The sequence below is a fragment of the Pogona vitticeps genome, chromosome 4, assembly GCF_051106095.1.
Source record: "Pogona vitticeps strain Pit_001003342236 chromosome 4, PviZW2.1, whole genome shotgun sequence".
Lineage (NCBI taxonomy): Eukaryota > Metazoa > Chordata > Lepidosauria > Squamata > Agamidae > Pogona > Pogona vitticeps.
The window spans coordinates 175,411,509-175,555,687 of record NC_135786.1 but is presented as its reverse complement, the minus strand read 5'-3'; the positions used below and the strand labels follow the sequence as shown (position 1 = coordinate 175,555,687).

Genomic DNA, 144,179 nt, shown 5'->3' with positions numbered 1-144,179 from the left:
CTCTGAAGATGCTGGCCACAGAGACTGGCGAAATGTTAGGAAGAACAACCTTCAGAACATAGCCAAAGAGCCCGAAAAATCCACAACAACCATTAGATCCCGGCCGTTAAAGCCTTCGCGAATACAATCACAGAAGTCATGCACTACAGATGTTCCATGTGTCCTAGTTTACTGCCTCAACATCTGTATAGCCATATTGTGAAGAAAGAAGTTCCTCTGTAACGTGTATGGGCAGAAAGACTTGCACAGCAGATACATAAAGCCTGGTTTTCAGTGATCTGAGAAATGCTAACTCCTTACACTAGGCTAAACACTTCTTGACTGTCAAGGACTACAGAAGAAGGGTAGATACAGGTGAAGGAGTTAAGACTGGTAGAAGAAATATTAATATAATGCCATAGTACTAGCAGAAACAACTACAGTATCAAGAAAGCTTAAAGATGAAAGTGCAAAAGCAGGATTACATCTGAACATTAAGAAGGCAGAAATAATGACTTCAGAAGAATTTCATGCCTTTAATGCCGACAATGAAGAAATTGAAATAGATAAAGATTTTCTTTATCTTGGTTCAATCAATCAAAACGGGGACTGCCGCAAAGAAAACAGAGGAAGACTGAGACTTAGAAAGGCAACTGGAAAAGAACAAGGAAATATACTTAAGAATACAGAGGTGTCACTGAAGTTCAAGACCAATACCATCCATACTATGTATTCCCTCTTACTGGGGGGGGGGGATACTAATGTGAAATGGGGTATTGGAGGAGAGCTTTACAGATGTTATGGACTACCAGACAGATAATTAAGTGGGTGCTAGATCAAATCAACCTTGAACTGTCTCTAGAAGCTAAAATTATTAATTGAGGTTATTGTACCTTGGGTATCAAGTAAGAAGGTGAAACTCAGTGGAAAATACAATAATGCTGGGAAAAGTAGAAGGCAACAGGAAAACAAGAAAACCAAGTATGAGATGGATAGATTTAGTAAAGAAACCCACAGTCTGAAGTTTGTAAGACATGGGTTGTGTTGTGAGTAACAGAACACTCTGGAGGTTGTAAATTCATAGGTGTGCCATAAGTCAGAAGCAATTTGACAGCACATAACAAGAAGAAGATTGCCCGATCTTTTAATTGGATGTATCTTCTCCCTGTCATTTTGCTCATTTATTGATTGGTACTGTAGAAGTGATGAATTTAGGTAACAACCACAAATGTCCCTGCTATGAGCAATATAAAGTAATGCTTTGTAATCTGCAAGACCTTCCTCCTCCTCCTCCTCCTCCTCCTCTTTCTTCTTCTTCTTGACCATTGTATGAACAGAATATTGAATTATATCGGTCTTTGGTCTGATCCAACATAGGTCTCCACATTTTCAGAGGAAAGGTCATTATGCAGTTGCTCAGCTCCTTACAGCTACATAGTCCCAGCACTGGCCCATAACTTTTTGTAATCTCAAAAATCCAGCCAAGCTCTTATATTCTTTAAAAATGACTACCTGAGCAATGACAGGTTGCCTGACCTTTAAATGCTGAGGTGTCAAAAGAGCTCCTAACCTCTCTGAAGCCAGAACCTCTGTGAACACTGTAACAATTTAGACACATAGCTGGGAAAATATTACGTATTCTGAGCCACATTGTGTGCTTATCAAGTACTAAACTGGGCATTTCATTCTTTGAAATATTGCCCTTTATTTTGTTTACCATTTATCAGGGAAAACGAATTCAAGCTTAGCTCACAAGGGATGGTCAGTTATATTTTAAAGCAATTAGTATTTAGGAGAATGTTCCCCTTCCAAGTAACAGCCCCTCAGGGAGCTAAAAATGAACAAGGCACCAACATTGCAAGTACCTGTAATTAGAGTGAAACTGACAAGGTAATTGACATGAATCCTTCTAAGAACTAGCCAAACATATTTGGACTACTAAAAATCTGTTTTTAATAGTTTTCTTTTGTAATGCAGGAGTCCATGCTCACATCATACAAACACCTTAATAGCTGATATCCCAGACTGAGTGCCATATTTAAATAATTCAGGGGAACTTAGATTTTTAAGGAGTCCTTTTCTGTTGCATTATTGGTTCAGTGAGCAAATGTGTATTTTCCCTCAAATGCAGAAGCAGACCTAAAAGCTCTTGAGTTGTTTTGAGGTATGCTAACAATACAGTCATTCATTTGGCGGATGTATAAAGAGGAATCCATAATCCATACGTTTTCAGCAGTCTCTTAATTTTATTTTTAAAGAGAAATGTGAAGGTACCCAGTGCATTGAACTGACATCAGAAACAAACGATAGTTAAGAAAAGGTTTATGATTTTTAAAAGGGAGGGAAGAAAGGAAAAGAGAAGAAAGAAGGAGAGAGAGAGAAAGGAGTATTTTCGGAGGTGTTTGAAATACTATTAGACATTCTAATTTGTGTGCACACGTGTGACACAATTCAATTTATATGCAAACATTGACTTTTCAGATCAAGATTGACCTACCCTGAGCAGATATTTGTATGTATTTGTATGCTTTTGGGGTGGAGGACTGCAAATGGATAAAAATGAGATGGGGGTGTGCTATGCAGCACTAGCAAATTAATTTATGGAATGTGATGTATAACAGTATTGCCCACAGAGCACTTCTAGTGGGTCCGTTTATCTTCTGTACCTGTCCCTTCAGCTATGGGGAGTGCTCAAGAAGTGAACAGAGGCAAGGGTTTTGACTCCCACTAGGATCCAGAGAGGGGAATATCATTTGGGATGCCTTTCCTCTCATATAGGCTGTCAAGGGAGAGACAGGTCACTGTCACACACACACACAGACACACACGCACACCAACCTTAAGAACACAGCCAAAAGCCTAGAAAACCCACAACAACCATCCACTTAGCTACACTTTAACATCAAAGCTACATTTACTGTTTTATTCTGTAAATTCTCCTGACTTGAGCTCTGTCCCATCACTTTTCTTTGATGTAGTCTTAATCCACTACTTAGACCTAATTATGAATAGGTTCCCCTTAATGGACATGAATTACCTTCCTCAGGTGTTGATACAATACACTATCCTGCCTTATTCCTCTGCCTTTTGGCTGTTTGCCCATCAAAGTATGTTGTCAGCCTGCCTGGCTAAAGCTAGCTCTTGAAATGCTTATTCTGAGATCATTTGTCTCATAGGGAAGTCAGTCATTCAGCTAAACAAATCCTTGATCCTGAAATTAAATAAATGCTGATTAATTCTCCAAACTCTGTTTCTCCACATGGTAGACCTCCAGTGTACATAGGCTAATTTCCTTCCAACTTCCTTATTTCTTCCATTTTCCCCCACCCCTTCACCCCCAGAAGCCAGGTACTCTACTTCTTGTACAGCTGCACCTTTCCACAAATCCACCTTGCTTTATAAAAATAAAATATAGTAGGAAATGGAGGAGAGAGATAGATTACTGTGATCTATCCAATCAGAGACTACACAAAACAATCAATCATATCCAACACACACACACACACACACACACACACACACAGAGAGAGAGAGAGAGAGAGAGTGTCCCAAGTGTAATGAAGACTCAATAAAGCTTTGTAAAAGAAAGAAAAAAGGCAGAAAATTTTAGAGTGCAGATAGTCTGGTAAGTAGTGTAGTATGCCTGGATGCAGTATGGCTCCTCAGTCAGATGTATGGGGAATAAATACAATCCAATCAGTCAACCTGAGTTCTCCTCAGTGAAGTTTTGGTTCTCATTGGAGTGCCAGCTGCCAATTTACTTCTATTTTGCTTCTTCTTGCTGCAATTATTTTTTAAATTCAGCACTTCTAACCCTCAAAACACTGAATCAAATTTTAGTGCTTTACATTAATATATGAACCAATCCAGCAATGACTGAGAGCTTCTTGAATCACCCTACAGAATCATTTACAGAAATATCCCTGTTCTGCCTCATTTGGGCACTTTTCTCCGAAGCTGGGACGCAGTCCGCATTCTAATCATCTAATCATATCTGCATTCTAATCATATAATCATATATGGTGTTCCAACTTGTCATATCCAAAACTTGTCTCCTATCCGTAAACTGATCATAACAATGAGCATAAGGATTTCTATGTTTCAAACACTAACAACTGACAGATGCTCCCTTTAAAGGAAAGGTAATCTGTTTGGCAGGGAGAGGGAACCTCTTCAACAACAAAAGCCACTCTGCAAAACTCATATTATGAGGTACAACAATAAATTTACATGTCATCGTTGCCAGCAGTTGTGATTTTGAACAAAGTTGATAAAAAAATATTTTTAACGAATGCCCATTGCATCTATTCTACCATATTTATACTAAAAAGATTTTAGTAAAGTGTAAATATTTTAATGACAGTTGATTTATAAATACCTTTGTGTCCAGCCCCTAATGAATTGGGTCTTTAATCATCATCATCATCAGACTAGGCAAAGGTATCTGGGATCTCTTCACTCCTGCAAAATTCTAACATAGATCTATTTTTCTATGTCACTGAAAGGGTCAGAAACTAATTCCAAATTATCTCATACCTAATATTCTCCTTCAAGGCTAAGAAGAAGCATCAGGTTGCAAACAAAGATCATCCTCACCAACAAACTGAGTTGTCAAAAGCACATCATATTGGTACTTTCTACCAGTCTGTGACGTCCCTCTAGTCCAATTAAAGGCCTTGCTTCTAATCATTATAACCAGCGTAAAATCTAGGGAAGGCTAGCAATGTGTATGTCAAAAGCTTACGATAACCAGTTGTTCAACATATGTTGTGTTTTAACACTTCTCTCAGTCAAGCAAGACCAAATTCATCAATGGTCCTAAACACCCTGGAGGTATTTACCACATAAACAACAAGGATGATTCAAGATATAAGCTGAAACAACACTGCCTTTTAAACATTCTGGTATTTTCAACATGTACACATGTTTTCCATATGTCCTATTCAATTGATTCTTTGCAGAGAAAAGAAGTCCTTTGGTTCAGGGTCCTAACTCTTTAAAAGTCTTGAGGGGTTAATAAATTCCATCTTTGACAAACCCAGGACAATCAGGTACTCAGGTACTATATTTTAGAAGTAAGACCCAATATGAAATGGGTTCTCCTGTAAAAAGTAATGTTTTATTTTAAAAAGTCCAGGGCCAAGTCACTGTTTTAGAAATTTGCACTATGTAACTGGCTATTGAGTACAAATAAATAAATAATTTGTATTCGCGAAGGCTTTCATGGCCGGGATCTAATGGTTGTTGTGGGTTTTTCAGGCTCTTTGGCCATGTTCTGAAGGTTGTTCTTCCTAACGTTTGGAGGAGAGAGATTACTGTGATCTATCCAATCATTAGGAAGAACATTAGGAAGAAAAACCTTCAGAACACGGCCAAAGAGCCCGAAAAACGCACAACAACCAAACAAATACTTTATTGCTTAACAGCTGATCAGGCTGTATGCGTAAACAGAAATCAGACTATTCTTAGATAGTATTTGACATCTAATATTAAAATAATATTTGATGACTGATGATTATATTAACACATGTTCCTGCATGATATAAGTGAAATTAGCAGCATAAGAATAATGGAACCATAGAATAATGGAGTTGGAAGGGATTTATAAGGCCATCAAGTCCACCCTCTGTTCAATGTTGGTATTCAAGCTAAAGTATATCTGATAGATGGCTCAGTTCTGTTGCCTAGTTTGACAGTGAACTGGGGGTGAAAGGAGAACAGGAATTGTTCCTTATAATCCCAACATTCAGCACAATCCCTATTCTACTCTGGATTAAATTAAATGCTAAGGAAAATACATATTTCCTCTAATTAACCCATTTTGCTATGTATGATGAGACTGTTTCCTGAGAGATATAGACGTCAGCAATCAGACTTGCAATTCAAGCCTATGTTCAAATTCCAATGACCAATAATAAAATAAAGCATCATTAATACAGGATGAGACAATGAGGAAAACTATGTTCTGTAACATACTTCATTGCATAAAGAAGTATCTTTTCTAAAAATAACATGCTAAGTACATTGCCTCGTTTGACCTTTACACATGTAAATTACATGCAAATTGTAATTTCATTTCAGTTGATGATACCAACTGAAATAGAAAGGAAAGGAAAGGAGGTTTTGCAGCAGCAGTTGCTAAATGGTGTCCTAAGTCGGTAGGTACTGAATTCAGTTAACAACGTCTTTACCATAATTTAAGACATAAGAAATTTATTTGTCATTGCGCTCACAAGTGGGTGCAATGAAATGAGGTGCTCTTCCCCAAGGTAAAACTGGACAACACTACAAAAAAAAAGTTAAAATATACACAACTTTCACCATCCAAATATAGATACCCCGTTTTCTCTCAGCAATTAAAATTCCATCAAAAACCTATGGCCCCGCATTTAAACTCAATACTGCACTTGGGTAAAAACTGTTCTTGAATCTGCTTGTCCTTGCTTTCAATACCCTGAATCTCCTTCCTGATGGTAATAGTTTAAAGAGCTGATATCCCGGATGAGAGGAGTCTTTCAGTATGTTAAATATCTTCCTCTTACATCTGTTCTTATACAATTCTTCCAAAGAGGGGAGTGAACAGCCAATGATGTTTTGGGCCGTCTTGATCACCCCTTGAATTGCCTTTTTCTCTGCCACTGTGCAGCTCGTGAACCATACACAGAGACAGTAGGATAATATGCTCTCAATCGAACTCCGATAGAAGGTGATCAACAAACTCTCAGTCAATTGTTGCTTTCTAAGAATCCTTAGAAAATACAACCGTTGTTGTGCCTTCCTGATTAACGCAGCGGTGTTTGCACTCCAAGTCAGATCATTTGTTATGATAGTCCCAAGAAACTTACATTCAACCACCTGTTCCACACAAACTCCATCTATATACAGTGGCTGAATGTCTGCTCTTTTTTTCCTATAGTCCACTATGAATTCCTTGGTTTTTTGGATGTTAAATAAAAGATGGTTTTTTTTGCACCAGCGGGATAGCTGTAATACCTCGTCCCGATACGCAGACTCATCATTCCCAGAGATAAGTCCTACTAGTGTAGTATCATCTGCAAATTTGATAATCCTATTACTGGGATGCTTATTGGTGCAATCTGATGAATAAATGGAGAACAGTAGTGGACTAAGGACACAGCCTTGTGGAGTGCCAGTGCTGAGTATCTTGTCAGTAGAGATGTAGTCATTCAGTTTAACCCTTTGTGGACGATTTGTTAAAAAATCCAAAATCCACAGACAGATAGAATCTGGAAAATCAAGATCTTTAAGTTTGTCTATTAATCTGTGGGGTATAATGGTGTTAAAAGCAGAGCTAAAGTCCGCGAACAGCATTCTTACATAATTCCCTTGTGTTTCCAAGTGGGATAAAGCCATATAAAGCACAGTATTGATTGCATCCTCGGTTGATCTATTTTCTTTATAAGCAAACTGAAGCCCATCGAAGGGATCAGGAAGGCAGGAGATAATATATTTCCGAACTAACTGCTCAAAGCACTTCATTAAGATTGAAGTTAGTGCCACCGGCCTATAGTCATTCGGACTGTTTGTAGGCAACTTTTTAGGCAGTGGAACGATGACGGAAGCCTTGAGACAGACGGGAACTGCGCATAGTGTCAGGGATCGATTAAAAATTACGGTCCATATCCCGGCTAGCTGATCAGCACAGTCTTTTACCACCCGACCAGGAATTAAGTCGGGTCCAGCTGCTTTTCTGGAGTTAACTACTTTCATAGTCTGTCTCACATCCTGCTCATTCACAATGAAGGGGGGACTCTGCTGAGTAAATGATGGCAAACGAACAGTTTCAGTTTGATCGATCTCGAATCGAGCAAAAAAGTTGTTCAACTCCTCAGCCACCTCCACGCCTCCGCCCGAGGAAACCTTTTTTGCTTTGTAGTTTGTTAGTTGTTGAACCCCCTGATAGGTTCAGGTGTCTGTATGGTTAGCCAGAACTGATAGGTTCAGGGTCTGTGCTTCAAGTTAAGTGTTCTGTGTGAACCAAACTGTGTGCATGTATGAGTGAGACAAAGCCACGTTACTATATCTTATTCAACTGATCATTTTATTTTCCCTGTGTGTTGTTTTAAATAAACCTTATTCTTTTATTTGTTGAAAATCCATCCCTGGTCTGTGTGACTTCTTATAGGGAATGGTTGGTGGCAGCTTAGTTAACGTGTGGCAGATCCCAGTAGGTCTGGGTTTGTCACATTGTCACACCAATCAATGTGACAAACCCAGACCTACTGGGATCTGCCACAGTTTCACTAAGCTGCCACCAACCATTCCCTGTAAGAAGTCACACAGACCAGGGATGGATTTTTAACCAATAAAAGAATAAGGTTTATTTAAAACAACACACAGGGAAAATAATTAATGACAAAGAGAAACATGGAGAGATGCACATCATTTTAGGGACCATCCATGCTTACTTTTTCAAACTGCACAGTTACAGAAGATGACAGAGCTTCCTTTTGGAAACTGACCTTTGAGATTTACAAAATAAATTGATTTTTTCGGGGGCAAGTGGGTTCTAATTTCTGACTTAGTAATAAGCCATGGGCAGACTAAGTGCAAATAATGCAGTTGATGGCTGTTAAGCACATACTTTACTCTTAGGATAATATTTCTATTTATGAAAGGTAATTTCTATTGATGAGGCATTTGCTATAGCCAAAAGCACTGAATAATGAAAGTTTTAGAAAATTAAAACAAAAAGGTCATGATTGATCACTATGATGACTGTATTTTATCATAGTTATTAGGATAGCATTTGGAACACTAAATGGTGTCCTACTCCAGCAGAGATCTCTGGGTGGATGCAGTTATTTAGGTGCTGCTCAGTCACAAACTATAGCCATAAAGCAGAACTGCATCCAAGCCTGTACAGAAATGTGCAACTGTAGTTCAAATGCATGTTTTTAAGCTAAAGCAGATGTAGAAATGCATACTTCTGAGAGAAAAATGCATTTAGCAAGTACATTCCATAAGATAATTAATTCAAAATGCACATTTAAAGATAAAATTAGCAAGGTGGAACAGTCTCATGGAAAAATAAGAAACTGCCTCAGACCAAAAATAGATGGGTGCTGAGTGTGCACACACACTTGACTTCAGCCATTCTCCTGTTAACTGGAGGAAGTGAGACATGTTAATGATCCCAAAACATGGAAATATACCCCGAAGACCAGCCTCAGGAGGTCACCTCTTAACAATAGGCCCGGTAAAGAAGCATAGTCCATTTCCTAGCCTGGATTATTCAGAAATATTGTATTAACCGTCTTGTAGCAAATCGCCAGCTGTGATCGTGCTGTGCTTTAAGGCCTACTGGTACGTGTCGTGAAATTTTCACCTGCGCTTCTCATCAGGCATCAATCCCACAATACGATCAATTTCATCAAGATCTCCATCCACAGTCTAGAATAAAAATCATGCAAAATAACTTTTTGTAATAGAGAGATGGAAAAGAAATTAGTTGTTTGTATTTCCTTATCAAAAAGTCATATTTTTTTCATCCAAACCTGCCAATATGATGAAGCATGCCATGCCTCATAAATCCATACATTTCCATGGCTTGCAAGGGGGGAAGGAGTGCATATTTGACAAGGATACTTTAGTCATTTGGGAAATGCATAAAAATACATACTTCAGTAAAAAAAAAACAAAAAACCAGCAAGCACAGGTGATACATTTATTAGACTATTTTAAAAAACTAGCTTCTGGAAGCTGGCAATTTTTATTTGTATTTAATTTTTAGTGGCCTAATAAAGCCATTGCCTGCCCTTGCTGTTGTCTTGTGTAAGGACCATGGGGCTTTGTTCGTTTGTTTCTGGATTTAATAAAAATGTGCACAAAAAAGGTGTACATTTTGAAAACATAAGCCCTAAAATTGTTGCAAAGTTTTGAATTTCTGGTAAAATTCCTTTTGTTATGCAGTAGAAGTACAAAGTTCCACAGGGTAATAGCTACAAGTTTCTAGAGTCCACCCCTTTCTCATTAACTGCCATTTAAAGTGTCAAAAACTCACCTTGAGACATTTTTAGGAGAAAGAATAAAAACCATGCCTTTATTTATAGTTGTTTCAGATTACAGACTTAGCTATGTTGCTTTCTTTCTGCATACATACTTAGCAACCAAATGAACTGATCAACAGCAAATAAACAACCGACTGCTTCCAACAAAAGAAAGAGTGGTAAAAAGAACTTCTGTGTGAGAAGAAGAAGAATTTCTGAATTTCTGTGTGAGAAGAAGAAGAAAGATCCTGCAATCAGATAAAGAACTGTACCAGGTCAAGAATGCTGACAGGACTCTGAGGAATGCAACAAATGAGACACACCTTATGTTGGTAACAGCAGGATGTAGAATTAATAAAAAAGCTATTTCCAGAAGGTGTTACCAAAGAGGTTTTCAGAGAATCTGAAAATCCATCAAGCCCAGACAGTAATGGATAGTGGGTGATATGGGATATATAAATCAGAGGAGTGATTGGATTCAGACTGTTTCCAAAGGTTTAGGCTTTGCTCTTAATATGAATGTCACTGCTGTATTTTGTATTTAACCACCAGAGACAGAAATGATCTTCAGTAAATACTAACTGACAAAGAAAATCCCAAGAAATGGAAAAGTAATACAGTAATCTCTAGTCTAGACGAGATATAACATGATAACTGTTGTAGCATTTGTTAAAGTGAAAAATGAAAAGTTCCTGCCATATATTCTAGACAACAAGAAATGTGCTAGCCTACTTTATTAACATAGCAGAGATGGCTTGGATTAGAAGTATCTTTCATTTTGGCACATGGTTACAATTAATCTCTAGGTAATCAGACATCAGTGTCTGGAACAGTAATCGCATCCGGATGACAGCAAGCGACAGTGAAGAATCATCTGTGTTGTGCTTTCTCTACTACCCTCCATGAAACCAATCAGGCAGTTGTGGAAGGAGCACATCTAGCAGACAGTATCTGAATGAAAGAGAGCAGAAGAAAAAAAAATGTGAAGACTCTAATCTACTTATTTTGAAATTAATATTTGCAGAGGTGAGCCATCGCATTCCTTGTAAGTAGCTGCAGTGATAAAGGAAAAGGAAGCAGAAGCAAAGGGGTATGATGCAACAGTCAAGGAAATATCACACTAACCACTTGCTAGAAACAGAGAGTAAGTGCAGATTGTACATGACAAAAACTACACATTATGTTTAAAGAAGTCAGCAGAAGCAACCTTAAAGGGACTGCAAAATGAGAGGCCAGAACCCTGATTTACTACTGCATATTTGGGAAAAGATGGTTGTTCTGTTTACCTTGTGAGGGATGGAGACTTCAAGATGATACCTGGAAAATGTCTACCAAGAAAAAATGACCTTGTTTATGGAGGTTCCTAGGAGATAGTAAAAAAATATTTGGGCTTAAATACTCTTTAGCTGTGTACTTTAAACCCTGAACACCAGCTTTACCAGGTAGGACACCCAAAGAACAAAAATAGCAAACATAGCCCTCCTGGCTAAGGCACTTGCTTTAGGCATTCACACCCTTGCCCCCAAGAATCACACTTGGGCAAAATACAAAAGGTTTATCTCCCCCACTCTGGCTGCGCTGCACTGGTTACCTATTTGTTTCCGCATTGACTTCAAAGTATTAATGATTACATATAAAGCCCTAAACGGTTTGGGACCTCAATATTTGGCAGATCGCCTCCTCCCACCCAGATCTACCCGAGTCACCCGACATAGCCAGTGGGGACGGCTGAGGGGACTGACTCCGAGGGAGGCCTGGAAGGAGAAAACAAGAAACCGGGCCTTCTCGGCGGTTGCCCCTCGGCTGTGGAACACACTCCCCACTGAAATCCGGCTGGCACCCTCGCTGGGAGTTTTCAAAAGCCAATTAAAAACTTGGTTGTTTAAACAGGCCTACCCCCCAGTCAATTAAGTCATTTTCCTTTTCTTTTTCTCTATCTTTTTTTTTCTTTCTTTCTTTTGTATACCACCATCTTGGAAACGTTTTGTTTAGAACTAATTAGTATAAATGCATTTTATATGTTTTTAAACTTGTTTTAACTGATGTAAGCTGCCCCGTGTAGACGTTGTCTAGAGGGGTGGGGTAAAAATTGAATGAATAAATAAATAAATAAATAAATAAATAAATAAATAAATAAATAAATAAATAAATAAATAAATAAATAAATAAATAAATAAATAAATAAATAAATAAAAGAGTAAACAGTTATAACACAAAAGTAATACAAAAATATACAAATTGTACTGTTAAATGCTAAGCATCTAAATATTAAGTAAGCACCTGCAAGTCTTTTCCATAAAACAATAAAATGATTAACTAACTAATGATTTTACTACTTAATTACCCTGCTATTCTATTAAAGAAGGCTTTAAACCTGTCACCACCTCCTCCTTCTCCTTCAACTTACACACACACACCTAACCTCCCTTTCTATAACTTAAATCAAAGTCTCTGCTTTGTGATGGTATCCAATCAACATACAGTCCTTTGTTCACAAGTTCATGCCCCTCTTCTAACTTGCCACCATCCAGTCTTTTGTTCCCAGATTGGTAAGCACTTAGAAGGAAATTCAGTGTTTATCAGTCTTGAGATGTGACCTTGACTCTTCTCTGAACGTCACAAGAACAACTGACTCTCAGGCTGAGATGGAAACATCTATGGAACTCTGAAAAACAAGTACTTCAGAACCCATATCCTCACAGTAAACATAAGTTGTTTGTCATCATACACTGAGTCAAGTGACTAGTATGCAAGAGGAGGTGCCCACACTGACTTGTTAACTTGCAGCAACTCACTACTGAATGATATGTCATTGGGGCTACATTAGTGGCATAATTAACAGGATTCTGGACATTGTTTAGCATAACGCATAGCCATTCTTCTGAAGTTTCAGAATGAACCATCCTATGCCATCTGGGAAATAAGTAGGCACACCACAGTTACTTAATAAGCATGTTCACGATGAGGATATACTTAGTTCAGCCAGTATTTGAAGAATAAATTAATTCACTTGACCTTAACTAGAGGATATTCTGTGCCTTGTAGTATAGTCAAAGGTGACCTTCTGATCAAGAATCCGATGAATATGCATGGGATATATTTCTGGGAAGTAATAAAGGCAAAAAAGAAAAACACAATGACGTAAATATTTTGCCTTTATTTTAACCTTTCAGGAAATAGGTTCTTAATGTTACCCTTTTTATTGCTTCATTTTTTGACTTTTTAAAATTACAGTGGTACCTCAACTTAAGAACTTAATCTGTTCCAGAAGATGGTCATAACTCGAAATGGTCGTAAGTCAAAGCACCATTTCCCATAGGAATGCATTGGAACATGATTAATCCATTCCAGCTGGAAAAAAAATCACCCAAAAAAACCCCACCACAAAACACTGCAAGACCCATTGGAAATGTGATTAATCCATTCCGGCCAAAGGAAAAAAAAACACAAAAAGCAAACAAACCCCACAAGACCCATCGTAAAAAAACCAAAGACTGCAAGACCCATCACAGCACAGAAACATAACACCCCCAGCCCAAAATAACGCTGCAAAATCCACCCAGAGGAGGCAGTTTTTAAAAAGCAGAAAGCAACACCTTTCCAAGCAGTCTGAAACCTCCTCCAAATGCACACTCTTTAACCACTGGGGTGAAAGAGCTACAAAGAAGCAGCTTCTTTGTCACCAATGGTTAGCAGTTTGAATTATCCGTCTTTTTCCCAATCATAATTCAAAGCTCCAGTCGCAAGTCAAAGCAAAATTTTGTTGCCAGAGCTGGTCGTAACTCGAATTGGTCATAAGTTGGGACATTCATAAGTTGAGGCACCACTGTAATTCAAATAATACTTAAATTGCAGAAGATGGTCTTAAGGGCAAATCTGCATGTGAGTTGCATCCTCTTCCCTAAAAACCTTGTACCACAATGGTAGATTTATGGCAAGTCACTAAAACAAACAAACAAACAAAAAAAGGCTTTCATGAGTTTGGTCTATGCCGTCCTCCCCAAGCCTGTCCCATTCATGCGTCCCAAACCATGCCCTTCAGCTGGAAGAGACCCTAAGCATAATTGGATAATTGCTTAGTCTGTATTATTATTGTACTAAATTTATTAATTTTGTTATTATTATTTTATTGTATCAACTTTGTCTATCCTTAATTTCTTTAATTTTCTTTTTTCTGGTATGGAGAGGAGGGCTTGCCACCCCAGCAAGGGTTCTAACATTCGGGTAGAGGGAGAAATGGCATTGGCACAGTGCCTTCATGCTACAGAAGAATGGTGAACAGATGTATGAAGGTTGTTCACTGTTCTGGCACTGTGACCAACCGGCAGTCTCGAGGTAGTCGGATCAGCCAGCCCTCCACTCTAAAACTGGTGCTGTTGAATGCCACGTCTGTGTCCAATAAATCCCAGATTATTCAAGATCTTCTTCTGGAGGAGGATGCAGACCTGGCATGCATAACTGAAACTTGGATGGGCAGGGAAGGGGGTATTCCATTGACCCTTGCCTGTCTTCCTGGTTATGCAGTCCAGCACCAGGGTAGACTGGAGCAGCAGGGAGGGGAGTAGCCATTGTTTATAGAAATACCCTCGAGGTTACTAGGCACTCTTTGGTGGTGAAGCTGGGTCTGGAGGCCCTCCACATGTTGATTGAGGCCAGGGATAGTATTGGGATCTTGCTGGGTTACCCTGCTTCCCGCGACCCAGCCACCTCCTTACCGGAGCTGGCAGACTTTGTCTCCATGGAATTGTTGGAGTCCCTGAGACTTTTGGTCCTGGGTGACTTCAACATGCATGGGGAGGCAGAGATTTCCGGTCCAGCTCTTGAGTTCTTGGAAACCATGGCTTCCTTGAACATGTCCCAACATGTTAACGGCCTCACACATGTGGGCGGTCATACACTAGACCTGGTATTCTCCACTGAGCGGAGCGAGTGTGGTCTGATGGTGACGGACCTCAGTTCAGTTCCCTTGTCTTGGTCAGATCACCACCTAATAAAATGTAACCTCACAGTGGCTCTCCCCCTCTGCAGGGAGAATGGGCCTATTGTAATGGTCCGCCCTCGAAGGTTACTGGATCAATCACAATTCCAGGATACCATGAAAGGGACTCCAGCTGGTCTGTCTGGTGCTCCTGTCGAGGATCTGGTAGGCAGCTGGTTTGCTGCCACCACTAGAGCTGTAGAGCAGGAGCTGCGAGCTATGAAGTGAAATAGGAGATGGCTAGAGTGCAGCTGGAGAGAGAAATGGACAGATTATAATAAGAAAGTTGTCAGGATCATGACTAATCATTACCTTGCCAAGATGAAGGCTGCTAGACAATCATACTTCACTGACCAGATAACCTAAGCTTCAAATCAGCAGGTGGAACTTTTCCGTATTGTTTGCGATCTATCCGGAATTGGCCTAGGTGATGGGCCTCCTACTAGTATCTCACCTGACCAATTTGCAGCATTTTTAAAATCTAAAGTGGAGGCCCTCCGCCAGGATCTCTCTCCTTTTTTAAATACAGTGGATCAAGCAGAGATGTCCAGCGTTCTGCCTTGCCCAGTGAGTCTTGTATTTTTTCAGCCTGTGATGCCAGATATGGTGAACAAAGCGCTTGATCGCTGCTGGGCCACCACCTCCTCTCTTGCCCCTTGCCCGGCCTGGCTAACCAAAGTAGCCAGGCCTGTAACAATTGAATGGACTACAGCGATAATTAATGGGTCTCTCCAGGAGGGCAAGGTTCCTCTTGCCCTCAAGGAGACATTCATTAGGCCAGACCTGGGCAAAGTGCGGCCCGAGGGCCACATACAGCCCACGAGCTGCTCCTGTCCAGCCCACGGACAGTTTTTAACATCAAAACCATTTATAGCTTTTTGTCTAAAGTTGATCAGTTGCTTATCTTTAACATACCACAAAAAACCTCTTTAGTATTTGTGAAGATTAACAAGTTTAAAATAAAAACGATCATGTCATCACTGTTTCATTTTATTTTTAAGTAAAGTTGGTTCAGCCCCCAAACACCGTTCATATTTTTCATGTGCCCCCCTTATAGAAATTAATTGCTCGCCCCTGCATTAGGCCCATAAGAAAGAAACCAAATTTGGCGGCAGACAATAGTGGCAATTATAGGTCAGTCGCCAATGTTTCTTTCCTCAGTAAAGTGGTCGAGAGGGTGGTGGCTGATCAGCTTCAGGCTCTCTTGGATGAAACCAATGCCCTGGATCCATTCCAGTTGGGCTTCAGGCTGTGCCACTGCACAGAAATGGCACTGGTCACACTGTTGGATGACCTGTTGAGGGAGGCTGATGGGGGCAAAATGTCCTTGTTGGTCCTCCTCGATATCTCAACCACCTTTGATACTGTCGATCATGGCATCCTCCTGGGGAGGTTGTTGACTGCTTAGTAGCTTCCAGAATAGCTATGGGTTAGTTGGTGACACTGGAATGTGTAGACACTACATACAGGTTCAATACTGACTAATTCTTCCACTGTCTGTATCTCTACCTTCTGATAGTCTCTTGCAAGGATAGGCTATTCTTGTCATCCTCTACAGTTTTCATCAGCAAATAATTTTTTTCCAGCTGTTGCTGCCTTGATATATTTCACATCTCATGGTTGATTCATTCCCATACTCCTGCTTTGTAGCAGGAATCATGTGGTATGTGGGCCTCAGATGAGCCCCTTGAGCTGTTTTTCTTTTTCCAAACCACTCAAAGTAACTTTGAATAATACACCAGCCCAACCAAGGGAAGACAAAGCAAGCATTTTGCTTACTTGGAAGGGCTTCTAGCAATTTGCCAACAAGGTCTGACAGCAAATTCCTATGAAGCATTTAAAGCAAGTATTTCCCTTGTTGCCATTTAATTTATGTGGTGACCTCGTTGGTTACTGCCAGGTTAGGGATAAGAAATTGCCAAAGCAATTTCCAGAGCATGGAAAGGTTACTTTTTTGGAGTATACTTCTCAGAATCAGGATGCTGAAGCTTCAGAGGGCTTCTGGAAGTTATAGTATTTTCCAGGCTGTAGACAATTCACACCTGTAAGTACTAAGATTAACACTGACAGACACACACAATGAAAGGACTACTCCCTACCTAATAGTCCTTAAATAATCTTGATACGTAATCATAATTCTCATTAAACAGCAAACCTAACTTTGAAGATCACACATTATCAGTGTATCTGAGTTATCTACTTTCTGTCATGGTTCATTGGCTTATCAGAAGGTGCAGATGACCCTTCATGGATTTTTACCTCAAATCTGACAGGAGATATCATGGTACAAAAAAGTTGATGGTTTTTTAACCCTCCATGAATAGCTGAACCAACATCTTTTGTGTTAAATACAGAAGAGATTATTTAGAATATCAGCTCAGTGCATTGAATAATAGACGGCTTTTGAAGCTGTCCAGTTCCCATCATCTCATCTTGACAAATGGTCTCCTGAGAAAGAATATTCATATTTTCAAATACTTTTGAAAGATTTGTCTTAAATCAGATTTTTTTCAAGCCAGTGTTCTTTAGTCTGTGATAATAGTATGATATACTGTTTTCACGTTTGGAAGGTGAAATAAAGGGTGCCATCAGTCTTGAGTGTTTTTTTAAAAAATAAATAAATAAAAATTATTTGTTACTGTAGAAGAATTAATCTGAAAATGTTTGTCATAAAATATAGAAAGGATGGGACAAAATTGTCACCAACAAGGAATTTTATTATGATTATAAGTATCACAATGGCCTTAGGGAAACAAGAAGCTGCATGGAGGAAACTGAGTGGGAAGATGTATTAAGAAGCAGCTAACAAAGCAGATGAGCAGAAGATGGCAGAGTTAGCACTCAAGTGAAATCCAGGCAATATAGGGAAATTTTGGTGGGCAAAATCATCATCCAAAAGAGAGAAATGGTTGCTCAGAGTGAGCAAAGAAAATATGAATAAAAAGGGTGTAAATTCACACCAGAGGCCAGCTGTACACTGTTGTTGGTAGAATGGGATGGATGAAGGCTTTGTGTTCAGATAAAGAACTGACTGGATAGTGATTTTTAAAGTCTGGACAAACTAGACGGTGAATTAATTTTTTCGAAGCAGAGATCTGAAGAAAGACCAGGATGTCGTGGTAGACAGCCAAAGAAATTGGGAGTCCATGAGTAAGTGGGTCTAGCACAAAATATCAGAGAATGCCATGAGATGAGAAAAGCTGTATCTGGCTGAATCAGCATGGATGAGCAATGGAGAGTTGGATGGTGGATCAGTGTGGCATACATGGTATCCAAATCTGTGACATTAAAGATTGGCTAGAAGGGAGAACTGTACCAGCTGCCAGTTCCCCTGCTGATGGAACAACAAACATGGGTGGAAATTCTCATTTCTGCGTAACATATCCTTGTGTATAGGCCAATCAGAAATAAAATGTGGATAGGGACCATGTCACTGCCCTGATTTCCCCAAGTCTCCTACCAGCAAGAATATTCTGTTCCAATATATTCTGTGCAATAATGTAGCCTCTTCTCACTATGTGGTAACAATCTCTGAGCATGTGATTTATTGGATTTAGAGGAACTTTCTGGTATAATCCTGTGGTGACATAACCAATTCAATTGTAAAATGCAAATGAAACCAACCTACCCCTCACGAGAATGCAGACTTCCTCTAGGGAATTCTGTACAAAAAGCAACTGATAAAGTTATTCATGATTCACATATGCTACTGCATATATCATACCTGCTCCAGTTGTATTTGAATATTAGACGACATCTCAATTTCCCTTCCACAGATCTATCACATTTGCATTTGCATTGGGAGAACTCTGAAAAATTAATTCACTGAACAGGGATAACACTGTGAAAGGAACACAATTAAAATGGAATGTAGGAAGGCAAGTCACCCTTTTAAGGGACTAAGTAGGCCCCAAATCATTTCATTAGACACTTAAAGTGTTACATTTTTTAATTCTCATAAAATGATTTTATATCCCAATATTATGTATTAGGATACCTTCTACTATAGCTACTCAGTGCTCCAGCTTCAAAATTGTTTCCATTCTCGTAGGGAAAGGCAGTGCATATGGCAGCCATTTGGCCAGGGATTCTGCCCCAGCTGTTTGAACTGTTTATTCAGTGTACATTTGTGTGTAGAATTGAGTCCAGATGGTTTTAATATTTCTTTGTACAGAACTGGGATATGTCACAAGGCAAAGCTGCATGGAAGTTTGGATATAGCCTTGACCCTTAAATAATAACTGAGGCTCAACATTTGAAATATATGTTTCTTGGGCAGACTTTGTGGTAAGCACCAGTTAGAGGCAAATTATTTTCATTTATTTCAGTAGAAAAATTCTACTAAAATACAGGCAGTGCTTGACATTTTCCCAATCCTGGTTGGGTCCAGTTATCCTAGCATGGCAGAACCAGCCTACTGATTTTTCAGCGCTGTGAGAGTTCTTGCCTCCATCCCAACAGCAAGGAAACACATGTCTTTATGTGTTTTAATGCAAAACTAAAATATTTTCTTTCTGTAAAGCTAAGCACAGGGGTAAATATTTTAGTTTTGCATTAAAATATATATATAGTTCAGTGAGTTAGGTAACTGATTGTGCAATTCAATTCCCCACTGTGCCTCCTTAGAGAAAAGCCAGCCTATGTGGCCTTGAGCAAGCTGCACAGTCCCTGGGTGCGCTCAGAAGAAGGGAATGGTAGACCACTTCTTAGTACTTTCCACCTAGAAACCCCTACAAAGGTTGCCAAGAATCAGAATTGACTTTATGACACACAGTTGTTATTATTATTAAAGCTAAGTACGCACATACAAACATACACAAAGAGAGAGAAGGAAACAAAATCGCAGGGTAATTGATTAAAGGCACAAACAACCCATCCAGTACAACAACTACAAAAAGGCAAGACTTAATGACTTTTCCAGTAAGGTACTTTTTGTAGAAGGATACAGTATTGGAAAGCACAACATTTCTCAGAGATTTGAGAGGAAGGGATTTTTTTTCTCTCCAATGAGGATTTGTATGTGTGTGTTTTCTCATTTACTGCACAGCTCAACCAAATTAGGATTTACATCCCTGTATTCATACAATTAGCAATTGTACTTGGACTTGGTGAGGAACAGGGGGCTTAATATTCCCTCTCTTCAAAGCTGACAGTGACTACCTAAATAGGAGGAAGGTGCTATTTTCATTATAATAATTGCTACCACAAGTACAAATACAAGTTTTTCTTCCAATGCAAATCAGGAAGGGGGTGAACTACCCATGAGATGCAAAGGATTAAACACCATCTCCACCAGGTCTTTATTCCAATTTGACCTCTTGTATCTTTATTTGCTTGTGGAAGGTCACTTACATATATGTGCTAATTGTTGGGATATGGCAAAATCTAAATGCTAGTCATGATGGGGTTAATGTAATGGTCTCAACTGAAGTGGACCTCACCTGGAAGTATGACCTACTTTTTGGAGCCAATGAGTTCTGTCTCACTTCCCTGTAAGCCTCTACAAAGGGGGTTAATTGCATTTGCCTAACTCAAGAGATATGCACACTGATGCAGCCTGACAGACAGAGTGAGGCAGAGACGGTATGCGCTTGCCTGAGCCATGGGCGTTGCCTGAGCTGGCGTTGCCTTCTCTTTTTTTTACTGTTTTGTTAATCTCCCTCATAGATGAAATGTGTAGTTTTAGCAGTTTGTTGTTTTACTAGAAATGTCCTGTTTACTTTTTCCTAAGAGTCTTAGATAAAGCTTATTACTTTATTGCTTCACTTTCATCTTTTTGCCTTCAGTTTTTCCCACATTAATTACATGAATGTCACCAAATGGAGATAGAGGCAAGCCATGCACCCAAAGCAATATATATAAAAATGGTTTTCTAGTACACACTCTCTCTGGATTCCCACCCCCACCCCTAAGACTGAAACCAACAGCAAGCTCACATCAAAACAGGGATGCAGGGATTAGTTACATATTATTGTAAGGGATTTAAAACTGGACATCAAACTGCTATTATTAATAATTATTTACGGGAACAGTTCTTAAAGAAGGTGCATGTGCAGCCATAATTGAATAACATGTACTTGCAGCTGATTAGATAATTTGAATCTGTCCCTGTTAGCAGGATGAAAGGAGCATATTTTTGATTTCTCTCTCACATGCACTCCTCATCCACACAGCTTAGATAAGTAGTTTCCTTTATTAAGTTTTAAATACACCCAATTATTTTCAACCTGTTGGAGGCTTTGAATAGGACTGGGGCTGCAATGGAAGATGGTTTCAAACACTGTCTTTTTATTAGGCAGGCTTACTTACCACATGGAAAGCTCTAAGACTTCAAATGAAATTGAGGTTAAATCTGTGTTGTGCCGAATGCTAACCAGGTTTGTATAGTTTCATTCCCTTCATTTATACTCTCTTCAGCAGAAGCCAATGCTGACGCTTACCTTCATTTCCAATTTAAATCTGTCTTGCTAGGATTGTATTAACTGAGCCACTGCAAACAGTCTCCTAAGCCCATGAGAAGTTAGAGAGTTTCTTACAAAATAAGCCTTGTGGAAGAAAAGGCAACACATGGTATATGACTTTAAAAGGTGTATTACTCTCAGGAGCAATGCTAGCTGAAAAAATATGCCTTATTACAAAACTCTAGAGAGTTTTAAAAATATCAGTCAAAATGTGGCCCCAAATGAATGAGCGTAGTTTTCTTTAAAGACAGAGACATTTTCAGTACAAAGTAGGGTAAATTATACTAGGGCAGAATTGGTTAACAGTAAATAAATTTGTTCCTTCTGCCTGTATCATAACACACTATGATGTGTTGCCATATATCACAGCAGAGGACTGATGTATTGAATGCTGGTTTAGTAGCAAGTGTTTACAGTAAATGAAGCCTTCAAGTATTTCATGAAGGCTGATTTTACTGGGGATTTTGATAAAATGTTTTATAGTAGGAATTTAGTCATTTCTAGCCTCTGGTTTCTTCCACTCCGGGAGGCAGTGGAAGATAGGAGGGCCTGGCGTGCTCTGGTCCATGGGGTCACGAAGAGTCGGACATGACTAAACAACAACAAAGCCTCTGGTACCAGCACAGAAGACAAATCTTATATCAGCCCCCAGACCATGGTGATATACTTTGGAATCTATGATCTCTATGTGTTCTCTCTATGCTGCTGTGTCTCCTGCTTGCTTCTTGCTTCTGGTGTCTGGTGCCTAGTATCTGTGTTGCTTGCATCCAGTGTGTGTAGCACTGTCTCTTGCTTCCCTATATTTATATTTCTCTCATTTGTTTACATTTCCTGTCAATGGTCAACAACTGAAGTTTGCTGGTAGAGCAAACTGCTACCATACATCTCATAAACTTTCTGTGGGAATTTACATTGCTTTTGCTAACTCAAGCAACTGCTAGGAAAATGGACTGCTTTGGAAGCAAATTGCCAGGATGAAGTCTCAATTTGCTATACTTGCATTGCAATAATCTAGGAGTTTCCCAATACAGGATTTTAAAGTGTATTTTCTTATTATTTATTTATATCTCCACACACAGGTGTTAGATAATTGGAAAGAGATTCTTCTGGAAAGTAAATTTAGGGCCTGATCACACCTGCCAAAAGGTGATTCTTTCCATATCTTTGTTATACCAATACATTTATTGTTGTGTTAACTTGGTATATATATGGTGGGAGTATTCCTTGTTTTTAACTGTATCGATTCATTTTCTCTACTGTTTCTTGGGGCAAGCAGGTCCCCTCTTGTCCTTTTTATTTTTAAAATAACAAGTCATACATCAACAGTGCAAGAAGAGAGGTCCAAACCTTCTCTCCTCCTCTCCTTTTCCCTTCCCTCCTTTACTCACTTTACTCAACCTATTTGCAAGGTCTAAAATGAAGAGAAATAGGAAATGCCTCTGTTTGAGCCCTCTTTCAAAAGGAGGGGGAAAAGACTATCTCCTTCGAGCTGTTTTTGCTAGTAGCAGTGACTGTTACTTGGCCATCTGAGGGATCTATCTCATTACAAGCTGATTTGTACCTTTAAAGGTGGGGGGTGGGGGAACAAGCACAGTGGCCATGAAGTGGCCACAATACCCAGAAACCCAACCCCCTTGTAAAGGAAATAAATTGACAACATTCACACAGGCTGAAATGGTAAGGAATGAAGCAATTCATCATTGGTACAAAATAAACAACCATCCTGGAGAGGGGGGAAATAAACTGGATATAAACAGCTGGCCAGGAAAATGAGTTGATTTTGGTTGTGTGTCATGTGCTCAGAAATTTATGAAGCAATCTAAAAAATGGCCATATTGGTGTAAGTGGGGTTCTTTTGCCAGGTGTGATCAGGCCCTTGTTTTCTCTGTGATTTTCCGAGTTGCATTTTATACTTCCCTTAATTATTTTAGCGCACTATACATATCAAATTTGAAACCTTGACCAGAACCATAAGCAAACAGGAAGAAGGGGCTGGCCCAATGACAAAGATAGGAAAAACAAGTAGCAAGTTATTATAGGTCATGCCTCTTCCCATTGACACTCATTGTTAAGGCATGCAAGGCTGCAATATTTCCAACAATTTTAAGAACATTCTAGATATATTTTAAAGGATGAGAGAAGCTTGTCATTAAGGACATGAGTTAATATCCTAGAGATGTGATTCAGACATGCAAATTGCTGCAATGTCATTATATTTGCAAACAAGCCCCTTTTTCCATCTGAAGACCATTCACAAAGCAAAGCATTTACAAACCTTGGGAAGTAGAAAAGCTCATACTGTAAGAAGCAGATGTTCCCAGCACTTAAGGAAATCAGGCTTTTAATCATGGGCTACCTTATTACCAGGCCTTATGTGGAGTCCTCCAAAGATAGATCCTGCAATATCAAGGAATCTCTTAAAAGCCCTTGCAGCCTGATATCTCAGCAACTGAGTTCTTATGAGATCCCAAGCAGTCCAGCACGGCATGGCCTTTCTCGCTGCATTCGCTGCACCAACCTTTCCCACAGGAATTGGAGGGGGGAATGGATTACTACCTTATAGTTCAGTCCCACCATTGCCATAATTTGCTAGAGAGTGTAATTAAGAGTCCCTTAGCAATTTGTACTTGCTTGTCTCAGAAGTGAATTAGGAGAGACTTTATGGCACTATAGATAGAAATAGCAGACCACTACAATCAAGTACATGAAATACTTGGGAACATATTGTTTAAGTCCCTGAAACCGAGTGACTTCTTGGAAAACAAAGATTTCACCTCGGACGAGCAGGCAAGGTGGAAAAGAGTCTTTAAGAGGGCTGCCCCTGCCTGCTTCATCCTTCTCCCCGTGTTTCTTTGGTGGCTTTGGAGCTGGTTGTGTTGCAGCAAGCCCAAGTGGTTTTGCTCTTGCCATGTGGCCTCCGCAGCACAAAGACCCCCAGGGATGCTCAGCACTTAGGGTCTTGAGGTTTGGGTGGTGGGCAGCCTTGGAATACTCCTGCATTAGTACCAAAGGTGTACTGTACATCAGGACGGCATGCAGAACAGGAACCCCTTGGGTAGAGGAATGGAGCAGAATGTTGGGCAAGAGGTTCAGTTTCAGACCTGTTTCCACTACAGTAGCCTCCCCCCTTGTGAAAGGGGAAGTTAGAATTTGAACAGTAAATAAAGTTGTGGCCCTAGTTTAATCCCATTCTCATCTCATTAAATCTGGGCAGGGCGGGCAATGGTAAGCCACTTTTAAATACTGTGTACCTAAAATACCCTGAAAAGACTGCTGTAAGTCAGAATTGACTTGACAGCACACAATTATTATTAAGTTATTCATCTGTCCACCTGGACCAACAGACTTGGTGTTCACTCGGCCCATGTTTTATTGCAGCAAATAGTATAAAGATGAGAAATTCTCCCCTGACTTGACATGGGAATGTGGTGGAGACCAGCAATAGCTTAATTGGATCCACTGGGGTTCCTAACATTCCAGGCAATTAAATAGATGGTTGTAACCACACATCTAAAATTGGGAAGCATCTGTTTCATGCTCTAAGGAAAGGGTAAAATGCCAGGATTTTTTGGTTTGAACTGAATACTAACCATTACAAGGGTTGACACACATGTGAAAACATTAGATCTAACATTTTAGTTTTCTATGCCTCTATCCCAGGCAATTTGTGGACTGCTTAAATACACCTCTCTGAAGTTCTGTCTAGCACCTAAAACTCCTCATAATAGAGATTTGTTTCTATTTTAGCCCTCAGAGAAAGGCATGAGTGCTATGCTGCATATTTAATGGAGTCTGTATATCCATGGTCAAGCAAAGGGCAAAGGCTAGAGACAGTAAAGGTACTCTTGTTGAAAAAGCTTGGTGGTGAAGAGTCTCTGGCACTTGAAGACAGTGTCTATGCAGAATCACAGTGTGAATTTTGAGCTAATAATAGATCCACCACTGATATGGTATTCTCCCTCAGACAGTTGGAGGAGAAATGTAGAGAACAACAACAGCCACTCTTTGTGGCCTTCATAGATCTCACAAAGGACTTTGATTTGGTTTGCAGGGATGGCCTTTTTAAATCCTTCCCAAGATTAGATGTCCACCTCCACTCCTTAACATCATCAGGTCCTTTCATGAGGAAATGAAGGGTGCTGTAGTTTTTGATGGTTCAACATCAGATCCCTTTGAAATCCGAAGCAGAGTGAAACAGGGCTGTGCTGACCCTGTTTGGGATCTTTTTGCTGTCATGCTGAAGCTCGCTTTTGGAACTGCAACAGAAGGTGTCTATCTCCAGACTAGATCAAATGGAAAGCTCTTTAATCTCTCTAGATTTAGAGTGAAGACCAAAGTCCAACTGAAATGCATGCGGGACTTCCTCTTCGCCGATGATGCAGTTGTTGTTGCCCATTCTGCTGAAGACCTCCAACTATGGGAAGCTTCTGCTTAAAGGTTGTAGCTGCATTCTGTTCCAGTGATGTGCATACACTGCTGGCAGGAAGCAGCAGCTGCCAGCAGGGAGGTAGAGCATAAGATCAAAGAGTTATTTCAGCCAATCCTAGTTGTGATTAGATAACTGATATCCTATCTGAATTCTAACAACATACTATTTAACTCATGCTAAGTCAATAAAAAGCTCTCAGGGCGTTGCCTGGACCCTTTGTGCATGGCAGGATAGCAAATTGTGTTGTCTCCAATGCATTTTGGGTATCACCTGGCAGGACAAAGTTCCAAATATGTAGTCCTAGAATGAGCTGGAATTTTTAGCATGTATATATTGCTGAAACAACAACATGCTTGGGCATGTCGTGAGAATGGCTGATGGTTGGATTCCAAAATATCTCCTGTATGAAGAATTAGTGCAGGGGAAGTCCCCCAGAGGGAGACCACAGCTGCGATATAAGGCTATCTGCAAGCGGGACCTGAAGGCCTTAGGAATGGACCTCAACAGATGGGAAACCTTGACATCTGAGCGTTCAGCCTGGAGGCAGGCAGCCCCAAAACCAGCCTCAAAACCAGCAAAATCAGGAAGCTGGACAGGGGACAGATTGTATCTGTCTTCAGTGTGGAAGGGACTGTCACTCTCAAATTGGCCTCCTCAGCCATACTAGATGCTGTTCCAAGTCCTCTATGAACTTTTGAGACTGAAGGATGCCTAATCTAAGGTGGTGAAGATGAAAAAAAGGACATATTAGGATAATCACAGAACTATTTGAGGGTAACTGAAAAGTCTGAACAATTTTCACAGGCAACTGTACAACATATTACAGCAGAGATGGGGAGATTCTGGGATGGGGTTGATCACAGATGAAAAATAGGAGTCTTTAAAAATACCTGACCAGAAATACCCAGCATAGAACTGTTCTGCCTTGAAGGCAGGAAAACTGTTGCATGAACTTGAGCTATGCACTGAAGTCAGAACAGCAGCAGCAGGCAGGGAAACAGTTATTCGAAACTGAGCTGTGCTAGGCTTTGCCAGCAGGAAGGCTGTTGCACGGAGACCTACAGTGGGGTCTCTACTTAAGAACTTAATCCATATTGGAAGGTGGTTCTCAAGTTGAAAAGTTCTTATGTTGAATCTGCATTTCCCATAGGAATGCATTGAAAACCATTTAATCCGTATCTGCTCTTTTCCGTCCATAGAAACTACAGTGGAACCTCTACTTAAGAACTTAATCCGTTTTGGAATGGTGTTCTTAAGTTGAAACGTTCTTAAGTTGAAGCAAAATTTCCCATAGGAATGGACTGAAAACCAATTAATCCGTTCTGGCTGTTTTTTTTTTTTTATGTAGAGGTGCGTTCGTACATTGAAGCATTAGTTCCCATAGGAACTAATGCAAAGCTGGTTAATACGTACTCTACCACTAGGGGGAGAATTTTTTTTAACCTAAGATAACCATAAATAATAGCAGGAAAGGTTTTTTTTCCTGTTCTTATCTTGGATTTCTGTTCTCAAGTAGAAGCAAAATTTAGCAAATGGAGCTGTTCTTAAGTTGGATTGTTCTTAAGTAGAGACGTTCTTAAGTAGAGACCCCACTGTACTCCTCAGTAGATATTCGGGGTGTGCCATTTTGGGGGAGAGTGACTCCAGATCCAAGAAATCTAATCTGTGCTCCCGGGAGAAAAGGCTGGGCTGGGCGGCTTTATGATCTAGGATAAACCTCTATGCCTCTGTGCTTGCTGGCAACAATTCAAAATGAGACATTTCCCATGTCAGTACTTTAAAATCTCACTGCATTTCATGGAACAGTCTACCCCCAGAAATTTGTCTGGCTCCCTCGCTGGGTGTTCTTAAGAGCAAACTTAAGACCTGGATCTTTAGGTAGGCCTTTTCTCCTGTCATTACTTAATTTAATTTTGCCATCTTGAATCATATTATGTTGTTGTTTTATTTTATACTGTTATTGTTTTTATGAATGTCTTGTTAGCTGTCCAGAGTAGACTTCAGTCTAGATGGGTGGGGTATAAATAAATAAATAAATAAATAAATAAATAAATAAATAAATAAATAAATAAATAAATAAATAAATAAATAAATCTGACTCTTTGTATCACTAATACTTATATCCTTCTGTCTGCAAGGATGTTTATTAATTTGTCCTTAAATTGTGAGTGTAAGCACGTTTTTCTCAGCTGGCAAATTTCTTTAAGCAGACATGCCTGCCTTTCTCTGCTATGTTGATATCCCACAGATGAGTTTGATTTGATTTGATTGACAACACTAACATACTGAGAAAGGTAGTAAAAGCAATGGACAGAAGATGTGGGTGACATGAAGAAATATTAGAGGGGAACATCAGTAAGATTCATTGCTGCAGCTAATAAACTATTGATTTCATAGAAAGTTGTAAGATCTCTTATACTGTTTCACAATCTGTATTACCTTATAAAGGATTACTGTCAGTTGCTTGTCCATTTTTGTTCAGCTAAATGAAATTTTATACGATCCATGCTTTCAATACAACATGAACATTAAGTGCTCTATGGCGGATGCACTTCTATCATATCCTTTGTTGTGTTGGTCATCTACATTAGAAAGAAAGAAAACCCTACCCCCAGATAGTCTAGAAATAATTGTTCCATAAAGAAGGAAATGCAAACGTTTCCATCTTGATTTACACTGCAAACAGACAAGAAATACTTGACTTGCTTTACAGTATATAAAAAAAGCTAGCAGCCTGATCTATGCCCTACAGCAAAACTTATACAAGTTTTCCTCTCCAGCTATCTCTCTCTTTTGCCCTCTTCACAGTTTGAATCTCTTAAGTGAAGTTCAGAGAACTCAAATCTATTCTCTGCTGTCCAGCAAGAGCAACATATTTGATCAAACCCTAAACTTCCAGCACTGATTCAAACAGAGAAGTCTGTTTCTTCATCTATCACAAGGAGCTAAGGCTTGGTCCCTGAATTAAGTCAGATTTAATGCTAGTTGAAATGTTTCTTGAAGGGCATTGTGCAGTAGTGGCCAGAGACGCATAGGTCCCTAGCACAGGGCCATCTGACTTCTCCCCAGACCCAATGAAATTCCCTGTATTAGCTCATGGAAGGAGCCATATTGGACTAGAATTGGGGGGAGGAGGCAGAAAGTGTGAAAAACAAGAAAAGTCAGGAAAGGGAGGAGAGACCTCTGGAGAAGGAGGATATAAAAGGAAAAGCAGGAGAAGGAGAAGTTAGGAGAGGAAAAACTGAAGTAAAGAATGCAGAAAGGGGAGAGAGAAAGAGGAAGAAGAGAATTGGAGAGATGCTGTTGAAGAATCAGGATTGTCATACTTAGAGTAGCAAGACTTCCTCAGTTATTGTGAGAATGTCTGCAACTGTACATATGAACTTTGCTTTTTACAGCAGTTGTCCCTTTAGACTACATCTTGCCTCTTATAGATTTTTTGAAGGAGAAAATGTTGCATATATATATTTCACTGTTTATTGGATAAACTGGATACATCCTGTGGTCGCAAGGCTAGGATTTCTCAAGACAGTCTAATGAATGTGATATACATGCATACATTTGAGAAATTTGAATACATTAAACTCAACTTTTTTAAAATGTGTACATAATACATACATTCAAAATAGATTCAAAATGTGTGTGTGTTGAAAAGTGTACATTTTGCACACACATTTCCTAAATACAGAAAGCAGTGGAATAATTATGCCAATGAGAACACAATGAGAAGTAAATTGACAGATATCTGCATTCTTAAAGGATGTATGTGCAGGGTTATTCATGAATCGTACATCATATCCATGAAGAGGTGTTGTCTTCTACTAAGCATCAGAATTCAGTGGAGCCAGTGAAAATGTGCAGGAAGAAAGGTAGGAGATGTTCTGAAATACAGTTTGCTTAACACCAGACAAGATTTCTGGTGAGGCCTTGTATTAAAAATGCAGGAAGGATCATGCTGTTAGTAGTCTAGAACACAACATTCCTGCTGTTTGGGGGAATGTACACAACTATAAGAATCTTGGTTTTGCTATAAGTAGATGTGTTTCAAAGGATAAAGGACGCAAAAGCAATAGTGACGCAGGTGGCACAGACTCACATAAAAATGTACCTGGTGTGATTGGCCAGGATCGTATTTTGTCAAATTGCTCATCCAATGAACATGGTATGGATGGTTCTCTACGAATGAGTGTGCCATTTTCTATACTAACATAACAAAATGCTGGAACAAGTAGGACGTCCCACTTTTCTGTGTTGGTTGGACTTTCCATCCCACCATTGTCAAACAACATTTCAGTCATTGTTTTTAATCTCCAGGTTGTGTATGAAATTGATTCTCAGTCACAGGTTTTGAAGGAGTGTGTAGTAGTGTTTTATCAAAATGTATTGTTTATCTGGATGAAAGCAGCTACATTTTTCTTGTTCCAGAGAAACTTTTTTTTTTACTCTTGTCAGTTTCTCCTCTACTTGCATGATTGTGCTCAGATCTGGGAAGACAGAATCGCACTGCGTTTTTATGTCAGCTCTTTCTGCTTCTGCACTGTCTTTAATACTTCACCTTGCTTTTGGAAGTCAAAGACAATTACCATGATTCTGCCATTTGGCGCAGTTTGATTCCTCCTTGTGCAACCTTCCCCTACAAAGATGTCTCTTTTGTTCTACACTCAGATGCAGAAAATAATAATAATAATAAAAAAGTTCATGGAAGTGCAGAATGTATATTTTTACCATTAGATGGAAAGTTTTCTTTGCTTGCTTTTTTTTGAAAATACAAGATTTAAACTCACTAGAAATTTTTATTTTTCCAAAGTATGTAATTCTTTTAAAAATTGGACATTTACATAGATACCAAATTAGTTTTTAAGAACTTTGTTGTAGCTTGTTTGCTTTCCTGCTGAATTCCCATTCCACCACTCTATGGTGAGGATGGGGAATGTTACGGTCTTCAGATATGGGGCTCCCTTTCTATAGCTGTTCTGCCACACTACTATCATCTTTGGAGGGAAGGGGTTGAGTTCAAGGAGAGTTGTGATGACTATAACCCTTGCCTAGCACTAAATTTCTCCCAAAACACCAGTCTCCCAAATCTGGCACTGCCTCAGGGAGTCCAGAATCAAAAGCCCATGAGGCTAGGCACTCACATACCTGTATGCCCACCTGGTGAGTACAGCTGCCAAAAACACTCAATAATGTTGGTAGCTAGTTGAAGTAAGATCTGGAGTTTAATACTACTGACTCAGTCAAAATCCAGACAACAAAATGTAAGGATTTTTCATCAATCAAAGGCAAGAATGGGAAGGACAATTTAAAAGTATTAAAGTTCCAAATGGTTACAGGAGCCAGTTGTCATTACAGGTTTATGACTGAAGGATAAAATATCAGAAAATAAGAAAGCTAATCTCCCTAGCTCATATTCATGTCTAAACAAAGAGAGAGGGATGAGTCCCTCTCAGAGAGGCTAGATCCAACATAACTTCATAAACAGTACTGGGACACACTATCTCCATCCCAAGAAGACTGAGCCAATATATACATTTCCTTAAATCCTGTTTTCACACCTGGTTCCCGCAATCTCTTAATAACTTTTAATCCCCTTTGATTATTCTATAAACAAACTCAGTCTCTTCCCAGTTCCAAGACCTGCATAAACCTCAGAGAAGGAAGCAGGTTGGTTCCTATCAGCCCAACAGGCCCTGGCCAGGTGTTCGTTCCCCTGTTAAAGGTGCTTTGATGCACAAAAGATAAAAGTACAGTTCTTTATCAGTATCCTGTCTTTGAAGAGCAGCAACACCATGTGGTGAAGTGTCCTTTCTTTGAAGTAGCCAGGAACAGGAGATAAACTGAAGGTGTGAAATGTTCTGTTTATAGGTTGACTTTTTCTTTTTTAGGGCAGCTTCTCATACACTCATGGAGCTACAGATGAGTCCAGAAACTGGACTCCATATTACATATTTGCCAAGTTCTTGATTTTTTTCACAGAGGAAGAATGTGTTTCATTGAAAGCATCTGTTTAATTCACAGCTTTGAAAAGAGACAGAAAAGAAATCACCTAACAGGAAACCATTTTTAAATTGGGGAGGGCAAGGAGTTGTGGGTTTTTTGTTTGTTTGTTTGTTTGTTTTTTGTTTTGTTCCTTAGTTCATTTTTGAGTGAAAAGCTTATCCACCAGTGCCATCTGTGGCTTGTTCATACAATGTTGTCATTAGCAGTTTTGTTTGGAAATTTTTACTGATCTGATTTATATAATTTGCGCTGAAAGCTCATTCATTAATTGTCACTCTTTGTGATATTGACTGGCAGCAGCTGCTGGAGCAAGTGTGTCAAAATCTAAAAGAACCACAGTGTAAGAGCACTAAAGTAATCCCAGTGAACTGAATAGAAACCCAAATGTATAAATGTTAACTGAATTGCCACTATCGCAACGAGAGTTCCCTCATTTGACTTAACTGAATATATAACAGCAACAGTTGTTACTTAATAAGAGGATTTTAAATGATTGTTAACTTTGATTAGAACACGCAATCTGTAATTAGCCTAGATAATAAATGGCGAGCAATTATAGCTTTGATAAAACTATTGTTGAAAAGAACTGCGCTCGAGCATTTCAATGCTCTTCTGACTCATACATAATTAGTCCTACCTTTTGGCAATCCTGATGAGTTAAAGAAAAAGAATAGGAACCAAAGATACATTGTTTCCGTAGATTATGTTCTGGACAGACTATGGAATTTCATTTCCTACACATTTCTGAATATAACTAATGGACATTGGGGGATTGGTGGTGGCTTCAACTGGTAGATTTCAAATTTCTATTTGTATTGCCACAGTACATAGTTTTGGTACTCAAAGGAAGCTCCAGACATACATAATAGTGAGTACCTCAGTAGGTACCACTGCCCATACAGAAAAGAATGAAAGACTTCTAACCTGGTAGCTCTATGATTATACTTTAAACCAATATTGTCTTTGGAAATTCCAACCAAAAGAAATATCAGAACCTAACTAGATTTTCATGACCACTGAACACCTACTAGAGAGGGGAATGGACTGATTTGTAGTCTGGGAAACTCTGATCATGTCTTCCACAGAAATTTCATCGATATTTGACTAAATCATGTGGGATGTTTTCTGTTTTATTCCATGTTTGAAGATGAGAGGTTTAATTTTTCACATTAACTGTCTTGCATGCAGATGTGTTCAAACTTCTAAATATATAAATGTTTATGAAAATAAAACAAACAAAAATGACACATCAAATAACACTCAAGTAGAACACTAAATCCATTCTATTGTTTACAGTTTCAACCCTTTTGGCCACAGAGACAAGTCTCTCTCTCTTTCTCTCTCTCTCTCTTATCCGCACTACCCACCTGTGTGACCAATTATATCCCACAAGATACAACCTGAATCCCCTAAACAGTGTGGGATAGGCGAAAAATCCCTGCTTCCAATAGCCAATAAGGATCAAAAAATCCTATCCGCCCCCAAAACTGGTGAGCAGTAAAACTCACACTAGTATATATATTATCCAGAAGCAAAGAGGACAAGAAGAGGGAGGAGCTTCTTCTTAAATATCCAGCTTCTCCCCACCCCACTATGTTGTTTACGCAAGACCAATGAGTCTTGTGCCATCCAGGAAGGAAGATAATGGCGGCCTGCGCTGGTGAAGAAGCTTGCCAGACACTGGACATTTTTCTGTAAGTGGTATTCAGCCACTTTACTTGCTATAATGTTTGAACAATAACCTATTGTTATTGCTTCTTGCCATGTTGAAATACATCTAATTATGTTACAAGTTACACCGTTTGTTATTTTCCCTTTACTTCCAATTACTTAGGGGCGAAAAACCTTAGGGATGATTGCATAAAACATGAATAATTCCTGCCTCTAAAAGTGCCCTGAAGTGCTTTTCAGAAGTAAAATTTGAAAGTAACTAAAAAACACTACTCCTTACATCAGTGGTTCCCAAAATCTTTTGACTCGTGATTCCCTTGAGCCGTGGCAGTAGTGACAGAGCAGGAGAAATGGTGAAGGGCAGACATGGTGGCAATAGAGAGTGAAGGAACCAGAGCCTAGCAGAATCACCGCTGGCTTAGTGAAGAAACAGAGAGAGGATTCTGTGCCACTCCTGGTTGGGTTTGGTAACACCCTGTGGCACCACAGGGGCAACAGGGCACTGCTGCACACACTTTGGGAACCCCTGTATTAGATGATAAGTAATTATGTTCCTACTCATTATAGTCTACTTGAAATGTAACTGTTACACACATGCACATAGAAAAATTATGGAGAACTACATTCATTGCAATTTCCTGCCAACTTCTGGGAAAGGTATCATGCTTCCTCTTGACAATAAGAACTGTGGGATCGGCATTTTCAATTTATTTATGCAGAAGATGGGAAAAGTTGTTTTTCTGGGCTACAGTTCCCATAATACCTGTGCCAGCATAACTTGAGCTATGGGAAGTTTTGTAGTCCAAAAATTTAACTTCTCCCATCTCTGGCTTATCTTCCTGGTCGATGAATCAAAAGGAAGAAAAAGCGACAATTACTGGTTCCAGAGATGTGCTTTTAAAAGCACATTTATTTTTTTGCAAGTCTAAAGAATGCAATTTCCCCTTTTTCCAGAAGAAGAGGGGGAGAACTAGGGACTGAGGAAAAGCTGTTTAAGATATGTTGACTTACAGTGTATCCAGATAGAGCAGCAATAAGGGTCATTAGCATCCATGTTGCCTGTCAAACTGCCCAAATTATTATCAGCAGCAGCATCTGCTGCCAAACTGCTCCAAGATCTCTCCAGGTTGATTTTTAATGAACAGGTGTGTGCTTCATAGGAAATGTATTTAAAGCTGTTTCTGCTGTCAATCTCAGAGCTGCCAACAACCAGGAAGAGGCTCCAGGAATACAAATATGAAACACCTAATGACACCTGGTGTGATTGGCAACTGAAGGCAGTAATAGGAAAATCTTGTGCATGTCACAGTGTATGCAGAAGGTCCACAGAAACTTATTTTCATATCCACACCATAAGCCGAAGACAATGGGACTTCTTCATCAGAATTCTGAGTCCACTCCCTGATGGTTACAAACCACCTTAATGAGCACCAGGGATATCAGATGCATACATCAAAGGAAAGGAAGACATTAAACTTCCCCTGACAGAGGAGGGGTGAAAGATGCTCAGGAGACCCCTATGTGGTTTTTTTGTTTATGTATGCACATTTGTTTTTGTTTTAAAATGATGAGCCAGATGTTCCAGATCTCTGTGTTCTTTTTGCCTTGCTCTACAACATCTTATGGGAGAAAATGAGAACCTCCAATTAAATGTCCCATAAGTTGAAGAAAAATGCATATAATGTCAGTTGATATGAAGTCTAGACCACAGGACCTGATCCAAACCAATATCTGACCATAAGGAATGGGGCTGTTCAATCATTTGCCCTCCACTTTGCTAATTTCCCATTGAAAAATGCCCCAGGCCTACAGTGTATACACCTTTTTCGGTAAAAACAAGCAACAAAGAAAGAAGAAAACAAAGCTGAAAACAGAGCCTTTAGTAGCAAACAGCATCCAAAAGCTAATTTTGGCAAAATGTGGCTGAGGAGGGGGTAGGGCAAATTTTCCTTCAAAATGAAAATCATCAAGATCCCATCAGCTTTTACTAACTTAATGTTTAATCCCACCCAGATAGTCAAATCTGTGCTTTAAATGCAAAGTATAGTGCTACTCCAATCTTTATCACTTCTTCATGGATTGCTGCCTTGTCGTGGCGAAGGGGCTTGAGTAACTCAGAGAAACTATGGGCTATGCCGTGCAGGGACACCCAAGACGGACAGGACATAGTGGAGAGTTCCGACTAAACGCGATCCACCTGGAGTAGGAAATGGCAAGCCACTCCAGTATCTTTGCCAAGAATGCCCCATGATCAGAAACAAAAGGCTAAAAGATATGACGCTGGAAGATGGGCCCCTCAGGTCGGAAGGCGTCCAACATGCTACTGAGGAAGAGCGGAGGACAAGTACAAGTAGCTCCAGAGCTAATGAAGTGGTTGGGCCAAAGCCGAAAGGACGCTCAGCTGTGGACGTGCCTGGAAGTGAAAGGAAAATCCAATGCTGCAAAGAAAAATACTGCATAGGAACCTGGAATGTAAGATCTATGAACATTGGGAAGCTGGAGGTGGTCAAACAGGAGATGGCAAGAATAAACATCGACATCCTGGGCATCAGTGAACTAAAATGGACAGGAATGGGCGAATTCAGCTCAGATGATTATCATATCTACTATTGTGGACAAGAATCCCGTAGAAGGAATGGAGTAGCCCTCATAGTCAACAAAAGAGTGGGAAAAGCTGTAATGGGATACAATCTCAAAAATGATAGAATGATGTCAATACGAATCCAAGGCAGACCATTCAACATCACAATAATCCAAGTTTATGCACCAACCAGCATTGCTGAGGAGACTGAAATTGAACAATTCTATGAAGATTTACAACACCTTCTAGAACTGACACCAAAGAAAGATGTTCTTCTCATTCTAGGGGACTGGAATGCTAAAGTAGGGAGCCAAGAGATAAAAGGAACAACAGGGAAGTTTGGCCTTGGAGTTCAGAACGAAGCAGGACAAAGGCTAATAGAGTTTTGTCAAGAGAATAAGCTGGTCATCACAAACACTCTTTTCCAACAACACAAGAGGCGACTCTATACATGGAAATCACCAGATGGGCAATATCGAAATCAGATTGATTATATTCTCTGCAGCCAAAGATGGAGAAGCTCTATACAGTCAGCAAAAACAAGACCTGGAGCTGACTGTGGTTCTGATCATCAGCTTCTCATAGCAAAATTCAAGCTTAGACTGAAGAGATTAGGAAAAACCACTGGGCCACTCAGGTATAATCTAAACCAAATCCCTTATGAATACACAGTGGAAGTAAAGAACAGATTTAAGGAACTAGATTTGGTGGACAGAGTGCCTGAAGAACTTTGGATAGAGGCTCGTAACATTGTCCAGGAGGCAGCAACGAAAACCATCCCAAAGAAAAGGAAATGCAAGAAAGCAAAGTGGCTGTCCAACGAGGCCTTAGAAATAGCAGAGAGGAGAAGGGAAGCAAAATGCAAGGGAGATAGGGAAAGTTACAGAAACTTGAATGCAGACTTCCAAAGAATAGCAAGGAGAGACAAGAAGGCCTTCTTAAATGAACAATGCAAAGAAATAGAGGAAGATAACAGAAAAGGAAAGACCAGAGATCTGTTCAGGAAAATTGGACATATTAGAGGAACATTTTGCGCAAAGATGAACATGATAAAAGACAAAAATGGGAGGGACCTAACAGAAGCAGAAGACGTCAAGAAGAGGTGGCAAGAATACACAGAGGAATTATATCAGAAAGATTTGGATATCCCGGACAACCCAGACAATGTAGTTGCTGACCTTGAGCCAGACATCCTGGAGAGCGAAGTCAAGTGGGCCTTAGAAAGCCTGGCTGACAACAAGGCCAGTGGAGGTGATGGCATTCCAGCTGAACTATTTAAAATCTTGAAAGATGATGCTGTTAAGGTGCTACATTCAATATGCCAGCAAGTTTGGAAAACTCAACAGTGGCCAGAGGATTGGAAAAGATCAGTCTACATCCCAATCCCAAAGAAAGGCAGTGCCAAAGAATGCTCCAACTACCGTACAATTGCACTCATTTCGCACGCTAGCAAGGTTATGCTCAAAATCCTACAAGGTAGGCTTCAGCAGTATGTGGACTGAGAACTCCCAGAAGTACAAGCTGGATTCCGAAGAGGCAGAGGAACTCGAGACCAAGTTGCTAACTTGCGCTGGATTATGGAGAAAGCCAGAGGGTTCCAGAAAAATATCTACTTCTACTTCATTGACTATGCGAAAGCCTTTGACTGTGTGGACCACAGCAAACTATGGCAAGTTCTTAAAGAAATGGGAGTGCCTGACCACTTTATCTGTCTCCTGAGAAACCTATATGTGGGACAGGAAGCAACAGTTAGAACTGGTCATGGAACAACTGAGTGGTTCAAAATTGGGAAAGGAGTACGGCAAGGCTGTATATTGTCCCCCAGCTTATTTAACTTATATGCAGAATACATCATGCGGAAGGCTGGACTGGAAGAAACCCAAGCCGGAATTAAGATTGCCGGAAGAAATATCAACAACCTCCGATATGCAGATGATACCACTCTGATGGCAGAAAGTGAGGAGGAATTAAAGAACCTTGTAATGAGAGTGAAAGAGGAGAGTGCAAAAAACGGTCTGAAACTCAACATCAAAAAAACTAAGATCATGGCCACTGGTCCCATCACCTCCTGGGAAATAGAAGGGGAAGATATGGAGGCAGTGTCAAATTTTATCTTCCTGGGCTCCATGATCACTGCAGATGGAGACAGCAGCCCTGAAATTAAAAGGCGCCTTCTTCTTGGGAGGAAAGCGATGACAAATCTGGACAGCATCTTGAAAAGCAGAGACATCACCTTGCCAACAAAAGTCCGAATAGTCAAAGCTATGGTTTTTCCTGTCGTGATGTATGGAAGTGAGAGCTGGACCATAAAGAAAGCAGACCGCCGAAGAATTGATGCCTTTGAATTGTGGTGCTGGAGGAGACTCTTGAGAATCCCCTGGACTGCAAGGAGAACAAACCTATCAGTTCTAAAGGAAATCAACCTTGAGTGCTCACTGGAAGGACAGATCCTGAAGCTGAGGCTCCAGTACTTTGGCCATCTCATGAGAAGAAAAGAGTCCTTGGAAAAGACCCTGATGTTGGGAAAGTGTGAAGGCAAGAGGAGAAGGAGACGACCGAGGATGAGATGGCTGGACAGTGTCTGCGAAGCAACCAACATGAACCTGACACAACTCCGGGAGGCAGTAGAAGACAGGAGGGCCTGGCGTGCTCTGGTCCATGGGGTCACGAAGAGTCGGACATGACTAAACGACTAAACACAATCTTTATCAACATTTTCCTTTCTTTTCCCAGATTGCAAAAGAAAAGAAAAGAAAAGAAAAAGGTGGAAGGAGGCAGGAGCTCAGCCTATGTGGAACTGCCAAAAGAAGTCATAGCCACATTTTGATATGGCTGGTTCAGACATCCACAAGGTGGGACATAACCATCTCATGTACCAGCACCAGTCTTGCAGTGATAATTATAAGCTGTGAACAGTATAGTTATTAAAGCATTGGAATTGTTGTAGTTTTTACAGCCTCACATGCTGCCTCTAATAGATTTATTTTTATTTATTTATTTATGTGGCTGGGAGGGAGCTTTCCGGGCTAGGGTGACTGCCAGTCACTGACAGCACTAACCAGTTGTTCCTTTCCTGCTTTTGATTCAAAGACAGCCCTGCCTTTTCACCTCTCTGTGGTTATTTGGCAGTGTATTCTGTTGAAATCTCTTGCTGCAAGCAGTCATATTTGTTCTCAGTTTGCTCTTTGTAGATCTGTAAGTAATGAAACCTTTTATTCTTTCTCCTGCTATTGCTTCAGAGTGAGTTATTGAGACTGTAAGTGCCAGTTAATGAGAAACAGGGGTAAACTACTCTGGAGAACTTGATGCCATTCTGCTCTGTGAGTCCCTGAACTTGCACAGCTAGAGGAATTTAATCAGAAATAATTAAAAAACTCTGCAACAGGACTAGGGTGTGAGTGATCAACATTCAAGACCATACGTAGTCTTGAAATGTACTGTGTGATCTTGGGTCACCCATCCACTCTCCTCCTATCCTATCACACAGGATTGCTGCAATAATAAGAGGAGAGAGACCTATTGATACCACCTTGAGCCTATTAGAAGTAAGGTGGGATGTAAAGGAATCTAGTAAAATGAACTATCACTTTCAAGTACTCTAGTAATTCTAATGTTGCCAGGTTTTGTTTTGTTTTTAAAATTTACAGTACAGTAACTGGAATTTATTAACAGAAAAAAATGCAAGGATCCACATATTCATGCATCGGTTAGTACTTCATCTGAAATGTTTAAACCAACCATTACTGTCTGAACTCACAGATACAACCACATCCAAATCACGTCTTTCCACATCTCCTCACCTCATTGCCACGGATTCATTGTTAACCTCTTTCAGCCCATAGGCATAACTGTAATAAAACTCAATTCAAAATCTCACCATATCTCATTGAAGCTTACAGGCACTGACTCTTTAGAACTTGGCGAGCGCTGGGCTCAAGCAGAACCATCTGAAGTGTGTCACTCTTCCCATTCGCTACAGATGCAGAAATGGAGATAAGCTGTATACAAAGGTTTTAGATTCATTCATTTAATTTCTATCCTGCCAAATGCTTTGAAAAAACCTTACAGCACAGCAAAATTAACAATAGTAAGCAACCTAAAGGAGCGTTGAGAAGTGTATAATTGTGTAGGATTTTTCAATTATATTCAAGGTATCACCTCACAGCTAATTTTTTTAAAAAAGTAGGAAAAAGCTTGTTTTCTCTTCCACTTTTTTTCTTGCTTCTACCTTTTCAACAGCAACATCCTCCCTACCACACTAGCACACTTGCCATTACAAGATTGCCTGCCATTCTACCGGGTTTTCCTGAAAACAAGACAGGGTCTTATATTAATTTTTGCTCCAAAAAACCACATTAGAGCTTATTTTCAGGGGTATTTTAATTTTTTTCATGTACAACAATCTAGATTTATTCAAATACAGCCATGTCATCTTCTGGTTGCTGCACAATGGTGGAGGGTGGGTTCTTATTTTGGTGCGTAGGGCTTATATTGTGATTATCCTGAAAAATCATCCTAGGGCTTATTTTCAGGTTAGGTCTTATTTTCAGGGAAACGGTAATATTGTTCACAATCTATAATGTCAAGTTATTGGAAGTGCGTGTGTGAGGAGAGGAAGCCGGGGGAGAGGGGCAATCAAGGCAAAATGAATCCATTATTTTTCAAGTGCTCATGGAGAAAGATAAAGAAGCAATGACACATATGATTCAGCAAATTTTAATTGAACAGAAAACTCAGCACCTGGCATCTTGTCCCATGAAGCAGTTTAAACTGATTTATCCTGACAACAAGTGAAATTCTCAGATCAAATCCACATATTCTGCCATAAATGACATATGGACCAGGGTATTAAAATGCTCCCTGAAAATCTCAGTGATGAATTACAGACAAAAAAGGATGAAGGAATGAACATGGAGAAGAGCGATACCTGAAAAACAGAAGGTTTTGGCAGCAGAGGGTGGATATAAAGCAGTCAGTGTTACGATCTCTGAAATGGTGGATGGGAAAATGCCAATTTCACCTTACCTTAGATTCTGACAGTACTGGGCTCTGTCAATCATGGAGGAGCAGCATTCTCTTTCTGATTAGAAATTACTTTTGCTCAGGAAATAAATGTCATGGCATAATTCCTACAAAGTGGCTACTTGACATTGACACCAAGCGAAAGCTGGAAATCTTCACCTCCAGCAGCTTGATTCTGCCTTGTGCTATGAGGAAGAATTACATCTCATGCCCTAATCAATGGTCCATGAGAGTAGGCTGGAAGTTGATTGATTCTCCGGGCAGCAGTTCTATTCCTCACTGACAAAAAGCTCATCTTTGCAGGGAGTCTGGCATCTTGCTTGCCTGTATTCTCTCAGCTTGTCCAATGTAATGTGGGACAATGGCCCATACACAGCAATCCGCCAGGGAAACTAGGGCAGCCATGTTTCTGTAGGCTTCACTTTGGTATCTTCAGTTTATGGGGCAAGAATATTAGATTTGACAAGAGAATATATGCTGAGATGAATATAAGAAGTAATTTATTGCAAATAGAGATGACAAGCATACCATATAAATGCAATAAATAAATAAATAAATAAATAAATAAATAAATAAATAAATAAATAAATAAATAAATAAACAAACAAACAAACAAACAAACATAATAAGCCTCACCATATTTACTTATAAATAACCCTAGGTGGATAAAATTAAGCTTGTTGTTGTTTAGTCGTTGTGTCCGACTCTTCATGACCCCATGGACCAGAGCACGCCAGTCCCTCCTATCAAAATTAAGCTTACTTTTAGATAATTGTATGTAGGACTATGGGCAAAGGCAGGAAAAGCAATTCTAGTCAGCCTGGAGTGTTTCTGTGACTCATACATCACTCATATTGTGGAAACTGCAGTTCTTCCTCTTCCTTTTCTCTTATTCTGTTTCTGTAATAGTTATACTTTCTAAAAAACAGCAATGAAGTGCATGGGCTTTTTCTTCTTGTCTACTGGCAAGATGCTTCCAGCTTATGGCAACCCTATGAATTTAATGGCCTCCAAAAAGCCCTGCCATTAATATCCCTGCTCACAAGCTAAAAGTGAAGGTGATGACTTCCTTTTTGGAGGCAGTCCACTTCATAGTGGGTCTTCCTCTTTTCCTACTGCCTGCAGCATTTCCTCCTATATTGTCTTTTCCAGTGAATCCCTCAAACACTTGTGAGCCAGTTATGTTCCTTCCAACAGAGCAGGTGCTTTCATGAGCAATAAATAAGATAGATAAATATATAAATAAATACTAAATTTAACCAATAAAATTTTAGCCTGTTGTTTAAACACTCTAAATAGTGTAGATATTCTAAGGTTGAGTTTAGATGTTCTAAATGAATGTAGTTGTGTCAGCTCAGTAATAATATATGTACATATATTTGAGTAACATAGCTCAGAGGTAGGTATCTAGCTGTGGAACCAGAGTTTAAGACAATATAATCTTAGAACTGCAGAACAGGAAGGGGCTCTCTGGATCATCAAGTCCAACTCCTGTCAAGGGGGTATAGTGGGGAATTGAACTCCAAACTTCTGACTCTGTAGCCAGATACCTAAACCACTATCTAGGTTGGGAGTTTGATGCCCCACTGTGCCCCTTGACAGGGGCTGGACATGATAATCCAGAGGATCCTTTCTAGCTGTGCAATTCTATGATGATGATAACATGGGGAAGAAGAGCAAGATCAGGTGGATCTAAAGTGGCTCTTGCTAGTTCTGCAATAGTGTATGTTTAGCATTAGCAGCACATACTGTATATGTTAAAGTCCTTTTATGCTAGCATGTAGGAGATAAATGGCTGTTGTTTTTATGTCAACATTTTTATAAGATGTTCTGCAATACTTTCGGATGACAAGCTGATGACTATGAATTCCCCAGAGTCTGTTTTTATCTGCATAATCCAGAGTATTCAAATACTGTAGGAAATTAAAATATATTTTCTTTTGGAAGAATGGGGAGTCCAGGTTTTTAAAAGCACTGTTAGAAAAGCCAGTCTAGAACAGAAAGAAAACCATTTGAGTGAATTTCTAGGTTCATGCTTGCAGCAAAGAGATAGAGGGGCCAGCATGTACATGCTGCAGCAGCATGTAACATGCATATTCCATGTGGATGTTTTTGCAGTTTAATGAAATATTGCTTTCATTTTCTCAGTGGATTATTTTATTGTAACTTTAGAAGCAATAATAATAATAAATTCCTATCCTCTTATAATTTCACTACTACTCTGTGGCTGTCATGTGTATTTAAGATCTCATTTACATTGAGATCTTTAGAAGCAATAATAATAATAAATTCCTATCCTCTTATAATTTCACTACTACTCTGTGGCTGTCATGTGTATTTAAGATCTCATTTACATTGAGATCTTTAGAAGCAATAATAATAATAAATTCCTATCCTCTTATAATTTCACTACTACTCTGTGGCTGTCATGTGTATTTAAGATCTCATTTACATTGGCATTTCCCCCAAATGACCTTTTGCTGCTTCTAACACATCAATTAAAAATGCTTGTTGTTCTCCTTCCTCCCCATTATATGAAGAACAAATGAGTATCATCTTAAAGTTGTGTTATTCCAGAACTCTGCAGACATTCAAAGCACTAGGGGGAAGGAAGATGTGGGACAGCCAACCCAGATATCCATTCCTTCACAAAATGTCTTCTTACAGAGTGCTAAACATACCAATTCACTGAGAAAACTCAATGCTCCACAGGAAGGAGTCCAGAAGTGAATCAGAAACTTGGTTTTGACTTACTAATGAGAACATTAGACTTTCTCTGGCACAGGGACTGATAATAAGATGTAGCGACGATTATAAAGAAAAGGGGGACAAGACGTAGGTGGTAGCAAATATTCAGAATTGATAAATAAAACTAAAGTTAGATTTTGGAATTAATAACAGAGAAACAGCTGGAAAGAAGAAATCATTATAGTTCATGTTGGAAAAAAGAGAAGTGAAGCTACAGAGATTTGAGGTGGAGAATTGCAATGATAGAAAGGTGAAATAGAATGGTAGGGGTGATTCAGGAATTTTATCTTTACAAATTCCTAGACAGATTGACATGGTTCATACCTTTTAGCCTGATGTCTGAATTGGAAATTGTTGTTGTTGTTTAATCGTTTAGTCGTGTCCAACTCTTCGTGACCCCATGGACCAGAGCACTCCAGGCCCTCCTGTCTTCCACTGCGTCCCAAAGGCGGGTCGTATTCATGTTGGTCACTTCGATGACACTGTCCAGCCATCTCATCCTCTGTCGACCCCTTCTCCTCTTGCCTTGACACTTTCCCAACATCAGGGTCTTTTCCAGGCAGTCTTCTCTTTTCATGAGATGGATAATGTATTGGAACCTCAGCTTCAGGATCTGTCCTTCCAGTGAGCACTCAAGGTTGATTTCCTTTAGAATGGATAGGTTTGTTCTCCTTGTAGTCCAGATGACTCTCAAGAGCCTCCTCCAGCACCACAATTCAAAAGTATCAATTCTTCGGCGGTCAGCTTTCTTTATGGTCCAGCTCTCAGTTCTGTACATTACTACTGGAAAAACCATAGCTTTGACTATGCAGACCTTTGTCGGCAAGGTGATGCCTCTACTTTTTAAGATGCTGTCAAGGTTTGTCATCGCTGGACTGGAAATTTGCTTTCCACAATATTTTGCACTAGTATTGTAAATATCATGACATAATTTTTAACAGTTCAGATATATCAAAATACCTCATTTAATTGTGTGTTTTGATACATGTAAACAGTGTGTTAAGGGGATGTTTGAGAGTTCACCAATGAATTGTCAGTTAATATGGAAATTAAATGGCATGGAATTAAAGGTACATAGCATGCAGAAGTAACAGTGAGTTCATGCAGACAGGTTTACCTATCCCTGTTGAAAAGGCAAGATCAGCGTATAAATCAGTGTATAGGAAACTTTTCTGCTGAGGGCCATACTGCCTTAGGGGATATCTATTGAAGGCCACATGCTGAGGAGCTTAAGGGAAATGCCAGCAATGGGCGCACCCAGAATTTTAAAATGAGTGGGACCAATCCTTTCTTTTACAGAAAGTTTCACATCTGAGAAAGGTCCATTTTAAAAAGGACAAGAGAGTCAAATCCGTGTTTAAACATTGATCAAATGTCTGGAAACTCAGTTATGGTCTGAAAGGTAGAAAGGTTGAATTCCACAATCCTTTCCAAACAAACAGCTTATTTTCTGCAACAGAAAGTATAAGAGGTGCTACACTGAAGGATGATAACATCTTCATTAGCACCTTGCACAGAGAAGCCTCGGGGACAGCAATGACCTCTTTTCACATCAAGATTTAAGTAGCTCATTCCTCTGAACCATTTACTGAGGTAATGAGATGCTAGAGGATATGGGTTAGAAATACTTAAGGAACACATGTCTGCACTACTGACAATTATTTACACACTTAATACATTATTGAAGATAAGAAGTTAATAGAATAGCCATGAGGGTACTGATGGAAAAAATTGCTTTTGCTGAGAGCGTTGTTTCACATTGGTAGGGGTTCTCCTTTTCAGAAAAAGCAGTCTCCTTTACATTCAGTCATAGGTGCAGCTATAATGAAATAATAAAACAAGCTGTATTATTCTCAGCATCTCTCTCTCTCTCTCTCTCTCACACACACACACACACACACACACACACACACAGAGAGAGAGAGATATAGATATGCCATATTAAAAAATTTAAAAGGACAGGAATGACATTGTTAGATCACAAATCTCCAATTTATCATTATGAAACAAGATTTCTGCATTTCCTTCATATCCACAATTTCACAATGTAGTTGTCAAGTCTGACTTTTGGTGCCAAATTTGATAGCATCCCTGAAATCAATATACTGTATTAAAGTGTGTTTTCTAGATGTCTTAAGTACAGTTAAAGGTAAAGGTAAAGGTTCATTTAGTCAGTCGTGTCCAACTCCGGGGGCGGTGCTCATCCCCGTTTCCAAGCCGTAGAGCTAGCATTTATCCGAAGACAGTTTCTGTTGTCACGTGGCCAGCGCGGCTATACACGGAACACTGTTTACCTTCCCACCAAGGTGGCACCTATTTATCTACTCGCATTTGCATGCTTTTGAACTGCTAGGTTGGCGAGGAGCTGGGACAAAGCGACGGGAGCTCACTCAATTCGATCTTACGACTGCTGGTCTTCTGACCCTGCAGCACACAAAGGCTTCTGCGGTTTAGCCCGCAGCGCCACCACGTCCCTTAAGTACAGTTAAGAGCTTGCAAATGCATTCCTAAGATTTAGTGAAGATGAGGGCCAAGACATTTGGCTGCCTGAGGAAGAGCAGTAACTGATGCTATCCCCAGCCCTCCAACTCAAGATGCTTGGTATCTACTCAAACCCAACCCAGTCCATTTGCCAAATGGTGCATACAATCCCACCACCACTTGTCCCCATCCCTGTCAATAACAATGCAATAATAGTTATGTAACTAACAATTTGGCTTTTCACAATGTCCCTTTTGTGTTAAGCAGGCCTGGCTGCAGTGTGGGCTCAGAAGGCTCTGGCAGGTCAGGTAGAAAACAAAGCAGTTTTTGCCAAATGTCTCATCCCACCCCACAAAAACTGTATTTTGCCACAAAACGATTAGCAATGATATGGAAGTGCCTTCCCTGGCTTGTGTTGGGCAGGCTCAAAATGAAGTACTTCCACACATATACCTCTTTCATGCACCCCTGTATCTATACCACCTATACCTCTTTCTGTTACTTCCATCTCAAGATACAACGTAATAAACAAGAACCAGCAGGTATTCTGCATGAACCAAGAGGGGGAAAAACCTCAAAATGCCAGTGATTATGTTGTGGTTGTTGTTGTTGTTGTTCTGTGGTGTCTGACATGTCTTGGCCTGGTATTTCTTCCAGAGCCTTCCCTGGGGGCTACAATGAAGTATCAAAATGCATTTTAATGTGTAACTAAAATTATCAAAGCTCATTAAACTACATTTAAATTATATAACATTACTTTTCAATAATTGAAAACTTTTCATAAACAAATACATAATAATTAAAAGACATAGTACTTACAATTCCAAAAAAATCAAATATTGAAGAATCAGACACAGTCGAAGGCTACACTCTTGTATAACGAGTGAACTGAGGACAAACGTTACCACTACCATCAGTACTGTTATTTGTACAAGAAAGCAAAGCAAAAACAGCAAAGCGTGCTGCTTATATACTGCCCCACAGCGCTTCAAGCACTCTCTGGGCGGTTTACAAGTTAATTATGCAAGCTACACATTGTGTGTCTCTCCCCCAGCAAGCTGGGTACTCATTTTATCACCTTTGGAAGGATGGAAGGCTGAGTGAACCTTGAGCCAGCTACCTGGGATTGTGAGCACAGTTTTGGCTGTAGTACAGCAGTTTAACCACTGTATCACAAGGGGCAACACTGAACCACTACTCTATGTTTGTCACTTCTGGGTCTTATTCTGTAAACGCTGGTGGCAACTGTGACAAACCCAGACCTACTGGGATCTGCCACACGTTAACTAAGCTGCCACCAACCATTCCCTATAAGAAGTCACACAGACCAGGGATGGATTTTTAAACAATAAAAGAACAAGGTTTATTTAAAACAACACACAGGGAAAATAAAATGATCAGGTGAATAAGATAAAGTAACGTGGCTTATTCTCATTCATACATGCATACAGTTTGGTTCACACAGAACCCTTAACTTGAAGCACAGACCCTGAACCTATCAGTTCTGGCTAACCAACAGACACCTGAACCTATCAGGTTGGTACTCTGACCCACAGTAGTACCCTGTCTGACACACAGACTCCCACACCAGCTTCTTCTTCCCAGCTGCTGCTTCTTCACATCCCAGCGTCTCCCTACTTCACCACACATGCATCACATATATATACAGTACAGCCCCTCCTCCTGATGTCCCGCCTTCCACTCCCCATAGGATGGAACTTTCCCTCCAAACCCATGACAGACAGGTAACATCAGTGCTGTATGTAACACCTCCCCTCTTTATAAGTTGTTTTGTAGGGGGAAAGCTAAGGTGCTTTTTCCCAAAAAACAACCTGGATAAAATACACAAAACAGTTATACATACCATATCATACTTACTTATACTTACATTCTAAGTTAACCATAGCAATTAGGCATTTAAACATTTACCATATACATTACATCAATTTACCTTTATTCATACAAACCAAGTTCAAAAAACAGGTACATTTAACTTTTTGTCATCAATATATATACATAGTCCATGTTTCTTTCGCCGTCTTCAATCTTCAGGTCTTCTTGACAAGGCGTCAGCAACACAGTTCACTGACCCTCTGACCACCTTCACTTCAAAGTCATAGTCCTGTAGGTTTAAAGCCCACCTCATAAGTTTACTATTGTGGGTTTTCATTGTCTTTAACCATTGCAGTGGTGAATGGTCAGTGCACAGAACAAAATGTCTTCCCCAGATGTAAGGCTTGGCCTTCTGGATCGCGTAGACTATGGCCAAACACTCCTTCTCCACGGTTGCCAAATGTCTCTCACCTTTTTGAAGTTTCCTACTCAGGTAGGACACTGGATGCTGGTCACCATTCTCATCCTCCTGGCACAGAACTGCTCCTACCCCGCTGTTAGACGCATCGGTGTAGATGATGAACTCCCGGTCGAAGTCTGGAGCCCGCAGCACTGGATAGTTGATGAGCGCCTGCTTCAACCTCTGGAACGCCTCCTCACAGTCGCTGGTCCACGGGATGCGGTCATCAGCCTTCTTCCTCGTCAGATCGGTCAGCGGAGCCGCAATCTCGCTAAACCTCGGGATGAACTTTCTGTAGTAGCCCACCAACCCAAGAAATGATTTGACTTTTTTCTTGGTGTTGGGTCTGGGCCAATCACGAACAGCTTCTATTTTGGCCTCCAGGGGTTTTATCACTCCTCCCCCTACTATGTGACCCAAGCACTTTACTTCTGGGCTACCCAGCTGCAGTTTGCTCTCTTTGCAGGGCCTAGGCCAAAGCACTTCCTCCCCTGGGTTAAAGCGCCTCTCCCCGGCTCTCTGGTCATCCCAAGCTTTCTTTCTGACCTTTTGAGCTTGCAGGGTCTCTGCTGCTAGCTCTAGGTTTCTCTTTAGGTCATTCCTTAAAGAGCCTATGTATGTCACAACGTCTTGTGGGTCATCCTGGGTGATCTGCTCCCAATTTTGTTTGATCAAATCAAGGGGCCCTTTCACCCTTCTCCCAAATAAAAGTTCAAATGGACTGAACCCGGTACTGGCTTGTGGCACTGATCGATAAGCAAACAAAAGGGATTGCAGCTTCTGGTCCCAATTGTTTGGATTCTCTGCCAAGTAAGCCCTAATCATGCGCATTAGAGTCCCATTGAACTTCTCAGTTAACCCATTACTTTCAGGATGATAAGCAGTGGTTTCTTTGTGCTTAATTCCACAGATTTGCCATAAGCGTTTCATGAGCTTTGATGTGAACGATGCGCCCAAATCTGTGATTATTTCTGAGGCAAATCCCATCCTGGACATATACCCCACCAAGGCATCTGCCACTGTGTTAGTTTCAATGTTAGTCAAGGGTATGGCTTCAGGGTACCTCGTGGCATGGTCCACAATGGTGAGAATGAACCTGTTCCCCCTCTTTGTGGCCTTGGGCAAAGGTCCCATAATATCCACCCCTATGCATTTGAACGGAGTGTCAATCACAGGCAATGGGCACAACTTTGCTTTGGTCCTGTCGCGGTTATTCCCCTGCCTTTGACACACATCACATTGTTTACAGAACTCCCTGATCTGCTTCCCTATGTCAGGCCAGTAGAAATTCTGTGTGATTCTCTGCTGTGTTTTGTTCACCCCTAAGTGTGCAGCAAACATGTTAGAGTGCCCCCTTTGTAAGATCATGGGGCAATACTTTTCAGGTACCACCAGCTGACTTCTGATCCCATCTCCCCCTTTTGAGATATTCCTCAGGGTCTCTCTATATAAAATCCCCTTTTTCTCCAGAAATCTCACTGGGGTTTCAGGTGTTAGCTGGGCGTCAGTCACCTGTTCAAAACACTTTTGGAGAGTGGCGTCTGCCTTTTGCTCTTGTCCAAATCTGCTGTCTGTGGTTAAGGTTTCCACCACAGCTTCTGAACTCCCCTCTGCTTCCGTCTCTGGCTCATCATTACCCCCCTGAACTGTCCCCGTGGTGGCTTGTGAACGTGTAATCACTAGCACCCGTTTCACATGTTCAGCCAGGTCATTTCCCACGAGCACGGCTGCTGGCAGAGTCGATGAAATCGCTAGCCGCCAAACTCCCCTCCAGCCTTGAAAGTTGACAGGTACCTCCGCGACTGGCAGTGAGATTATCTGCCCCTCAATCCCTGCTACCTTTATGCTCTCATTCGGGATTATATATTCCCTAGGAATAATATCTGGATGGCACAGGGTCACCTGAGAACAAGTGTCCCGCAGCCCCCGATACTGACGGTCAAGTATTCCTACGTCCACCCCTGCTGTCTCAAACAACTGGGAATCTGTCCTCACCAACAGGCAGCGCCTGATTTCTACAAGAGGACCATTTTCCTCAGCCTGATCAGCAGATGTAGCTGTTCCAGATTGAGTCGCCATGGCAACAGGCTCCCTCAGTGACAATGAGCCTTGCTCTTTCTGGACACAGAACACAGCTTTTGGCTTGGTTCCACTAGAATCCTGAGGCACAATTCCTTTTAGCTGCTTTAATTTCTCACACTCTGAGATTAGATGGCCTTTTCCCTGACAGAAATAACATTTTCTGGCGTATTTTGAGTCTTTCTCATCTTGTTTTGGTTTTCCCTCCAAAATCTGAGGTCTTGGTTTCATGTCTGAGGGCTTCCCTTCACCATGGGCCCCTCCCCCTTGCTGGCTTCTCCCTGGTCCCTGAGAGTACTTGCTGTAGGTTTCTTTGGGTTTACCTACAGATTTCCCCTCACCCAAGGGCTTTCTTATTTGCGAAATAAAATCTGCGACCTCGGCGGCTTCTACCACAGATTTTGGTTTCCTTTCCCTCACCTGGAATTTCAATTCCCCATGCAGGACTGAATAGAACTGTTCCAGCGCTATCAAATCTTTAAGCTGTTGAAAGGTCTCTGTCCCCTCCTGAGATAGCCATTTCTCAAGCAGCCTCACCAATTGAGCCCCCACTTGGGTAAAAGTCTGCTCTGGCTTTTTGGTGATTGACCTAAATCTTTGCCTCAGCTGTTCCGCATTTATCCCATGTCTTGCAAACACCAGTTTTTTAAACTCTGCAAAATCTTTCATCAGTTCCTCAGGCATCTCGGCATAGACCTCAGCCAGGCTACCACTGATTAAAGATCGCATGATGGTCATCTTCTCAGTTTCCCTCACTGAGAAGTCCACAAACGCTCTTTCCACTAGGGAAAAGAACACCTCAGGACAATCTCCCTTGTGGTACACAGGGAATTTCTTCAGGTCAGCCTTAGACAATTGGCCTCCCTCAGAATCCCTATTGTTATTATTGTTCTGGTTCATCAGTTCCAGTTTTCTTAATTCAAACGCCATCCTTTCTTTTTCCAGAGCAATTTTCTCTCTCTCCCTCTCCCTTTCAAACACCATTTTCTCTCTCTCCAATCTTTCCTCCATTTCCCTCACCCTCAGTTCATGCTGTTGGGCTAGGAGTAATTTTCTAAGTTCTGGGTTCTGCTCTCCTGTGCTGTCACCTTGCACTGAGCCAAATTCATCCTCAGAACCTTGGTCAACCTGGGGGTCTTTCACTTCACCCATTTCTGCCATTTGGCTTCGAGTCAAGGGCATAATCCCCCCTCAGAACAGGCTGCTTTAAAAAGTCAAGCCTCAAAATAAAACGACCACTTTTTTTTTCCTTTCGCCTCAGAACCAGCTTTCTATAGATTGCTGCTGTTCTTCAGCACTTAACTTGCAACAGTTGCGAGCCAGAGCCTACCCCCCTCTGCTGGGCCTCTCAGCAGGCAGGCTAGATCACTGTTACTACACAGTTTTGCCTCAGCTTTTTTCCCGCCAAAAACAGGCTGCCTTAGAGCACCCTAATCTAGTCTCCCCAGTTGGCACGTTCTTCCACTAGCGCACCTCCCCATGAGGTACACCTAGAAGATTACCTACGCGCCTCAGATTGTCCCTGACTAGACCCCCCTTGCTCTGGGCACACCTGCCAAGGCTTTGCTGGACCGCTGGACAACTGGACCAGTCGTATCCCACACGCTGGACACCAATCAATGTGACAAACCCAGACCTACTGGGATCTGCCACACGTTAACTAAGCTGCCACCAACCATTCCCTATAAGAAGTCACACAGACCAGGGATGGATTTTTAAACAATAAAAGAACAAGGTTTATTTAAAACAACACACAGGGAAAATAAAATGATCAGGTGAATAAGATAAAGTAACGTGGCTTATTCTCATTCATACATGCATACAGTTTGGTTCACACAGAACCCTTAACTTGAAGCACAGACCCTGAACCTATCAGTTCTGGCTAACCAACAGACACCTGAACCTATCAGGTTGGTACTCTGACACACAGTAGTACCCTGTCTGACACACAGACTCCCACACCAGCTTCTTCTTCCCAGCTGCTGCTTCTTCACATCCCAGCGTCTCCCTACTTCACCACACACGCATCACATATATATACAGTACAGCCCCTCCTCCTGATGTCCCGCCTTCCACTCCCCATAGGATGGAACTTTCCCTCCAAACCCATGACAGACAGGTAACATCAGTGCTGTATGTAACAGCAACAAGGCAAGGACTTGAAAGAAAAACCCCCATGAGTTGTTGGTCAACCTTCCCACAGGTGACAGTACTACAGGCTACTACCAGGAAAAACTCTCTGTGTATAATTTTTGTTGCAGGTAAGACTGCACAGGATATGTCCATTAGCAGAAATGGCAATAATCCTCAATAGATTCTTCCCCTAGTTCTAGGTTGCTGCATTAAATGATTGGTTATGTTTTATGCAAACTCTGCAAGCATTTCTCTGAATTTTTCCTCTGCCTGTTTCCATGATCAACTTGTTCAGAAGAAGTCCAAATAAATTAGTGGAGCTAAGGCTTGCAGTGCTGAAGCCCTAGAGGAGCAGCATCAGTGACCTCATTCATCCTCCCTCAATCTCCCTTTGTCCCCTCTGAGCTTAGTTGCATTTTTCACAGGAGCTGGCAGATAAATGGATTTTCCCAAGGGGAATATATTGTTGCAAGCTGGCCCTCTTGTCACCCAAAGTATTTGAGGGTAGTTTAGTCTTGAGCAGGCAATTATGAGCCACTAACTTCACAAAAGCCCTACTTCTGATGATGTTGATGGTTTACTATAGAACAATCTGGCTGGCTGCATTTTTGGACTCAGTGTATGGTAGGGCGGCTGGCTGCATTTTGCATTCTCAATAAGGACTGCTGACTGATGGTGGAGAACCCCTGGACTGTAGAATCGATCAATGTGCAGCTTGTTAAGGATGAGGGTGCGGAGGAGACACACTGCTCTTTAGTCCACTACTGCTCCTGACCGCTGATGACCAAGAAAGCCCCCTGGGAACCCAGGCCTCACCCCAGCCCAGAGGAGGCACTGGCAGAGGAAACCCAAAGAAATGTCTTGGGCAGAGCAACTGATGGCAGGAAGTACTCATCAGTATGAGATTCTGTAACTGGCCAGCACTACAAATCCTCCTTAAAGCATTCACTGAGCTCAGTATGGAATACTATACCCCAGTCACAGACTCTGGTCTGTATCAGCCTAGTGAAAACTTGGGATCAGGTTCAGACTGGACTTAGCAAAGGGCTAGTGAAGCTAACTCAGCCCCCCTGCAGACAATTGGGATAGGGTACACTTGGAGCCTGATCAGTATTTGTTCCCTGTTCCCACAGCCTAATAAAGACGAGTTCTGGTAATGATGTGGGTCTTGACTTTATGGAACCTATGGTCAAGGAGGCCCTCCCACCACTTCTACCCAGGGCAGGGAGTGGCTATAATCACAGACTGAGATTTTTATTTCAAATGTTGATCTTTCATGATAACCTTAGATTTACAGCATCAAATTATAGCCACAGATTGGTTGGCACCTCACCAGAATCAAATCTCTTGGAGAGATGAACAACATCTCAAGAATATTTCTTATTAAGAGCAGTCTTTAGTTACTTCTTTAAAACCATCATCTAATGATCAAATGTTCAGTGAGAAAAAAAGAGAAATGCTAAATCTTCTAAACAGTAGACAACTAGTTTAGCATACAGAAAAGGATACAGTAATCTATCAAAAAGGTAAGAGAGTGAGAGAGTGTGCTAAGAGAGAGAGAAAAAACTAAGCATACCATATTTTTCTATGTGTAAGACCACCAACACCCCGCTTTTCTAAAACAAAATTAAGAAATCTAAGCAGAGCTTAGCAAGTGTAGGGGGAAAGCAGCGATCAAAGCTCTTTGATCCCTTCCCCCTCCTTACTTCCGTGTATAAGACAACCCTAAATTTTTAATCCAAAGATTTTAGACAAAAGTATTGTCTTATACATGTAAAATATGGAATATCTATGAACTTCTCCTTGCATCATTTTTACTGAACTGATTTCCATACATTGTACACCAGTCAAGACTTGCTGTATTTATGGGGTGAATTTCTTACAGCAACAGATTCCTGCAGTGAAAAATTAAGCATATTTAAACACTTAATAACTGGAAACATACTGATGGTAATATTTTTGGAGGGCCATTTTGAGAAGGAACTGAAGAGTGAATGAGTCCATAATATTGTTCTATTGTGTTTCCATTGATTTCCCATTTTAAGGGTCGCCAGGATTTGGAGAAAACACAACACCGTAATTCTGTTACAAATCTAGCCACTTCCAGCGCCCTTGCAGTCTCCCGGTTTTTCTACAATACTGGCAACCAACTCATCCCTGCAGCCATAAAGGTCTTTAACGCTAAAGTTCAGGCCCAAATTTTATATGGTTGCCCTATATGGATTAGCTCATTCGACTATTCTATTGAGTGTATCCAGTCAAAATTTCTTCGCAAAATATTAGGGCTGCCTAATTGCATCCCATACGCTGCTCTTTGCCTGGAAACCGGTCAGACTTCAATCGAATCTAGAGCCTGGTTGATTACCTTCAAATACTGGCTGAGACTTCATAACGATCCTGATCCAAATAGTCTCATTTTTCAATTACTTCAAGATTTGTCCCCCTCCAACTGGCTTGCCATCATCGAGAAAAAAATTAGTGCTTTGGGTCTATGCTTGGCCTCCTTTTATATGCTGTCTGCCTCTGAAACGTTTCAAATAATTAAATGAAGAGTCCTGGATATTGAGCAACAAAATCTTTATAATGCGGCTAACAAGACTTGTTCACCAGCGAAATTGTCTCTCCCTTGCAAATTTGGACATATAGCTTCATATCTCTCTGCACTAAGTAACCCCCAGCACCGGAGGGCGTTCTCATTGGCCCGGTTTAATGTGATGCCATCTGCAGTCCTGACTGGCAGATTTTTAAGGACCCCCCACGCAGATAGGCTTTGTTCATGCAAACAAAATTGTATCGATTCAATTTCCCATATCCTACTAGGGTGTCCCAAGTATACTGCCCCTCGTATCCAACTTTTAGAACCAATTTTAAAAAACAAATCAGGCCTCTCCGAAGCTGATAAAGTTTATTTTATGTTGAGTGACTCTCTACAGGATGTATCGGCGAGCGTAGCATCCTTTCTACACTATGTTACAATCCTGTGCAACAAAGACCAGCAAACTGCACTCCTTTTTTAATTTTCCTTTTATACGTTGTCTTGTCTATGCCAATAAAGGTCTGATTGATTGATTGATTGATTGAGTCCATAATAATGACTTAGGCAGCATAATTTTAAAAAATCAGGTTTGTTTTACAGTTGGTGAAGCTGTATTGATTTTCAGAGAGGTAGATAACGTGCGTTAATCCATGGCTCTAAAAACAACAGTCAGACTTGTACTTTAAGGCTAAAACTTTTGTTGTGGCACAAGGTTTTTGGACCGCAGTCCACTTCATTAGAGACATGAAATGTTGCCCTGAGTTACAGGTGCACTGACCATGGTGATTACATTAATGGTGATCATTCAGCGAAATAGTTGCTTGTGATAAGGCAAACACCTCTGCATTGTTGAACTGGTTAAAGCAGGTCCAGTACTCATCAGGTAGAAGAAGTTACACAAAATGCAGAGACAAGGACCAGACTTTATGATAATTGCCAACTCTATCCCCATTACTATTGTGACAACACTATTATAGAACTGAATAATGTCGAACACAGCAACAGAGGTTAATTTACTTACTCATTTTGCAGGATGCCATCATGTTTAACATTTTGTGTATGAGGAACAAGTTATTGCCTTTCTACAAAATATTTTAATTGGACCCAAAAAAGATAGTAGAAATGATAATATCCAATAATCTGTGAGAGTCACTGAATACTCAGTAAGTACCTTAAAAATTGTAATCCCTGAACATTATTTCTGGCCTATGTATTATTGTCTGTTAGTGTCCTGACAGGGTGTTTTCCATGTACAGTGTGTGTTTTTCCTCTTTACACACTTTCTCTGCAACTCTCACCCTATATCTTCCTTTCTTCATGTCTCATAAGCTACAATGGGATGGCACTTCCAGGGAACCAACATCTTGCATATTTTGAACTACAGGCGATTAATTTGCACTTTGAAACCCATCACAGCAGCATTTCCAGCTCATAAAAACTGGGTCTAAAATCTATCTTTTTTATTTGCCCATTTCAAGCGGCAAACTCCAAATTAAATTCATGAAATTTTATTTGAAATTCTAAGAGAACAACACATGAAGAATGCAGGAAGGGTTCCTCAAATTGTTTCCTTCAGTTTTTCTTACAAAAAAATACTGTGGCTCTGAAATAGGGGACAAAATTGAGGAATCTGAGGGCATAACACAGGACAAAGCTTGGTGAGACCTCGTAGCTGGTAATCCTCATATGGGTTATGCTAATGCCAACTATAAAAGGGAAGAAAGAGGAAAGAAAGAAAGCTCAGCCATGTTTTGTGTTGAGTCAGCTTTCTTGTAAATCTCATTGGAAGGAACTGACCTTATTTCTTTATAATCATAGTTACAATGAGGCTGTTATGGTCTCAGACATTAGAGCCATAATGTTTCTATTTGATTGTTTCATGGCCTACTTTTAATGAGGGGAAAAATGAGCACTTGGAAGTCAGAACTTTCTGAAAATGGAAGTCCACAGTTCAAAGCCCCTGGGGTTGCTTTTCTTCTCCTTTTGAAGATCTCCAAAAAGAGCATGAATTGCTGAATATGTTTTGAATCTTTATTCTCTTTCATGCAAAGCCATTTTTCATGGTGAAATCTCCAGTACGACAATAAATAAAAGGCTATTGATCACATCTAGCTAATTACAAGAAAACAACCTGATTAAATTCAGGGCAGGAATGAAAGATTAGCCTTGCTTATTACATTGGACATTCCTCAGGTCTTCCTTGTCTCCATGCATTACTTCTTTCATTTCTATACTTTGAAGGGTGTCATTATGTGCAGATGCCATATGCAGGCTGAAGTGGAAAACAGCTCCTCCAAAAGGACAATTTTCAAAACAACACTATACTTCCAAGAAAGTGAATAGATGTGACACATCTCAAAGAATGAGGGTGCAATCACAAAGGCATTTGTTGTGTGGTTTGATCTGGGTTGGGAATGGGCTTGCCTGCTCCTTTCCCCAGCAACCACCTGCCATGGGGCCATTGCAAACCAGCCCATCTCGGATCCATGCCTTACCCACAGGCATAGGGTTCCTGTCAGGGGCTATATGGGTAGGATCGCTATGTTTTGGTTTGGTTGCAGCATGTGTGATCGCTGGGATTGAACCAAAGCAGCTGGCTGGCAAGGTGAAGCTACTTAACAATCTTGAGAAATGAAAAGCTTCCTTTTGGTTCACCTGCAAGGGTAAGGGATAGGTTTTGCATTGCTTTTTTATTGTTGCTAATAGAGATGGGGTGAATAAAAAAATGGCAATTCGTTGTGATTCATGATTCATCAAGGTTAACGAATCAATGAATATGAATTTATGAATATTCATTGCTGAATTGATGAATCAATTCATTTTCACTTTAAAATGCTATAAAACTGGCCCCCAAGCACCTAAAGACACCATATTTGCAGGGAAGCTTCCTAAGATGGTTTTCTACAAGTCCAGCATGGTTGGTGAACATTGGGTAACAAACCCCTGAGTTATATAGTCACACGGAGGATACCCCCAGGAAAGTTCCGCCCAGGTACTTAGAGAATCCTAAATCACACTAAAGCTTCCTATGTCTTTCCACAATATGCCTGCCAAGTTTGGTGAAGATTGCATATCAGACATCTGAGTTATTTGCCCACAAATTGGCTCACCACAGGATAGTTTACTACACAGAACAGAAGCAGATGGCACTGAGGGAGTTTGGTTTGTCTCTAGCAGGCACACAAAGCCATGAGGCATTGAGGTAGGCATTTGTCTTCAGCAACATCATATTTGGCAGTGACTTAGAGTTTGCCTCCAGGAGGCAATGAGGTATTTGTCAAAGTAGACTGTGGCCCCATCAGGCACTGAGGCACAGACATGGCAGCAAAGTAGACTGTGACCCGATCAGGCACTGAGGCACATGACAGCAAAGTAGACTGTGTGGCCCCATCCGGCACTGAGGCACATGACAGCAAAATAGACTGTGGCCGTATTGGGCACTGAGGTACAGACATGGTAGCAAAGTAGACTATGGCCTCATCAGGCACTGAAGTAGTTGGCAGCAAAGTAGACTGTGTGCCCCCATCTGGCACTGAGGCACAAGGTGGCAAAGTAGACTGTGGACCCATTGGACACTGAGGCACAAGGCAGCAATGTAGAATTTCTGGCCCCATCAGGCACTGAGGCACAAGGCAGCAATCTATTCCTAGGCAGGATCACAGCTGTGGGATTTGGATATTCCAGGTACCAACATAATTCTTAGTGGATAGGGTGGGGAGAGACATTGGGGGAGGCGTTGGTGGTGTATTGGCAGAAATCTGCCACATGGATGAGCAAGAGGGAGGCATTTGCCATCAAGGTGGGATTAAAACAAGCCTCCAAAAATAAAAGTGTGCTCGTTTTGGCTGCCAGGGAGGGAAGGGTTGCCCCTGCCACATTGGCATAGGTCACCCCTGCCACGTTGTCATTGGGGCACGCAGGGAGGGAAGGGTGCCCCTGCCATATTGGCATCAGGGTGCCCGAGGAGGGTAGGACGCTGGATTCAGCAAGCAGCATTTGAGTATGAAGCCCAAGGAAGCTGGAATCAGCAGGCAGGCCTTTGGAATGTAACCTGAGGAAGCTGGAAGGGGCTGCAGGATTTAAGAACACAGCCCAAAGAGGGTTGATCACAGACCACCTCCCTCACAGAGTCATAGAGCGAGGGCAGCACTCTAGAACTGAGGGTTCTCCATGAGGGGAGGTCATACCAGGGGGCAAAAAACTGCAGCAACTGGCAGAAGGCTGGTGTTTCCACAGTGGACAGTGGAAGTTCGAGCAGGGCAATCGTCTTGGTGACAAGATGAGTGGCTGCCTCCTGGACCTTGCCATTCGACCACAGGCTAAGAGGCATTGTAGACCCAACAGGTGCCACTTTGTGGAGCGTGGCCTGACTCATGCTCCCAGCCCCAGAAACCCCCGTGGCTGCCCTTTTGGAAGGAGGCGCCCCCTTCTGCCTCTCCACATCTCCTCCCTCCCCCAGACAGCAGTGACAAAGTGCCTTCTGCAGACAGGAGCTTGGGTGGTCCCACTCCAGATTTTGGCAGAGGGTGGTGGAGGATAGATGCCTGGGATCCGACCCCCTCCAGACCACCCCCAAGGCAGGCATTGCAACATGCCAGCTGTGGGTCATAGTTGACCACCGTGAAATGATCCTACATGGCCCCTCTGCCATATTTGCCAAAATGACCCACTGCCTCCCCCTGATTGCTGCTGGCCTGGGAAGAACTCTGTGTCCCAGGGGTGCTGCTGGTCTGGGAGGAGGGAACATATGACTCTGGGGACAGGGCGGGAGGGGGATTGTGAAGCCTGCTCTGCTGTTACTGGTTCCAAATCAGACTGGGGATTTTCACAAATCCGTAACTCCTCAGATTGGCCTAGGAAGAGGAGCGGCAGTTTTTGGGGCACCTCTGGAAGCTTTGCTTCCATGCCTGCCTGCAAGGCCACCAGAGGAGGAACGGCGGTGGCAGTGCCACTGCCTAGCCTACGTAGCTTCACAGGCTTCCTGCCCTTCAATTCCCTGTGGTGGAGACTTCCTTTCATTTTCTACTGCCTATACCTACCTGCCAAACCAACTAAACAGATAATAAAGTGATGTGGAAAGAAACTAAGAGAGATTAGAGAGGGTCAGAGTGTGTGTACATTTTATTTTTTAAAATGATGTTGGGGACTGGAGAGTGGTGGACTAATTCTTTGTTTAACTATAATGTGACCTGCCTAAATAAAGTCCCCCCCCCCAGTGTAATGAAATAAGTAGAATGAATTTTGATTGAAGTCTCCAAAAATAACTCTTAGTTTTGTTAGTGTTAAGCCCTGCATTCTGTTGCTAGTCCCAGTTAAATCAATTTCTCAATGATAAATCAATTTTTATGTCAATTCCATTGAGTCAGTGGCTTTACTCTGCTTGGAACTAGCAAGAGGATACTGCATTGATCACTGTTTCTTGTTGCCTCTTGCTTGCAGAGTGGGAATCTATCCATGTCTTTCAAGAAAGAAAGTCACTGTCTTGTGGAGATTTTGCAACAGTATTTTTATTTATACGTGAACAACTGAGCAAGTGTTACAGATGGAGAGCTGATAGCATAGCATAGGCAAAGGGTCCTATTTCCAAAGCATTGAACAACTCAACAACCTGAAACTCTCAAAACTGCTCCTCTTTGGATTCATCTTAGCCATCCACCAATAAAAACTGAAACTGAGGCCCTTTTCTGTGGATTTGATTGCATCAAACTCACTTTAGTTCCTAAATAGGAAGTGGACATTCATCTGTATTCCAATAAATAAAATTAACATCCTATTCATCCATTACATTGCAATTCTATGTCCATCTTCTATTTAACAGGTGCTGGTCACGTTTGTGCACACCCAATGACAACTGGGCCAATTATAGTTCTTATTTCCAAATCTTAAAATGACCTCCTGAAAAACCTAATGGATAAAATTGTATCTAAATTGGGTACCTGCAGGTAACTGACATAATAAAATCATATAATAAGAAAGCAGTGATAGTTTTTGGTTGATGTGATCGGCTTCTAACCATACATGAAATGCATGTATAATTGCATGTTATATGTCAGGGACATAGTGGTACTGTGGGTTAAACCGCTGAAGCCTCTGTGCTGCAAGGTCAGAAGACCTGCAGTTGTAAGATCGAATCCACACAACTGAGTGAGTCCCTTTTGCTTGTCCCAGGTCCCACCAACCTAGTGGTTCAACAGCATGCAAAATGCAAAAATGCAAGTAGATAAATAGGTACCACCTCGGTGGGAAGGTAAACGGTGTTCTGTGTCTAGTCACACTGTTCATGTGACCACAGAGGATTGTCTGAAGACAAACACTAGCTCTATGGGTTGGAAAAGGAGATGAGTACTGCTGCCTAGAGTCAGACATGACTGGACAAAATTGTCAAGCGGAACCTTTTTTTATATGTCAGTAAAGATATGTTCATAGGGATGTGGTGGAGCTGCGGGCTAAACCGCAGAAGCCTGTGCTGCAGGGTTAGAAGACCAGCAGTTGTAAGATCGAATCCACGCAACAGAGTGAGCTCCCGTCGCTTGTCCCAGCTCCCGCCAACCTAGCGGTTCGAAAGCATGCAAATGCAAGTAGATAAATAGGGACCACCTCGGTGGTAAGGTTACAGCATTCTATGTCTAAGTCACATTGGCCATGTGACCACGGAAGATTGTCTTCAGACAAAATGCTGGCTCTATGGCTTGGAAACAGGGATGAGCACCACCCCCTAGAGTCGAACATGACTGGATAAAAATTGTCAAGGGGAACCTTTACCTTTACCTAAAGATATGTTCAGACTATTAGTAGTCTTTGAACAGATAATGATCCAGTAATTAAATACACATATTTGGAATGGTCATAATAATACTGTGAATTGACCAAGGAATTTTTTTAAAAGTGTGTATTTTGTATATCTATTTCTTTGACCTTATCACTTCTCCGTCTGACAAAGCATGTTAAAATTAGTCCATAACTTACAATATACATAGCACTAAACCTTATGTACTTCTCAATTCTTTGTTATAGTGCTTTAATACCAAATTATTATTCCTATGTTAAATATTATTATCTTAGACTCTGCATATTGCTTATGCACCTCTCTCTACAGAAGTTGCTGGTGGGTTGCCCATATCTACACTAGCATATCCTTTACAGTTACAAAACTTATGGCAGCTGACACTGGCCACAAATTGGTGTCTGCCATGCCTGCAGGGAGTAAATTCTACACAGGTCTGTGCCTTGTGGTTAGCAGCCAGAGTTCCCAATCTGCAGAAAAATATAAAGGAGAATGATCATGAGTGTTACTGATAATTAGACATAAAAGGTTTCAGGAACAAATATGGATGTGATGAGATGACCTCGGTGATTAATGACATTCAGTTGACGTGACCATCAGAATTATATGCACAAAACAATGAGATTCTGAGTGGAAGATCATGGCTGATACAGAGAATCAAAGTAGAGAAAAGAAGCCTGGATCACTCCAAAGTATGTGCATATTGGCCCTGCAGGCTTACTTACTCAGTAGTTATCGGTTCACCGATGAGTCCATAGCCTTCCAGGTTCAGTACACAGTTCTCAAGGTCCTCTTTGAGGGGATTACAGAAGGTGACTTCTGTAGAGCATGGTGTATTCAATGTGGGATGTTCTAAAAGCTAAAATTCAATAAAATGAAGAAACATTTGTTGTTGCATCATTCTCAAGTACCAGGCTTTCATAATAATTAACATTAATATATGTCAAGGCTGGCTATTATGCAGATTGCTGGTCAAAAGTCCTTATGCCACTGAAATATCTTTTTGCAGTAGCTAATGGCTAACATTCAACATCTTGGTATATTGATCTCTGTTGGATGTTTGGAATGGAGAAACCATCAGACGTTGGGAGAGTGATGGAATCCACAGTTTCCTGCTGGCATAAGTCTAACGAAAGACAGTTTTGTTAGGAAAAGACAGAAGGAGATGAAGGCACCTGAGGTGTGAAGATACAATGGGAAAACTCGGAGAATATGCTTTCCTGCCAGAAGGATGTGTCATTTTTCTCCACTTGTGGTCTACTTCTGTTTGTATCTAACCCAGGTATTAGGAAAAGCACCATATATCTCCACTACACTCTTTTCCACAGGAAATGGAAATCCTAGTAACACAAACTGGTAAATCTGGAAGTCCTAACCAATTGGAAACCTGGGGAGGAATTAGCAATCTGCATTTGCAAAGCAAAATGGAAATTACATACTCCTATGATGACGCCTTAGAATTCTTTCTGAAACAGTATTAAACTTACAGTGAAATTTCTTTAAGTCCATTGGGGCAGTCTGCTGGAAGATGGAGACACTCAGCCCTGACCATAACTAGCTGTTAATGATTGGTTCCTGTAAGAATTTCAAAGATCTTTACCTTTATCTCAACAGGTAAACTGTCAATGAGAATATCCCTCTGCACCATCGTGAGTTCTCCTTTGGATTCTGGCATGGAGATTGCTACCACTCTCATAATATTATGGTCACAAAGATGAGGTCCATAATTTTCATATGGTATGACTATCAGAGTTGTCTTCACTGTAATACAAAATTAATTTAAACACACTTTTTAGAGCCAGAATTTCCCTCTCCAGTGTTATAGTGTTTGCCATTATAGGGTTGATCAGACTCTTCCTTCCTATTTCTCTCTCTTTTTTATCGTCCTTCCCCTTTTTAGGGAAACAATAAATTTAAAAAAAAAACAGAAGTAGGAATGCATTAATATCATTCAGTTTTCCGCTAAATGTTTAACTCTGTGGTGTAATTGTTACCTATGATCTTATACCTGCATATGTGTGCACAGATTGACGTGACCCAATGAGATAACTTACACTTGGCAATGGATAAGGAAAAGTACAATCTTGTTTGTTCTCTTGGACCTCTCAGTACATTTCAGTATCAACAACCATGGTATCTTTCTGGACCATAGGGCAGTGGTCCCCAACCTTGGGCCTCCAGATGTTCTTGGACTACAACTCCCAGAAGCCTTCACCATGACCTCTGCTGGCCAGGATTTCTGGGAGTTGAAGTCCAAGAACATTTGGAGGCCCAAGGTTGGGGACCACTGCCACAGGGGACACAATACAGTATTATGGTGCTTGCACTTCTGGACAGTATCAAAAACTAATGCTTCAGGATTGCTACATCATATGGCCATCAGCCTCATAATGCTGGCAAGGTTCCATCTCATTCCCTGTACCTTTAAATAGCTACATCAGAGCACCAATAGAAGTCATTCAGATCTTTGGGTCACAGTGCCACCAATGTGTGGATGACACTCACCTCTACTTCTTATTTCTATCTAAAGGTTTTAGAAACCTGAACCAATGTTTGCAGGTGGGTTGGAGAAACTTTAAGGGAGTTGAGGGTGTGGTCAAACAACACAAGCTGTAATGCACCGAACACAGAAATATTGTGGGCAGGAAAATGAGCCTATCTGTGTGAAGGAATAAAGGAATCTTAAATGGAGTTACACTTCATCCAAGATTCATTGTGGGGAACTCTACTGGTGGAATGATGAGAGAGCTGGGGCCTTGCCAGACCTGTAACAAGGTGGGTTTCATTCTTTCTCTTCATGAGAATCAACAGAATAACGGTAAAAGACTGCCTATCAGCTCGCTAGGAATTGTTATGTGAAGTCCGGCAGAGCTCAGTTGCTCTTAAACATATGCATAAGTCCATTGTCAGATATCATCTCTGGCTTTGGAGTTGGGAGTTTATCAATTATGTGAAGTATTTTATTACTAAGCTGCTGTAATAGTATTTTGATATGGGCCATTTTGGATATCTTCAAACAGAATAATAACATATACATGATAATAATAAACAAATAATAAGCAAACAAGAGTCTGTTTGTACTCTCAAAGGCTTTCACGTCTGGGATCCAATGGTTGTTGTAGGTTTTTTGGGCTGTTTGGCTGTGTTCTGGAGGTTTTTCTTCCTAACGTTTCACCAGTCTCTGGCCGGCCACAGAGACTGGTGAAATGTTTGGAAGAAAAATCACCAGAACACGGCCAAACAGCCGGAAAAACCTATGACAACCAACAAGAGTCTGTTTATTAGTTTAGGCTGATATGAAAGGTGGAGAGGGTAGAATTTGCCTTGGTGATTCACATGGTGATGGCTCCAGGCTAGGCTATGGCAATGTATTCTAGCTGTGGTTACGTTTATAGAGGGTTCAGAAACTTCATTTGGTACAGAATATAGTCACCCCTAGCTGGGAAGATCTTCTCACACAACAGTGATACTGTGCCAGCTGCACTGCCTGCTCAGTTTAAAGTGTTGGCTCTAAGTGTTATCACTTTAAATGATTTCGGACCAATTAACTGAGGGACTTCCTTTATCTGTCTCTTGTCCCTCATTTGTCTGTCCCAAAGAGCAGATAGGTTGGTGATCATGAATCAGCGAGCCTTTTTAGTTGTGTCCCTACATCAGTGGTCCCCAACCTTGGGCCTCCAGATGTTCTTGGACCACAACTCCCAGAAGCCTTCACCCCCACCTCTGCTGGCCAGGATTTCTGGGAGTTGAAGTCCAAGAACTTCTGAAGGCCCAAGGTTGGGGACCACTGCCCTACATCTCTGAAATAGATTTCCATATGGAAAGCTCAAAGTATTTCGTTGTTTTGACTGGCCATTCCTTGCCTTTGGGCACTACTGGTTTTATTAATAATATGGAATCATATATGAGTACTCTATCTTAAGAAAGACACCAATAATGCTCATCTACATGCTCACTCACTACTCCTTTTATATCAGTTATAATGTAGAGCTCATCCATGAGTAGGAAATGCTATTTTCTCCTTTATATGACAGTTAAACAAAATTCCAGCAGTACAACACATAGCAGAAGATAATTTTTAACTGAATTCTAAATTCTAATTATCACTTGTCCTGCAAAACATAATCTGCACTGCTGAATTCCCAGTGGACCTTAGAGCTGCCCATACCAGCTTCATGTAACAGAGACATTTTTTTTCATTTACAGAATGAAAGTAATATACACAGGATCAGCATTACTGCCAGGTGAAGGCTTATTATTTTCTCTGGCTTCTTCTTGTATACTTGCTTTAATAACCCACATTTAATGTATTTTACAGTACAGTGGTGCCTCGACTTACGAACGTCCCTACCTATGAACATTTCAACTTACAAACAGCTCCGGCTGCAAAATTTTGCTTCAACTTGCGACCGGAGCTTTGACTTACGAACGGAAAAAAAGTGGGGAAGGCGGGGAATGCGGGAAATTTGAACTTTCAGTTAACCGTTGGCCAGCGAAGAGGCTGCTTCTCTGCTACCTCGCTCGCCCCAGCGGTTAGAGAGTGTGGATATGGAGAGAAACTTCAGACTGCCTGGTACTGCCTGGCACCGCCTGGTACTGCACTGTGTGTACTATATTTTTTTGGCTTTTTAAATTTTTGATATTTGACTTTCTTTTTTAAAACAGAGAGACTCCCTGTTCTGGGTGAGTACACTGTATTTACTGTACAGGGGTTTTGCAGGTTGGGTTTGGGCTAGGTGGGGGGTTATGTTTATGTGCTCTGATGGGTCTTGCAGACCCTTTCTGCAAGGGCCTGTGCTGGCTGGTGTGCTCTAAAATTGAGTTTAGTCTTTTGGTTTTAAAAACAAATTTTTTGCAGGGGTCTGTGCTGGCTGGTGTGCTCTAAAATGGAGTTTAGTCTTTTGGTTTTAAAATCAGAATTTTTTTTTGCAAGGGTCTGTGCTGGCTGGTATGCCCTAAAAGGGAGTTTAGACTCAAGTCTCCCCCCCCAATTGTTGCTTGGTTTGGTTTAAAATGTGTTTTGTTTAAAAGTTGCTTGGTTTGGTTTAAAATGTGTGGGTTTAAAATGTGTTTTAGACTCCAGACTCTCTCCACCCATTGTCTTCTCTCTGTATGTGTCTTCTCTCTTTTTGTGCTTAAAAGCACAAACCTTTGTCTGAGGTTTGCCTGTGTGCCCCAGTGATGACTTTCTTTATTTCTTCTTTTTCCCATTGTTTCCTCCCTCCCTCTTTTCCTGCTCTTTTTTAAACCTAAGTCCTCTTAGGTTAAAAAAAAATCTCCCCCTAGTGGTAGAGGATGGATTAACCAGGTTTGCATTAGTTCCTATGGGAATGAATGCTTTGACTTACAACCGGTGCCTGGTGCCTCTAGTCTACATACTGTACAACCAAAAAACAGCCGGAACGGATTAATGGGGTTTCAATGCATTTCAATGGGAAATGCTGATTCGACTTACGAACATCTTCTGGGATGGCTTAAGTCGGTAATTCGAGGCACCACTGTAATTGGGAAACAACATAAAGCTTAATTTATAAAGGCAGTTTATGAATTTAGGAAGCAAACACACATTACCTTCTCTTGGGCCAAGTGTGACATGCATATTTTCCTTCCAGAGCTGATCCATTGCACATCCATTGTACATCATTCCCTGAGCACAAAGGTTGAATTTCTTGTCTTTGATTTCATCACCCACGTTTTCAAGTACCCAGTTGATCTGAACATCTTGACCATAAATGGGACGATTAGCCATTGTAAACTTCATTGTGAGCCCAGTTTCTTTCAGACTTCTGTTTCTGCTAGAGGTTATATCTTTCTCTATGTCAGAATTAGTAGCATTGAGGTACTGCGGATTAATTTTTCTATAAGCTCTACAGAGAGCTGTTTTTTCTTGCACAGAACCTGGAAGAGGAAACAATATCAAATAATGAATTAAACGTTATTTTAGTTTATTACCAATGTTCAGTTTGGATAATATTATCTGATCTTTGATTTTTCTTGTGATTATGTTTGGTAAACAATATTTGAGGGGGAAAGTCCAGTAAAAATCATTTTTTAAATAATATAAGAAAAATTAGGTTTTTAGCACTGTCACAATTTTAAATTTCAGTTATTACTAGTAAAATTAATTAGTCATTACCCAATTCATGCTTATAAGCTTCAGTGACATCTTCATGTGCATTACTTCCAACACTCTTGGTGCTGATACATTGGCCACAAGTCTGGGTATCGCAATGAAGTTTCGTCTTCTTGCCTCTGCTTTGAGAAACCCAAGCAGACCTCCTTGCATTTAGCATACAAAATACACGGTGACCATCAGAGTCAGTATCCACATCTCCATTTCTGATGTCTTTGACCCAAATTGGGCCACTGCACACTGACCCTAAGATAAACACAAATATATTAGCCAGGGCAAACTGGATAATGATTAATGTGACCTTTAAGAATCTATTTCTCTTAAAAACAGACCTGAACACTCAGATACCATATTTTGCTATTTATAACATGCCCCATTTTTAACACACGCACACGCACACACACCCCAATTTTCTAACCCCAAAATTAAGAAAACTTATCTTTGAGGATTCAGCCTTTGGGCTCAGAACGTCGGACATTTTGAGTCTCTGTTGAATCTTGAGACTACAGGCTCCACCTCCAAGGAGGTGTGTTGCAATTGGTTTGTTCAGGATCAGCTGGCATCAGTTCCATAAGGCTTGTGACTGGAGGAAGCTAAGCCTCGTGACTGAAGCCTGTTTACAGAGGCAAAGTATGTGCCGTTTTTTTCTCTCCTCAGCTATCTCAGCTTACTTCTGTGTAAAATATGCCCCTCAGTTTTAATGTAATGATTTTAGGGAAAAGTCTTATAGACAGAAAAATACGGTAATTCAGATTTACTTCATATATTTGAAAAATGTCTGTGAGGATTCTAATACATGGCAGAGTGCTACAACTAATTCCCTATCCACCTAGATAGAGCTCACCAGCACACAAAAATAAATCTCCTAGTTTTGCTACTACTGCTACTAGTTTGGAAAAGCCAAAAATAGAGGACAAATAGAAGCCATCAGAGTACTATCTCCTGTGCTGCTGGAATAATAGAATTCCCAGACCAGGGGTGAGGAGCCCACTTTGTAGTATTTCTCACATCAGTAGTAATCTGCTTTTTGAATGGATGACACTGCCATGGATAAGAGTTTTGGCTTCAGCACGTTCCATAAGACCTGGCGGACCTAGATCTTCTTACACAGCTTGAGCAGGGTTGAAAGGGACACTGTTCCTATACTATCTCATTAACATTAAAAACGCCTCTAATTTACTTGGCAGGCTAATGCTGCATTCAGCTTGATAAGTCACAAGCAGTGCAAACCTGCTCCTGTATTGCAAGTCAATTTGGTCATTCAACTTGACTGCAAACAGCCATCCTGGACACTTATAGGCATGCACCAAATTGTTTAAGTACTTAGTAGAGTCTCTTGTGGTATAAAACTGTACAATCAAATGAGAAGGGGTACATCAGAAGTCAACCTTTTGGACATCCATCAGCACTGATGCTACTTTCTCAGCACAAGGCAACTACGTTGCACAAAAAAAGAGATACAGATGAGATGGACAATTAATCAAACAAGCATAAGAATTTGTGGATGTAATTTCATTAGCATTGCACAGTTTAGATAAGGATGTATACTCCCATCTATTATGCATGTAGATATAATATTCTTATCTTCTGTATTCGCAAAAGCTTTCACGGCCAGGATCTAATGGCTGTTGTGGGTTTTTCTGGGCTCTTTGGCTGTGTTCTGAAGGTTGTTCTTCCTAACGTTTCACCAGTCTCTGTGGCTGGCATCTTCAGGAGACCACAGAGTGCTGTCTTCTGAAGATGCCGGCCACAGAGACTGGCGAAACGTTAGGAAGAACAACCTTCAGAACACGGCCAAAGAGCCCAGAAAACCCACAACAACCATTCTTATCTTCTCTTTGGCTCTATTAGTTGTTACTTTCAGGTCATTAATCATCCATACCCTACAGCACATGCCTATCTTCAGATTGGATGCTTAATTTACCTTTACTTGTCTCTACAGGAGTTGGATTCAAATATTGCCAATCACCCTCAGATTGATTTAAGTCTTTTCGGACCATCCAAGATTCATTCCAGCAATTATATATCCTGTAGGGTGCAAAAATGGAGTTAGGATGAGCTATAAGACTCATAGGCCTCTTGTAGGCGACATGGGGAATTTTGTAGAATGCAGAAGAGAGGTAACGTACAGAAGTGTTCTGAAGAAACCTGAGATTTCATCAGTAACGTACTGTAAAGATTCAGTATTAATGTGGAATACTAGTACAATATAAGTTCATGTAGTTATCACTCATATTGTAAGAAGTATTCAGAATAATTAAAATTCTAAAGAATTTGCTTCTCCAGGTCTAGTTTGTGAGTTCTTGCAGAATCTATGGTTCCATGGCCAGAATATTCTGAGAGCACAAGCAGAGTAAGATGGTCTACCCATGCTATTCCATAATATCTGGCCTTGCTACTATTGCAACTGAGTGTTGCAACAGCATTGTCTTTTAAGTCCATATCCAATTGTCTGTCCATTATTAGACCACTTTTATTTCCTTCCTGATTAGCTTTGACAAAAGGTATATCTCACCAGACATGTTCTTTGCTATTTAAGGTTTTGCCTGTGTAGTCAAAAACCTCCTGAACAATGAGAGAATCAGCAGCATTCATAGGGCAATAGTAGCCCGTAACAATTCGGCTTGGGATTCCCAAACATCTCATAACTGTAAAGATAAGAAATACACAGATAATATGTCACTGAAAAAAAATCAACATGGGAAACATTTATCTAAGTTAGGACAATCAAACCATAGGAAGAAAATTGAGCCAGCTTCCTAATTCAGTCAAGAATGACTTCACTCTAGGAGCTGGTGTGTAACTACTTGCAACAATGTCTACATATATTTAGGATACATAGACTTTCACAAACATAAGATCTGTTGTCTAAGGACATCTTGTTTTTTGAACTATGAAACTGTAAAATAGTTACATATATTACACACACACACACACACACACACACACACAAACACACACACCACACATAGTTACGGCTACAGTATATATATATATATATATATATATACACACACACTGGATAGATAGATAGATAGATAGATAGATAGATAGATAGATAGATAGATAGATAGATAGATAGATAGATAGATAGATAGATAGATAGATAGATAGACAGACATACACTGTATATATATATATATATATATATATATATATATATATATATATATATATATATATATATATATATATATATATATATATACTGTATATATACACACGCACGCACACACGCGCACACACACAGAGTAATGATATAGTTATATATATATATATAAGGTTTCCCTGTGCTAGCACATCAAGTAAAAACAAAACAAAAATGAAAAAATAAAGAAGACAAAAACATTGTGGCACTTTAAAGACTAATTGCTCTATTTTGTTGTGAGTATTAATTCCTGCTTCTGCATGCTATTGGTTAATTCCAAGCAAGCTGATACCTGCACCTTTTCCCCATGCAGATTAATATAGAAAATTTCAGGAGGGCAACCCCCAGTGCTGTTAAGATACTTCCTTCAATTATTAGAACAATTGTCAGTTTTTAGTTATTAGAAATTTCAGTTTATTTCTTATTAAGGTCTGGTTTTCTTTTTTTCTTCTTCACCAGATTTTCATGTATGCTTTAAAAGAACTCTATCCAATGCTCTCCTTCTGCCAGCAAAAGAGTAGTAGACTATTCCCCACTTCATTTCTGTATCTCTTTCTGCCACCTTATCTACTCTGGGACACAAAGGTACAGATTTCTGCCAGAAAATGCAATCGGTGAAGAAAAATGACAGGGAGTGATGTGTCCTTGTGGAAATCCACTTGTGCAAATTTGGATTACAACCACTTTTTCACCATAAACAACATTCACCTTTTCATGGAGTAAGCTTCAGAGTACCATTAAGACCCACCTCTGTACCACTACTATCATAAAATGAGGCTGTGTTTAAGAATTACAAACCAAGACCAGGGAAGTAAATAAATTATTCATATCCCTACCTGTACACATTACAGAAGCAAATGTCCCACAGTGTCCATATTTGACGGGTTTGCATTTGCTGTGATACCACTGGCGAAGTATAGGAACGCTTCCATTCCACACTGAAGGATTAACTCCCTGAAGATAGCTATTATTGGAAGGAAGTCTTAGAATGCTTTTCTTCTTGTGACAACAGATCTGAAAACAGAAAGCTACTGATCTTAAAGGGTACTTCAGTGCACCACATCCACCTTGAACATGCTATGGATACATCACTTCTTGCTTGCTGGTAATTCCCTAATGTACCTGAAAGAACTGTTTTCAGTGAGAGAATATGCATTTGAATCTAACTCTGCACAAGGTGTTTACACAGATACTAACCTGCTGGTTTCCTTATTACAGGCATACATTTTTCTTATACACCTTTGCCACTTTCATGCATGAAAAGATGGAAATTTATATAAATATTTATATAGGTTTTCAACCACCTACATGCTGTTTTGCAAGACTGAATAAAACAGATTGCTGCTAAAATTGTGCAGAGGTTAAGATAAAAAAAAGGCTGATATAAAATGTATTTGCTATATTGACTCCGATATATATTAGGAAAAGCAGTAATGATTCCTCTAAGGGAAGATGGGCAACTTCTGCTGACCGAGGGACAATATCCCCCTTGGAACCTGCAGTGGCATTGGGGCTGGGATACCCAACACAATCTCTCTCTAAGAAAGGAAGTGGAGCCTTGTTTTTCACCTGCTCTTTCTCCCTCTAGCAACTACCAGCACCACCTGCCATGCTACTCTAGAGAGTTTTCCTACTCTCTAGGGTCAAGACCAAAGATTTGGGGACAGAGGCAGCTGGAAATAGAAGAAGAATCTGGGAGAAATGCCTTCTTCCCCACATTCACCTGCAGCATCATTCAACATGCAAAGTTTTGTTTTGCACATTAATATGTTTCTAATATCCCTTCCCGCAAAACCTCTCCCATGGTCCAGGATGAAAAATTTGTCTTGATTTTTTTTTCAAGTCATAACTTGCATCCTCTTAATCCTAATCCATAATCCTATTAAGATTAAAACCTCATTAGCATCTTGTTAAAGACAATAAAACTGCATGGCTTTTTTTAAAAAATGTTCTTTTAATTTGTTGTGGATGTTATTGCTATGAGGAATTTTAAAAAATTGCAGAGTAATTCAGAGATGCACTACTGTTTTTCAAACCTTTGAATCATTTTTCCTTCTGTTGTGGTGGTAGCAGCGGTGGTTGTTTATGGTTTTCTGTTAAAACAAATATCTTTGCAAAGCCGGCTCTACAGGTGGCTATAGGAAATTAAACAAGCCAAAGCCATGTTTCCAAGGAATTTTCCTTGAGTAGTGGCTGGATAGCTCAGTGGTTTAGGTATCTGGCGACAGAGCCAGTGACTAAAAGTTCAATTCCCCACTCTGCTTCCTGGGGAAGCACCACTGTGGGTAGCCGCAGGCAAGCTGCACAGTCCCACAACACCACCAGAAGAGAATAATAAACCACTTTTGAGAATTCTCCACCTCGAAAATCCTGAAAAGGGTCACCATAAATGAGAATTGATTTGATGGCTTGCAATTCGTAGCGCAGTGGTTAAAACGCTGTACTGCAGCTAAAACTGTGCTCACGACCTGGGGTTCAAATCCCAGGTAGCCGGCTCAAGGTTGACTCAGCCTTCCATCCTTCCGAGGTCGGTAAAATGAGTACCCAGCTTGCTGGTTGGGGGGCAATGTGTAGCCTGTATAACTGAAAAATGTAAACCGCCCGGAGAGTGCTTGTAGCGCTATGGGGCGGTATATAAGTCCAATAAATAAATAAATATAAATAAAATAAATTATTATTGTTTTCATGCTTGCTCCAATTCTGAGATGTAGCAACCAACATAGCTGACCCCCAGAAAGACCAAGGCAGATCAGTGGCAGAGTTTGCTTTGGGAAAGTATACCCACATGCTTAAATGTATAATCAGTTTGCTGAGGAATGGGCAGTGGAAGACACAAAAGTCACCATCATCTTCCATACAAAAAGGCCTTACCATAGCATTCAACACTCTGCTTAGGTACACAGGGTCATTACGACAGGAACAGTCCATGGCAGGATCCCTCAGGAAGTTTGTACTTGTGTCCAGAATTTTCAGGCAGATATCCAGAATATCATCCTGGAACTAATGCAAAAATAGGAACCCTCATTCAGAAGTTGTATGTGCAAGAAAAATAGGAAACATGTTTTCCACATTGCAACAGAAAGGGCAAAAGCTGGAGAAATAGGATATCTAGGGAAGTGTGTGGCGTTCTCAAAAATAATATAAACAGTGTTGCTGATAACCAGAACATGAAGGTGAGGTAAACACAAGAATTAAAAAACTGGTGGTAATATTGATTTTCAAGACAAAAGAGGTTTCAACAAAGCTTCCCCCCCCCTGCGTAAAATGCATACATGGTAAATTCATACTACAGTATAGCCATAAGCCAAGTATTTTGTTTCTTTGATCACCTTTACAGCTAGACAAATGATCTGCATGCTACAAAATGTCAGTTAAGTTTGGGGGGTTTTCAGATTCTGAGGCAAAGAGGTGGTTGTCCCAAAATGGTCAACACAAACAAAGACTCCCATGGTGCCAAAAAGACTACCATGTTTAGTATGGCTTTTTTTTCCTTGCTTGATTTGTTAGATGCAGAAGGAACAAGATTTCTTTCATCAAAATCAGAGGAGTATACCTTTAATTAAACAGGGTCGATATTGTGCTGTACAGCTTCAGTCTGATGTTACAATGCTGAAAATACTTGTTAAGAAGGAGTGAGCCCAAATGAACAGCCTGAATGAACCATCCATTGTTATATGTGCTGTATACCTAGTTGACATTGACTACATATCCTGTGCATTTGGAAATTGGAGAGTTCCATTCATTTTGAATATTCATACAACCGTTACTAGCACTAGCATTGAGGCTTCTAACCTAAGCAAACTACAAACCTGCAGCTGACTCCCAAATATATTTAATCAAAAGTATGTACAATTACACAGGACTAAATCCCTTTGCTACCAGGGGACTTCGTCCCATGTAATTGTACTTAGAATTTGGACTTCTGGACATCTAATACTGGAAGCAACCTTAAAATTAAACTAGACCCAGGGACTGAAAACATTTCTCTGAGCAATAAATGTACTACACAGAAGAGTGCAAACAGTTCATATGCCAATGCACAGGAGACCAAACCATATGAAGGGGGATATCAAAAGGTGGAATTGAATGCCAGTCTCCTTCTCCTTTCCCTGTGCAGGAAAAGGCAACAGGAATGTACAGAAATCCACTACTGTCAAAGAGCAAGAGTCTAGGCCCAAGTTCTTATCATCTCCTTTTCAAGGAAAAAGAATGAGGAGCATGACTTTGCATAATTTATCCATTGAGTGAAGAAACATTTGAACATTTCTGTGATCAAATGCTACAGCGTTGGCTGTTAATTGTGACCCATTACAGTTATTGGGATGCAGATATTACCAACCAACCAACAAACAAACAAACAAACAAACCCAACAAAAAAAGCAAGAACACTGTTCACCTACTTAGACATGCCTAGCTTCTTCCTCTAGATGTCCACTGCAGAAGACAGAGCAATTTAAAACTGAAGAGGGCCTCGCATGTGTTTTATCCATTGAGTCAGGTTACTTTCTGCTTCCAATCTATTCTTTTTTCTCTCTTGGTTTATTTATCAGCCCCATCCCAGGGTGTCAGCTAATATTACTGGCCTTTACATGCCCTCCTCCCCAACAATACACCTGTCATGGCAGAACTTTTGCTGTGTCATCTGGAAGCTGACAGAAATATTTCTTTGCTTGTAGTTATGATTGGCTTTTCACTGTCCTTTTAACAAGTATAAGCCAATAAGAGCCTCGTGGCGCAGTGGTTAAAACGCTGTACTGCAGCTAAAACTGTGCTCACGACCTGGGGTTCAAATCCCAGGTAGCCGGCTCAAGGTTGACTCAGCCTTCCATCCTTCCGAGGTCGGTAAAATGAGTACCCAGCTTGCTGGGGCGGCAATGTGTAGCCTTCATAATTAAAATTGTAAACCGCCCGGAGAGTGCTTGTAGCACTATGGGGCAGTATATAAGTCCAATAAATAAATAAATAAATAAATAAAATAAAGCCATATATACTGTATGTTGTTCTTTGTTCATATGTATTATCTAGGAATGTGAAAAATACTTCTTAATTTTGGCTGCCCAGACCCCAGCAAGATGCCTCAAAAAGGAATTTGGCAGCCTTGCAAGGTTCTTTGGTCAGCTGAGAGCAAAGCACAGGGCCTTTTCCTTTCATTCAGTTTTTTGGTGTGGTTTTTTTTTGTTTTGTTTTGTTTTTTGTTTTTGTTTTTTGGTTAAGCCATCCAAGGCTTAAAACTGACAAGTCTCCATGCAACAAAGCATCTGTCATTCCAATTTACTTTGTTTTATTGCTTTAAGGGGAAAAATCTTCCTCACAAATGTATTAAGCAATCTGAATACAATGAAATCTCTAAGACTCTCACAGGTGAGGAGAGTGGTTTGAGTTCTTGGCCTTTTCTGTGAGGATGAAGTAACCAAGGATTTAAGCCCCTTGTATTATCCCTCACAACTGTTTGTTTCATAGCAATGGGTGTATTGAGAAAAACTGTAGTTAAAGAGTGGGCTAGACTGTTCCCAGCATGCCTTCTTGGGGAGACATCTGCCTATGAGCTTCAGGCAGAGGGTCTAAGCAGCCAAAAACACTTTCTTGTTGGTATCCATAGGCAGAAAGGAATGTCATATGTCATTGCCTCTCCTAATTCTGCCTGCCTACCAGGGGTTAAACCGAGAATGCCAGAAATATTGGTCAGTCTGCCTGACTTGGTAGGGAGGTTCCTTTATTTTTTTATGCCAAATTTACAAAATCATGTTGTATTTAACTGAAATACATGTTGGTTTCAATTGCTTCTTTAATTTGGTCCTTAGGGATATGGAGGAAATTCTGAACATCTTGTTGAACAAAAACATTGCAAGTGAAGAATGTCCGCCACTTGTTAGCAACCACTTTTGCCCAAGAGTAAAATGATACTGGTTCACAGACTAAGGTAAGTCACAGTATGCTTAAGACCTAGAATGCTGTATTTACCTGCCCAAAATGCCACGGATGTGCAGTTACATGTTTGGGAAGACCTTGGAATAAAATCCCATTCTCATTCAAGATATACTCTTCCCTGTGAGCTTGGTTGTCTAAATATACTTGGTCATCTGGGAAAGGAATATAAACAAAATATAGGAGAAAGTAACATTCACATAGACAGGATTTAGAAATAATGAGTTGGAATTAATACAATGACATTACACTTTCATCTTTTAGACCAATGTCAGAAAATGGCCCTTAAAATCTGCTGTTTAAATGTTTAGTAGGATATGCTCCTCTGTAGAGGGCAATATCTCAGTCTCTCCCCAAAAGCAAAAAGGTCTATTGTTCCCTTTAAAAAAACAGATTTATGCAAGGAAATCAAACTGTGGCCCTTAAATGCACTTGGACTATAAAGATTCCCCCTCCCATTTTTAGTTACCTGTAGGATGAACAAAAAGAACTGGATTCAAAACATAGCATTTTAACTGTTTGAGCTTGTCAGTTTGCCAAGTCAATCTTGACAAGAAAGAAAAAGAGCACATCATTGAATCAATAGAGGCTGTTAATTCTGTTAATGGACTCAAGGAAATAGGCATTTTGGTCACTTGTCCCACTGTTTGTTCTACTTCAGAGATGGGTTGGTTCACTCTTTTCTAGCTATCACACAACATAATCATTGGAGCAAACTAAACCATCACCTTTCTGAGCTTCTAACAGAGGCTTCTACTTTTTTAGTATGGGGAGGATCACTCTGTTTTGGTCCATTTCTGGCATGTATGATCACTGGAAACAGATTAAAAGTGAGCCTTCTTGGCTGTCAAGGCTTCTTCCAGTTTGAATGTCCAGTGTTGTGACGTGGCTGAATAAGTCAGCCATTTCAGGATATTGGCAAATTGAACACTTTGTTTCCTTCTCTGTGGAGGGGGAGGGGAAGTGAAATTTATTTTAAGACTGTGGTAGCCTGTTGCTGAGGTGCTACATCACTTAAAAGGGAGAAAAAACATTATTTTCTTTGTATCTGAAGATTCTCAGTCATCCAGGTGAGGTTATCTGGAAGTTGAGTCATGGCAACTGGACTTCTTTCTTATTGGATTGAAATGTTTCACTACTCATCCAAGTAGCTTCTTCAGTCTGAGGAGAGTTGGTAGGAGACAGACATCCTCCATGTTAGTTTCACTTTCCCCTGGGCTGAACAGGATTGTTAGATGGACGAAGGACTGGGCATGAGTGAAAATACCACCTCTGCAGTCTGAAGACTGAAGAAGCTACTTGGATGAGTAGTGAAATGTTTCAACCTAATAAGAAAGAAGTCCAGCTGCCATGACTCAACTTCCAGATTATTTACTTTTGTGTGCCAGTCAAGAAATTACCCACAGGTGAATCTGTGGAATTCCTTTTATAGAGCAGTGGAATTGATCTTGATTCAAGTGCAATAGGAATGTGATCACTATGTTGTCAATATTTGCTAGTGATCAGCTAGGCAGGCAGTTTTTCTGAAGCACCTTTGTAATGAGGTCTATAGTCACGTAAACATATTTATAGTCTAATGCATAGAGTGTAAGACTAATACAAATTATTCGAACCTGTCCTCAGTCATAACAACTCACTGAGGGGTAGCACTGATCAAAAAGGTAAAGGTAAAGGTTCCCCTTGACAATTTTTGTCCAGTCGTGTCCAACTCTAGGGGGCGGTGCTCACCCCATTTCCAAGCCATAGAGCCAGCGTTTGTCCGAAGACAATCTTCCGTGGTCACATGGCCAGTGCGACTTAGACACGGAATGCTGTTACCTTCCCGCCGAGATGGTCCCTATTTATCTACTTGCATTTGCATGCTTTCAAACCGCTAGGTTGGCGGGAGCTGGGACAAGCGACGGGCGCTCACTCTGTCACGTGGATTCGATCTTACGACTGCTTGGTCTTCTGACCCTGCAGCACAGGCTTCTGCGGTTTAGCCCGCAGCGCCACCACGTCCCACCACTGATCAAACCACTCCTTAAAATTCCCCTATCCTTTCAAAACCCTATTACGGTCACCACAAGTTCGATGGGACTTGATGGCACTTAACAGAAAAAAGGATAGTAGGAGTAGTGGTTCATACAGCAACCTCAGGGCTCCAGTTGGTTTTAGACTGTAACTCCCACTAGTAGATTGGTAAATGCTTTAACTAAGCTTAAAAACCTACAATTCCTAATGCACGAAGGTCTCTACATCCATAATCCTAAGAGCACAGTTTTCATGCAACTCATTTCACCTCACAAGACTACTTTTCAATGGAAGCATGGCATTCATTTGGCTGTGGATAATTGAGCAATGAGATCATTGAACAAAAAAGTTAAGTATGTGACTCATCACTTGAAATTACCAGGTGAGACAGCCGTCACATTGCACCAAAACCTGGAAAGTCCTATGGTACCTTTAAGACAAACAAATTTTATTAAGCATAAGCTTTTGTGGAGTGCAGTGTCTGGGCTTCAGTCCATGAAAGTTTATGCAAAATCAAACATGATATTTATTTAGGATTCTTTGTTGTTTCCCCTTTAAATTCATTTCCTAGCTGAACTGATGAATATATAGGCCTTTATAACTGATTATGGCAAGTAATAATAAAATAAACTATTTTGGATCTGTTCCACTAAACATAAGGTGTACTCATCAATCTGTCCTATACAAATATCAATATTTCAAATTTCTGGTTTCAGGAAACATAATTTGATAAGTCAACAAGTTTTCCCAAAAGACTTAGACTAATTAGCAGATATTTCCCAACAGATTTAAATTAATTAGAAGATACCTGAATATGCAGTATCTGTATGGAATATTTGCTTCTTCTGTGCATGGATAAGTGATCCTGATACCTGCCTATCAAAACATGCTTACTCTTTCTGCTGGCAAAGTAAAGGTGCATCCAAAATAGACATTCTCATGAACCAAGAGTACTTAGCAACCATCTACTGTTCTGTAATTTAATACTTAATTTAATCTTACCAGTACACCAAGGATTGAAAAGGACATAAAAGTGTCCCAGATTTTGAAAGTGAGTGTGGTCACATGACACCAGGCACATGGTCAAACTGTAGCAGCCAATGCAGGCATTGACCGGGGGCTGCATACTGACACTGAGACATCTTCCGTTATGGAGTTTGTAGCAAGCAGTCCAGTGGCTTTTGTCTAGGTTTCCACCTAGAGGGAAGACGCTTTTTGTCCCTAAAGATTCACAGGGTTTGGGGCCTATTAAAGGAATTTATTTTAAAAAAAGATGAGTAAGGAGTATTTTGCATAAATTTACAGTCCATTAAAATAATAATAATAAAGAAGCAGAACGTTATATGTGAATGTAAAATGAGGCTTAGCTACCAAGTAGTGCAGAAAAATGAAGAATTCACAGTTCAGGCAAATCTTGACTCCAAAGCTTGTGAGATACAATATTCATGTCTTACAATATTTGGCTGGATTTTATGGTCCTGCTCCAGCAATACAAAGCACAATCTGAATTATCTTTAATACAACAGTTCTGCCCACCCCCAAATGAAATAATGCATATTACAATATGATGTTCAATAGAGTTGTAGTAAATGTTCAATCTAGCCAATGGTGTCTGATCTCTCCTTCCTTTCATGCATTGTGTGCCCTATTCATATAAATAGTTGTACAATCTTCTCAAAATATTGTCCTTTAGTGCAGTGATCCCCAACCTTTTTCCCAACCGTGGACCGGTTGGGTGGAGCGTGGTCCGTGGGGGACACAGAGCACCCCCTGCTCGCAGTTGGGTGTGGTGCACTTACGAGGGGTGCACTCGTGGGGGCGCTCACATGCATGTTTGGGTGGGTGGACCAGGCGTGCATGTGGGCATGCAGGGGGGCAGGAGATCTGTCTCCATGGCCCAGTCCTGCCACTGACTGGCAGCAGGCCACGGACCGGGGGTTGGGGACCCCTGCTTTAGTGAAACCCAAGAGAGCTCTTTGAATTTCCTAAGAGAACCTGTGCCAAAAGGACCCAAACCAAATGAGGAGTTCCCTCCCCCTCAATTTTTTTTGAGATGAACAAATCTCAGAGGTTTTCCCCATACACCCCTTGTTTTTATCACTATGAACAAGCATCCATAACCACATACAAAAATTACCAGTTTCTATCGTGAAGGTGATCTTGTCCTTGTCAGCATCCCACTCACGGTTTTGGAAGTGCACATAGAACTCAAAGGGCTGGCCACGTCGCACAATGAGTTTATCACCAGTAAAAAGCTGTGTGGAATGCTCGATGCAATTCTCAGCACAATTTAGGTCTATGTTTTTCACCTGAAGGGCTGCAAGACAACAAAGAATTGGGAAAAAAACCAATTGATTAATTTATAATTAAACATTAAAATATATATCATATGTGGTTAAAATCCTATGTGGTTATTGTCTGACTGCCAAATAACCACATATGAAGCAATGATCATAGTCATCATGAAGTCATCAGAGCTTGCTGCTGACATTAGATTGGCACCTATAAAGCTTCTCATAGAAGCAGCTGGGGTTGCCAACAGAAATTCTACCTATTGGCGAAAGGGAAATGTTTTGTACAATCTGAGAAGCTACTGCATATGCTCAACCTAATCTTCATCTTGTTTTCCTAAATGAGATAGAGGTCTAACCAGCAATATTGAACCTGTTGACTAGTAGGCATCCTTCAGTCTCGAGAGACTATGGTAACGTGCTCTGTATTGAGGTCTTGGAACAGTGTCTAGTGTGTCTGAGAAGGCCGATTTGAGAATGACAATCTCTTCCACATTGAAGACAAATACAATCTGTCCCCTGTCCAGCTCCCTGGTTTTGCTTGTTCCAGGACTGCCTCTTTGCCTTGGCCTACTGGACAAGTGTCTCTTCAAATTGGGAGAGGCCATGATGCACCGCCTGCCTCTAGGCTGAATGCTCAGACATCCAGGTTTCCCATATGTTGAGGTCCATTCCTAAGGCCTTCAGATCTCGCTTGCAGATGTCCTTGTATCACAGCTGTGGTCTCCCTCTGGGACGGTTTCCCTGCACTAATTCTCCATACAAGAGATCTTTTGGAATCTGACCATCAGTCATTCTCACGACGTGCCCAAGCCAACGTAGACAGCGCTGTTTCAGTAATGTATACATGCTAAAAATTCCAGCTCGTTCTAGGACTACTCTATTTGGAACTTTGTCCTGTCAGGTGATACAAAAAATGCATCGGAGACAACGCATATGGAAGGTGTTCAGCTTCCTCTCCTGCCGTGCACAGAGGGTCCAGGACTCGCTGCAGTACAGGAGTGTGTTCAGGACACTAGGCTCTATAGACCTGGATTTTGTGTATGCCATCAGCTTCTTATTAAGCCATACTCTCTTTGTGAGTCTAGAAAACATGGTAGCTGCTTTCCCAATGCGTTTATCCAACTCAACATCTAGGGAGAGAGTGTCAGAGATTGCTGAGCCAAGGTACACAAAGTCATGAATAACCTCCAATTCTTGCGTGGAAATAGTAATAGAGGGAGGTGAGTCCACGCCCTGGCCCATGACTTGTGTTTTCTTCAGGCTGATTGTTAGTCCAAAGTCTTGGCAGGCCTTGCCAAAGCGATTCATGAGTTGTTGGAGGTCTTCAGCAGAGTAGGCAACAATGGCTGCATCATCGGCAAAGAGGAAGTCCCGTATGCATTTCAGTTGGACTTTGGTCTTTGCTCTCAATCTATAGAGATTAAAGAGCTTTCCAACTGATCTAGTCTGGAGACAGACACCTTCTGTTGCAATTCCAAAGGCCTGCTTCAGCATGACAGCAAAGAACATCCCAAACAGGGTTGGCGCAAGGACACAGCCTTGTTTTACTCCGCTTTGGATGTCAAAGGGATCTGATGTTGAGCCATCAAAAACAAGAAGTGACCACCCCTAATTTTGGGTTGAGGCACTCCTTGCTCAGTCCATGGGCTGCCCTGTCCTGTTGTGGGGTGGGGCCTACCACTATTCCATCTCCGTTATTTGCTACCAGAATCTGTTGCTTCACTCTGTTTGATGGCAGAGCCTCATAGATAGCTTCAAATGAGAGAAGGGAGTGTTCAACACAGCTTTATGAACTGCTAGCAAACAACTTGCACTGCTGCTCTATCTCAATAATAAAAGGCACTCATGGTCTGAAGGAAACCCTCTTGTCCCAAGTATACAATGTGTATCAGTAAACAAGATGCTAAATGTCTTTAAACTGGCTTTCCTACAGCCATTGACAGAATGTGGGAACATTGCTAGTCTGAATGACAACTAGCTCATCCTGGCTGGGGTATTCTGGGAATTGTAGCACCAAAATGAAGTGCTGCCATTAATAGCTGTAAGCAGGTGACATATTTGAGTGTGTATTGCCTGTGTGTGTCTTCTGTTGTCACGTTGATTAAACTTATTCTGTACCCTCCTTTGGCGTCATGTATATTTGGGGCAGGGTGGAGGCTAGAAAGAAAAAGACACAGAAAAACACCAGGAGCAATTTTTATATTTTCAGGTACCTATCAGGTGCAGAGCTTAACCGGCTTTGATCTTCTACTACTAATCCTCCATAATGTTAGGTTTATGGCTCTCTGCATCCAAACAGATCAGTGAGATTTCTCATGTAACTGTTCTGCATGATTCTCGCTACATTCTACAGAGATGGAGTATGGAGTTCCTCTAAAGGACATATCCATATTTCAGGTTAATCATTGGATTTGCATGCACAATTTCATATTTAAAGTTCTCTTTTGTCATGCACTGCAGGACACTGGCCAATTCAAATCTTACAGCCGTGCCACCAGTCTCTTGATAGCATAGATTCAAAGTCACACAGTAAGAGAGGATATTGCTTACATCCCCTCATTGTGACTTTCATTCATTGGAAGACAATCAATTTTTAAAAAGAAAAAAAAACAGGGAGAAAAATTGCATATTGACTAGAGACAGAGACTATAGTCTAGAATTCTCATGTGTTTTCAGTGTGCTAGTTTTGGTTTACAATATACGTGCAATATTGTATATGGTTCCCTGTGTTGTTTGTTGACTTTTCCAGCATTTTCCATGATGGTAAATATCACACTGATACACCCAGTGTTATGTAGTGGCTAGAGAGATGGATAGGACTCAGGAGGCCTGGGTTCAAATGCATGCTCAGCCATGGAAACTCACGGTGAGGTGGAACTAGTAAAACCACTCTTTAAATATCTCACTTACTTTGAAAAACCCCACTGGGGTTGCTGTAAGTCAATTCTCACTAGATAGCACATAACAAATCATCATGCTACCATGCTTGTTTTGTTTATGCTTATTTTGCCAATTTGGCTCTCCATTATTCCCCCCCCCTCCAATCTTAGATTTAATTGCTCTGATACTGGCAATTAATGTTTTGGGTAGTTTTACAATCTCCACCTCCCCAGCTCCTCACAGCTTTCTTAGATTCTCAGATTCCTCAGAGAAACAGCACATAGTGATCAAGCAAATCACAGCAGTCACAGGGTTTTTTGTATGACACAGTGTGCAGCATAAATGAAGTTATGGATACAAATTTGTCTGTGGGGGCGATATGGAACATGTGGCCACACAGATACTGTGGAACTGCAGGTCTCATCAGCCCTAACCAACATTGCCAGTGGTGGAAGATGGTGGGAGTTAAGCAACAACATCTGGAGGGCCAGATGTTCTCTGCCCCTGATCTATACCCAGGATTATTCTGGTCTCTTAGATTAGGCAGGCTCAACTCCTCATCTGGGTTTCTGCCTCCCAAATGAAAGTGTTTCTTTCAGATCACTTGCATTGTGTGCTCATGCTGTTCCTCCTGGTTTGCCTCTCGAGGAGACAGAATGCAGCAATGAATGCTAATCCTTCCACTACATTCAGAAAGGGATAGGGATGCACATTGCTACCTAATTCTGAGGAAGCTGCAATCTTTATTAGTTACATCTCCTTTCATTCATTATACTTTTGCCCTCAAGACATGACAAGCACAGCACAGGCCTGGTTAAAGGCAACTGTTAACAACAACCAGAAACAAACCTCCCATATTCAAGATATGTGTGTCATACACTGAGAATAAATTGATGCACGGATATCACCATTCTTTCTTTTCCGTTTCTCTGGTATCCTGTTAGTTACAGCTAAACAGATGATTGGTCTAGCTTCAAACAGGCATCCTGTCTCTTAATACTGAAGAGCTACACCAACAAATAACATTTTTTTCTACGCATAGCATTTGACCACTATATGAATAATGAAATCAGAAAGCACGATGTTATGCCACCTCTGTATTTACATAATGGCAAACTAATTTTTTAGGAACAGGATGCTAAGGTTTTTGAAGTCCAGAAATCCTTACCTTCCATGGTGACTGGATTTTGAGTAACCTCAGACATTCTGCTGCACAGCTCACGGTTTTCAGCAAAGTGTTGTTGTATGCCAAATGCAATATGTGCCACTGGCATTTATACACCTAATAAAATAATCTCAAACCTATCACACAAGCAAAGCCAGGATGATTAGGGTGAGGTTTTACTCAAGTGCCAAGTGAAGCTCATAAAATGTGCCAGAAATTTATTCTAAAGTTCAGTGCTTCCACGAAAGCTGAAGAAAGTGAAAAATAGTTTACTTCCTTACTGTGGAATTTGCAGCTGCCCAGATACCCAATTCATTCAGACAAGTGATTTGCTGAAATTTATGAAATCAGTTAAGATACTAAGACGGTGAGCATTAAGATCAATTCAGAAATTTATGTCAAACAGCAGTGCAAAACTTTTAGAAGTTTTTAAAAACTTTCAAATTCTTATTTATTTATTTATTTATTTATTTATTTATTTATTTATTTATTTATTTATTTATTTATTTATTTATTTATTTTGGTCACATTATTCTTCAGATAAGAAGTATCCTTAGAACTTGTGACCAAATAGTCTGTGCTTCCTAGAAGGATCCAGGAACTAACAGAAAGTATTATAAATCAAAAATTCAATGAGAAGGTGAAACATAAAAAATGGATTTAACTAAGGCCACATATATTTAAACAGAACCATGAAGGGAAAACATATCTGCATTTGGTATCTAAGTCAGGCTATAACCCTGTGGAAAACTTTACCAACAATAGATTGGTATAGATTAAGCAACTATTATAAACCACTTTACACCTTCCCATCTCACATCCTAAGGTCTCACAAGGCACATGAAGAAAGCAGGTCCCAAAGTTCTACTAGCAGGTTTCTGCAGGAATTTCCAAGGGATAGGGTTAGAAAGCACTATAGGCTCCTTTATGCCATCCTGCCGGTCACCATAAAGGAGCCTATAGTGCTTTCTAACCCCTATCCCTTGGAAATTCCTGCAGAAACCTGCTAGTAGAACTACCTCTGCCCAGATGAACTTGATGCCAAAATTAAAAGACATCAAATGATTAACACAATTTTATCAACAAGAAAAATGTCGAGGAGAAGCAGATTAGCCATATATGACCAAATGGACCTAAAGAGCTGACATCCCCCAAACTTTCACCTCACGGGGAAATGAACTAAGCATTCCTGCATGGTCCCATACTCAATACAGTATGGGACCAAGTAGGGACACATACTAAATACAGTTAGGTTGGCTGACTGCCAGAACTGAAAAAGAGGATATCGATGAGGCATGGAGGACCTATATCTCCATCACCCAAACATCTTTCTAATATTTACAGTAAATTATAGTGGTGGGATAGTTCATCTCATATCCCCATTAACAATCTCAGTTGCTCTCTGTAGATGTTTGGAAATCAACTGTTCTTAAAATGTATTTTATTGTGAGGTACTTTCTGACCTCAATTTATTCTTGTATCCCACCCTGGAAGAAATTTCTGCCTAGCGTTTTTCACTTTGATTTCATTTAGTCATGGTTTGCTGAAAAAATGGCCTGGGACTATTCCCATCACACTAGCTGATAGAAAAAGCACAATTCTTCCCAAACAGTGGAGAAAAATGAATACTTTTGTGGTGGATACTTTTGTCCTACTCATCCTTATTTTGTAGAAATGTTGGGGAATGTTGTTTACAACCATACAGGTGACAGTGCCTTAGAATGCCTACCTTGTACTGTAGGTGTAGTTCTGTGTGAATTCTGCAGCCGAAGGACTCACGGAGAGTAAAATATATTGTCCCAGCACACTAAAGAACTTTTGTTTCAGTTTTGATCCTTTGAAGCCAACAAGTCTGGGCATTCCTCCAGCAGGCTCTTTGATGTTGTATTTTTAAGTCATAAAACAAGAAAAGAAGCTAATAATACAGTTATAGGGCACAGCTCATCTTTTCTGCTCTGATTCAGCTGTTAAAAAACACATTGAATCAAAACTAAGGGAAGGTGAGTGAAATGTGCTTGTCATTATAAATATTTTCTCCAAACTGCCATATGGCACCATCAAATTTCAGGTACCTGACATAAAAGAAACAGATTTTCTTTTCTTATTTTGTGTTGCAATAGGACACAACAAAGATTTTTTTTGCTGCTGCTTTCTGTGGGTGTGAGAATGTATGCATTCATGAAATTGACAAAGAACAACAAATTTAGCATGGGAGTTGATGAAAGGACCCACAGTGTTAACAGACTGAAGCAAAACACACAATCTCTTGTATGAGGGTTACAGTAACTGAAAATGAAAGAAAGGGGACAATGGTAGATATTAGAGCATTGATAAGTTACTTTTTTGGACTATACCTCCTAGAATCCAACTCATGGAAGCCTGTGAAGCGAGGTTGGCCCCCTAAGTGGGGGTCTCAGGAATGCTATATTTCTTGGATTTAGAGATTTTAAAATATGTTTAAAATGTTTTACAATTTATTAGAATTGTGGTTTTAATATTCATAAATGTTCAATTCTTTTTATATATGTTCATACAGCATTTTAAAATATGTGCTTATTTTCTAGTTTTAATTGTTGTCAGCCTCCTTGAGTCTCTTATGGGAAAAAAGGGAGCAGACAGACAGACAGATAAATTTTCCCCAGCACAATTATCACCTAAATATATTACAGTATTGGCCAAAATCCTGTTGCTTAGTTATATGTGCAGAATGAAACAGTGTAACTTTCAGGGGCTTCTGTTGTTCTTTAGCCATTAGTTGTTAAGTTGTGTCTGGCTCTTCGTGACCACATGGACCAGAGCATGCCAGGCTTCCCTGTCTTCCACTGCCTCCCAGAGTTTGATCAAATTCATGTTGGTAGCTTCAGTGCCACTTTCCAAGCATCTCATTCCCTGATGTCCCCTTCTCCTCTTGCCTTCACACTTTCCCAGCATCAGGGTCTTTTCCAGGGAGTCTTCTCTTCTCATGAGATGGCCAAAGTATTGGAGCCTCAGCTTCAGGATCTATCCTTCCAGTGAGCACTCAGGGTTGATTTCCTTCAGAATGGATAGGTTTGATCTTCTTGCAGTCCAGGGGATTCTCAAGAGTCTCCTACAGCACCACAATTCAAAAGCATAAATTCTTCAGCTGTCAGTCTTCTTTATGGTCCAGCTCTCACTTCCATACATCGCTACTGGAAAAACCATAGCTTTGACTATGCGGACCTTTGTCGGCAAGGTGATGTCTCTGCTTTTTAAGATGCTGTTGAGGTTTGTCATTGCTTTCCACCCAAGAAGCAGGCATCTTTTAATTTCGTGGCTGCTGTCACCATTTGCAGTGATCAGGGAGCCCAAGAAAGTAAAATCTGTCACTGCCTCCACATCTTCCCTTTCTATTTGCAAGGAGGTGATGGGACCAGTGGCCATGGTCTTAGTTTTTTTTATGTTGAGCTTCAGGCCATTTTTTGTGCTCTCGTCTTTCACCCTCATTAAGAGGTTCTTTAATTCCTTCTCACTTTCTACCATCAGAGTGCTATCATCTGCATATCTGAAGTTCTTGATATTTCTTCCAGCAATCTTAATTCCAGCTTGGATACATCAGGGGCTTGTAGCTGGAACTTAATGAGCACTCATCAGGATACTCAAGCATACACCAAGCCAGTAAGCACACAGGCCCTGAGAATCCCAGCTGTGATTCATTAATTCATTAACTGCCATTGAGATACAACTAAATTTTAATCCATTAACTGCCATTAAGAAGCCACTGAATATTTTAGGATTAGGTTGGGTTAGGGGTTTTAATATAATGAACTTATACAGTGGTGCCTCCTATGATTTAGATCGAGCAAGTGCATTCTATTTATTGTTTATTTATACTGAAAAGTTTTACCCTGTCATCCTCCTAGAAAAGGATTTAAGGCCACTTACATTAGTATAAAAGACAATATTAAAAGCTAAAAACAGTAAGTTATTTGAATATTGAAAAATAATTCAATAAACATTATATCAAAAATACTAGATAAAAACATTAATAAAACAGATTTAAAAGCAACTAAAATATAAAGCTACAAAAATAGAAAACCATCTGATATTTTTTAAAAAAAACTGCCTTAGACAGCATGTTTATATTGAGATGGAAAGGAGAGAGAAAGTTGGCTCTCTCACACTGCAATGGCTAGTTTGAGGATACCTACGTAAGAGAAATTTCAGCTGAAATCAATCAAATTTACCATTTTGAAATAAATGGGTTTATAATTAAGATGATTAAATGGAAGTTTGCAGAGAATTGCAACTTTAGACATATGTTTCTTCAGGTGGCAATTTTGTTTCTGAAGGTAATCTTATTAGACACATTGTGCTAAAAACTTTTCAAGACATCAGAATCCTAATTTGCAATAATGAAACAGTTGGTCAATTGTATATAAATAAGTAGCAGTCATTATTTGTCTAAATCTTATTAACATTTAATCAAACAAAGCATTTTAACCACTTAAGAAAACCGTCCTTGCATCTCTTCATTAAGTAAGAATGTCTCTTTCAGAATAATAATGTTACTAGCCTGTTAGGTGAAATTTATTCCTTAATAATTGCTAACAGAAATACTAATAATTCTAGTCACAAACTCTCAGAAGCAAAATCTAACTTTACTACTAGACATCAGCTGGTCCCCAGTGTCAATACAGTGGTGCCTCGACTTACGAACGTCCCTACTTATGAACATTTCGACCTACGAACAGCTCCAGTCACAACATTTTGCTTTGACTTGTGAACCGAGCTTCCACTTACGATTCAGATTTCTAACTGTAGGTGGTAACGAAGCTGCTTTCTACTGTAGCTCTTTCACTTTCGGCAGTTAGAGAGTGTGTCACCATCATTGGAGGCTTTGGAGAGCCTCCTGCTTCGGAGAGAGAGAATTGGCTTCGGGGAGAGAAAGAGAGTGAGTGTGTGTTTTTCAGTGCATTCCTATGGCAAATGGTGCTTCAACTTACGAACATTTCGACTTACGAACACCATTCCAATATGGATTATGTTTGTAAGTCGAGGCACCACTGTATAAGGAGAAAAGGATAGGGAGGCAAACAGATAGATAGAAACACCTACTCTTCTAGTGTGTTACAAATGGGCTTCTCCTGTGTTCCATTTTTAGTTATTTTTCTCTGTCAAAATTATAGAGCAGAATGAGCAAGTTCTTCAAGATGAAGATCTGTAATGCCATCAATATCCTTCCTTTGCTACACTACCTTTTTGGTTTATCACCAAAGTGTTACAGCTGTAACAACTGACACAACCACACACAAAACAGGCTTTTTTCTCTGCTCCTCTGCACATATTGCCATGCATGAAATTTCATCAGTCTTATGTTATCTCTAAAATGAGCAGGTTTATTTTAGGATGAGCTTTCATGAAGTCCAACCACCTTGACTAAACACTTCTGAGGGTTTGCAATCCCCCAAAGGCATCCTAAAATAAATCTCTTTATCTGAAAGATGATTCAAGGTGTTTTATTGTTTCGCTGGAACAGAGCAATTTGTCTTTTTGAAAAATCTGTTTGAAAATTCTGCCATCAGAAAATTACACCAATTAGAAAATCCCAGTAATACCATATCAGAGCAGAAACATGTTTCCAACAGGCTGCTAACCAGAACAATTCTTCTCTAAAATAAGGTTTTATGATGTGAGCTTTGTGATGTGATAAAGATCAAACTAGGTAGCAGCAGAGGTGTCAAGGGTTAAGATTTTTTTACGTATAGATTGTTAAAATAGTAAAGGGAATTGTAGAAAAAAAATACAACCCAGAAAATGTACGTTGTGCTTTAAAAATGAGGTTTGAACAGATGTTTACTAACAGTCGCTCAGGGCAATCAACCAGCCATCCAACCAAGTCTGAAAGCAAGGTCAATGTAAAATTACATTGCCTTTCAAAACAAAGCAAAAATACCCTCTTTCGCACTGAACACCTGAACATGAAGGTCAAAAACTGATAAGAAAACAGAAACAAATGAGAGGGGGGGAAACCCTGAGAGGACTAAAATATGGATAGAGCAAATTGGGACCTGATCATATTAGTTTACCATTGCTTTATACTCATGGTATTTTGCCTACCCAGTAAAATATTACCCTAGAAACTTACTATTTCTGCAGGTGCAGGGAACCATTTAGTCAAATAAAGCAGCAATTTGCTAGTCTCATGTTTTAAAAGGGTGGTAACTTTGCCACCCTAGTAAAAGCAATCACAATTTCTATTTAAAAAAATATTCTGATGGTATCGGCAACTTGCTACACCTGCAAGATTCAGTTGTTTATAGTTGCAGAGAAAAATTATAGATAGATAGATAGATAGATAGATAGATAGATAGATAGATAGATAGATAGATAGATAGATAGATAGATAGATAGATAGATAGATAGATAGATAGATAGATAGATAGATAGATAGATAGATAGATAGATAGATAGATAGATAGATAGATAGATAGATAGATAGATAGATAGATAGATAGATAGATAGATAGATGAAAGTATTGGCCTGCAACTTAAGTTTAGTTTTCATATACAGTATTTGTAATCATAATTTTTCTCATAGCTGTAAGAATGTTTTCAGTACATTTTGAATTGATACTTTTTGAATTTCATTTTGTGCACATGGAACAGAGAAGCAATGTAGATGAATAAAGCTGTACAAATAGACAAGCTGATGCTGGCTGGAATCATTCTGACAATGGAGAAACTTATTTTACCTTGATATCCAGATGAATTTTGATAGAAATGGAAACAGATATCTGGTACACACTGAATTTAGCCCTAAATGGGATAAATCCCACATGTGATGAACACAAGCTTCTGGTTCTTCCTAAAGGTCTATAAAAGTCTATAGAGATCTCAGGAAGTTGTTCAGAAATCAGACTTTCTGACCTGGAAGGAAAACACTGGGAGACTTCATTAAGTTTCAAAGCCTTCATGTGGCATACAGATTACATGTTGTCAAAGTATGCTGAAATTTTTTGAACTATTTTATGAGTGGAGATGGAAGGAACAACAAATGTAATGACCCACTGTAATTCCTATTATGAAAAGCATACGCTCAATCAAAAGAGAGGCCTGTTGTTCCCACTGTTGTGTAACTGCCATGTCAAAGAACCTGTTTCATTATTATAGACTCCAAAACAGTAATGAAATCTGCTGTAGTAATTTTAGTTGCATCACCATTTAAATGCAGCTAGACAATGATTGAAATATTCTGTCTGTGGGGACAGGGAATGCTGGGACAATCAAAAGAAAGCAAGGCAATTAAAAAAAATAGCCATGACTTTACAATCAGTAATGGTATTAATAAAGTAATCTCAGAATACTACAGCACCTCCTACCTCTTTAAATAAATATTTAAAAATTGGAATGCCAGCACCCTGTGCCCAAGTGGTCTAGGGCAGTGGTTCTTAACCTTTGTTACTCAGATATCTTTGAACTGCAACTACCAGAAACCCCAACCAGCACAGTTGGTGAAGGCTTCTGGGAGTTGCAGTCCAAAACTCCTGAGTAACCCAAGGTTAAGAACCAGTGGTCTAGGGGATTCAGGTGGATGCCATTTCAAAGAAGTGACCTTGCTTATTGCACAGACTGAACCTTTGACCTCTCTTGCTGACTTCACCACTGACGCCCTCTATATGCCAGCTGTAGTTACTATGGCTTATCTCTGATGCTCCCCTTCACGGATTGCTGCCTTGTCGTGGTGAAGGGGATTGAGTAATTTCCTCACTACAGCAGGCCTCCCCTTTGCCAAAGGATGGCTAATTTAAATTTTCAATCAATAAAGTGTGGCCAGTGTTTTAACCCATATTATCTGTCTCTTGTCTTTATTCCAGGGTTGGAAGGCAAAGACCCTGATGTTGGGAAAGTGTGAAGAGGAGAAGGGGACAACAGAGGGCGAGATGGTTGGACAGTGTCATCAAAGCTACCAACATGAATTTGACCCAACTCCAGGAGACAGTGGAAGGCAGGAGGGCCTGGCATGCTCTGGTCGGACACAATGACTAAACAACAAACAACAATCTCTGATGCTTCAGACCCTATCCGTGTGCTACAATGAATTTGTTAGCATGGGAGATCCTATAGACCCTTGGTTTTGCTGTGACAGACCAACATAGCTACCCTTTTAGAAGATATACCAGTATGGACTGGTGGGCTAACAGGAAAGCAATAATGCCATCATGTGGAATAGTTTATTTCTCCCTATTTGAATCGAACAAGTGGTGCCTTTTGATGTATGTTTCAAGAATCTCGTGTCTCATATACCTTGATTTGTACATTCAAAATTCATAATGGAGAGTGGCTGTATTCCTGGAGCCATGTGGGACAAATGACCTACAGTCAGTTTGACATCACCTTTATCAGTAGCAGAAACACTGAGTGTAATTTCAATAGAATCAAGTACTGTATATTACTTCGACATAGTAGCAGAATTTTTATTATATTTTATTTTATTATTAAACAGATGCTGTTAGCAATAATTGATACACATTTTTAAAACTGTCTGCATTGTATTCATTAGCATACCACCTCTTTATCCCTTAAAAAGCTTGTGTCTCATGTTTAATGGGCTACCACATCAAGTAAAACTGGAGCCATGTTTCCCTAATTTTATCTTCCCTTGTGAAAAAGCATATTGAGTTTTATGTACCCCTGTAACTAGTGTTCAGTGAGATGTTGGTTAACCAAATCATAAAATTCAACATTTTTCTCCATGGATGTAGGAATATATAAAACTAAATTACATTTCAGTCTAATATGTTGAAGTTTATGCAGTGTCACTTATAAGAATTAAAGGATCTATCAAAAGAAAATCTTAGAAATTTGATCAAAGTCATCATACTCTTTAATCTTTATGATCTCTCAATTTCAAATATGGCTTCATCTATCATCTTGCAGCCAATAACTGCACACACAAGGCAGAAAACCAGAATTTTTATAGGTAATAGAATTTGCCATTTCTTTATTATGGTAAAAAGTAGTTCCAGTTTAATTTCTATGTGAAGGAAAGCTTGGGATATAGTATTCATGCTGTCTAACAATATAAGAAAGAATAACAAAAGTGATTAAATAGAAAATGCTAGGTGGAACTGCATTCTTTTTCTCATTTTCATATAAACCTCTAAATAAAAACATAGCACAAACATAAGTAAACTCCACCTCTGTGGTGAAACATGAGGCACAGAAAAAAATATCCTGAGAAACTGGATCTATCACTTACACCTCTGGAGATCCTTTTCCTTTTTCATCTCCAAACTAATCTTCAACAGAAGGTAATTATCAATTTCCATTTTAGAGATGGTGAAATAAGCCTGAAAGGTTATTTGGTTAGTAAGACGGTAGAGGTTTCATCATTCTTACACAATGGGCAACTGAAAAGGGGAAAAAATTCTCCTCCATCTGGGATTTAGAGATCCCTAATGCCTCTTCACTTAATTGCCAACATTGACAGCTGAACCCAAGTTATCCTGACTTGCAGCTGTACCTAGACTCATGGTTTTCAAACATCTGTTTGAGATGGCGGTCTCAGTGGTTACTAGATGTTTTTGGACTGAAATTGCTAGAAGCCTTCATCACTTTCTTTGCTGACCAGAATTTCTGGAAGTTGTAGTCCAAGAACATCCAGGGAACCCAATTTGAGAACCATTGTATTAGACTACCAAGGCAGCCATGTTTATAGCATGTTGAAGACTCTGCCTGATTAATCTTTGGTATGTTCCTGTTAACAGTGCATCTCTTTTTCCAGATCTCCATCTTTCTCATGTCATTGGACTGGTGTCCTGTATATTTTTAATGAATAGGTGGACTAATTATGCAAATTATGGACAGTGGTAGTTAGTGTCCTTGATGATTAGTGAAGTGGAATGCACAGCAACAAATAATGAGCAGATACAGGGTGAAGTGGGTATTCAAACAGAGAGAGAGCGAGAGAGAGCGAGAGCGAGAGAGCAAGATGCATAAGAGGGAAGTCATTCTCACATATATGCAGAGGATCTCTGCCTATTACAAGAAGTGGGCTAGCAAGTAGGAGAATCTCAAAATGAAGCATTGTATACATTAGTAAGTGGAGGTGGGAGATATTTAGAGAGAAAGGTCACAGATACAAGCTAAAAAGGCAGGTTTTTTTTTAAAGTTTTTTAAAGGTTTACTTTAAAGAAAGTAATGATTTCTGATTTCTTTGCTGCAGTCTCCATTTGGATTGATGATTTAACCAAGGTATACATAATATCTAACTATCTCAATATCTTCACTGCCAACATTAAATTAATGTCGTTCTTCTACAGTCATGGTTTTTATCTTTTTAATGTTCAAATGCAATCCTGCTTTGGCACTGTCTTCTTTTGCTTTTGTCATTGGAGGACAGTGCTGCTTTCTGCCTGTAAGATGGTGTCATCTGTATGTCTTAAACTATTGATGTTTCTTCTTCACTCCTCCTTCATCAGAATCAAGTCTGGCTTTCCATATCATATGTTCTGCATACAGACAGAATAGATAAGGGGGATAAAATGCACTCTTGTCTGGCACCTTTGCTTATAGGAAACCATTCTTTTACTTCTGCTTCTCATCTGTTCTTTATACTTTTGAGTGTTTCTCCCATCATCCATCTAGGTTTTTCTTTTCTATTTACTGTAGGAATTGATTTTTTGCATTCTTCCCTAATAACAACTTTGGCTTCAATCCACAGTTCTTCTGGTTCATGGTTAATTGCGTTTAGTAATGAAAATTTGTTCATTATATGGACTTTAAATTCATCAAGAAAGTTGTAGATTAACAGTTTGTTATCAATACCACAATTGGTTACTGGTCTCGTTTTGGCTGAGAGAATACAGTTCTCTATCTCCTGCTTCCAATTATATAGTCTGTGGTTTCTGTATTGACCATCAAATAATATCCATGTGTACAACTGTCTGTTTGGTTGTTTGACGTATGTATTTGCAATGGGATCCTCTAGCACTGGGTGTGAGACTCGGGGCAAGAGTGTAAAGACTCTCGCCAGAGTGTCGTCCTTCCTCAAAAGAGAGCAGGAGGCGCAGACAAACCCGCCTATACTGCCCATCAAAACCAAACAGCAGGCAATTGACACCCGGGAGTTGGAGTGGGAAATTTTGAAAATGACAGTGGCCACACAAACAGGAAGTGAATCGGCGGGAAGAGAGGAAAGGAGCAGGCACGCCATGGAGGCAGAAATGTTACATATAAAAGGACATGTTGACCAGATACGGGGGGGGGGGGGGCTGGGAGATGATATGGGTAGAGGACCCATAGACCGGTAAATGGGAAATGATGCGGTCCCTCGGGAGGAGGCAGACTACCAGAGAAGAAGGGGCCTGCCGTAACGTCCCTCCTATTGGAGAGAGTCTGAGGTCCGGGAGTGGCGCAGATGTCTCAGAGGGGAGAAAGAAGCCATATCCAGGGAAGAGAGAGAGAGAGAGAGACCTTGGGACGAGTTGAGTAACAACCCCTTTGTTAAAGACGTTTGAATGCCCTCGCTGGACCCATTGGTGAAGAGAGAAATTATAGAAGATGAGGTTGCGCAAAAAGATTTATTGTTACATATTCCAATAAAGACGAGTTATGATTTTACAACAGGCCTGTCTCCAGAGTCTTGGTTGGATATCGGGGAGGCAAAATACGAACCCTCACACTGGGTAATTCTGTGAGGAAAGTTGCTGTTGGAATTTGTGTGTAGTTTTATATATACTTAAACATCCTTTTTTCAAAGCCTGGAAATTCAGTTCTTTAAAACAACCTGTGGCATTTCGAATTGCAGATACAGAAGCACAATATCCCACAACTGGAGGATTTTGAAGAATTGAATCCCACAATGCTATTCTGACAATATCAGGAGGTTAAACATTTTCCTATCCTTTGGGCAATAGGGAGACTACAGTATATACCTTTAGTTTCTAAGAGCCATTATCGAAAAAGTATCTTTTACCTTTTCCATTTACTTTTCACTTTTCATCACACAGAATGCTTTTATCTGAACCTTGCTGTTTCTTGAAGCAATAATGGATTGTTTTGATTACCATCAACTTCACTAAAGGTACTTTACACTGTTTTGTCTACCCACTTTAAGTAAACTCCAAATTGGTCCCTGCTGCACCAACATGGATGTTTGCATGAGAACAAAAGCTTTTTATTTATGTGGTAAAAACAAGAGAGTCCTGTGATGCTTCAAAGACTTGTGGCCCAAGCCTTTAAAGATGAGAACCTGATGTACCAGATGTATGAAAGGGACAAAGAATATAGTAGAAATATATTTAAAATACTTTGTCCCGTTGAGGGTAGAATAAATTCTAAAAATAGAAAATCCATGTAAGGAGCAAGAAAGGCTGGTTCCTTATCTACCAGGGACGTTTTTTACACCATTTCATGGGAAGCAGGTGGTACCTCACAGCCTCTCCCATTTGGAGGAGACACTTGCCCAGCAGGCCGAGGCAAAGAGGCAGTTGTGGGGAAATCCCCAGGGAACCCACAGGCAGTCCCGAAACCAGCAAAATCAGGGAGCTGGACAGGGGACATATTGGATTTGCCTTCAGTGTGGAAGAGGTTGCCATTCTTGAAATGGCCTTCTCAGCCACACTAGATGCTGTTTCAAGACCTCTATTCAGAGCACATTACCATAGTCTCTCAAGACTGAAGGATTCCTATATGGGGGAGGTGGAAGACAGAGTGACTTTGGTCTCCTCTTCACACTACACAGCTACCTAAGGCTATTAACAAGAAAAAAAAAACATGGACCCTATGCTTAGGCTATCTGCTTCAATTGAGCATAGGATCCATGTCTAAGAAGAGAAGTTCTTTCCTTGGACTACTGCTGGGACATATATGAGAGAATCCTCCTACCAAGGGCTCCAACCAGCACTGTTCCACTATGTCCCATTCACTCTCCCTGTCTTTTTTATTGTTAGGGACTGTGATTGCTCACCTTTCAACGATGCCAGCAAGAAAATCACAAGCTATACAGGTAATGCAAAAGTTCTGAAGTGGAAACAGAAATTAGAACTGTGATTAACCTGATGATGCTTTTTTGGGGGTGGCTAAATTCAACTTAGTTCACACCAAAGTAGTAGCATGTCTTTGCATGACAGGGGATAGGGATGGGAGAGATAAGGACTTCCTTGAGTTTTGTAAGCTGTCTTTTACTCGCTCTGACCTTTGTCAATCTTTCTTCACCCTTGACTGATATTCTTTTGAATTGCTGATGTCACTTCCTTCCTTCTACCCCATCCCAGAGAGGATACAGGAGATACCTTGCCTTTATTGTTTAAAGGTGAGGGACGAGCTAAGGTTCCATGTAACTCTACCTTACTTAAGGAATCCTCTTTCCCATTTCAATGTGCTTCTCCAACAAACACAAGCTTTCTTTTATTTCTTAAACAGTGTGGGTGTGATTTCTTTCCAGAGAGGGAACTGTACTGCACTAACCATTCCAACCCACAAGTTAATTTAGTTGTTGGTGGCTAAGACTTGCTCTATTAATGGTACTGAGAACAGCTCATCAGCCTCAGGACATGGTAGCCAATGTTTAAGTTTCAAATAGTTATGGATGGCCAATTTCCATCATCATCCCTCCCCATTGACTAAATTGGCTGAATGAGATGGGATTTACAATCCAAAAATATCTGAGGCCACATATTATCCAAAATGGTTTGGAAATGGCTTTCATGAGAGTTTGTTCCTATCTCCTTTGGCTCCTTGCCTTGTCTGACTCAGAATATCCTGGGAGAGCTTGGGAGATAGAAGTAACATCAAATTGCACTTAGTCTGGAAGGAAGAATTCTGAGGGCCATCCAGGAAAACATTTCAATGTTGTGAAAGAAGGATCGAGCAGTAGGCTGTTAATCTGGGAGAAAGAAATGAGAGCAGAAACAAACTGGGAGAATTAGCATAAGGGACCCATTAGATTGTTTTTAGAATTGTTGAGAATGAAACAGGAAATTAAAAAAATAAACATAAGTGTGTCAGAGTTTATTTATTATTTCATTTTTTAAATCTATGTGTTCCTTTTTCATGGATTCTGTTCTCCTATGACTAGAGATGGGCATGAATCAGAAAAAAATGATGATTTGTTTTGATTTGTGATTCATCAAGGCTGATGAATCATGAATAACAAAGTTACAGTTTTTCCTGATGAATCAATGTATCAATTAATTGATTCATTTTTTTCATGTAAAACTCTATTAAATGCCCCCCATGCACCTAGAAACACCAAAATTGCAGAGAAGCTTTCTCTGATGCTCATCTACAAGATCGGCAAGTTTGGTGAAGCTTTGGTTTCAGATATCTGAGTTATACAACCACAAACTGGGTCCCCCAGGAAAGTGGCCTTTAGTAGCTGGCTTGGTAAATCTTTCCCTAACTTGGTGCAACTGTAGAGGAGAATTGGGGGAAGATTCTCTGCAATTTTGGTGTCTCTAGGTGCTTGGGGGACCATTTTATAGCCCAATGAATCAATGAATCAAAAATCACTAAATTCATTGGGCTATAAAATCAATTCATTGATTCATATTCATCAGAGACATTAATTTGTGCTAATAAAAACAGATGAATTCGAAAATTTTTGAATCAATTTGGTGATAACTTTTTTTGTGCCCATCTCTACTCATGACTCATCAAGTTGTATCCAACCTACAAATGAGTGACCTCCAAAATGTCCTGTCCTCAAGAGCCCTGCTCAGCTGTTGCAAACTCAAGTCCATAGCCTCCTTTTTTGAGTCCATCTCATATTAGTCTTTCTCTCTTCTTGGTACAAGAAGAGTTCTTTCAAATTTCCCCAGTATCATTGTCTTTTCCAGCAAGTCATGTCTCTTTACGATGTCCCAAAAGTGTGACAGTCTCAGAGTCATCATTTTTGCTTCTAGAGACAAAGAGTTCAAATTTGAAATCATCTAGGATCTACTTGTTTGTTTTTCCAGCTGTCCCTGGTTTCAGAAAACTCTCCTCCAGCACCATGTTTTGAACTCGGCTTTCTTCATTAGTCAGCTTTCATCTAAAGTAACTGGGATTACAGTGGTGTGGATGATTTTGGCTTTCATCTCCAGTGACATGTCCTTGCCCTTGAGAATCTTTTCTAGCTGCCCATCTGAGTCTCAATCTCTATGGTCTTGGCAGCAGTCTCCATTTGGATTGATGATTGAACCACAATATACAAAATCTTAAACAATTCCAGTTTCTTCATTGTTAACACTGAAGTTCTATAGTTCTTTTTAAACCATGCTTTTTGTCTATTTCATGTTCAACTGCTGTCCTGCTTTGACATTTTCTTCTTTCATTTTCATCAGAAGTTGTTTCAAGCCATTGCTGTTTTCTGCCAGTAAGATGGTGTTATCTGCATATACTAAATTATTCAGATTGGTGTGATATTAATATGCAGAATGGATATTATACATGTAATAGTTATTCTGTTTTTAAAATATTGAAGATTGTGTTACTATATTCAGTCTCTTTTCCTTCTCCTTCCTCTTTCTTTTTTTCTTTTCCTTGGCATAGCAGAATGACTAATACTTCAAGCATTAGTCATTAGCATGCAAGCATTTCTAATTTATATTGCTCTTTGATGTTCTGGCAAGGGAAATATTTTTAAAGGTCACAAGAATGGAGAATACAGCATTTACTTGGGTTTATTGAGAACAGATTCAAAAACTAATAGATGAATGGGGCACACTAATCGACGCTAATATTTAACTCTGAAAGCTACTACTTAATCTAAAGCAGAGGTTATAAATTGCTCCTAAAGATCTAAGTATGATCAATGGCTTCCTATCCTAAGTAGAGATATTTCATATAGGTTAGCTTAAAAATAGGTTGATTAAAAAGCCAGTAAGCCTCAATTTGCATTATCAAAAATTAGCAACTTCAAAGCACCTACCTTGTAAAAATGGCCTGGAGGCTGCTGAACAAAGCCAACTCAGTAGCTGACTTATATCCCCTTTTCTGGAAGGTATCTACATATACCAAATTATGCCACATGCTTGTAAAGTATCCAAGAGTACACACTAGCTGTTTTCCTGAACTGCCTTTGCGAGTTGAACTAGTCATTTAATTCCAAAGACAGAAAGATGGAAAACTGTTTTCACTGTTCCCAACTTGCTCTCCATCTCACAAACAAAAACACTCATCAAACCTGAAAATACTGGCTCTCTGTTCAGAAGCAAATTTATGAAATGTATGCCCAATGTAAAGCTACCTATAATGTGCTCAATATTAGAGAGTTGCACAGTCTCCTCCAACTACTGTATATCTGTGCCCACATAAAGGGCACTGAGATTGTGGCCAACCCTCCCTGTCCTCTTCTGGTGACACTCTTACCCGATCCTTGTCTGGGTCCGTGGCAGTATTTCTGAGTTACTGCTTCTTCAGGAAGACCTCACTCTTGCAAAGGGAGAAGGACAAAAGGAAAGGCCAGATCATGCACTGAATGCTGCAGACAGGGCAGAATGGCACCAGTGGCACTCTGCAGGCAGAACTAGGAACTATAGTTCATTTTTACTTTTATTTATTAGAAGCTCCTTTTTTCAAGCCCCCCAGGAGAAAGCCTTCCAATAGCAGCCACTGGGAAGGTAGTGACTGAGAGACTTTTAAAAGGCAATGTTCACCTTTGATTCTATATTAAAAGAAAAATACCGGGAGCCTGCTATTCTAGACTTTTCATCCTCTCTGTCCATGGATCTAAAATTAGAAAAGGCTAAAAAAAAGTTAATCTGTCAGAAAAAAGGCATGTTGGCCTTTCTTGTTGCCACCAACTCAGGGTCTTCCTTATTTTTCTCCTCTTTCCCCACTTCTAAGTGGAAAATGTTAAGGGTCTCATGGAGGTGCCACTTCATCCTGTTAATGCCTCTGGACTCTTTTCTCTGATCCGTGCTCCACTCAGGAATGTACAAATACCTCCGATTCGGTTGTTTGTCTGAACACACTTTTGTCCAAAGACAGTGTGCTTCCTTGTTGCTGTTACGTCCCATCAAATCACCTCTGACCTATGGCGACCCTATGAATGAATGATCTCCAAAATGCCCTGTCCTCCACAGCCCTGCTCAGCTCTTGTAAACTGTGGCTTTCTTTATTAAGTCAATCCATCTCTTATTTGGTCTTCCCTTCTTCCTGCTGCCTTCATCCGCCCCCCCCCCCCGCATCGTTGTTTTTCTCAGTGAATCTTGCCTTCTCATGATGTGTCTAAAGCATGACATCCTCCGTTTTGTCTTTTTACCTCCAGAGACCATTCAGTCTTGATTTGATCTATCCCTCTCTCATTTGTCTTTTTGGCAGTCTGGAAAGCTCTCCTTCAGCACCACATTTCAAATGAATCAATTTGTTTTTCCTGACAGCTTCTTAAACTATCCATAGTAATTGGAAATACAATGGTATGGATGATCTTGGCCTTGTCCTCCAGTGGCACATCCTTACCCTTGATGATCATTTCTAGTTCTTGCATAGCTGCCCTTCCAATTCTCAGTCTTCTTCTGATTTCTTGGCTGCAGTCTTCATTTGGGTTGATGATTGAACCAAGGAATACAAAAGTGTGTAACAATTTCAATGTCTTCATTGTCAACAGTCAAGTTGTGGTTCCACAGTAACAATTTTTATCCCCCTGACGTTCAACACATTCATAAACCAGAGGTGTTTTTTTTTAAGAATTGGGTTTTCTTAAACAGTCTACCCATTTTCTTCTTCTTCCTGTAAAGTCAAATGGTCCATTATATTTCCATTGTCTCTTGACCATCAAATAGAACTAGCCAGGCATGTAATGTTATGATCAGGACACAACAGATTAAAACATGTGCTCTGAGAGCATGCCTAGTAACAGATAGGTGGACACATGACTTTCAAGGAGACTGAGTCACTGTAGCAAATCACCCAAGGAATCTCATAATTGCCCTATTATTCTTTCTGGGGTGGATCTGCTTGCTGTTTTCATCTGTGTCTGAACCCTGCTGCTGTTGACTGCCTCCTGCTGTCTCCCATGCCTCATTGGGTTGACTTCACTATCTCTCTTTTTTTGCCCCCATTCCTGTGTGTATATATGTATGTGTGTGTCAGGTTTAGGGAAAGAGGATTTCATACTTTCCTCTCCTTATTCTTGTAATCCTTGTTCTTCTTACCCTTCCTAACAGTTTGTTCAGGCACTGCAGAATTTCATAACCTTCCCTGCCATGTGAGATTGCTTCCTTTGAGTTTATATGTCCCCATTAGATTTGCATTTTTGTGCGTACTTTAATTCTTGTGTGTTCAATAAAATTCTCTTGTTGAATTGTTCTGTGTAAATGGGACAGTGCATTGATGTAAGCAATGGAGGCTCCTGCCAGTCCTTTGACCATTGGGGCAGATGGTGGTCTGAGTAATCAAATCTTTAGAGTAAGATGTATGCATGCACATACACATGCACACAGTAACGACAGATAACTCACAAACTACAATTGACTGGAACTGGCAGTATTTTTCTGTTTCTGGCCCAGGAAACAAACAAAAACACTTTCTTTCTTGCCAGCAGCAATCCTTAAGTTGTGCTTGGAGACTGCCATCAGTTTAGTCACTCACAATGGTTCAAATTGCTAGGTTTTAAATAGCATTGTTTGCCTTGTTCTTCTAAGAAACTCCAACTGTTTGTGTTGTTAGGCATACTAAGCAGAGTGGATTGTACTTATCAAATGCACATCAGCTGAAGCAATATTATACACAAACATATTCTACAATTATTGCTCAAAAACCCTATAGAATATGTGAGGCACAGAAATGCAATGGCTCTACTCTGCTGTGACTTACTCTGCTGAGCAACAGCATTTCAGCCTACATGTAGTCAGACGTGGTGGCGCTGTGGGCTAAACCACAGAAGCCTGTGTTGCAGGGTCAGAAGACCAGCAGTCGTAAGATCGAAGCCACGCGACGGAGTGAGCTCCTGTCACTTTGTCCCAGCTCCTCGCCAACCTAGCAGTTCGAAAGCATGCAAATGCGAGTAGATAAATAAGTACCACCTCAGTGGGAAGGTAAAACGGCATTCCCTAGTCATGCTGGCCACGTGACAACGGAAACTGTCTTCGGACAAGTGCTGGCTCTACGGCTTGAAAAATGGGATGAGCACCGCCCCCAAGAGTCGGACACGACTGGACTAAAACTGTCAAGGGGAACCTTTACCTTCACATGTGTATGTCAAATATCGTCGATTTGACTTTCAATGAACTTTGCAGTTTTAAGCATACTTTTTAGGGAATTAACATCACTGAAGTGAAATGTGCTAAATGCCATCACGAAGACATTTCAGCCTGAAATTTGGCACACATATGGAGATAAACTTTATTTTTCCTTTGAAGCCGCAGCTTGAGGAGTACTTCAGTGCTGGTAGCAATACAAGGGAATTAACCCCACAGATCAGTTACTTTTCTATTATTGCAGCTTCCATTTAGTACAATTAGTCATCCCCATCACTCATTTCTTAAATTTTCTCACTTACCTGTAGTGTTCCATATCTCTTAAAATTAATAGTAAATCCTTAGGACTATCTATAGTCATATAAGTAAACATACTGTCTTAAAAGGGAAAGTTAGAGAGGTCTCTTTCTCTTCAAGTTTTTTTAGAGAAATAGATTACCTGTTTGATCCATTTATAGAAATGTAAAGATGCCACACTTTTTGTGATTAATATTAATAGCTTTTCAGTTTCATGCATTCATGAATAGATGACAATTCTAAGAAAGCATAGTTAGCAATGCATTTTAATGGCACAGCTGATGTTTTATTCATATGATACAGACACAGAAGTACCCTTTCTTAACAAATAGAAAACAACTCGATACATTTTTAGCCCTTGTAACTAATCAACCTTCTCAATCACAGCATTATTCTGTTCTATATTTATTGTATTCTCAATAACACACAAGTGCACAGACAAATACAAGCACCCAGATGAATGAGTGCACACATACTTTTAGAGTTGATACTGACCTTGATAAAGGGTATTTATAAAATTAGAAGTGTAGAAAATATTCATTGGGGTTGTCAAAAATATTGATAATTATCAGTCTCACTGGCAAAACATTAACAACTTTTTATATCAAAGATGAAAAAAGCCAAACCAAAGATGTTATGCTATTTTGCCCAAAACTTCACTTGTACAATCGAAAAATTAAGCCGGGGCAGTGTCTGTCATGGACATGACTCATACCTTCCCCTCTTCATAGAGAAGGCTCTTCGAGAGTCATAAAGTAATGCAAATATGGAGATGCCACATATGAGTGAGGAAATCCACTTTATGCCATAACTCTCTATACTGGCATAAACCTTTAAAGTAAGATTTGGAAAGGAAAGTTGTTGCCTCATTTTCTGTGTAGGAATGTAAAAAAAAGACATCTATAAGGCTGTAGCTGGTGGGATAGTCCAGTGCATTACAGCCTTTAGGGGTCTAGATTTCAGTCACACACACACACACACACACACACACACACACAAAAGAGCCAATCTCAGCGCATTCCCAGAAATAGCAATGGTATCACTTCTCAAGTGATGTATATGCCTAAGAGAACATGGAAAAGGCCACTAAGTCAAAATTGACTTTTCAACATGTAACAACAACTATTATTATTATTTCCAGATCCATACTTATAGACACCTTGAACATAATACACCAGACATAGTACTAACAGAATGAAGAAATGTCTGGATCATTGGCATTACAATTCCTGGGGATGCCAGAGTTGACAATAAAGAATTGGAAAAATTAACTAAGTACAGAGACCTGGCTATCGAAACGGCAATATTAGGAACAGCATACATACCACATTTTTCTGTGTATAAGACAACCCAATCTATATGATGACCCCCACCTTTCCAACCCTAAATAAGAAAATTTGATCACTGCTTCCCCCCTCCACTTCCTAAGCTCTGCAAAAGCAGGGTCAAAAAGCTGCGGAAGTGGAGGGGGAAATCACTGATAAAAGGGCTGCAGCTCTTTCATGGCTGCTTTACCCAAAGTAAAGCAGAGATGAAAGGGCTGCAGGATCGCAGCCCTTTGATTGTGCAGCCCTTTCATTGTTATAGTTATAGAAAAAAAAACAAAGGGCCAGTATAAGAAATAACAATTTCAAAATAAATTAAATAGCTGAAAAAATAAACTGCTACATGGGCAACACCTGAGAGATACTGATGGAAAGTATAACCATAATTCAACATGGGCATGGCTAAAACTGGGGACCCTTAAGAAAGAAACTGTAGGTTTAATTTTTGCTACACAAGAACAAGCACTCCAAACCAATGTGATGAAAGCTAAAATTCAAGGAATTAGTGACAACAGAAAATGTTGACAAACTGATCACAAAGTTAGACATGACAGAGTGGCAAAATTAGTGCACCGGTCATCATGCAAAAAATATAACTTGCCAGTCTCCAAAAACCCATGGGAGCATCAGGTAGAGAAGGTGTCAGAAAATGAGGAAGTCAAGATCTTGTGGGATTTTTGGATCTAAACCGATAGACACATTGGACATACTACCAGACATAGTAGTAACAGAATGGAGAAATGTCTGGATCATTGACATTGCAATTAAAGGGGATGCCAGAGCTAAAAATAAAGAATTGGAGAAGCTAAGTACAGAGACCTGGCAATCGAAACATTTCGCCTCTGGAAGAAACACACTTCCCCATAGCATTATTGTCCCCATAGTCATCAAGAAATTTCACACAGTACTATAAGCCATTGCAGATCTCAGAAAGAAGGAAGGAAGGAAGGAAGGAAGGAAGGAAGGAAGGAAGGAAGGAAGGAAGGAAGGAAGGCATGCAACATGACCCTTATAGGAACAGAGCCTACATACCACAGTTGTGAGGGGAAAGAAAAGAAGAGGAAGCAATAAGCAAGTGTACATAACTGGGCATGAGAGAGATATAGTAGTTTCTGTTCACTAGGTCAGTTCAAGCAGATGCACTATAACAAAGCATTTCCCGATCACATAGTCTAAACCACTGGTTCTTAACCTTGGGTTACTCAGGAGTTTTGGACTGCAACTCCCAGAAGCCTTCACCACCAACTGTACTGGCTGGGGTTTCTGGGAGTTGCGGTTCAAAAACATCCGAGTAACAAAGGTTAAGAACCACTGGTCTAAACAGCCTATCAGAGTCCATGTACTGTTCTTGTAGTATTGCTTTTCATCAGTTATTTTGATCATATGTATTATTGCATATGCTCAATTGTTTACTTTGGAATTTTCGACTTAGAACTATACAAGAGTAACTGGTGATGGAGAGAGGCCTACTTTGCACATATACTGTGTGCTGGCTACTCTCCATTTTTGAAAGGCAATAAAGTTTTTTTTAATTGTTATTATTATTACTAAGATTCACTAAGTGTTGTGTTTAGAAACTCCCAGTCAGTGAACAAGACCTGGGCTGAAGAGCCATCTTTCCCCAGTGGTTGTAAATGTTATAGAAAATGTACACCTGACCCCTGCCCAGAGAAAATTAAAAAAAGGAACAAGGGCTACAGACATGTGGTCAAAATTCCCATTTGGAAAGCTGGTGGCCCCACATTTAAAAGGGCCACTTCTCTTTTATTTGGTGTAGATAGGCAGGCAACTCTCCAATGGCTCCTGATAAACAACCCACCGTCAGTCTACCTGCTGGAGGTGAGAGTATCACAGCATGATCCTTTCTATCTGTCTAGTCAGAAGTAAACCCCATCATGCTCAATAGGAGTGCAGGTCAGAATATATATTCCATTGTGGTTGTGTTGAATAGGAAATAATGAGCAAAGAAGTTCCCCAAAGAGCCAATGCTTTGTTTCCCACACCAACACCATTTTCTTCCTCCTGGAATTGTGGCTACAATGTTAAGGTCTACCGTTTCCATAAAATAAATGCTGAGGTGCTGTGTCTCTTAACACAGAGAGTTGCAGCACACATTTGTGTGTATGTTGTTTTGAACAGAGAACAGAAGCTAGAACAAATTATGTCCTGGACTCCAGATGGAGCAGGTCAGTATGCGGCTTCAATGGCACAGCTCAGCTTGATCCAAATCTTTTCTTTATGCCTAATATTTGCATACAGAGCAGGTTGGAGGCATTCCACACGTCTAGGAATTAGGAATTAGGAAGAAACCCAGTCTTCAGTATGCTGGGTTTGTCTTATTGTAATTGTTCAACTGTTTGCTAAAATACTGTTCTTCTTTCACAAAAGGTTTTGAGCTGTAACTTTTGCTTTACTATGGCAAAGGAAATGCAGTTATTCCCAGATTTTGTTAATAATTAATGGAGTCATTAGAAGAAGAAGAAATCCTGCAAATGAATACGTGGAGGGAGGAGAAAATGAAATGTTTTCACTCTGCAAAATATATTATGTTCCATGTTCTAATTAGCACTCTAGTAATTACTTGTGGAACAATTGCATATATGATCAGCAGTAGTGGCAAAATGATACATTAGTGTGTGCAGTATTTTAATCACAGAAATTAACATTTGGCTTGAGGGAAAGTAGTAATTGGCTTGAATATGCTTATCATTGAAGGTCAAGGCAAAATTATACAGACATTGCTTATCTGCCTTGATGTGCAGAGGATGGAGGTGTTAATGAATTCTTTGTTGACTGAAAGAGAACTTTTAAAAGCCAGATCTGCAGTTTCCTGTAAATGTCTGCTGGCTACATATAGAAGAATGCACGCATGCGTGCTCGCGCACACACATACATGCACGCACACGTGCGCGCATGCACGCACGCACACGCACACAGAGGGAGGGAATAGAACTGAGATTCAAAAGAAAACTACTACAATGGACAGCATGAACATAATGCCAAAATTCTGTTTGAGTAAATTTACATGGCATCATTTCCCACTAGTAAAATGTAATTTAAATTAATTAAATGATCCCTATTCTCCTTATTCTAGTTTCTGAGACTCCCAGGGTTCCCACTCTTTTGCCCTGGGGAAGCCTCTGGGAGTCTCAGGAATGGGGTGGGGGGAAGCCTTTGATCAACAAAAATCATTGTCAGTTTACCAGGGATGGCATCAGGACTGTTAGTAGTGATTCAGTGGCAAATGTTGGTAATTAATACCCTCATTAATTTAAATTAAGTTTTACTGGCAACCTGGTACTGAACAACGCAGGAGATCATATACCAAGCATTCTAATAGTCTTTAAAGAAACATTCTCCCTGACAAACAGATTCATAAACTAATGAGCCAGAATGCAAAGTCTTTTTAAAAAGCAAGGGAAAAAGACAAATTCTTTTAAAACCATCTTTGAGTATTATATATACATTTATATAGGATAATTCCTTCTAATTCTAGTGAATAATGCTGTTGCCCATCTTTGAGGAAACTAAATTTAAAATAATTTCCAACAGAATCAAGGGAAGGAGCTCTAGAACTTGCAAAAATACATTTTGGGCCATGATCACTAGGGCTCATGCTCTCTGAGGGATTTGGGAGTTGTGAACCAAAAGAGGAATGTTTACACACTCAGCTCCAGTTAAACTGGAAACTAAGACAGTTAGTAGGTGACAACAATATAGTATGTGCATAAATGACATGCATGAACTGGCATATATATGTCATACAGTGAGAAACTAAGGTAGTTGTTCATTTTATGTTTATTTTCACTGCTAGAAACCACCCAGAGTAGTGGCTTGCCACTAGGTGGTATGGTATGGAAATAAATTAACTAACAAATATAACAAACAAATATAACTAACAAACATAGTTGCCCAGCTCTGCTGCACAAGAGAAACAATGTAATTGTCAGCAGCAGATTGTTAGTGATTAAAGACTTCCTTTCCCAGTTTTGGATTCTATGCAGTTTGCATGCAATGAGACAAAGTTGCATGTGTCCTGCACTTAAAAAACGAAGTATTTCATCAGTGGCAACCTCCCACTGATTATGATGCCATCCCTATTGTGCAGGTAGACTGCAACCAAAAGGATCTTGGCCCATGCATAATAACAAGAATATGTCCCTGTACTGCTGTAGCAACTGACAATGTTGACATTTTGGCTTGTCTCTGAGACTATGTTTTAATTTGCAAGAAGTCATGATTTTTAAACTAATGGATTAAAAGCTGGTATTCTATGGCTGTCACTTATAGCACTGATTAGTATGAGACCACTTTACTTTGGCACACACTTCAATTTTCTGATATTATCCTTAACACGTCAAAGCTTCTTCAAATTTAGAGAGAAATAATTATGTTCAAATTTGAATACTTATGGTATGAATAGATGTGCACTGTTGAAGATTTTTGTGTAGCAATTTTGCTCTGCGTGACACATGTGCCAGCTGATGCATGTCATTTATGCACATTGTGTCATAAAGTAAGATTGGATAACAGAGCAAACAGGTCTTCAACTAGTGCGGAAACAAAACAAAGTATAAGACTGGCACCAGGCAAGCCCATTTGGAAAAAAAATATAACACAACAATATGCCACTAGTACAAAGATCCTCTCCCTAGCCTCATCTTATTTGGTGGAGATGCCTAGGTTAATAGCTCTGAAGATTATTTTAGGATCTGGAAGCCATAAAAGTTATAATGGATAAAAGCTATACAGTAGTGTAAAGTGATCATATCCCCCAATTGTGGTTTAAAATCTGAGGTGCACTGCTGTACACAGGAGTTGCGATCTCAAAGCAGGTAGGACAGTAACCATGATGGAGACGTAGTGACATGCCTTAAGTCCTGTCCTTAGATTCCTGCAGGATGTCACTGTGACTGCTGTGAATTCAGAACAAAGTCTGGTCATGCTTGTAAGCACATTTGGTTGAACGTGCATAGCATGCTTCTGTAATCGGATGATCTTATCTGGGCTTCTAATCGTGGGTGCATAAAAGCATGTCAAGCTGAATACACATAAACTCCTACTTCACTTTAGTATTCCTAGGTAATGAATCAAGTTAAAGAAAATAATAATTAATACAATATGGGCTGAAATCCAGACATATTGCCTGCCCAATCTACTCGCTTTGCAATACTTATATCTTCCCAATAGATTATTTCAGTTTTAGTTTAGCACCTTGAACCCAATATCAAATTGCTCAGAAGTCCTACTGGGTTCAGAAGGATTTGCGACCTGTTAAGTGTGCTGAGGGTTACAGCTGCAGAATTTGTAATGTCATGACTTTGTGGATTTAGTTGTTGCTGTATTTGGGTCCTCTTGATGAGAAAGATGGGGTATGAATATTTTAAATAAAATAAATAAATAAATAAATATTTGGGTGCTGCCAATACCCTTTGCTTTTAAAATATTTTTATTTATTATTTATTTAAAATATTTTACCCCACCTTTCTCCTTAAAAGGCCCCAGGGCAGATCCCTTAATAAAATAAATCATGATCATCATCATTATCATAATAAAATATCTTATTTATATTATTTATGTATTAAAATATTTTTACCCCACCTTTCCCCTTAAAAGGACATATTTTCAACTTGTATTTCAACTTGTTGCAGAACTTAATGCCTTTGGAACTGGATCCAATTCTTGCCATCAGTCAAGTGACTAAGAAGCTCTCTCTCTGTTTTAAATGTAAATTCATAATTCAGTAAGGAAAGAACAATAGGGGGTGGGGTGGGAGGAAGAATGCCAAGATATATATTTCCACTAATTATTTTGCTTTAAACTACCATGTGTTTGACACTCCATATAACAATACAGTATTAACTAGGCAGCAACATGGAAGTACTGCAAGTAAATCAAAGAAAAAAGCAAACATTGTCCAAGGTCTAATAGTGTTGCAGGTTGTATCATATCAATGATGTTCTACCTGACACCGAGGGTCTTTATAAAAACAGAATTACATCAGATGGGAGGAATACAGCTTATTTTCTTGTTTACTCCACCAAAGATGGTCTTACAGTTAAATATTCCCATGTATCAAGACATGTGATAACCGCTGTGCCACCAGATTTGCTTCCCCCAACAAGATTTTGTCCAATAGGCTATCTTGGCCTGCAAGTAGGGGAAGACATTTCTTTTCCGATGGCGTCTTCCTTAGTGAAACTGTCTAGGAGAGGTTTTGAAACGAAATGGTTTGCTTTGTTGAGTCTAAATCTGTTTTAGAAATGCTTCACCTAACACTCTTAATATGTTATTAATTCATTTAATATTTGTATAATTCACAGTTTTTAGCTTTAATGTTGCATTTTAGTGATGTAAGCCACCTTGGGTCCTTTAAATATTTTAAATAAAGCAAATAAAAGTATTACGTCTTTTTATACCTCTCACATTTACAGAAATTACAGCTGACTACTTTTTATATTAAAAGAGAATTGCACACTCAGATACTCCTGATTTGGTTTCATACATTTTAACATGTTAAGTTGTGTATTGTTATAAGTGGCAAGCATTTTCATATTATATTATTACAATGCTGAGTATATCCCAGCTTATAAAATCACACAGTGGACATAAATGTTGCATGAATCAGGTCTTGAATATATGTTTGTAACCTACATCATGTATAAAACAGGCACTTCTACTTCATATAATTAATCTGTATGATTTCTTGGGCCTGGAAGGGCAGCAATGAAGGAACTAGAAACAATTCTTAGTGTATAAGGATGGGCTGCTGGAAACCAAGGCCAAGATCATCCATACTATAATATTTCTGATTATGGATGTGAGGGTTGGACAAGAAAGCTGAAAAGAATATTGTCCTATTAAAAATGTGGCATTGGAGGAAGTGGGTTCTAGACCAAATCAAGCCTAAAATGACCGAAGTATGGCTATTGTACCCAACTTGCTGGGGGGGGGGGGCAATGTGTAGCCTGCATCATTAACTTGCAACCCCCCCCCCGAGAGTGCTTTAAGGGCTATGGGGAGGTATAAACAGCACACTTTGCTTTTGCTTTATTGTAGTTGGTCATATCATAACCGGATCAAACTGTGACAGTTCTGCTGAAGCAGGAGTATCAGAGTGCATTGGCTGAATACATGGCGTCAAAGGAGAATAATTCTGCAGCAACAGAAGGAACCAGCAGAAGGGCCTGCACAGAGGATATAAAAGGTCACTGTAGATATCCACATGTGTATCAAAATGACTACTGATCAGAACTGTTTAAACTGGAAGTGCTGATGAAATTGTAAGTGAAGCATGGAACTAGTGGAAGCAGCACTGGTAATGAAAACAGTACAATACCCAGCAACTCAGGTACTATAACATGTAGTATCACACCATACCTCAGTATGATATTATGCAGATTTGGAATACAGATGGAGAGCTACAAATTCCAGCAAAAGGTCTTTTTTTATATTGGCAATTTCAGTGAACGACATTCAGTTTTTCAGGAACATTGTCTAATGGATACGAAACTAAGTGCAGTCATACAAATGTCAGGTTCATTGACAAGCTGCTTCAGTAAGTAGGGTGAACATACTCTCAGGAAATGTAGTTATGATTGAATTGGTAGTCATGCAATAGTTGCCAATGCTGATCAGCTCATGATGGAACCATATGAAGATATTCTGGAACTGTAATGCTGGTATCATGTGTGTGTCCCTAAGGTGAGTAATCAGTCTAGCAATGGTGCAGAGATTCAGAGTGAAGGCATGATTGAGAGCAAAGAGATTTAAAGTGGCTAGGAAAAAAATTCCCAGACCAAATGAGGATGGCCATATACTGCATAAAACAGCAGCATATCTCTCAATAACAGTTCTCGGAAAATAGCAGACAAAGGCTGATGTCCTGTTTGTGGGATACTAAGAGGATCTGAATGGCTACAAAGGGAAATATGATTTGGGACCAAATGGGTCCTTGGCCCTATCCAACAGGATTATTTATACATTCTGCTTTATGTCAGACCATATACAAATGCAGCATAAAAGAATAAAAACACATCTTTTTGAATATTTTATTGCTGTAGAAAACACATTTACATTTGATAAATCCAACAACTTTAAATAAACTTTAAAATATTAGAGCACTTCCAATTCAAGTTAAAATAGAGACTATTCTGTGTGAACATGATCAAAAATAGTAATTTTGTTTTATACCACTAACTCCTCATCCTGGCTGAACTGCACTGTTACGAAGTTGGGATGAAATGGCAGCACATTTCACTTTGGTAAACATCAGGGAGTTCAACGTTTCATAAGCCGAGTGGTGAAGATATATCTATTTTCAGTATTCTGTCTGAACTACTTAAAATCTGTTTAATATTACATAGTAGATACAGATGTAGCACAATGTTTTCTTTGGGAAAGCGCACACATTCAGACCCAGCACTAGAAAAGCAACTCCATAGCATTTTGCTGCTATTTTATACCTAATGGAATATAGATATAATTAAAACAAAATTAAGAAGGTATCCAAAATAAATTGAACTCCATTTGCTTGCACTAGCATTCTTTTAAAATGGTCTTATAAAGAACATAAAACACTTTTTAAAAAAAAGACTTGCTATTCCAGCATAATTTGGGGGACCTCATTGTCCTATTACAAAATCCAGGTTCCAGGCAGCGCATGCTGATTTCATAGATCCCAGTGTTTGGCAACGCGTTTGCAATAAGAAAAAGCCAACTATTTTGGGGGAAGGGAACATGATTGAATATGAACAGAATTTAGCTATGGAAACAAAACAGCTTATAACAGAATCTCAATATTCATGGTTTGGCTTACATTTTAATGGCTTCTATACAAGAAACACAATTTATTCTTTGGATAGAGTTATTGCCAATAAAAGTACTAGACACTTGACATTTCTCATGACATTTCTTGATTATCTGATGCATATTTTTTTTTTAAAAAAACAGTAAACCTTACACAATATGTGAAAATATTATGTTGAAGAACTATTTTGCTTGGATTGTGTAACAAAGGTACCTTGTTTTAGAGTCATTTTCTTCCTCTACAAAAAAATGAAATATTCCTATACAGCAGAAACATTACTTCATTTTAATTGATTCCTCAAACTTTTTTTATTCAAGCTTAATGTTTAATTGAATAGTCCAAGAATGCACAAATGTACACTTATTATACCTAGCTGTTTTACTATGATCCACAAGCTTAAAAACATTTTTCTATTTTTTAACTGAATGTGACATAGCCTGAGTCCTGAAAATGAGCAGCATAGGCTTGGTTGCTATGGTAATCACCATGGTATCAGTACTCCAAACACCATCTTATGACTTATCCCTTGAGATCTCAACTCGGGAGACAGCTTAGTCCCTTTCAATTTCATGGGGTGGTATTAAAGATGACTTGTATGATTAAAGAGCTAATGAAAATGGATTATACCAACAAATACTCCCTTTTCTATAAATGTTAACAATGCTACAGATAATTAGTTTCCCCTTCTCAGTCAACATGTAGTCAACAGAGATGTCAAATATAAGTACCAGTACTAACATACCAAGAAAAATGTTTTAAATTAAGTATTTGCAGAAATCAAGGTTTTAGCAAGATTTAACCCACTTGAAAAATATTTTGGCATATTGAGAAAGGCTTGTCCTAGAATTATGCAGTTAAATACCAATAAAATAAAATAAAATCCATTGATGCAATGAAAAAATGCAGCCCTGAAATTTTTTAAGTAGTCAAAACCTGGGAAAATTTCCTCTGGAAGAAATATATCTTTCTAGTCTCTTAAATATAGAAGTGAATTTTTAATTATGCACATTGGTCCGAAATAACACATTACTAAATACTCAGAAATATCAAGTAAACACACAGCACTTTTAAATTCAATAATCCTGTATTTTAAATGCAATTCTAGGGGAATGCAGCATTCACTTTTAATTCTGGTGTGAGATGTCTATAATGGAAAATTTAGAATGTTTTTCCTTTCAAAACAAAAATAAAAAAATATTGTTCTTCAGAAACAATGGTCACGATATACATTTATGTATACAGTGGTGCCTTGCTAGACAATATTAATCTGTTCCACTGAAATCGCTGTTTAGCGAAATCATTGTCTACTGAAAAGCATTTCCCTATTGGAATGCATTGAAACCTATTTAATGCATTCCAATGGGGAAGAATCATCGTTGTCTAGTGAAGATCAGCCATAGGAAAGCCACTTTGTGAACTGCCGATCAGCTGTTTAAATAGCTGTCTTGCGAAGCTTAGGTTCCAAAAACACCCGTTTTGCGAGTGCGGAGGGAGCTGTCAAAATCGTAGTCTAGCGAAAATCAGTTTGCGAAGCAGGGACCAAATATTGTCCAGTGAAATTCCCCCATAGGAATCACTGTTTTGCGAATCGCTATAGTGATCACAAAAAGTCAATGTCTAGTGAAAAAAACTGTCATGTGGGGTAACTGTCTAGCGAGGCACCACTGTATATCAAAGAAATATTTCCTATTACGTCTTTCTAAAGTTCAGCAATATTTATATACTTCACCCCAGGCTGAGAACATCCCTGCTTTCCTGTATATTTTATAGAATAGCCTGATCTACTTTGGCCATGCTGGTAGAATTGTCTTTTACCACAAGGGTCAGAAGTTAGAACACAACAAATATCACTGTTTAAAAATCCAACCACAGTGTGCATCCATGTTAAATAATCTATGTACATTCTGTAATCTGATTTCTTTTCAGCAGGATAAAAATAGTAAGAGACCTAAAAATCCAGACTTCCACCCATACCTCTTCAAAGCCAAGGAATATGTATGCATGCACATAAAACAAAAATATCCTCATTTTTGAAGACCACAGGTAGATAAGTAACTGAATTCAATAAATAAGTCTCTATTTTGAAATTCTACAGAAGGAAAAAACATTCAGTAAAACAATTTAATCTTTTTTCTTTTCTAATATATTTTTCGGTTCCTCCTCTCCATCTGGTATTTCTACAGCTTTTTCATCATTTTCCTCCTCTTGTTCTTCTTCAGTGCCTTCATCAGTCAGATCTCTGCCTGTAGTTTCCTTCTTAGATGCCTCTGTTTCATCTGACCCTCCCTCAGTGTCAGCAGTACAAATTCCATAACACATGATGCTGATGACACCCAGTGGTAAACCAAAGAGAAAGCAACCCAAAAGTGGGGAACTCTTGAAAACAGACTGTGGAGAAACAATTGGCCATTAGTGATATTTCCACAACATCTAAAATATCTTGAGGAAGTTCCTTTCTTATACTATATATTAAGACCTTTTTTGGCCATGGACATAAATGCAATATGAAAGAAATATAAGCCAGATCTGGATTGTATAAATTGCACAACGAACACTGTAAAGTGGCGTTTGAAGAATGTGGCCCCCTTCAAATGAGCCAGAACTCTGCAGCCATAAGCCCCTCATTGAGAATGGTTGATTTAGAGCATACAAAATCATAGTTAACATTTAAATATTCAACTATATATATTTCAAAGATGTTTTAAAAATCTACATTTGTAAACACTGATCAAATTACTTCACTAGAAAGTTGTATATCAAAGCCAGAGAAACTTATCAAGATAATCTCTAAGTATCCCACAAAAGTATTTACGGCACAACTGAGAAATCACAGATAATAGTTGGGCTAAAGGAGTCAGCAAGTTAACAGCAAATCATTAATGCCAGCATTGTCATTTTTAAAATCTCAGGCCAAAGTTCTGCATATAGACATAGTCTCTCTCCCCACAACAAAAAACTGAACATGCACAGGAATAACTATATGCAAATAATCTCAATAGCTGTTTCTTACTATGCAGACATTTGTTTGCTTGCAAGCATGGCTAAACTGGAGACATTGGCATGCACACAAACTCCAGCTCTGAATGCTGGTGTGAGCCTACGAGCATCCTAGACCTTGTGTATTCAGCATTAAAGTCTATGTAAGACTCTAGGCCAAAATCCTGCACAGTTACTTCAGTGGAAGGGAAATAGCATAACTCATAACAGCTGATCACTGCTAAAGAATGAGGCCCAGCATGGCTTCCTCACAGTATGCCAGTCAGGAAACTTGGTGCCCAAGCAGGAATCCAAGTGAGAACTTGTTAGGTAAAGGTAAAAGTTCCCCTTGACAATTTTTGTCCAGTCGTGTTCGACTCTAGGGGGCGGTGCTCATCCCCGTTTCCAAGCCATAGAGCCAGCATTTTGTCCGAAGACAATCTTCCGTGGTCACATGGCCAGTGCAACTTAGACACGGAACGCTGTTACCTTCCCACCAAGGTGGTCCCTATTTATCTACTTGCATTTGTATGCTTTCGAACCGCTAGGTTGGTGGGAGCTGGGACAAAGTGATGGGACCCCACTCCGTCGCGTGGATTCGATCTTACGACTGCTGGTTTTCTGACCCTGCAGCAAAGGCTTCTGCGGTTTAGCCCGCAGCGCCACCACGTCCCTTGAGAACTTGTTAATTGATGGCAATTTGCTGCTGTGAGTTACACTATTTCTGTTTCATCAGTGTAACTATGAAACAGGATTTGAGCCTTCAATTTCACTGGGATCAATAAGAAACCTGCTTTGTTAGTGTTCACAATCACAGATATTCTGAAATCACATTAAGCTGTTAGTATGTATGGCTTACATGTGTTCCCACATACCCGCTTCCAATTTAGTCCTAGACATGAACATAAAAATACCTGCATAGAGCTACTGTTACTCAGAAAGAAAGAAAAATCAACGGTGACTTTTTTTAAAGGCCCATGTGGGAATGGAGATGCACCCACGGACCTCTGGGCAAATGCCACAAGGACAGCCAAAATAAAACAATAAAGAATTATGTGGGTCCTTTAAGCCAGTTATTACTATGTCTGACAAACTGGACAACATCCATGAAAGCACATGGTATAACAATTCGATTAGTTTAAAGGATGCTGCTGGATTCTATTGTTTTGAGAGAATGTTTTCTCCACCCAGCTAAAACATCAGTAGTACTATGGATTGCCAGAACCTTGAGAATCTGCACAATTCCTAACATTACTGGAAATATGGGTCTATAATCAGTCACAGTTTCAGGGCATCAATCTACACCATAGTACTGCTAGACTGAGGACAGAGTTACCAGCTACTCAATACTGCTGATACAGCACCCACTAATTCTGATGTCACATCCTTTATCAGTGGTTTCCAACCTTGGGTTCCCAGACATTCTTGGACTGCAACTCCCAGAAGACCTCACCACTAGCTGTCCTGGCAAGGGCTTCTGCAAGTTGAAGTCCAAGAACACCTGGGCACTCAAGACTGAGAACCACTGTCCTATATATTGAGCATTTTCAAAATGGCTCCAACAACTAGAGTCATGTTCTAAATCAAAAATGATGGGTTGACCTGAATGCTTGGTGAACAACTACACATAAATTTGATGGGCATGGAGACTACCTAGCTGTACATGGGCCTTTACTTACTCCCACAGTAGACTTGGCATCATATATTATTCTCTTGATTCGCTGAAGAATTCCATTTCCACCCTGTGCCTGGAATTTGTAAGGCAAAAACAGTGTCAATACTATGTACTTATATGTCAGCTTTTATTTGCTTCTTTTCATTGTGTAGATTTATGGCTATTTTCCTTTCAAAGTACATTTTAATGAAGAAAAAAATCACCTTCTTAAAATGGAGAGCTGTATGTCATATTTATGTCAGCACAGTTAAGAACCATGTATTCATTTGCTCCCAAAGAACACATTCCTAACCCAACTACAAAATTACTTCCCATAGGAAATTTGTGCTGCCACAAATTTTCATGGTGACTGTCTTTCCTGAGAATTGTGTGACTCAGCATAAAGCAGCTTCCTGTGTTTCTTATGTTACATAGACTCAAGTGCTAAGGATACTGTATTACAACAGTTAAGAAATAGTTGTGATCAGCACTGACCTCTAAAGCTCACCCTGAAAGAGGAACATTAAAAGTTGGCTTTATATTAACTCGTGCCAGAAATCTAACTAGACTAAACTGTGTGTTTTTTTAAAAAATACAATCCTGATGAGATCTGATTTCAGAAGCTAAGCAAGGTTGCGACTGGTTAGCAATGGGACAGAAAAGCACTAAAGAAGAAAGAATATGTTTAAGCAAAAATCCTGAGGCAAAGCAACAGAGAACCATTGCCAATCAGAGATGACCATACCAGGCTAGATGGACCAACACCCTGACTGAGTGTGAAACAGTTTTTTATCCTTACTATCACATACTACATAATAATAAAAATAAAAAATAGTGGTGATTATAATCTAACTCTCATGTATCCAATTAGCTGGCATTTGCCCAAACATCCTTCTTGGCCAAGATTTCTCCTGCTCTTTTCTTCACTTCTTCAAACTGTACGATAATCGCAGTAAACTATTTCTCTTACTCTACCAAAATGCTGAAATAGCAGAATATAGTGTAGTTAACTAATCTGACATACAGTGAACAGTGAAATGGTTAATTATTTTTAGAATTTGCCTTTCAAGTAATTTTAAAACACATTTGGAATACCTTACAAATAGAGATGGGGGTACTCATATTTGAATAAAAATTCAAAGGGTCCAGCCCCATGGGGCCGGATGGTCCACTCACGGATATGCCCCAGATGCGGACAGCACGATTCTACCAATGGCTCCACAGCGCACAATCTGCTTGCCACTCTTCGACCTTGCAGCGAGGCTTGTCCTCCTGTCTCCTGCCAAGAGTAGCGAGCAGATCACGCGCTGCGGAGCCATTCGTAGAATCGCGCCATCTGTGTTCACAGCGGATAGGTGAATAGACCGTCTGGCCCCATGGGGCTAGACCCTCATTAATGGCACCTGTGCGGCGATATTCATATTCGTGTACAAATAAAAATGCCCCCATCTACTTACAAAGTATAATATCAAACGAATTCTTAGATTAGCTTTCAAAAAGACATTAATTCAACAAGCTGTTAAGAGAGTGAATAGCAAAAATCCTTACTTCTGCAGTGCCTTCCAAGATTTCATTGATGAATTGTACCATATCTTCAGTGCTTTCTATAGGTTTATGGGGTAGAAAATACTGTTGATTGGATGTGTTCAACACAACAACACTGGGAATTTTCACATCACTGAAATGGTAAAATGGAACAATTCAAACATCTTTAAACATTCAACCAGCGTTTGGCTCATCTACAAGACATCTAGGAATTATACACATCTTGATACCTCTTCACAGAATGTTGAGGAAGTAACTGTAGGATTTGGATCATATTAATACTAATACTCATCAACATCAGCGAAACTGAAGACTCTTCAATTTACAGTGTATAAAATACAGTCTGATGCAATGGTAAGGAGTATCTTCCATCAACCATGTGGTGACACACACAGAGCACATGCTTAGAATCACTGACATGTTTCTTCTCATGCTACTGTTATTTTTCCAGGTAAAGCCAAGACAAGGAGAATGAGGCTCATCAGGCTATTGCCTATATAAAGTTCCAATCCTTATGCCATGGTGTAACTAATTATCCTCTGTTAAAACCTTATTTCTCTGTTTAGGGAGTTAAAAAGAGAATATGATCGGGCGTTGTCTCCCTGAGTCCCTTCTAAGAGATATCAATCCAAGTTCACTGAGGCATGTACAAACAATTGTGAGATACCAATATATTTGCAGCACTGATGCTATACAGTTTTTATTTTTTACAATACAAATGAATGCCAGGTTGATTTTCTTCACCTATTGTAGACACTCCTTTAATTGATTATCATGGGCTGCCATCTGGTGGGGAAATGATGTACACACTTTAAACATTTTGCTTAAAAACCCAGCTTCATTGTAAAAGGCAAAAGGTGTTTTGTGTGAAAAGACTTATATAAAAAACAAAAGCATTTGGAAAACAAGAACGTACATAAACCCAATGATACCATACAAACCATAAACATGTGTTAGAATGTAACTTGAATCATCATAAAACACATAGCATCCTTTCTTGTGAACTCCATCACAATATGCAGCACTGTGCAAGACCAATCTAAGTTTTGATCATTTTTTATTTCATTTTATTAAAATAATATTACTCTGCCTTTCTCCTTAAAATGAACGAAAGGCAGCTTACATCATTAAAAGAAAAGATTAAAGCTAAAACAACATGTATGCAAATATTAAAAAGGAACAAATACCACTCTGAAAGATGGTAAACACAAGTACAGTATTTGTGTTTAACACACACATAGATACATACCACATTTCTATAACTACTTGCATATCAATTTATGCAGACTGAAGAATAGTTTTGAAACAGGAATTACATATATAAACAGGCATTATATACTATACATAACAGCTTGAAATTCAACAAATTCATGTACTTACTCCATAAGTAAGCTATTAATATAATCATTTCCATCCATATGGCCAAATTGAAAGTTCCTGTTAAAACACAAGAAACTGGAAATTAAATATAATTTAATTATCATGGTAATATGTTGCATGTCAGACTGTCCTTCCAAAATGGAACTAGCACAACCCTCCTTTAACAGAAGAGGAAGCAATTTCGATTCTTCTTCCCATACTAAACTTCCAGAACAGATTTTTCAAGTGACTGAAGGAGCTGAAGAAGGAAGATGAAAATCAACTATCCCCTTGTATTACCAAATGTCTCTAGTGATTCAAATATTTATGTTGAAGTGCTGAAAGCATTGTAGACTATCTAAACATCTTGATATCTGGTTCAGAAGCTGCAAATACATTTAGTGTAAACTATAAATACCATTCTCTCCACTTCAGATTTTCCTTCCAAAACCAACACCTCACAGCCCTGTTCAATAGTCCTGGTCTTCACTGACATAAGGAGGATGAATTCATAACCTGATCTAAAATATAAAGATTCTGCTTTATTGTTAATATTTTTAATCATCTTGATAAATCTCTTTTTCCTCTATGACCCTATTCTGGTACCAGTCCAGCTGACAATGTTGGCTCCTATCCTCTTGTAACATTTGTTCTTTTTTTATACTAAATTCAGAAGATATTTTTTTTACAGTAAAGATTTATTATCCACTAGGCCACAATTATATTATTAATTTGTGGCAATCAAAAGTAGTAGAATTTGTGACATTTATTAACCTCAGTAAGAAATTAAATTTTATTTAAGAATAAAAGCCTGGAAATTCTATTATTACGGCCACATACCTATGAAAGTGGTCTCTATAATTTCTAGCAACATCCTGAACAACAGACTTCAACCTAAAAAAGAAAGAGTTCATGGGATATCCACATGCACGTTTTCTATAAAAGTAACATAACAAAAAGGCTTAGAGTGCACAAAGGTAACAAGAGAGTAGACAAGAAAAAAGCCTGTTACAACCTGCACATACACAGTGAAACAAAATCAAATCTCTCTCTCTCTGGTGTTTGGCATGGACAAATGATTAGAAATAAGCTAACTGATGAATCCTAGCACTAATCAGGCCACACCACAGCACAGAGACGGCATTGGTCGCCCTGTACAATGACCTGTTGAGGGAGGCTGACGGGGCAAAATGTCTCTGTTGGTTCTCTCGTTGACCACGGTATCCTCCTGGGGAGGCTCTCCGAGTTGGGAATTGGTGGCTTGGTGTTAGCCTGGCTCCGTTCCTTCCTGGAGGACCGACCCCAGAGAGTACAGCTTGGGGAGAATGTCTCAGCCCCGTGGAATCTCAATTGTGGGGTCCCACGGGGGTCGATTATCTCCCCAATGCTGTTTAACATCTATATGAGACCGCTGGGTGGGGTCATCAGGGGGTGTGGAGCATTGTGTCATCAGTATGCTGATGACACCCGGCTCTACATCTCCTTTTCACCAACTGCAGGTGATGCCGTCCTGTCCTTCCAGCGCTGCCTGGGAGCTGTACTGCAATGGATGCAGGAACATGGGCTGCGGCTGAACCCGGACAAGATGGAAGTTCTGAGGGTGGACGCCCTTGGGGTTGGTGGCCTGGCTGGCTCTCTCACATTTGAGGGGTGACCCTGGCTGCTAAGAGTGGGGTTTGTAGCCTGGGGGTAGACCTGGACCCAACGCTCACCATGGAAACCCAGGTGGCGTCAGTAGTTCGCACCGCCTTTTTCCACCTTTGGCGGATTGCCCGGCTGCGACTCTACCTTGACATGGGGGCGCTCACTACCTTGGTACATGCGCTCGTAATCTCAAGATTAGACCACTGTAACACGCTCTACATGGGGCTGCCTTTGAGGCTGATGTGGAAACTTCAAGTGGTGCAGATTGCAGCGGCCAGACTCCTTACTGGAGTGAGAAAACACCAACATATTTCTCCTGTTCTGGCCAAGCTGCACTGGCTGCCCATCCGTTTCCGCACTGAATTCAAAGTTCTAATGCTTACCTATAAGGCCATAAACGGTTTAGGACCTCGATACTTGGCGGAGCGCCTGCTCCCACCAAGATCTATTCAGATCACCTGCACAAGTCAGGAGGTGAGGCTGAGGAGCCTGACGCCGAGGGAGGCCCGGAGGGAAAAGACTTGAAGCTCGGCCTTCTCGGTGGTGGCTCCTCGCCTCCTTGGAACAACCTTCCTCTGGAGATTTGCGAGGCCCCTACGCTGGGTACTTTCAAATGCCAGCTGAAAACATGGATGTACATCCAGGCCTTCCCTCCTGTCAACTAGTGATTTCTTTTTCTTTGGTATTTATTATTTATTTATTCCTGCACTATTTGTTATTGTTGTATGCTAATGTTTTTATGTTTTTAAATTGTTTTGATATTCAATAAGCCACCCAGAGTGGTAGAATATACCAGATGGGCGGGATATAAATCGAACAAATAAAATAAAATAAAATAAAATAAAATAAATAAATAAATAATTTAAAAATTAGGAGCATATTTTAGCTGTGACATTTAAAAAAAATTACAAAGCTATTAACAATCTAGGAAGAAGGCAAAATTTAAAAAAATCACATTCATCCAGCAGTAGTATTTCTAAGTGTGTGTATCATGGCTTATCAGGCAAAGCATGAGCCTCTGGTTTGCATATTTGTACATATTTAGCAATAACACATTTATCAACAGTATAACTATTATGCACTATATTCTTTTATTCTGCAGTAGCTATACATGTCCTGTATCAAACGATATAGAAACTAATTATCATGCTCTGACTCTACCTTTTGTGATTTTTCAGTACAGTAGACAAAAGTTCCACTCCTTAGACTTGTAGCCTATAAGTGTGCTTAGGATCAAAATCTTTATATCATTACTGCATAACATATGAAGAAGTTGATTATTTGTTTTCTACCTGTGTCATCTTTTCTAATCAGTATTTGAAGATCTTCAAGGTCAGAAAGAGATAAATCAGAGTGGGATAAATTTCATATAGTGTTAAGTTTCAGTAGAATAAGTTGTAAAGAACTGTGTCATGTTTTATTATGCAAAACTGGCCATCAGCCTACCTTGTATGTTCAACCGAAACGTTTCTATCGTCAATAATTGCAATAACCACAAGTTTCCCTAAAATAAGACAAGATACAGAACCAAATTTAGGTAAGTCTACAGTGAAAATTATTTAAAAAATCTTCCTATTCCCGAAGTAGCAGTACCTTTAATAGTTTAATAAGCATCAATTTAACTCTTCAAATTAAACAGCTGTTAATCAAATCAAATCAAATCCTATTTATTTCTAGCCCTAAACATTTTCAGTGCCAACTTATTTGGCCTTCTAGCAGTGTACGATATTTGTGAATATCTTCTAACTCTATGTTTCAAATGAATCAATTTTCAGTAAAAAATGAGAACTACTACTGTTTCAGGAGAGTATTATTTCAGAATACATGCAGGGGATTATTTAACTGAATTTTGCTTTCCACCAAAGCATAGCACACATGTTAAATATATATATTTCAGCCTAGCATTCTGAATTTCTACCTCAATTTTGCAGTGTGCTGATTAGTTCCTAATACTGAACAATAATGTGAATACTTCACATTATTATATTTATATTGATTGTTTTTTATTACGTGTTTGTGAGCCGCCCAGAGTAGACTATATCTAAATGGGCGGCATATAAGTTCAATAAATAAATAAATAAATAAATAAATAAATAAATAAATAAATAAATAAATAAATAAATAAAGAAAGAAAGAAAGAAAGAAAGAAAGAAAGAAATAAGGGTGTATGGATGGAGAACATATGTTTACATATATCTTTGAAGGATCCTAAACACAGATTAAAAGCAAAACAAAATAAAGATACTCTAATTTTTTGCTGAATTTTGGAAACATATTACCTGTGTCACCAAGTTCATACAGTGTAAATCCATCTACATGAAGATATCCCTGAAACCTTTCTCTGTTTATCCAGGATGATAAATCACCATCTTCATATTCTTTGAAAAAGAAAAACATGTCCCCAGGGGAGGGGAGTTAATCTGCTTTTCCTATCAAATTATGCCACCTAGTACCACCATCACATACAATCTAGAAAAAGAAAGGTTGCATGCCAGGCAAACAACAGGTCAAGCAGGATCAAAGATAACAAATAAAAATTACAATACAGTGGTGCCTCGCATGTTTTTAATTGGTTCCAAAAAAAAACCTTATGCGAAAAAAACTTTATGCGAAACACCATTTCCCATAGGAATGCATTGGAAACCGGTTAATCCGTTCCAATAGGCACGGATTGGCGTCCTTAAGCGAAAAAACCCATAGGAAACATTGTTAAACGATACAATGTTTCCTCCATTGGAATGTATTGAAGCCGACTCAATACATATCAATGGCTTTGCGAAGTCAATTTTTGCAAATTCAAGTGTGTCATAAAAGGGTCAAAAATGGTTTTAAATGCTTGGATTAGCTTCTGCACCCTCTAAAACGGATGCAAAAGTTAATTTGGCTTTGATCTGACTTTTCGTTAATTTATGGTGAATTTTTTCCCCCCAACTTTTGACAGCTGTCAAAATCTGACACCTCCATTGTTTCCTATGGGGGAGAAAAAAATTCACAAAAAATTAACGAAAAGTCAGATCAACGCCAAATTATGTAAGTATGCACACATTTTAGAAGGTGCACTAACGATTCCAAGCATTTAAAACCGTTTTTCAACATGTTAAGACACTTTCGTAATTGAAAAAATGAACATCGTTAAGTGAAGCAGGGGACCTAAAACCAAAAACGTTAAGCGAAGCATGGTCCCAAAATCGCTATGTGAAAATCGCCCATAGGGGAAAACGTTATACGAAGCACAATCTGACGGTGAAAAAATAAACGTTAAGTGAAAAAAAACGTTAAACGAAGCAAACGTTATGTGAGGCACCACTGTAGTTTATTGTACTCTCATTGCAACTATTGTTCACATACCATAATCAATTACAGTTTAAAGGATACATCTCGTTTACAGGAGTCTCTCAAAATCAGAATATACACTAGAAAAGGAGTGCACACAACCAACATTTTCAGAACACTTGTTTATAAGTAACACACTAGTGAACAACCTCATTTGAAACACAATTCACATAGTTATGAGGCTTGTATTCTTTTGTGTGCTGATCAAAGTTCGGCATCACTTTTAAATCTCTAATCCCAAAATGACAGCAAAGCTATATTTTACTAGTTTTGAATAATAAAATAATGTCTAAATGATTTAACCAAGATTAAGACTATAATACTTAACGTTAAAAACAAAACCTGTACACATACATGACACATGTCTCAAATCACTATGCCATTCAACTTACCATCATATACAAAGTAAGTTCCATCTTTAAAGACAAGAACAGCTGGCATCTCAGGCAGTGTTACATTCTAAAAAAGAAAGAGCATGAAAAAAGATTGAACAAATAATTTGAAGTTTTATTTATTTATTTATATTTATTGATTGATTTGATTTGATTTATATCCCGCCCATCTGGTCTGGTCGACCACTCTTATACCCATTTGAGTATAATCCAAATAATTTAACATTTGATTTGGATTTCCTAAATTTTGTAGAATAGGAAAATGATTTAGTTTAGTTATTTCCACTTTACCAACTGACAGTTATGGCACCTACAGTCACTTAGAAATATCAGAGTGTGTATTACAAGCAATGAAGAAAGACAAACGTGACATCACCTGCACCCTGCCACTAGTGATGTGGAGATTCTTCTCAATTTTTTTTCCAAGTGAAAATATCTTTTAGAAAATAGGTAAGGTTTTGGCCCATCAAACGGATTTGATTTTTAAATTCATAGCTTGTCTTACTCTCCAGAATTTTACTGGTTATTTAAAGTGATAATACATCAATGAGGTAAATCATATTTGTGAAGTCGCTAATGAGTTGCTACTTGTATTGCTCTTCATATGCCAACAATTCAATTTAGCAATTGCCACTGCAATTCACACCAATGCATATAAGCAATAGGATTCTGGCCATCTGTTCTGTTGGTGTTGACTATCTGACCGGTTTTTCTTTCCCTTTTTTTACTGTTACCTTCTTTTAATAAGTATTTCCATGCCATCAAGTTGATCCCAATGTATGGCAACCCTTTCCTGGGTTCTCTAGGTAGAGAATACACAGAAGTGATTTATCATTCTCTTCTTCTGGGGGCATCCTGGGACTGTGCAGCTTGCCATGACTCCACTGATTTCCTCCAAGAGGCACAGGGAGGAACTGAACTCCCAATCTCTGGTTCCTCAGCCAGATACCTAAACCATCAAGCTATCCAGCCACTAGGATTCCCACTGTGGTGTAGTAGATAAGAGTGATGGACTAGGACTCTGGAGAACACTGTTTGAATCCCCAACTTGGCCATGGAAACTCACTGGGGGAACAGAACTGGTAAAACCACTCTTAAATATCTTACTTACCTTGAAAGCCCTACTAGGGTTGCTATCAGTCAGTTCCGGCTTTATGGCATGAAACACAGACAATTTTAATAATTATTTTTATTGCTGCTGCTACTACTACTACTGTTCACTGTTTGGGATGTAATATTCAGGAAAATAATCTATAAAATGAAGCAACAGCCAAAATCCTATTGGTCAGCATAGAAGCCATGCTATTGTAGGTCCACTGAATCACTTGAGATTTACTAAGTCAGCTCCTTCATATGTTTCATTTGTTCAAATTGGACAATTGTAACTGCAACTTACTATGTAACTAGAGTGGGCCCATTTGAATCAATACAAAATATGAAGGAATTGACTCATCTCATTGATTCAATGGGCCTACTGTAATGGGATTTGCTATGTTGAGCAGCACAAATTTGGCCTATAAACTATAATATGAATTTAAATGGATACATTTATGCTTATATGACCTTCCATACCAAGGACTGTTCCCAACTTCCTTTACTACCTAGGTTGCAAGAAATCTAGGCACATTTTGTGACAAAGATATAAAAGACATGTACAATGAAGAAAGCCAGCTTGGTTACACTGTATTTTTTTTTTAAACCACTGAAGTAATTTTAATGCATTGATACGTGTTCACATTTTTTTACTGTAGTGTCTGCATGTAACAAAGGAACAGTTTTATATACAGTGGTGCCTTGACTTAATGTCCCGACATATGACCATTTCGAGTTACGACCAGCTCCAGCTGCAAAATTTTGCTTCGACTTGTGGCCGGAGCTTCCAGTTACAAACACAAAAAAGCAAGGGGAAAAGGCGGGAAATTCAAATTGCTAACTGTTGGTGGCGAAGAGGCTGCTTCTTTGTAGCTCTTTCACCCCAGCAGTTAGAGTGTATGTGATTGGAGGAGAATGCCTGGTAAGGTAAGGTGCTGCTTTCTGCTTTTTAAAAACTGCTCTGGGTGTTTTTACAGCGTTCCAATACATTTCTCAATGGGAAACGGTGTTTTGACTTACGACCATTTCAAGTTACGACCATTTTCTGGAACGGATTATGGTCGTAAATCGAAGCACTGTTGTATTATGAAATAGAGCAAATTGGTGAAAGGGCAGAGAGATGCTAGAGAGTGGATATCTAATACTCACCCTAACATGTTAATAGGAATTCTGGTGAGTACTGTATGCATTTTTTAATAGCAAGAAATTAGAACTGTATTCTTTTTATAGTGATATGAAAGCTATACTTTTTCTTTCTTTACATCTTCAAAATTCCTTGTCCCCATTTCTCAGCATTTCAAGCTCGGAGCATAACAAAATTTAACAAAAAGAATGGCAGATCTCAAGGTAGCACAGTGACAGGATGAGCCATTGAATGAATTAAAACAGGCTCAAAGCAACTTTCATTATTATTTATTTATTTTATTTATATCCCGCCTATCTAGTCGGTTAAGACCACGCTAGGCGGCTTACAACATAGAAATACACAATGAAAATAATATATAAAACGGTTTTTACATAATAAAAACATGTCGACAAAATAGGGGCAAACAATGGGGGGAGGAAAAAGAGGGACATCAGGAATTAACTGGGGGGGAAGACCTGGCGAAACATCCATGTTTTTAGCTGATTTTTAAAGATACCCAGCAAGGGAGCCACACGAATCTCAGGAGGAAGGTTATTCCAGAGGCGAGGAGCCACCGCTGAGAAGGCCCGATTTCTTGTCTTTTCCTTCCGGGCCTCCCTCAGCATTAGGCTCCTCAGCCTCACCTCCTGGCTTGCACGAGTGACACGGGTAGATCTTGGTGGGAGTAGGCGTTCTGCCAAGTATCGTGGCCCTAAACCGTTTAGGGCTTTATACGTAAGCATCAGCACTTTGAAGTTGATGCGGAACCGGATGGGTAGCCAATGCAATGCGGCCAGAGTGGGAGAGATGTGTTGGTATTATTTCACTCTACTAAGTAGTCTGGCCGCTGCATTCTGCACCATCTGGAGTTTCCACAACAGCCTCAAAGGCAGCCCCACGTAGAGCGCATTACAGTGGTCTAATCTTGAGATTACGAGCGCATGCACCAAGGTGGTGAGCGCCCCAACATCAAGGTAGGATCAGAGCTGGGCTTGGGGGGGGGGGTCACATGCAAATGAAACAAACTATGCTGTCATAAAGTGAAAATAAAATGAACACTCCTGCCAGATTTGTTGTGAGCATCATCATTACTTTAGTTAGTACTGTCAGGGAAGTTCTGTCGTCATTGTAGTCATGCAACCAATAGCATGTTATATTCAAAATAAATTTCCCACACAACATGCAGTGAATGCCGTATTTTTCTGTTTATAACTCCCCTATAAGATCCCCCCCTCCCCAATTTTCTAACCCCAAAATTAAGAAAATTTTCTGGGCTCAGAACATCAGATATTTTGAGCCTCTGTTGAATCTGAACCTACGGACTCCACCTCCAAGGAGGTGTGTTCCAACTGGTTTGTTGAGGATCAGCTGCATCAGTTCCATAAGGCTCGTGATTGGGGGAAGCTAAGCCTCCTGACTGAAGCCTGTTTACAGAGGCAAGGTATGTGCCGTTTTGTTCTCTCCTGAGCTATCTCAGCTTACTTCTGTGTATAAGATGCCCCTCAATTTTTAACGTACTAATGATTTTAGGAAAAAGTAGCATCTTATAAAAGGGACGTGGTGGCACTGCGAACTAAACCGCAGAAGCCTTTGTGTGCTGCAGGGTCAAAAGACCAGCAGTCGTAAGATCGAATCCACGCGATGGAGTGAGCTCCCGTCGCTTTGTCCCAGCTCCTCACCAACCTAGCAGTTCGAAAGTATGTAAATGCGAGTAGATAAATAGGTACCATCTCGGTGGGAAGGTAAACAGTGTTCCGGGTCTAAGTCGTGCTGGCCATGTGACAATGGAAACTGTCTTCAGACAAATGCTGGCTCTACGGCTTGGAAACGGGGATGAGCACTGCCCCCTAGAGTGGGACATGACTGACTAAAATGTCAAGGGGAACCTTTACCTTTACCTAGCATCTTATAGATAGAAAAATACAGTATTTTATATGCTGTATATCATGTCACATGTGCATATTTAAATTTAAATATGTTTAGAATCAGATTGCTTAAAAGGAGAATTTTAGTCAGGTTAATCAAATTAATTGCATGAAATTAACGTCTCAGCACTTTAAAAAAAATCAACTGACATTTCTAACCAAAGTTACCAAGACATCTAGTTTTTAAATCATATGAATAAATAGCATGAAATCTTGGAGATTTTTTACATTTTAAGTTCTTGCACCAACAGATGTTTAAGAACCGAAAGTAAACAGATCTATCAATGTTAAATGCAATGCAATGCACCGTTTCATATGTAAATGTAAAACAATATTGAGTGTCTTCATACAAAGAATAACACAAATACCAGTGAGTCTTACCATTTCAGTCTACAATAATACAGCTCTACTACTGTAGTCTGTCTTTGCCAAGTATAGGGACAAGGTACAGAAGATTTACAACATTCACATGAATTGGCAATAAGTAGCATATATTTTCTCCAGGTTCGCCATAGATGCTGAACAAGGACGCAAAGTCTGATTCCCATATTGAAGTGAGGGACTGTACATAGGATCATGCTACTGCAAGTGGTGTAGATTGTATATGATTATAGCCTTCTCTCATAAACTATGAGGCTCCCACCTGCCATTAAATTCTGAAAAACAAAGAACTGTAGAGATATTGTTTACCTTTTCGGAGGCTAGGATGATGGTAGGTAGATCAACAAGTAGAATAGCCATCATAATTTATCAGGAATTGAGTTTTCGTGGGGCAGTGCAGGTTAGTCTAGCTTCAACCTCTCCCTCATCACTCACACAAGCCAGTAAGTAAACAAGGCAGTCCTGTTTCTCCTTCAGTTCTCAAATGGTGACAAGGATGTAATCATACTATACTCCCAGTAGCTCTATATCTATCCTATATCCAAAGACATATAATCCTCATCACATTTTTCAAAGTGTTTGAGAAGAGAGAATGGGCCTAAACAATGCATGAGTAACTGGATTGAGTGCCTAGTTTTGGACTCCCCTAATTTAAGACAGTGCAGCACTGACAGCCAAGGAAGCAAAGTGCCTTCAAATTTTAATGATGGCTTACCAATCTATAATTGCTTCACAAAATTACAGGTGAATAATTTATTTTGTGAGCGATCAGAAATCAAAGAGAAAAACCTCAGTGGTTATTCTAATTTGCATTGATGTAAAGTAATAAATACAGCAGGAAGGACTGAATCAGCATTACTTGAACTAAATTGTTAAATGGATTTACCTCAGGAAATACCTCTTCCAAGGCAGAAAAGAAATATGTATACACAATTAGTTCGGAGGCAACTTCTATGTATTTTTCCTGTGGAAATATAAATGGATATTTAAAAACAGATTTTTAGTTTTCATAAATTGTTCTAGGTAAGAAGGAAAGACACAGTGTTACATATTATCTGCTATATGTTTTTTAAGCACTTAAGATCAATATCAACTGCTCCCTGAATTATTAACTATACCAGGCAACTACAGCACCTTATTCTACGTTTTTCCCATCATTAAAGCTTATAATTACCTCTATATAAAAAATCCAGACCTAGAACATTTTGACAATGAGCAACATTTTTTAAGAAAAGTGTATTTGATATTTCAAACCTTTAATGGAGATTCCCCACCAACGTACAGAAAAAATACATGATGCCTCTTTTGCACATGCTCAAACATCTGCTGGCTAGGGAGAGGTCGAATAATAGGTCTGGACAACAGAAGGGGGAAAACAGCAATCAGTATGTATAAGAAAACAAACAGCCAAGCAACTTTCTAAGCATGCTTCCTGTATTTCTATTAACAGTATTGTCACAAACTAAAAGAATTTTAATTAACCTGTGGTTTGAATCTATTTTTCCTTTAAAGTTGAGCCAAGAAAGGTTTCTACACACCAGCAATGGATCACACTAGCTGGTCTAATTTCATCAGTTGTAAGACTTCCAGCTCACTTAGAGATGTATAAGTAGTAAACCATATATAAACTAATTTGTGCTAATCTGATAGACATGTATTATCTATTATTTGTACTAAAACTAGAGGATGAACTTGAAAGTATAAATTGGTAATAATAAACAATCTCAGTAACGCTTAAGACTAGTAATAAAGTTACACATTGAAAGCACTAGTGTGTTTGCCTTGAAAGAGCATGTTTACTTCAAGGGAAAAAAACTTGCCAGAATTTATTTCAATTTGATATCTATTCCTTAGTAGCAATCATTACATCATCCCAGCTTATCTTATGAATTTAGCAACTATGGTCTATAATTGCATCATTACTGCAGTTAATACAGAAACATTTAAAGACTTAATTAAGAACACTGAATTCCAATTTCATCATGCACTGAGATGCATTTTGCTTTATCATTTGTATGAAGATAGCTGTGAAATTATGATTTCTAGAAAATGAAAGTAACCATCCATTTTTCTAGGATATTTTAAAATGATAACCTACAATTTTAAAAACAATTGCAGATGATCATCACATTAAGCTGCTTTATGTCATTCTTTCACTTTTAAAGGTTCCTCAGACAAAAATAAATAACATTTGCAAAACACATCTATTTAAATGCCAAAAACATTTAAACAAACTCTAATATATATTTGAACTAGTTTTCTAATATATTTTGTTTTAAATATTTCATTTTTGGTAGTGAGATGTTACACATCTTAATAGCAACTTTTTCCAATTAGACTAAACTAAAGAAGGAAAGTCTCAAAGTACTCTAGTACAACCAAAATATTCAGCAACAATTGTTAACATTTGTACCACACATATGTAACAGAAAACCACTTCAAATGGCAATAGTAAAAACTCTATCTCCATTTTAGATCACATAATAAGGGACTGGCTTGGAATAACCAGGACATAAACTAGTATAAACTTAATATTAAGCTGTTCTGGCAGACAAATTCTTACACCTAGTCACAGACAGCTACACAAAGGAAACTATAAGGGGCCAGTGAAAGTGGAGAAGAATCATCTACTATCTGCCTCATGTTCAAAGGTTTTATTGAACAAAAGATAAAACATATTGTTCAAGAGAATTTCACATATAAAGGTCAAGACATCGCTTCACATAACCTCTCCAATTTTTGCAAGTTATGGCAAAAGTATCAGGAGATATAGCAACAAATAGTTACAACACTGAACCATCCTGGTGGCAGTGGATACTACTGTGCAAGGATGCATATACATTGCTCTATTATCTTAAAAAAACAAAACAAAAAAACCCACAAAGAAACCAGTGTCAAAGCTTCATAATACATGCCACAAAGAACTAAACTCACAAATACTTACCCTGCTACTCTGTTTGCAAACTCAATAATATCTTCTTTGGTTCTAGGTCCTCTATAGTTATATGCCAAGTCACCCTTTAATCTAAGTAAAATTACATTTAAAAAATCTTGTATGAGTATCTGAAATGTTCACAACATCTTCAGCACATTCAGCAAACAATGAACAAACAATACATAGGCTCACATTTCATCAACAGAGAAAAGAAGTGTATTTCAAAGACATTACTTCAGGGGGGACGGGGGGGGGGGAGCAGCTATAATCTCTCCTGAAGTAGCTTTTCAATTAAAAGAGCAGAAAAGAAAAGAACACTAGTCACAGAAGTACAAAATTCATGAGGTAGACACAAAGGACACTGTAAGGACTAGCATTTTAGATAAAAGACACAACGTTCAACTTACAGCTTAATTGTTGGATAGCCTCGAACTCCAAATTCAGAGGCAATACCTACAAAAAATGCAACAGCATGTATCATTACTTATACTAATTCAAATATTCCAGAATATTTTCATAGACTTTTTGTGGAAGCAATTTTGGTACACAGCATCAGTCATTTAGAACTTTTGCTCAGCCATAAAAATTACTATAGGAATATGATCTTCCTACAGTTATTGTCTATCGCCCAGCAGGAAGCCTTGCTAATGTACCCCATGCAGCTCTTCATGTCTAGTGCACTTTTCATCAATTTCTGACTAGTGTATATTGTTCAGTAACGTATTAGATTTTCTAAAATTTCAAAGGTTATTATTCTAATATTAAACAGACTTTATACTACACATACTAGAATAGGAAGTGGCATCCATCTTCCCAACTTTTACTGGAGAACCAGTGCTTCCCATCTCTTTACCAACTTCATTCCACACTGGCTCTAGTTTCTTGCAATGGCCACACCACGGTGCATAAAACTGAGAAGAAACCAAAACAGAGTAATTATCAGAGTAAACAGAGCAGGGATATAGAACTTATGGCCCTTAAGGTGCTGTTCACTTCACCTTCAATAGCCATCATTAGCCCCACTAACATGACCATGTAGTTTACCAACACCTAGAGGTTCATAAGTTCGCCACCCATGTTTGAGAAAGCCTATTGCAAATACATTTCAAACATTCATACATGCCCAAGTCTAGAAATTCTGAACATGTAGATTCATTTTTCAGGAAAAGAAATTGCTGTGTATGATGACAAATCAAGGGATGTGAATATGCATTTAATTGTTATCTATCAAGAATCTTTATTTTTTGCCTTCTCCTGATAAATTAAGGAAAGATGGATTAATATGTAATAACTAATGATCAACCAAAGTCTCTTTTTTGAGAAGTTGGCCAAATTGATAATTTGAAGCACTGTCTTATAATGGTTCCACTCCTACTTGGACAGCCAATTCCAGAATGTACTGAGCAACTATTTCGCTACCTCATGATGACTCCATTTTCATGTCTGTAAAGACTCCCCTGTATCCCAATTTCTTTTCAAAGTCTGCCTTTACCTAGTTGGAAAGATATGCTAGAGATGGGATGATGTGTCATAGAGACAATCAGTTCTATCTCTTATTATTTTTGGGTGAGATAGTGGCTATCATGAATCAGTGTTTGGATAGTCAGAAAAGATTGGAGAGGGTCCAATAAACAAAGATTCAGTCTATCAAAGTATTGTTGGCAGGTGGTCTGTTGTCTGTTTAAGTGGCGCACAACCTGCTTTACATGCAACTCAGTGGATGGCAGCAGATGTCTATGCTCACTTTTCAACTTGAGGCAGTTTACTACCAAAATTTACACTAATCATGTTACACTGAAGGATGCAAGTAAAAGTTCTTGGCCAGTATTTATTAAAAAATCTTATTACTTAGAATAGGGAATAAAAGCAAAGTACAGGAACATACAGCAATTTCATATAGCCAAGTTTTTTAAAAGTGCTGTGTCATCCAACAGTAACCTCCAAGGATTGTTGCAACATGTAGCAGGGTAACGTATTTATTCAATATCTGTATTTACATGCAAGACAAAATACATGAAGAAGAAAGTAGCTAAAGTTAAATTTAACAAGATTATCTCAAGACACAGGGCTTATCAATCTGTCAGTGTAATGTAGATTAATATATTAGTTTTCTCTACCATTCAATCCTCCTTTAAGCTTTACATAGCAATGCTAAACCTTTTTACATTATTAAAGTTAACTTTTAATTAGTGTAATTGTGCTGTATTAACTTTTTTCTTTCAAGCAGTAGGACACTTAGTAATGATTTGCAAACTTCTTAAAAGTAAACTAATAAAGAGTAAGATGCTTTTGAATTCAATTATCCTATACTGTCATACTCACATCTACAAGCCAGATGTCATCTTTACGATTCTCTTTAAACCTAAGAAAGAGGCATAATTGGTGAAGTAGCCTTGACAGACATTGTATTAGAGAAACAACTGTACTTGATATGGAGGTATAAAGGCCACAAAAGCTTATTCCAAATAAAACATCTTAAGTCTTTGTTGTGTAGTAAGGGCATACAGCATTTTAATAAAGTAACAACACAGTTTGAAACCACAAAGTTCATTGTCTTTTACTGTTGAAGGATTTAATAAACTGAGCTCTTGAACTGAATGTTAACATTTACATTCTACATTATCATGTAAATAGTGTTGTAATAAAAATTGAAATCACAAAACTATGTGCACATCTTGCTGGCTACTCACTGTCCATTTGGACATGCCCAGATTGTGCAGTTGGTTGGACACTGGGAAATAAAGGAAAAATGTGAAAACAATTTGCATGAGTGCTAGTATTGATTTTTTTTTCTTTGCTAACAATATATATCTAAGCACACTTTTACCTTCAACAATGCTGGAGCAAGGGACTCCAGATCTCCACATAGTTCAAAAACTCTTATGCCCCCCAAAACGTAAGTACAAAACATACACAGTTGATTCACACACAGAGAAGAGTTATAGTGTATCTGTTGGGGCGCTCTTCCATAGCACTGACAATCCTTTCCATACAGTGCTGTGTTTAATGAGCATTAAAGGTCCTTACGCCCCCACCCATAATCTAGAGACTAAATTAGAGATTTTGTGTTTGAAGGGAAGTAGATCATTTTGATGCCTTTGGTGTTGAATTCATGCAGTTCTGGGAAGTAACTGCATGAATGAATATTTATTTACTTAAGTAAATTGGGAAAAAATTGGGGAAAATATATATGTATATATAACCAAAACCATGCTGTCTCTGACCTGTGTAATTCAAGGAACAATTGTAATGTAACACTGTACAAATGCTAAAACCAAACAGAATCCCTGGTCATGTTTATCCCTACATATTTAAGTAATACAAGTAGGAAAATTAAAGAGTAAAAAATATGGATAGGATAAATTAGCAAGTATGCCCACAAAATTTACTGCCCTCTCCAAACTACTAAATTGGGGGGGGGGGGGGATCTTGTGAAAGAGATAGGCCCTTCCCAATGAATACTCCTTGTTTAAGTTCTGTGCAGTTCACTGAAGATGTAGCTTCAGCAAACAGGATCCTTTTGCATCCTGCTTAGCCTCCATGCTGGATGTGGAGGGGTGAATGCACATTCCATGCCGTAACAGTGCTCACTCAGTTCAACTTGGTACCTATGCTTGTCTTGGTACCTATGCTGTTTAAGCATGTGCTTCTACACTAGAATGAAGGAGACTTCATGAAGGGGATCATCATGCCTTGGAGAATGAGGAACTTCTCTGATCTGTTCAAAAATTTTTTTATCTGCTACAGACTTCATCTCTCCAGATGAGAAGAAACATTGGAATTGAAGCGGAATTTAAACTAGAATTCATCAAAGAACCACTTTACACTTAAACACAAAGCACCTGTAAGGCCTGTCACCAATATAGTTGTTAAACTTGTGAGGTGGGAAATACAGAGGGAACTTTCCTACCTCCTCCTCACTTTGCCAAATGTCCTATTTGCAATGCAGTGGTCATATTATCATCTTACCTACATGCAGGAAATGTTGGTGCAGGAAGCACCAACCTGTTGCAAGCTAAAAAACATTAAAAAATTTATCCAAAAAACCCCGTCTCTAGCCAGCATTTACAACGCAAATACTGCATACTTACGAGTCATCTAAGTCTTCTACAAAAGATGCATCTACAGCAAGAATAAATGCAGCAACTATCAAAAAGGATGGCAGAAAAAGAAATATTTATATATATTGGTTTCTATAAAACAGACTATGATACAGAAATGCAAGTTGATCATTCCTGCCAATCATAAAGTATACAGATAGTTAGGTTTTAATTGGATGTAATTTCTGTGATGCTCAGGATGTTGTTATATTCCAATTCCCATGAGCCACAGTCATTACGCCAATGTTACAGGTTATAGGAAACAAACAGTGCCCCTAAGTCATATATGGAGAGCAAATACAGAACAGGAGAAAAGGGAACTGGACCAGATCAAACCCACATGTGCTGGGGTGGCCATGACAAATGATTGTAACTGTCACCTTGCCTATTCTGCTTGTTATGCAAGTGCTATACGTACACTGAAGAAAAGAAAACAAGAAAAGTCAGTGGCCACTTCTACTAGCTTTATATTCTCCATGTCTGAAGTGTGCCAATAACAGTTACTGTATAAGATGACAGATAATATCTTCATTGAACCTGTAAAATCCCACAAATGGATGCTAGCTTTCATCTGATTGGCCTGTGTGTGCAGAAGAAATATAAACATTGCAAAATCCACACCTCAAAACTCTGGCCGTGAATTTTTGAAATTTATGGATTGCATCCAAGGACCCCATGGCATTTTCTTTCTTTCTTTCTTTCTTTCTTTCTTTCTTTCTTTCTTTCTTTCTTTCTTTCTTTCTTTCGAAGAGGGGCTGAAAGCTTAAACCCCATGCAGGAGAAACTTCTGTCTCTTAACAACTGGGAAAATTATAACTGGAAATAGAAGTAGTCACACCACTTCTGACCATTCAATTGTCCTCCCAGTCAGATTGACCAGGAGCAAGAGTACTTTTTACTTGCTCTCACTCTCCCTCCTCCCCAAGGTAGGGAGGATTAGACTCTCTGGACTGGATCTTTCTGTTATACCACCACTGAAGAAGTAGGCAGGTGTGCAAAAGGGGCACACCGCTGCTTTCCTTGTGACTCCCTCATACTACTAGATCAAGATAAAGCTACAATGTGAAGGCAGAAATCCATTTCTCAACTGTGCCAGAAAACCTCATGCAGCCACTCACAAAGAGGAACCTGCTCAGATAGTGGGCGAGGGAAGGGGAAGAAACAAACGTGGGGAGGGACAGCCACTGCCTCTCGTGGCCCACACTGGCCCTGGGGGATAAGAATGCTCGGGACTACACGTCCCATTTGCCCCACCCACCATGTTCACTGGTAATGAACTGTAGAAGCGCTGGTTCAAAGGCGGACAAACCCACCGACTCTTCTCCCATGCTTCAGGCATTGCCAACTCAATCCTTGCCATGGCAGATCCCTCAAAGGGCAGGGCAGCAAGGCGCTGGAGCCAACGGCAGGCTCGCACTTCCTGCCACCGGCCGCCGCCTTTCACCCGCCGGTTTACACACCTCTGTGCCTTCGAGGTCTGGACGGACGGGAGGGAATGGGGGGGGGGTGTTCCCTTTCTATGCACGGCGCTTACCAGGACCCCAACGTGAGGGAAGTGGGGGGGACCTGGGCCCAACCAAGCCTCCAGTAACCTCTGAAGGAAGATCTAGGGCCGTCCCGAGCCCCCTCCCCCCTCCCCCCGAGGCCACTTGCAGCATCCTGAGCCGTCCGCCCCCTGCCATTTCCTTGTCCCTTCCCTCAGCTGCTTCCTTTTACCGGAGAGAGGCGCCTCCACAGGCTTCCTCCCGGCCTTTGCGCATCCCTCGTCCACCACCACCCCCGCCTCTCCCTTCACCCCTTTCCCTCAGAGGCCCCTTTCAACCTTTCCCTCACTCATCCGCCGCCGCCGCCAGCCAGGCGCCAGCCACCCTCTTCCTTTCCCACCCAAATTCTGTCCCAACCCCGCAGGAAAGGGCACTTGCCTTTGGGTCTGACGCCCATGGAGAAAAGAACTCTCTTCCCCCCCCCCCCCACACACACACACTCCACACCATCCCCTTTGTTCTACCTGTTGCCCACAATAAACTCCACCGCTCTTCCCTCGCTGCTCCCATAGTGACAGCAGCCGGTAAATTCCACAGATCACCAGCCGGAAGGGGAAGCGAGCCTTTAACGCACACCCAGGACGACGCCTCTTGCTTGAAGGCGCATGCGCTAGCCAGGGAGGCCGCCGGTCACTTGGCTGTTTGGAAGTGGGAGGGGCGGTTACCGGGGCAACACCTCTGTGCTGGTGAAGGAGGAAGCATGCTTCCTTATCCGGGCACTTAAGGAAGGAGGGAAGAGAAAGGAGGAACTGTTTATAAAGAAAGGCGCGGAGACAGCGCTCCTTCCAGTTCCTTTTACCAGAGAAGGGCACCTCGAAAGGATTCCAACTCTTTCCTCCTCCTTCTTCTACCTGTTGCCCACAGCAAACTCCACTGTTGTTTCCTTATTGGGGCAACACTCCTGTCCTAGTAAAAGAGACAGTATGCTTGCTTACTTGGGCAGTTAACGAAGGAGAGGAAAGAAACAAGGAACAGTTTATAAATGAAGGCATTTTTAGGGGGCCAATTCCAATTTACAGAATACAGTATTTGTTTGCTTTTGTTGGTCTTTCCTATCATAATCTGACTTCCTAGATGTCCAAACAGTTCTGTAATGTTATTGCTGCATAAGCATGCCGCAATACATATTGTGTGACAGCCCGGTTCAGCATCCAATAAACCAACTTTAAAAAAAGGGGGGGGAATGTGAGGCCCCCCAGCAGGAGGCCTTTGTAAGAGTGCCGGTCGCTCCTGTCGCAGACCCAAAAAACCCAAACCACTCCCCCTCCACCACCCCGTCGCAAAGACAAGCAGGTGGACACCCGCAAGCTGGGGGAGGAACAGGACGATAGGGGGCTGAGAGATCTGGGCATTGACACTAGTGACCTGGTACAGACCTTGAAGGGGTTAACTGTGTCTTCTGCGCAGGAAATAGATTTGGCGGGAAGAAGGAAGGAGGAGATTGAGGCAGCCCTTGGAGATATAAGGGAAAAATGCGAAGAGATCCCAGGTGGTTGGGAATGGATCTGGTTGCAAGATCCATGGACTGGGAGATGGGAGCAGATGCGGGTACCCCATGATGAGGCTGAAAGACAGAGGAAACAAGGTTTGAAACCCCGTCCCTCATATTGGGGAGAAACAGAGGTGAAGGAGTGGAGACGCAAATTGAGGGAAGAGAGGGAGGCTGTAGTTAAGGAAATTGAGCGGAAGAAAGCATAGCATTTGGCGGAGTTACAGAAGATGGGGGTCTACCCGGGCCATGGTTGGCAGATGCCGGAGAAGACTCATCCCTATGGGGCTGGAGTGGCAATGAGGAGACCCTTCCCTTAATTCCTCCTGAAGAAGAATTTCCGGAAACCCAGGTGCCAGTGAAAGGCTTAACTGGACCATGGACTATGGAGGAAAGTAACCCTTTTGTTGGAAGCTTATGGACACCCTTGCACCCGGGTTTGGGGGAGCAAGAGACTTTGAAAGTTGTTACAAATAACGTTCCAGTTGATGTTGATGTTCAAATAAATGAAGAACCAGTTGGAAAGTTCACCACGTCTCGGTCTTTATTAACAATGACTGCCCCCCCTTGATAATGAACCCTCACAGGGATGACAATGGCTATATGTTTTCACATTAATTTTGACTTTGGCAACCCTCTCTGGAGTTTTTAGGTATAAAGTAGAATATTTTATTATTCCCTCCTTCAGGTGATACTTCAGGACCATGCAGTTTGTTCAAGGCTGTACAGGTAGCAGGGCACGTTACCCCAACACATTTTCTGAGTGATCCCAGCTGGCTCATTTCCCAGGAGACATAGTGGGAATTCAGACTCTCAGCCCAGGCACTCCAGCTACTGACCTATTCTAGCTTTAGGATGTAATGAATAAATTAAATTCATTTCCTGTTCAGCAAGGAAGTTAATGCAGGCATATATACATCATGCTAAAATTTATTTCAAAGATGATGCAATAGAAGGAGCAAAAGTTCAGCTAATTTCATGGCTAGCACTCTTCCTCACTTCAGAAGGCAGCTATCTATGGCAAAGGCAATTACCAACAATATTGTTTCTTGACTCTGTTACTAATTGGAAAAAAGTGTTTTAGTGAATATATTGGATAGATTGTAAGTGACTCATTACGTGTCAATTTCTGGGAGGATTTCCTCCTGAAATATTTTGGCACATTCTGCCTGGGGAAGAAGAAAAAATACAATGTTGTGGTAAGAGAGAAAAGTTGAACAGACAAAACAGTTGTCAGCACAGTAACGTCTCAAACCTAAAATATGTAGGTATCACTTTTGTTTTAAAATATGGGCTGGCAATCTCAGCAGGGCTAAGGATCATTTACATTGCAGTTGTAATCAAGATTTCCTGACATTACTCTCT

The 144,179-nt window shown here is 39.8% G+C and overlaps 2 protein-coding genes and 2 long non-coding RNA genes across 6 annotated transcripts; 2 read left to right on the top strand and 2 right to left on the bottom strand.

Moving 5' to 3' along the window:
* The first annotated feature begins 38,849 nt into the window (after positions 1-38,849).
* LOC144588537 (uncharacterized) lies at positions 38,850-47,192 on the top strand. The gene is made up of 2 exons (XR_013544143.1): positions 38,850-38,961; positions 44,256-47,192. It is a non-coding gene; the product is annotated as an uncharacterized LOC144588537 (long non-coding RNA).
* Positions 47,193-60,896: 13,704 nt separating this feature from the next.
* On the bottom strand, positions 60,897-80,644 carry LOC110080606 (protein-glutamine gamma-glutamyltransferase 5). Its single transcript, XM_020796637.3, has 11 exons — positions 80,407-80,644; positions 77,428-77,546; positions 74,338-74,466; positions 72,303-72,480; positions 70,834-70,966; positions 70,243-70,346; positions 68,322-68,564; positions 67,757-68,083; positions 63,786-63,946; positions 62,911-63,044; positions 60,897-62,655 (listed from the first exon to the last, which is right to left on the bottom strand). Exons 1-11 carry the CDS (start codon positions 80,528-80,530, stop codon positions 62,478-62,480), a joined length of 1,830 nt encoding a protein of 609 aa, XP_020652296.3. The 5' UTR covers positions 80,531-80,644; the 3' UTR covers positions 60,897-62,477.
* LOC144588536 (uncharacterized) lies at positions 77,093-106,812 on the top strand. The gene is made up of 2 exons (XR_013544142.1): positions 77,093-77,386; positions 93,579-106,812. It is a non-coding gene; the product is annotated as an uncharacterized LOC144588536 (long non-coding RNA).
* Positions 106,813-114,547: 7,735 nt separating this feature from the next.
* TMX3 (thioredoxin related transmembrane protein 3) lies at positions 114,548-141,932 on the bottom strand. 3 transcript variants are annotated; one of them, XM_020796642.3, is made up of 16 exons: positions 141,790-141,932; positions 139,773-139,827; positions 138,004-138,043; positions 136,469-136,592; positions 136,089-136,134; positions 135,691-135,771; positions 134,001-134,100; positions 133,633-133,710; positions 128,223-128,289; positions 126,777-126,875; positions 125,944-126,001; positions 123,694-123,747; positions 122,875-122,931; positions 121,498-121,627; positions 119,975-120,043; positions 114,548-117,707 (listed from the first exon to the last, which is right to left on the bottom strand). In XM_020796642.3, exons 1-16 carry the CDS (start codon positions 141,833-141,835, stop codon positions 117,441-117,443), a joined length of 1,371 nt encoding a protein of 456 aa, XP_020652301.2. In that variant the 5' UTR covers positions 141,836-141,932; the 3' UTR covers positions 114,548-117,440. The 3 variants fall into 3 exon arrangements, with proteins under 3 accessions (XP_020652301.2, XP_072854861.2, XP_072854863.2); XM_072998760.2 differs by lacking the exon at positions 141,790-141,932 and adding an exon at positions 140,403-140,908; XM_072998762.2 differs by lacking the exons at positions 114,548-117,707; positions 119,975-120,043; positions 121,498-121,627; positions 122,875-122,931 and adding an exon at positions 123,128-123,374 and having other exon boundaries at positions 141,790-141,931.
* Positions 141,933-144,179: the final 2,247 nt, after the last annotated feature.

Bases quoted from the DNA above. Each gene is read 5' to 3' on its own strand.
- LOC110080606 (XM_020796637.3), bottom strand. From the start codon at position 80,530: ATGCAGCCCCCGGTCAATGCCTGCATTGGCTGCTACAGTTTGACCATG. The intron at 70,967-72,302 runs GTAGGGATATGA...TTATCTTTACAG, and splicing joins TGCTTCTGTAATGTGTACAG to TTATGAGATGTTTGGGAATC. The intron at 62,656-62,910 runs GTAAGTAAGCCT...ATTTTTCTGCAG, and splicing joins GGTGAACCGATAACTACTGA to ATTGGGAACTCTGGCTGCTA.
- TMX3 (XM_020796642.3), bottom strand. From the start codon at position 141,835: ATGGGAGCAGCGAGGGAAGAGCGGTGGAGTTTATTGTGGGCAACAG. The intron at 139,828-141,789 runs GTAGAACAAAGG...CCTTTTTGATAG, and splicing joins GAGTTTATTGTGGGCAACAG to TTGCTGCATTTATTCTTGCT. The intron at 136,135-136,468 runs GTATGTGTAGTA...CATTTTTTGTAG, and splicing joins GGATGCCACTTCCTATTCTA to GTATTGCCTCTGAATTTGGA.